The sequence below is a fragment of the Vicia villosa genome, unplaced genomic scaffold (genome assembly GCF_029867415.1).
Source record: "Vicia villosa cultivar HV-30 ecotype Madison, WI unplaced genomic scaffold, Vvil1.0 ctg.000060F_1_1, whole genome shotgun sequence".
In the NCBI taxonomy this organism is placed as follows: domain Eukaryota; kingdom Viridiplantae; phylum Streptophyta; class Magnoliopsida; order Fabales; family Fabaceae; genus Vicia; species Vicia villosa.
This window is the reverse complement of record NW_026704990.1, coordinates 1223736-1367181: the sequence shown is the minus strand read 5'-3', so window position 1 is coordinate 1367181 and position 143446 is coordinate 1223736. Positions and strand designations below refer to the sequence as shown.

General features: G+C 34.5%; 13 protein-coding genes across 14 annotated transcripts; 10 read left to right on the top strand and 3 right to left on the bottom strand.

Moving 5' to 3' along the window:
* The first annotated feature begins 5387 nt into the window (after positions 1-5387).
* Positions 5388-10439, top strand: LOC131623364 (linoleate 9S-lipoxygenase-like). Its single transcript, XM_058894378.1, has 9 exons — positions 5388-5683; positions 7201-7487; positions 7599-7839; positions 7960-8280; positions 8388-8473; positions 8582-8689; positions 8794-9098; positions 9185-9448; positions 9534-10439. The coding sequence occupies exons 1-9, from the start codon at positions 5446-5448 to the stop codon at positions 10288-10290; spliced, it is 2607 nt and encodes an 868-aa protein (XP_058750361.1). The 5' UTR covers positions 5388-5445; the 3' UTR covers positions 10291-10439.
* Positions 10440-13290: 2851 nt separating this feature from the next.
* On the top strand, positions 13291-16740 carry LOC131623365 (linoleate 9S-lipoxygenase-like). The gene is made up of 8 exons (XM_058894380.1): positions 13291-13569; positions 13685-13971; positions 14081-14321; positions 14413-14637; positions 14743-14828; positions 14975-15387; positions 15473-15736; positions 15831-16740. Exons 1-8 carry the CDS (start codon positions 13362-13364, stop codon positions 16585-16587), a joined length of 2481 nt encoding a protein of 826 aa, XP_058750363.1. The 5' UTR covers positions 13291-13361; the 3' UTR covers positions 16588-16740.
* Positions 16741-20391: 3651 nt separating this feature from the next.
* Positions 20392-24665, top strand: LOC131623363 (linoleate 9S-lipoxygenase-like). Its single transcript, XM_058894377.1, has 9 exons — positions 20392-20681; positions 21399-21688; positions 21777-22017; positions 22113-22433; positions 22536-22621; positions 22736-22843; positions 22946-23250; positions 23341-23604; positions 23710-24665. The coding sequence occupies exons 1-9, from the start codon at positions 20453-20455 to the stop codon at positions 24464-24466; spliced, it is 2601 nt and encodes an 866-aa protein (XP_058750360.1). The 5' UTR covers positions 20392-20452; the 3' UTR covers positions 24467-24665.
* Positions 24666-28479: 3814 nt separating this feature from the next.
* On the top strand, positions 28480-32165 carry LOC131623362 (linoleate 9S-lipoxygenase-like). Its single transcript, XM_058894376.1, has 9 exons — positions 28480-28762; positions 29007-29293; positions 29371-29611; positions 29709-30029; positions 30137-30222; positions 30311-30418; positions 30524-30828; positions 30912-31175; positions 31256-32165. The coding sequence occupies exons 1-9, from the start codon at positions 28531-28533 to the stop codon at positions 32010-32012; spliced, it is 2601 nt and encodes an 866-aa protein (XP_058750359.1). The 5' UTR covers positions 28480-28530; the 3' UTR covers positions 32013-32165.
* Positions 32166-46579: 14414 nt separating this feature from the next.
* LOC131623271 (linoleate 9S-lipoxygenase-like) lies at positions 46580-50429 on the top strand. The gene is made up of 9 exons (XM_058894269.1): positions 46580-46846; positions 47019-47305; positions 47413-47653; positions 47747-48067; positions 48280-48365; positions 48499-48606; positions 48703-49007; positions 49096-49359; positions 49457-50429. The coding sequence occupies exons 1-9, from the start codon at positions 46609-46611 to the stop codon at positions 50211-50213; spliced, it is 2607 nt and encodes an 868-aa protein (XP_058750252.1). The 5' UTR covers positions 46580-46608; the 3' UTR covers positions 50214-50429.
* A 2086-nt stretch (positions 50430-52515) lies between these two features.
* LOC131623270 (linoleate 9S-lipoxygenase-like) lies at positions 52516-55929 on the top strand. Its single transcript, XM_058894268.1, has 9 exons — positions 52516-52787; positions 52867-53153; positions 53230-53470; positions 53554-53874; positions 53979-54064; positions 54187-54294; positions 54395-54699; positions 54792-55055; positions 55163-55929. Exons 1-9 carry the CDS (start codon positions 52550-52552, stop codon positions 55917-55919), a joined length of 2607 nt encoding a protein of 868 aa, XP_058750251.1. The 5' UTR covers positions 52516-52549; the 3' UTR covers positions 55920-55929.
* A 16662-nt stretch (positions 55930-72591) lies between these two features.
* Positions 72592-76166, top strand: LOC131623268 (seed linoleate 9S-lipoxygenase-3-like). The gene is made up of 9 exons (XM_058894267.1): positions 72592-72842; positions 72928-73214; positions 73310-73550; positions 73643-73963; positions 74063-74259; positions 74332-74636; positions 74715-74978; positions 75062-75453; positions 75536-76166. Exons 1-9 carry the CDS (start codon positions 72641-72643, stop codon positions 75898-75900), a joined length of 2574 nt encoding a protein of 857 aa, XP_058750250.1. The 5' UTR covers positions 72592-72640; the 3' UTR covers positions 75901-76166.
* A 547-nt stretch (positions 76167-76713) lies between these two features.
* On the top strand, positions 76714-82846 carry LOC131623267 (TMV resistance protein N-like). Its single transcript, XM_058894266.1, has 7 exons — positions 76714-77297; positions 77607-78651; positions 78738-79043; positions 79123-80608; positions 80746-80963; positions 81074-81160; positions 81557-82846. The coding sequence occupies exons 1-7, from the start codon at positions 76795-76797 to the stop codon at positions 82571-82573; spliced, it is 4662 nt and encodes a 1553-aa protein (XP_058750249.1). The 5' UTR covers positions 76714-76794; the 3' UTR covers positions 82574-82846.
* An 11051-nt stretch (positions 82847-93897) lies between these two features.
* On the top strand, positions 93898-96868 carry LOC131623361 (telomere repeat-binding factor 4-like). The gene is made up of 6 exons (XM_058894375.1): positions 93898-94218; positions 94332-94516; positions 94919-95003; positions 95302-95388; positions 96268-96535; positions 96663-96868. Exons 1-6 carry the CDS (start codon positions 94069-94071, stop codon positions 96692-96694), a joined length of 807 nt encoding a protein of 268 aa, XP_058750358.1. The 5' UTR covers positions 93898-94068; the 3' UTR covers positions 96695-96868.
* A 937-nt stretch (positions 96869-97805) lies between these two features.
* LOC131623360 (TMV resistance protein N-like) lies at positions 97806-103830 on the bottom strand. Its single transcript, XM_058894374.1, has 6 exons — positions 103238-103830; positions 101974-103018; positions 101578-101883; positions 100013-101498; positions 99183-99406; positions 97806-99072 (listed from the first exon to the last, which is right to left on the bottom strand). The coding sequence occupies exons 1-6, from the start codon at positions 103738-103740 to the stop codon at positions 98107-98109; spliced, it is 4530 nt and encodes a 1509-aa protein (XP_058750357.1). The 5' UTR covers positions 103741-103830; the 3' UTR covers positions 97806-98106.
* Positions 103831-105743: 1913 nt separating this feature from the next.
* LOC131623359 (eukaryotic initiation factor 4A-8) lies at positions 105744-108533 on the top strand. The gene is made up of 5 exons (XM_058894373.1): positions 105744-105895; positions 106539-106608; positions 106714-106820; positions 107148-107578; positions 107701-108533. Exons 2-5 carry the CDS (start codon positions 106541-106543, stop codon positions 108334-108336), a joined length of 1242 nt encoding a protein of 413 aa, XP_058750356.1. The 5' UTR covers positions 105744-105895; positions 106539-106540; the 3' UTR covers positions 108337-108533.
* A 7701-nt stretch (positions 108534-116234) lies between these two features.
* On the bottom strand, positions 116235-121780 carry LOC131623358 (casein kinase 1-like protein 2). The gene is made up of 15 exons (XM_058894372.1): positions 121625-121780; positions 121335-121513; positions 121204-121244; positions 120972-121041; positions 120714-120862; positions 120529-120624; positions 120361-120428; positions 119470-119531; positions 119316-119379; positions 119148-119232; positions 118924-119050; positions 118709-118791; positions 118546-118609; positions 118169-118311; positions 116235-116866 (listed from the first exon to the last, which is right to left on the bottom strand). The coding sequence occupies exons 2-15, from the start codon at positions 121408-121410 to the stop codon at positions 116567-116569; spliced, it is 1428 nt and encodes a 475-aa protein (XP_058750355.1). The 5' UTR covers positions 121411-121513; positions 121625-121780; the 3' UTR covers positions 116235-116566.
* A 6820-nt stretch (positions 121781-128600) lies between these two features.
* Positions 128601-134974, bottom strand: LOC131623357 (probable phospholipid-transporting ATPase 4). Of its 2 annotated transcripts, none has more exons than XM_058894369.1 (11): positions 134699-134974; positions 132243-134192; positions 132006-132116; positions 131448-131724; positions 131273-131361; positions 131057-131141; positions 130753-130983; positions 130332-130457; positions 129938-130036; positions 129578-129769; positions 128601-129490 (listed from the first exon to the last, which is right to left on the bottom strand). In XM_058894369.1, exons 2-11 carry the CDS (start codon positions 134057-134059, stop codon positions 128822-128824), a joined length of 3696 nt encoding a protein of 1231 aa, XP_058750352.1. In that variant the 5' UTR covers positions 134060-134192; positions 134699-134974; the 3' UTR covers positions 128601-128821. The 2 variants fall into 2 exon arrangements, with proteins under 2 accessions (XP_058750352.1, XP_058750353.1); XM_058894370.1 differs by having other exon boundaries at positions 130753-130962; positions 134699-134973.
* Between the last annotated feature and the right edge of the window lie 8472 nt (positions 134975-143446).

The window sequence follows — 143446 nt, the reverse complement described above, 5'->3', positions numbered from 1 at the left end:
GATGAAAAGTAATTATTTAAGAGAACAGTTTTCTTTCTTTCTGGTTGTGTTAGAAGATTGTAAGATATAGTTTTGGTGTGAGACTTGTACACAAATTTCTAACAAAGTGGATAAAGAAATAGGGAGACTGGACTAGCTTTCGGTTGGTGAAGGTGAACATGGATAATTTGCTTGTGTTATTTACTTTACACACATTTAATTTCCAGCACTTTTACTTTAACATTCATAAACTGGTTAAGTATTCTTAACATGGCTTTCGAAAAATTTAACATGTTAGCATTTAGGCGAGAAAAATTCAGCATGCCTAATTCACTCCATAGGTTGTATCTAAAACTTACAATTGGTATCATAGCAAGGTTGGGTAAATTGCTCCTAGATCCATAAAACATGGATTCCACTAAATCATTCTTATGAGAAGGCATTAGTAAAAATAGACCACCTTTCTTTACCGGTAAATGTTACGATTTTTGGAAAATAAGAATGCAAATGTTCCTTGAATCTCATGGTATTGATGTATGGAATGTCATTGAAGAAGGACCATTCATACCTACTCATAGTGTTGAAGGTGTATAACAAACCAAACCTAAAGAAGCATGAAGTGAATATGATAAAAAATTATATATGATGAAAATGCCAAAAACATTCTAGCATCAGTCTTAGAAATGGATGATTTCTTTAAAGTTTTAAATTTCAAAACATGTAAAGAAATATGGGATACATTAAAAACAACACATGAGGTTATGAAAGAAATAATAAGATCTAGATTGAATAACATCTCTCAAAAATATAAAATATTTAGAATGCAATCAAGAGAAAAGATTCTAGATATGCAAAAAGATTCACCCATTTGACAAACCATCTACAATTATTGAAAAAACATTTACAAATAGTGAATTAAACTTAAAAGTTCTAAGATCCTTAACAAGAGCATGACAAGGTGATGACAAATTCAGAAAAAAGTCTATTAAAAATGACATCGACAATACTTTTCGGAAAGTTACAAGAACGTGAGTTAGAACTTGGTCGATTGGAACAACATGAAAAATAAAAAAAGAGACATAAAGGTATCTCCTTGAAAGCCGATTCAAATATGAATCAACAAGAAGATAGTTATGAAGGAAATGATGACATAACTCTTCTAGTAAATAAATTTGGTTTATTTGGCAAATTCTTAAAGCAATACAAGCCAATAAGATTTAGTCAAGGGAAGAGATTTGTAAGGAATAAGGAAACACAACTTTAAATGAAAAAATCAGTTGCTTTAAATATGGAAAATAAGGGCACATCAAGGGAGAGTGTCCATCTTTCTAAAAGAATAACAAATTTAAAGGAAAGAAGGGTACAAGACCAAAGAAAGGTTATGCTAAAGCATTAACATCTACTAACTACATAAATAACGAGTATTTTTTTTTGCACCAGGTTATAAACATTATTGAGTATATCGTTAGCCCCTTGCATACCTAGATTGACCTGCAACTGTTGGAGGCTTTAAAGCATCTCTTGTTCGGGAATTATTGGTTGTGAAGGCAGCTACATCGAAGTTTGGCCTTGTAATGGATTCATAAAAGAATCGTAAATTGGGAAGATTTAGAGTGTGCCTTGGCCGATTGTCAAAGGGACTGAATCTTGCAGTGGAAGAGCAAGAAGAGAATTCACTAAGACAGGATTGTCTTCGACCATAGAAGGAAGCTGAGCCTCCCTCGCAAGATCAGGAACATTGACTATGGAAGAGATCACATTGGCGACAGTGCATTTTATGGACGATCGAGTAGTTCTCGATGTTGTCAGTATTTATAGAGTTTGATTGGTGATTTGTGTAACACCCCAAATTCTACCCGAAAATATCATGCAAGAAATAAGAGTATTTTAAAAACTATCAACAAGCATTTGGGATATCGCATTTACTTCATATAAACAACTCATAAACAGATACATAGCACTTTAATCTCAAAGAAGCACAAAACAACTTATAACAACTCTTAGACAAACCAACTTCATTTTAATATGCAGCGGAATCATAACATTCGGCTTTATAAACAAATCATCTTATTTAATCGGAAACAACTTCAAACATCATAGTACTTCTCATTATCCAATTTGGAACTCAACAACTAAAACATGAACAACATAGAAACAACAATATAGACAATCCCCTGAGTGCTACGTATCAGAGCTACACACCAATCGGACACGATGAAGCTACAAACTTCCATAGCTATACTTGAGTACCTGCCCATTTCCCATGGTAGGGGAAACATCAGCAGAAGGGGTGAGATATCAAACATTATAAAGGAAAGTATGATAATACATATAGCAAAGGTAAAATCATACACAATTCACCACTTCTCAATATAAGCAATTTGCATCACAACAATAATGTTAACTATCAACTATAACAATGTATTCAAGTTTACAAGTATGTCATTCAAGCACATAATAACATACACTTCATAATCACAATGTAAATTAATACAACTATCAGCAATGGCAAAACATGGTTCATATATTCCACATATATACATATATCATTAATACATATATATATATATATATATATATATATATATATATATATATATATATATTCACATTCTCATCATATATGTTTCATTTACATATATCACATCTACACGCATCAATAGTTCATATCAAATGAATTCAACTTCGCAAACTATGCATTCACACATCATAGCATTCACTTCATAAACACAATGATTCAAAATGCGACTCAATATGCGACTCAACTATGCATATGCATGTGGTACCAATCGGAGCTTCAACCCCCGTCACCAATTGCCCAATTCAGAGGCACAAGGCATAAGCCTTCGTCACTAGTTTGCCAATCCAGGCCGTCACAGAGTATGCATATGAAATGTGACTCGACAAACAAGACAACCCAACATACTCATCACAATCACATATTGTCACGAGGCATAAGCCTATATCACAATCAATTACCATTTATACGAGGTAATTCACGTCACCATAATATTTTATCTTCACTTAGTCACAAAATCATCCTCACAAATATATACAACATCACGTATTCACAAAACCGTCACAAATATACAATTCGCATATCATCAAGATCATTACAATTATCATCATGTTTCGGCACATCGACACAATTACTCAATTTCACATATTAACACAGTCATCGCAATTATCATCATAATCCACTAAACTAACGAAAATTAGCTAGGATTCATACCATAAGGTTAATCACATAACAGTGCACAATAATAATCATATTGGCAATCACAACATTATTCGCAACAAAGGCATCCAAACCGAAATCACAATTTTTGGTCAATTCTCAAAATAATCTCAATATGCCAATATATCAAGTAAATCAAATCGACTTTCAATCATCAACTAAATCAATTAGAAATAATGTTAATTACCAAAACAACATCATTGGCATAACAATATATTATGCTCAACTTGAATATTCAACCAAAACACAATTACGGTCAATTTCTCAAAATACTGTAATTTACCGATAAACCGAATAATTGGTCCAAGTCCAAGTATATTCCAATCACATAGACTTATTGGAATTAATTCAACTAATAATTTAATTATCCAATTAATAATCAAACTATATTAATTTCAATTCAACTATTATATTTCTATTCCATTATTTTCCAATTCTACAACAAAACCCATTATTTCACTATCAATGGTTTACCCACAACAAACACAACAATCTAATACACATAGATTATCAATTGCACACAACTTATCACATTTATATCATCACATTCCAACAAATCATCAAATATCCAAAATTGCAACATAGAAGAAGATGGATATCAAAGTATAGAATCAAACTCACCATAACATATTATCATACAACCCTTTAGAATGAAAGAACCCCACCCTTACCTTGGTAAATATGAACTCTTTCACCATAGCTCTAAGCTTTTCTCCAAAAGAAATCCTTTCTAACATCATTTGGAGACACACCTAAAAACCAGCTCGGGAATCAGCTTATCTGACGAATTTAAAACCCTCAAAATCAAAATCGCTCCGGTCAGAACTTACCTCCATGGGTCAGGAACGTTGTGTCCAAGTACCGCAACGATCCAACGGTTGGATTGAGAGATACGTCTGTTTTTCTAAGGTGACTCTTTGCTGAAACGTAGCTGCGAAAATGGGGTTTCTTCTAGCTTTTCTCTTCCACCATTGTTTTCTTCCCTCTTGCCTCTTTTCTCTTCTTCCTATCTTTTCCCCCAAATGAAAATAGTAACCTCTAAAACCCTAACCTTCTCTTACTATCTCACTTAAGTCAATTGGGCTTAACCCACCAATTCATCCATTATGTTTCTATCACTTAGGCCCATTTAGTTATATCTCTCTAATAACTCAATTAAGTCAAACAACACAAACACTCACATAATTAAATACTTAAATAATTATTATATCACATAATAACTAAATAAATAAGTAATTATTAAAAACACCAAATAATATAGTTACTAATATAATTAATAAAAATATTAATAAAAATTGGGATGTTACAATTTGAGCGGGAGAATAAGGGATTGGAGCTAGCCGAGTTATAGTGAAGATAAAGTGTTTCTCATGAACTTTTGCGAGAATCGGGTGTCGATTGCCACAGACACCGCCATCGTTCCATTTAAGAACGATAAATAATTGATAATGGAGTGAAATAGAACTCAGATGTGGTGGAGCAAACTTTCGGTACGACGGAGCGAAGTGGATCTGCAAGATTATCACTCTAACATCCAAGTCAGTGAATGAATGAAGACTAATGTAAGTGTGAGGGTGAGTGAAATACATTAGTCTCAGCGCATGAAGAGTTTTATATATAAAGAGGTCGATTAGAACCTCTCCCGCTTGATCCGAAATTTCGTGCAAATCATCGTCTAATTAGATCGACGGTCGGTTAGAGATCAAAATTGTTTGCTTCAAGCTTGATTGAGGTCACGTCTATATCTTTGCACATTTTATGTAAATTATTCCTCTTGGTAGAGAACAACAATTGAATTATTAAATTAAGAGTTCAAAAAATATTTAGACAAATCTTAAATCAAGACAAATATTTAAATTTGATGACATATATATTAATTTTTAATTAATTAAATATTATATATTGAGATACTAGTATAAGTATGGTTTAGAATATGTGTTGTTGGGACTTTAAACTTATATAATAATACTTAAAACAGAGACATCCCCAATCAAAAGAATGATACAACTAAGATATATTATTATTTTATTTCCCACGAGACATAGATATAGTCTAGAGAGTATTTCACACGTGTTGCAAATGAGTGGCTCAAAAGAAAGATCATAACAAACCTTCATTATCCAAACACATCTTCCAACTCTATAAATAGTGAACACTTCCTTAGTAAAAACCCATCAACATTTCTCTCATTCACCAAACTAAACTCATTTGTTTAAGAACTAGCAAAGATGTTTTCAGGTGTAACAGGTATCATCAACAGAGGCCAAAAGCTGAAGGGAACAGTGATTTTGATGCAAAAGAATGTGCTAGATATTAATGCTCTCACTGCAATTAAGAGTCCTACTGGTATAGTGAGTGGTGCATTTGGTGCCATTGGTGGTGCCATTGGGACTGTTGTTGATACTGCTACTTCATTTGTTGGACGTTCTGTGGCTCTTAAGTTGATTAGTGCCACAAGTGCTGATGGTAACATAATAACTTCTTTCTCAATATAATGTTAAATAATCATCTTTATGATAAATCTATAATAATGCCATTAAGCTAAAATTTATTATTTGATGCTCATACACAGCATATTTTAATTTAACTAGAATCTTAATGGAAGCTTCTAAAAAATTGAACTTAAAAAACTATCTAAATAGTTACATAAAATAAGATATACTTCTCATCTCATAATAGATTATGTTATATTTGCCTAAATAATTCATTCTAATTGACATTTTTTTTTACTTTTCATGTATTATTAATATTTTTTTTTTACAATTTTATCATTTATCAACTGTTTTTTTAAATCACTCTCAAATGATTATATTTCTTATAATAGTGGTAAACACTGTAATATTTACCTAGAATAATTTGATAAAATCAGTATTTCATTTATGATGTTTATTTATTTGTAAAGTTGACAAATATTATTATATATAATGTGGGACGGAAGAAGTAATTTATATTTGATTAATTATGTAAGAAAAAAATATTTAAAATAAAATATGTTTTATTTATTTACACATTATATATGTTTTTGATCTTTATAAAATCATGATCTTTTAAATTTAATATATAACATGTATAATTTTTTTAAATCGGTTTTAGTATTTATCTTTTAATATAGACTGATTTTGCCTTTTAGGCCTTGCCAAGAAGTGAAACCACTCAGATATTTGTAAAAGTGATAATTATTTTCACTCAAATATTCATAAAAGATAAGAATTTAATAAAGACAAACTTATTGAGACAATTAAATAGAAATTAAAAATGTATTCTATTTTGTATATTTTAAAAAGAAATTATTTTATATTAGTTTCTATTTTTAGAAATGAATTACAATGTTGTCAAGTTGTGTGATAATAGGGTTGAGATCTCTTTCAGTCCCTACTTGTAGGTGATTTTGACTTATACTCATAAAGGAATTCATTTCTCACTTCCAAATTTATGAGCTCTAACAGAGTCACCCACCAGCAACTATGTTCTAAGATTAGCCTTAGTTTCTTATTTTCATATATAGAAATAAATTATTTATCTAAGTTTTTTGGTAAAATTTTTTTCGATTTTTATCATTAAAATTTTTTAAAATAACCACTTTGATATAAAAAATTTAATTTTAATAATCAATTAACCATTTTTACTAAAACAATCCGGATTATTTGAGTAGAAAAACATTGCTATAAAAAAATAAAATAGATTTTCAATAGCTAGAACAAAGTTAACCATTATGAATTGATTTGGTAGTTAAGATCTGAGATTTAGAAGTGTGTTATTCTTTAGATCTTATGTTCAAATTATGTTTTGAGTCGATTTATACATAAATTTTACTCGGACTTTAGTTAGACCTCTGCTAGTGAACGATAATGAGTTTACCCTCCGAATTAATTGGTTATTTTACTTAATACCGAGTTTTAAGAAAACAAATAGATATTACAAAGTTGTTAACTAGAGAATCATAATTTCTGAAACTGAAAATCTACTTTCTGAAATTTGTGTAGGAAGTGGAAAAGGAAAAGTTGGAAAGCAAACATTTTTGGAGGGTCTTCTTACCTCAATACTAACATTGGGAGCAGGGCAATCTGCCTATACTATTCATTTTGAATGGAACAGTGATATGGGAATTCCAGGAGCATTTTATATTGAGAATTTCATGCAACATGAATTCTTCCTTGTGAGTTTGACCCTTGAAGATGTTCCCAACCATGGAAGCATCCACTTTGTTTGCAACTCATGGATTTACAATGATAAGAAATATAAAAGTGACCGCATCTTTTTCGCTAACAAGGTAAGAAACATATTCAGATTCTTTTGAATCGTTAAATATTAATTTTATTTATCGTTGATATAATTATTTCTCAAAACATGACACCATCAAATCGAATAAATATAAATGTAGACGTATCTTCCAAATGAAACACCGGCTCCATTAGTCTACTATAGACAAGAAGAACTGAAGACTTTAAGAGGAGATGGAACTGGAGAGCGCAAGGAATGGGATAGGATCTATGATTATGATGTCTACAATGATTTGGGCGAGCCTGACAAAAACGCTAAATTGGCTCGTCCAGTTCTCGGGGGATCCAGCACCTTGCCTTACCCTCGTAGAGGCAGAACAGGCAGAAAACCAGCTAAGAAAGGTTAAACCTTATGTTCTATCTAAGCACTTAAGTCTTTTGTTGTTCCAAATAGTTTCTAAATATGATTTTAGAGATGGTGCTAGTTTTGCCAACACATCTTTTGCTATGATATGTGTACAGATCCTAAAAGTGAGAGTCGGAGCGACTTTGTTTACCTTCCAAGAGATGAATCATTTGGTCACTTGAAGTCGTCAGACTTTCTTGCTTACATACTCAAATCAGCATCTCAAAATCTCATACCTCAATTAAGATCTGTGGTTACATTACAACTCAAGCAACCCGAGTTTAACACCTTTGAAGATGTGCGCTCACTTTATGAAGGTGGAATTAAGGTACCTACCAATTTTCTTAGCGACATAAGCCCAATACCATTGTTCAAGGAAATTTTTCGATCTGATGGTGCAGCGGCCCTTAAGTTTTCAAAACCTAAAGTGGTTCAAGGTATACATTAGTCACACATTCCTTGTCTTGTCATTATATATACAAACACGAACACGATAATAGAAACTAGAAAGTCACTGATCTTTCAAAAAATTTAATTTGAGCAGTTGATCATTCTGCATGGATGACTGATGCGGAATTTGCAAGGGAGATGATTGCCGGTGTCAATCCACACATCATCAAAAAACTTGCGGTAAACTTGATAGTTTAACATTGTTTATGCTACATCAAAAGACTATTTTGTCTGTTTTTTATGCTACATTGTAATCGCTAAGCTTGTTGCTCGATATGTTTAATGCAGGAGTTCCCAGCAAAGAGCAAGCTAGATAGACAACTATATGGTGATAATACCAGCACTGTAACCAAAGGACATTTGGAGCCAAACATGGGTGGGGTCACTCTAGAAGAGGTAATAACACAATTTAACATTACTATGAAGAATTGATGCTATTACTTTTTTCTAGAGAATTGATTCGAATGATCAATGTGACTTAATTATATTATGTTGAATAGGCTATCCGAAACAATAGGCTGTACATCCTTGATCACCATGACACGGTATATCCATATTTGAGGAAAATAAACGCAACCGACACAAAGGCCTATGCTACTAGGACCTTCCTTTTCTTGCAAAACGATGGAACTTTAAAGCCACTGGCTATTGAGCTAAGTAAGCCGCGTCCTCAAGATGATAGTTATGGCCCTCTTAGTGAAGTTTACTTGCCTGCAAGTGAAGGTGTTGAAGGTTCTATTTGGCTACTTGCAAAAGCTTATGTAGTTGTAAATGACTCTTGCTATCATCAACTTGTTAGCCATTGGTATGAAATTCCCTAATGAGATTTATACATTCAAATATAGTTTATCTACCCTGTAAGTTATTTATTGATATCTACAAGTATGACAGGTTGAATACTCACGCTGTTGTTGAGCCGTTCATCATAGCAACAAACAGACACCTTAGTGCGGTTCACCCTATTCACAAACTTTTGCTTCCGCACTACCGTGACACAATGAACATAAATTCACTTGCGAGAAATGTTCTGGTCAATGCTGAGGGTATTATAGAATCAACATTCTTGTGGGGAGGATATTCTTTGGAATTGTCTGCTGTTGTATATAGGGATTGGGTTTTCACTGAACAAGGACTACCTAATGACCTACTCAAGAGGTAATGTTACAAAACATTAGATCCTAGATATTTCATCAGCTAAATAGATATTGATCTAAAAAAGTATATTTCTTATGTTATGCAGAGGAGTGGCTGTTGAGGACCCTGCTTCACCACACGGCATCCGCCTTTTGATAGAGGACTATCCTTATGCTTCTGACGGACTAGAGATATGGGCTGCTATCAAGTCGTGGGTTGAAGAATATGTGAGTTTCTACTACAAATCAGATGCTGCTATTGCACAAGATGCCGAACTCCAAGCATTCTGGAAAGAACTTGTAGAGGTCGGTCACGGTGACTTGAAGAATGCTACGTGGTGGTTCAAAATGCAAACTCGTAAGGAGCTGATTGAAGCATGCACCATCCTCATATGGATAGCTTCAGCACTTCACGCAGCTGTTAATTTTGGACAGTATCCTTATGGAGGATACATCCTTAACCGACCAACTAAGAGCAGGAGATTCATGCCTGAGAAAGGTTCCCCTGAGTACGAAGAGCTTGCTAAGGACTACCAGAAAGGGTACTTACGGACAATCACACCGAAGAACGATACCCTTACAGACCTAACCATCATAGAGGTACTATCAAGGCATGCTTCTGATGAACAATACCTCGGACAGAGAATCGAAGGTGACCTCTGGACTTCTGATTCTGCGCCAGTAGAGGCCTTCAAGAAGTTTGGAAAGAAGTTGGCTGAAATCGAGGAAAAGCTCGTTCAAAGGAACAATGACGAGTCATTGAGAAACCGATATGGACCAGTGAAGATGCCATACACACTGCTTTATCCTTCTAGTGAAGAAGGATTGACTTTCAGAGGCATTCCCAACAGTGTCTCGATCTAAAAACTATATGGTTGTTGTATTATTACTATGAATAATCGGTGAGAAGGAACCCTATTCCCTCATCCCTATGTATGGTTATGTTATTATGCATGTTTGTTTGATTGTTGTGATTGTATTTCATCAATAAAAATTATTATTATGTGTGTAAACTTTATATTTTCAGAAAATGAATCATAAACATTGAGGCTTGAACAAAGCTAGCAATACAAATATGAAATATTGCATCACAAGAAATTGATAAAACCTGAAAATTTGAGATTTTGGCGCAAAATCTTTGAAAACGAATGTTCCGATTTACAGTTGCTGGCTGCATTTATCTTCATTCGAATTTAACTCTCCGAATACCAAATCTATACCCTAACCTTATTTCTACTATTTGATCTGCCATGGGAAGTTCTAACCGATTTTTCGGTTGAGTTTTCTGATTACAGCAAAGAAGCTTGTGAAATGGAATTAGGAGTTACTCTATCACTATTTACAAAATTATATTATATATTTTAAAAAATTATAATGTAATTAATGTGAATATTTTATATGTAATTTGTTAAGAGTCCCACATCGGACAATATATGGCCTAAACATGTCCTTATAAGTGGGGGCAATCCTCACCCTACAAGCCGGTTTTGTAGGGTTGAGTTAGGCCCAACCACATTTCTTAACATGGTATCAAGAGCCTCGTTTAAGATCCGGTGGGCCACCTTCTATGGTTTCCGCTATCGGGCCACCCACCGTTCATTTCCACGCTCCAGTTGTCTAGTCCTGGGCGTGAGGGGGTGTGTTAAGAGTCCCACATCGGACAATATATGGCCTAAACATGTCCTTATAAGTGGGGGCAATCCTCACCCTACAAGCCGGTTTTGTAGGGTTGAGTTAGGCCCAACCACATTTCTTAACATAATTATTACTAAATTAGTCTTTGTTTATTTTTTTTATACAGAAAAAATTCCTCTTTGTTTATAATTTTTTTAAATAAATTAATAATAATATACTAATATAACATATGGTTAAAAAAATAATAAACATCTGAGTTTTGCATAGGTCCTAGGTTCAAATGATGAAATGATATCTCTAATTAAGTTTAGAGAAATCTCTTACTATCTCATTCAAATATTCTTGGATAAATTCTACTTAAACTTAATACATATACTTTTACATTAAGTGAGCTTATATAGTCTACATTAATTGAATAAATCCTGGACATTTATTTTTTCTTCCTTTAAAATATTAATGCACTTAGAGATAGGAGTGACAAAATGAATTTCACTCTGTAGACATGTTTGTTTTGTCTGTATTTTTTCACAAAACAGATTAAAATTTTAGGTGTGCATTCTCTAATACGCATGTCCCTCATTATTTCATTTTTTACGAGATTTTACGGAAGAGAACATTAATAAGAATTTTTGCAATTTTTAGTCTTTAAAGGCATAAGACTTGCATGCTCCACTATGTCCCGTCCTTATTTTTTTTTGGGATGAACTAAGATTTAGGACTACATCTTTAACTTTAACTATGCTTGTCTCGTTTTTTTTGGTAAAATTTTATAAAACAAAAATAAACAGAATGGACATGTTCATTTGTCACCCTACTTAATGACATAGTAGAACTTCACAACACGTTATTAATGGAATTTTTCGTAATATTTTTCATTGATAATCTGACTGCTATGTATATTAATTTATTGAAATGGGCTTGAAAAGTTGGGAATTAAAATATAAGACTCCACATTATTCTCTCTTTAATCATTTAAGTTTAATTGCAATTTTGGTATATTTATTATCTATTTTTATCCACAATTTTAAAATCTGAAATTTTAGCTCTTTTATTTTGATTTTTTTGAGAATTTTAGTCCCTCTGCAAATCTGAATGTAATTTTTAATGACATAAAGCTTATATTGATGACATGTTCAACATAAATCTTAAATAAAAATATTTTTTTTAACAGTTCATTGCTGAATTGGCGCTAACACGTCATCAATATGAGTGTCATGTCATTAAAATTTTCCTTCGGATTTGCAGGGGGATTAAACTCCTCAAACAATTGAATAAATGGACTAAAACTCGAGATTTTAAAGTGGAGGGATCTAAAAAATGGATAATAGGAAGACCAAAATTGCAATTAAACAAACATCATACCATTTAACTCAAGAGATCTTAGAGTCTCCCTTAACACAACCTAAAAGAAACCTTCTTTAAATTTGAACTATTTTCCTCCAAATTGTTACAAACATTTTTTTAAATAAGACTTATATTGATTCACTACTTATTGATCAAAGGGAGTGTTATAAATAAGGATTATAAATTTTTATTAAGATATAACTTCTATATTAATTCTCTACTTATTACACATGTCTCATAAATAAGACTATATTAAGAAATAACACAATACACTCTATTGATTAATATTATTTTGTTTATGTTTATAACATTATAGTTGCTTAGAATCGATAGTATTACAACTACGATTGTGCTTTAAAGCATTATTATAACACTATTGCAGGCAAAAGAAAACGTTATCAAGTTCTTTTCTAATATATAGTGCTTTGAGACAAAGAAAAATCGAATATACTTAAATGATATCAAGTTTGGAGAACCATAATTTTGACCGTTCCCCTTCAAACTCCGTCCGTGAAGTAATAAAATGACATAAAAATTTCATTTCAATTACAGAATCTTTTAGCTTTTGTATAGCACAAACTAAACTCCAAAAGTAGTAATATTGAACGTGCTTCAATCGAAATAATGCATGTAGTTAATTAGTGTGAAAACGTTATTAACAATAGGGCAAACAGAATAACACCAAAATTGTCACATATAACAATCAAAATAATCTTGAAAATATTATCATGTTATATTTTTGGATCATATATGTATTATTATTTAATACACCACGAGATAATCACCCAAAATATGAAATATTTGTTAATTATTTAATCAAATTTTTTTTTTATCTTGTGATCCCAAATTACTATAAATAGTAAGTACCCTCCATGGTAACAAGACACAAACTTTTCTTTCATTTGCTAAATATAGTATAAACACATTTGTTTGAGAAGCAAAGTTAACCAGTTAAGATGACTACATTACTTAAAGGAATTGTGGTGTTGGTGCAAAAGAATTCGTTTCACTTTAACCCTCACGCAGCAGCTCAAAGCTTTGGCGGTTTCATAGAAACTGTTATCGATGGTCCAGATGACATCGATGACTCTGTACTTGATACCGCCGAATCTTTCTTAGGACTGTCCGTGGCTCTCAGATTGATCAGTGCTACGAGGGCTGATGGTATTAACTTTCTTATTTCACTATATAACACTAATGAACAATTTTAATATTTTTTTTTATATATAAAACTTTATGTAATGGTGACTAGTTAATTTAAGTTTTGACATTTTGATAGGAAATGGGCAGGGAATAGTTGGAAAGCAAACATTTTTGGAAGGTGTTCTCACTTCCATACCAACGTTGGAAGACAAACAATCTGCTTATAGTATTCATTTTGAATGGGACCATAACATGGGAGTTCCAGGAGCTTTTTATATAGAGAATTTTAAGCAAGATGAATTCTTCCTTGTGAGTTTGACACTTGAAGATGTTCCAAAACATGGAACCTTAAACTTTGTTTGCAACTCATGGATTTACAGTGTCGCAAAGTATGAAACTAACAGAATATTCTTTACCAACAAGGTAAGATATAAACTCGTCTCTCAAATTATTGTAGCATTAGTATGTAGCTTTTTAATTTATTAATCATGTTTTCCAAATATTTGACATATAACTGGTTAAAATCATATAGACATACCTTCCAAATGAAATACCCTATCCGTTAGTGTATTATGTACATGAAGAATTGAAAGCTTTAAGAGGATATGGAACTGGAGAGCGCAAGGTATGGGAAAGAATATATGATTATGATGTCTACAATGATTTGGGTGAGCCGGACAAAGGTGCTTCCTGGGCTCGTCCAATTCTTGGGGGACCAGGATCCTTGCCTTACCCTCGAAGGGGAAGAACGGGAAGGAAAGCAACCGAAACAGGTTAGGCTCCAAATATTTATTCTACTTATGATACTAAAGATTTTAGTATTGTTGCTAAAGATCATACTTTTGTTATTATATATATGAGCAGATCCAAAGAGTGAGAGTCGAACTGACTATTTCTACATACCTAGAGATGAATTACTTGGCCACGTGGAATCTTCAGACTTTCTTGTTGACATATTCAAATTAGTCTCTCGAAATACCATACCTGAGATAAGATCTTTGGATCTACCTGAGTTTAACACCTTTGAAGACGTGCTCTCTCTTTTCTATGGTGAATCGAGTAAATTTTCGGTGCCAAAAGTGATTCAAGGTATATTAGTCACAAATTCATAGTCCTAGCAATATATTTTATTATATACAGAATCATATAAACAAAACTCATGAACTTTTTTTGTTAACTTCTTACTATATGCAGTGGATCATTCTGCATGGATGACTGATGAGGAATTTGCAAGAGAGATGATTGCTGGCGTAAATCCAATGGTCATCAGAAAAATTTCGGTAATAACTCGTAAAAGTTAAATATTTTAAATCAAGTACAAAAGAAATAAAAAAAAAAAAAGATCGACTACCATGTTCACTTTCATGCTATATTTATAATTGGTAATTAACCTTGTTGCTTAATGCTTACTGTATATTTAATGTAGGAGTTTCCACCAGAGAGCAAGGTAGATAGGCAACTCTTTGGTGATAATACCACCACAATAACCAAGGAACACTTGGAGCCAAACATGGATGGGGTCAATGTGGAACAAGCTATACAAAACAATAGATTGTATATACTTGATCATTACGATTCAATATTTCCATTTTTGAGGAAAATAAATGAAACTGGGGCCAAGGCATATGCTTCCAGGACCATTCTTTTTTTGCAAGATGATGGAACTTTGAAGCCATTGGCCATTGAACTAAGTCTTCCACATCCTAAAGGCGATATTTTTGGTTCTGTTAGTAATGTTTACTTGCCCGCAACTGAAGGTGTTGAAGCTTCAATTTGGCTCCTTGCCAAAGCTTACGTTGTTGTAAATGACGCGTGTTATCACCAACTTATCAGCCATTGGTATGAATTTCAGTAATCATTTTTATACAATCAAGTACTATAGTTGATCTATCTATGAGTAATTTCTTATCTACATGTGTTACAGGTTGAACACTCATGCTGTTGTTGAGCCATTCATCATAGCAACTAACAGACATCTTAGTGTGGTTCATCCTATTCAAAAACTATTACTTCCACACTACCGTAACACGATGAACATAAATGCCAGTGCACGAGATACTTTGATCAGTGCAGGGGGCATTATAGAGTCAACATACTTGTTGGGAAGGTATACTATGGAAATGTCTGCTGTTGTCTACAAAGATTGGGTTTTCACTGAAGCAGGACTACCTAGTGATCTAATCAAAAGGTAATTAAACTTACAAAATATTACAACCTGGTTTAGCCTATTTTCAAAAACAAAGTGATCTAAAAAAAATCTATCTTCCTTGCTTGTCATTCAGAGGAGTAGCTGTTGAGGATCCGTATTCTCCACACGGTCTTCGCCTTTTGATAAAGGACTACCCTTATGCTTCTGATGGACTAGAGATATGGGGTGCTATTAAGTCATGGGTTGAAGAATATGTGAATTTTTACTACAAGTCAGATGAAACTGTTGTACATGATTCCCAACTCCATGCATTTTGGAAAGAACTTGTAGAAGTGGGTCATGGTGACTTGAAGCATGCAACATGGTGGTTTAAAATGCACACGCGTGCAGAATTGATTGAAGCTTGTACCATCCTCATATGGATTGCTTCATCACTTCATGCATCGGTTAACTTTGGACAATATCCTTACGGAGGATACATCGTTAACCGACCAACTAAAAGCCGAAGATTCATGCCTGAGGAAGGATCTCCTGAATATGATGAACTTGCTAAGGACTACGAGAAGGCGTATTTGAGTACAATCACACCACAGGCTGAAACCATTTGGAACATGACCGTTATTGAGGTATTGTCAACGCATGTTACTGATGAGCAATACCTCGGACAGAGAATCGAAGGTGATCTTTGGACTTCTGATTCACAGCCAATAGAGGCCTACAAGAGGTTTGGAACAAAGTTGGCTGAAATTGAGAAAAAACTCATTGAAAAGAACAATGACGAGTCATTAAGAAACCGATATGGGCCGGTGAAGATGCCATACACTATACTTTATCCTACTAGTGAACCAGGATTGACCTTTAGAGGCATTCCTAACAGTGTCTCCATCTAAAAAGTGTCATGGTTGTTGTATAGTTGCTATGAATAATCGGTGTGAAGGAATTCAATTTCCTCACCCCCTATGTATGATCATGTTTTTATGCATGTTTGTTTGATTTCTCTAATGTCTTTCATCAATAAAAGCTACTATGTTTGTACCTTGTTATGTGATGGACTTTCTATATCAAGTGCAAACTTTATAATTTGTCAAAATAAATTATGAACATTGAGGCTTATACAAAGCTTCAAATATGAAATATGGCATCACTTGCATCACCGACTGTGTTATTAATATATATACTACATTTTAAGAATCATACATCAACCAATAAGACAAAAAAATTATTGGATATTTAAGATGAAAGTGCTATAAAGAATTTTTTATGAAGACATGCAGAAGAAAAAACCTGAGAAGTTGAGATGGGACGATCTGGATACCAATGTTCAGGTTTGAAGTTGCAACATTCATCTCTTATATCATGTGTCAACCATAATTTATCTATTCCATCTTCAATTCCTTGCAATTTAACTCTCCAAGCCCCAAATCCAAACCCTAACCTAATTTCCCCCAATTTTACTATGTGCACTTTTAATATGTCAAATCCAATTTGTATAAGACTCATACAAATACCATATTTATTAAATGGAGACAGATAGCGAAAAACTAGTATCCGTACCTATTATTATCCCTACTCTCAATTTATTTGGTCAATAAAACTTTTTTTGTTACTAACAAAATGAGTGGCATTTAATATGGGAAATAGTTTTTGTATAAGAATTTACATCAAGGACGGTCCGATTCTATCCATGTGCAAGAAAGTGCTACGGCATAGGGCTGAGATTTCAAATTTTTAAAAGGTTTAATTTTTTCATAAATAATAATCAAAATAAATAAAATATTATAATAAAAATTCAATAAATCAAAAAAATGATATAATGAAAACTCAATACATACAAAATTGAGATAGTCAAAACTCAAAATAATTATAATTAAATATATTATTGATTAATACATAAATATAATTTTTATGTATTTTTTAATTATTATAATTCTATTTATATTTTAAATTTGATCACATTTTTAAAATTAAAACGGAACCTCTGTATTGATTGGACCGGCCGTGAATTACATATTACCTATATACCAAGATGAAAATTACATTATTACCATATAAGATTCTTTTTACATTTTTTTTTGTATAAAGGAGGGCCTAAGTCCAAGAAAAAGAAAAACTACACCAACACAGATCTAGAGAACCAGTTACCCCTTTGATCTTTATTCCTCAAGCCAATAAGGAGCCTCAATAAAGACTTTATAATCACACCCCAACACTTTACCATTAGCAGCCAATTGATGAGCACAACCATTCACTTCCCGAAAGACATGAGAGATCTCCACCTTCTCCATCTTCTCCATCTCCATATGAATACGACGCACTAGGCTACAACGAATCCGCTTATCTATAGAGTTACACAAATCAGCAGCTTTCTTTGAGATTCTTTTTACATTGTTAAAGTGTCTCGAGACAATAATGATAACCACATAGTCTTTGTTCAACTTGCTATTTATTTTTAGTTCCAATATTTATATTGTAAATACTATTAAATGAAAAAAACGTGTGCCATCTAAATATGATTATAGGAATAATAAACAGTCACCAATCTTATCCTTATCGTAACTTCAATGCATACTGATACAGGTAAGAACCTAACAAATAGAGGTGAAAATAAGTTAAATTTTGTCGAACTAAATTTTATAATATCAACAATAAAAATAACTAAGCGCTAAATATGAGATCTGGTATATGATAAATTATTATTAGATTTAAACCTAAAGTTGTTGAACGGTTGGTATATCCTATCACTATTCTATTGTTAGTATATTTAGGATTTGTTTACATAATTGACTTATTTAAATCTATTTATTGATATAAATTGTATAGTGTTGTTTGGAAGATTTATTAAAATAGTTTTCTTTTTTAAAAAATAATAAATTATTTATTATAAAAAGTTCTCCAAAATAATTTAATTTTTTTATAGTATATATAAAAGTAATTTTAATCTATTTTATTTTTATTAAAAAACAATTTATATAAGTTTATAAGTTTATTTATAAATTTTTTTTTGTTATAAGTTGTAAATAAGTTGTTTATTCAAGTAAATTTTTTGAATTATATTAAAAGTATTTAAATTCTTTGGAGAATGGTGAATCATCATAATTAAGAAGTGACGTTTTAGAATGCGTGGATCGACGATGATACATAAAAGACTATATCTGAAGTGGAGAAAGATTTTTCAACCACCTTCTTGGATGCTACTGCTCATGCTCGATTGGTTTATGGTAGAGATCTTTATTGAGGTCAAAACAAGTTTTTTTCACAAAAACGTGGGAATCAAAAGTCGATACCCGCATACGACGTCACTGTTTTGTTCTAGAACAAAAAATAGAGTGAGATGCAGAAGCTGCTGCGAAGTAGAGCTTTCGATGCGCGGAGCAAGGACTTTTCTGTTCTGGAACCAATAATAGAGTGAGATGGAGAAGCTATGATGGAGTGCTATTAAATGAATGAAAAAAAGTGTTATTTTTTATTTTTTCAGTTAATTATTTTAGTGTGTTCTTTCTTTTTGTAACTCAAAAATTTGGTTCGTTTTTCAACAATGATTTAACTCATTTTTCAATGACGACTTTTAGTCTATAATATCAATTTTGCTTACAAAATTTATATTTTTAGTGTTGTTTGTTTTTCTTCGTTGTTCAAGTTTTTGTCTCGTCATTTGTAATTTTTTATTTTTGATATAAAAAACAACACATATATTTAAAAAAAATCAAAATGTACTATTAGTTTTAAAATTTTGAGATGATTGACATAGTTTTTTTTTTTTGTTTAGGGTTTTTGTCAGCGTCATTTGTAATTTTTTTTAATATAAAAACACATGTTTATTTAGAAATATTAAAAAATACTATTTGTTTTAAATTTTTATGATGATTAACATAGTTTAATAAACTTAAATTATTAACAAAATATATAATTGAAATCAAATATAAATATAGTATAATAGTAGTAGTGATAAAAATATTGTTCAAGTAAATCAATAGTTTTTTTAATAATATATAATTTGATTATTTTTTTAAATATTAATATTTTCAATTTAAAAATAATTACTCAGATCTAAACTTGGCCTGGATTAGAGTTTAGGTCATTTGTGATTTGAGGTAATTTCTCAATTAATCTTTTAAAATTATGAATGATTTATTAAAAGAGAAAATGGGTGATACACTGATCGTGTAAAAAAGTTTTACACTGTCAACCAATCACGACCATGAATCAGGATAAATCAAATTGTAATTTTTAAAAAGTTTATATGACATAGCAAAATGATTTGTTTCTATTGAATGATAGTGTAAAAATTTTTTTTACAGTGCACCATTTTTAACCTCTTATTAAAATGATGACATTTTGGATAATATATTTTATGTCAAAATAAACTTTTAAAAAATATTTCGTCAATATATTTTTACATATTTAACACATATTGACAACCTTGTGTCATTTTGAACGTTCCGATCTCTATTATTAATACAATAAATACAGGGGACCATAAGCCAACGCTACACATATAACAACCAAATTAAATAACATAATCATGCAATGGATATATCATTATTTTATTTGCCACGAGATAATCATCCCAAAATTAAAAAATACACATAATATGTGACTCAACGTGTATTTTCACATGTTACTAATCATGGAAACAAAAAATATTATTTTTCTTCACATCCCAACCACTATAAATAGTAAGCACTCCCATAGTTACAAGACACACAAGCTTTTCTTTGATTTGTCAAAGATAGAGTAAGCACAAAATTAATCAAAATGGCTTCGTTTTTGTTTGGTAAGGGTTCAAAACTGAAGGGAACTGTGATTTTGATGCAAAAGAATGTGTTGGACATTAATGAGCTCACTGCAGCTCAAAGCCCTAGTGGTATTATCGGTGGTGCTCTCGGTACTATCGGTAGTATCACAGGCTCTATAATTGATACTGCCACCTCTTTCTTGGGTCGTTCGGTCGCTCTGAGGTTGATCAGTGGTACCAGTGCCGATGGTAATACCTTCTTTCACTTAATATGTTGTGTTACTTAACATGAAAGAGTACTTGTGTTTTTTTTTAATTTTTAAATTTAATATTTTTTATTATTATGAGAAGACAAGTGTACTCATTTGATTGGTCAAAATGATGAAATGTTTATGATATTTGGTGTAACAAATGGTTTGGACTTTCTGTTTGCTGTCTATCTATAAATGGATCTACTTAGACGGAGGGATGCATATTCTCACCTCAACATTTTTATATATAACATCTACTACTATTATAAGTTTAAAAAAATGTTATTACCTTTCAATAACATTTTTTAATATAACATATCAACATCTTGATATCTTCAATAACATCTATTAAAATAACATCAACATCTATTAAAATAACAATGATATCTTCAATAACATCTATTAAAATAACATGATATCTTTATAGTTTTAAATTATTTTTATCAAATAATTAAACAAGTATCTTTATTTCTCATTAAAGTACTATAGAAAATTTATTTATATCAACACAATTGTAGATAAATGTTATTTATATTTATGGTTCTTTTGATTGTCTTTAAGAGCTTAAATTAGTATATGTCTATATTGGATCCTTCAGTCCATTAAGATTGACCTTACTTTTCTCTTCTATGTTTATCATTGAAATAACTATAACATGTTACTATTTGAGTATCATAATTAGTGAAACTAAAATTCAATTCTGACATTTTTATAGCAAGTGGAAAGGGAAAAGTGTCAAAAGAGGCATACTTGGAAGGTCTTCTTACCTCCATACCAACCTTGGGAGACAAGCAATCTGCTTTCAGCATTCATTTTGAATGGGACAGTAACATGGGAATTCCAGGAGCTTTTTACATTGATAATTTCATGCAAGGTGGTGAATTCTTCCTTGTGAGTTTGACACTTGATGATGTTCCAAATGTTGGAAGCATCAAATTTGTTTGTAACTCATGGGTTTACAATTCTAAAAAGTACAAAACCGACCGCATTTTCTTCGCCAACAAGGTATTGAATAAGACATAATTTTTTTCTTTGATGTAGTTTTTAAAAATAAAATTAAGCTCACAACTCTTAATCTCCGGAATTTATGTAGACGTATCTTCCAAGTGATACTCCGGCTCCATTAGTGTACTATAGACAAGAAGAACTGAAGACTTTAAGAGGAGATGGAACTGGAGAGCGTAAAGAATGGGATAGAATATATGATTACGATGTTTACAATGATTTGGGAGCTCCTGACCAAAAAGCTACCTTGGCTCGTCCGGTTCTCGGGGGATCAAGCACTTTGCCTTATCCTCGAAGGGGAAGAACCGGCCGAAAGAAAACTATAAAAGGTTAAACCCAAGCACTCGCGTATTTTTTCTTTGAATTCTTTTGTAGTATTATATTGTTGCTAAACTATATTTTGTTGTTATATATATGTGAATAGATCCCAAGAGTGAGAGTCGAAGTGACAGTGTGTATCTTCCAAGAGATGAATCATTTGGTCATGTGAAATCTTCGGACTTTCTTATTTACATACTCAAATCAGCATCTCAAAATATCGTACCTCAGTTGAGATCTGTAGTTACATTACAACTCAATAACCCGGAGTTTAACACCTTTCAAGATGTGCGCTCGCTTTATGATGGTGGAATTAAGCTTCCTACTGATATACTAAGCAAGATTAGTCCAATACCATTGTTCAAGGAACTCTTCCGATCTGATGGCGAATCAGCCCTTAAATTTCCACCACCAAAAGTGATTCAAGGTATGTATTAGTCACAATTCTCTATCATAGATAACAATATATATAGTTATATTCTAATTCAAAGAAATATGATGAATCTTTTGAATTTTTTAATATGATTAGTGGATCATTCTGCATGGATGACTGATGAGGAATTTGCAAGAGAGATGATTGCCGGAGTGAATCCTCACATCATCAAAAAAGTTCAGGTAAACTTAGTGCTTAATATCTGTTAATAAATTTCTGGTAATCAAAGACTAATATGTATAATTTTCATGCAATGTTTATAACTTTTTATCAACATCATTGCTTGGTTAATGTAGAGTTTTCCAATAAAGAGCAACTTAGACAGCCAACTCTATGGTGATAACACCAGCATAATAACTGCAGAACACTTGGAGCCCAACTTGGGTGGAGTCAGTGTCGGAGAGGTAACTAATGACACAATTCTACATTATTTGAAAGATTGGTTCTATAATTTTTATTGAAAAATTAAAATCAACAACATTGCTAAATTTTATCTTGTGGAACAGGCTTACCAAACGAACAGATTGTTCGTACTGGATCACCATGATCCATTATTCCCATATTTGAGGAAAATAAATGCAACTGAGACGAAGGCATATGCTACAAGAACTGTCCTTTTCTTGCAAGATAATGGAACTTTGAAGCCATTGGCCATTGAGTTGAGTACACCACATCCGGACGGTGATAGTTTTGGTCCTGTTAGTAAGGTTTACTTGCCTGCAGGTGAAGGTGTAGAAGCTTCAATTTGGCTCCTTGCAAAGGCTTTCGTTGTTGTAAATGACTCATGCTATCACCAACTTGTTAGCCACTGGTATGAGCTTCATTAATGATTTTTATACAATCAAACATAACGTATCTATGTATGAGCAATTGCATGAACATCTATCTACATGTGTGACAGGTTGAACACCCATGCTGTTGTTGAGCCATTCATCATAGCAACAAACAGACATCTCAGTGTGGTTCACCCTATTTATAAGCTCTTACTTCCACATTACCGTGACACAATGAACATCAATGCACTTGCTAGAAATGTCTTGGTGAATGCTGAGGGTATTATAGAGTCAACATTCTTGTGGGGAAATTATGCTATGGAAATGTCTGCTGTTGTTTACAAGGATTGGGTTTTCACTGACCAAGGACTACCTAATGATCTCATCAAAAGGTAACCTTACTGAATATTCTATCTTAGGTCTATCTGTTTGTTAATAAGATCTTAGAAATATATATTTTTTGTATACTAATGTTAACTTTCTTGCATGTTATTTAGAGGAGTGGCTGTTGAGGATCCATCTGCTCCATACGGTCTTCGCCTTCTCATAGAGGACTACCCTTATGCTTCTGATGGATTAGAGATATGGGCTGCCATTAAGGCATGGGTTGAAGAATATGTGAATTTCTACTACAAATCAGATGGAGCTATTGCACAAGATGCCGAACTCCAAGCATTCTGGAAAGAACTTGTAGAAGTGGGTCATGGTGACTTGAAGAATGCTACTTGGTGGTTTAAGATGCAAACTCGTAAGGAGTTGATTGAAGCATGCACCATCCTCATATGGATCGCTTCAGCACTTCATGCAGCTGTTAATTTTGGACAATATCCATATGGAGGATACATCCTTAACCGACCAACTAAGAGCAGGAGATTCATGCCTGAGAAGGGAACCTCTGAGTATGACGATCTTGCTAAGAACTACGAGAAGGCGTATTTGAGGACAATCACACCAAAGAATGACACTCTTACTGACTTGACCATTATAGAGGTCTTGTCAAGGCATGCTTCGGATGAGCAATACCTCGGAGAGAGAAGTGAAGGCGATGATTGGACTTCTGATACACAACCAAAAGAGGCTTTCAAGAGGTTTGGAAAGAAGTTGGCTGAAATTGAACAAAAACTCACTCAAAGGAACAATGATGAGACACTAAGAAACAGGTATGGGCCAGTGAAGATGCCATATACTCTTCTTTATCCTTCTAGTGAGGAAGGATTGACTTGCAGAGGCATTCCCAACAGTATCTCCATCTAAAAAGGGTCATGGATATTATGTTGCTGCTTTGAATAAGAGATGAGAAGGAGTTCAGTTTTCTCAATCTAGTCATGTTATTATGTATGTTTGTTTCACTGTTTTAATATTTTATTTACATCAAATAAGAACTACTATGTCTGTTCTGTAACTTCTGTTGCACTTGTATGATATCAAATGCACTTTTAATGATTTTATGTCATGAATCTTGCACTATATATAATATATCTACTATCTATTATCTATATAACAACAAAGTATATAAAGTTGTAGAAGAAGTGAAGAAATAGAGTTAAATGTGGACTTTCTCACTGTTTTAGAAGAAGTGAAGAAATAGAGTTGTAGAGAAAAAAGAAGCAAGACGCGATACTTATGTTTTTACACGGTAAAGAGTAAGCCGTTACGCGTTAGTCCCTATTTTTAAGGACATACTCAAATATTTTTAAGTGTATAAATATTTAAATTTATACATATTAACTTTTAGATATTAATATTAGAGATTAAGTTAATATTAAGAGGTTAAGTGTAAAACGGAGTCCTCGGTGGAATAGAGTTGTTCGGTGAGCGGTGCAATAATGATTAGTTACAGTGAATTTGAGCTGAGGGAATTGACCTGTAAGATTAACACTCCAACGACCAAGTCAGAGAGAGAATGCAAAGTGAAGTGAGAGTGAGAGTAAATTAAATACCTGAGAATGACACACCTTTCTCTTTATATATTGTGGGCGATTAAAAAAACCTGTAAGGGATACGATGCACTATGCGGACAGTCTTCTAATTGACACACGTGCCTAATTTGTATCAATAATGATTTTCCTTTTGTCCTAGGTCCCTCAAGTGTCTTTGGCGAATTTTCGAGAGAATGTGGACCATTAGTGATGCATTTCTCGCTTCACAATATAGGATATTGTTTGGCTTTCCATAATGGGCATACTTATAAGAACTTTCTAGCATGCCACTTTCCTCTTTTTGTCATCTGTGGGTTTTAGTAGATTCTTCTTCTTCTTCTTCTCCCTTGCTTGTGGATTTCCTCTTCACTGTCAAACTTCTTACACAGGTCTTCGTTTCAAGTCTATTTGCATGATTCCCTCAGCAGATGCATTTCCACCTTCGTTTCTTTTTTAAGGAAATATTTGAGTTTCTTATTTCCCTCTTCGTTGTTTCCCTTCTCTAGGGTTTCATACATTCTTGCTTAGTCCTCAATTAATTTCATTAATCTGGGCGTATTTTGACAGGAAGTGGTGGATTCAAGTTTGAACTCGTTTTAAGTTACTTTTTTAATCTTGCCCTTCCTTCTAATGGAGTTCATCACTATGGTGGTAGCACCAACCATGAGAAATAAGGCAATGAGAGATATTTCAGCAGATTTGGTAGACCAAGAGATGTTGGATACTACATCTGTCTTCGCTCGTAGGGACGGTACGAATCGTGTTTTTAGTGAAGTTAGGTCCTCATTAGATTGAGGGGGTGCTCCCTCCGGGTGAGGATAAGAGGATATGCAATAAATATGACAAATGTGTCATTCCTATTCACGAGTGCCTATTCTATTTAATCGAATTTGTCTTCCATTCAACGACTTTGAAGTTGGCGTCTTGAACCACTTGATAATGGATCCTTCTCAATTACACCTGATGAGCTGACATATGTTAAGGTCTTCCATAATCGATATGAGTACAAGAAAAGTATGCTGACCTTGGGGCTCTTCTTCTACCTCTTCAAGGCCCAACACAGATCGAATCATCATGAGCATGGCCAAGGCTTAATTTCTTTAAGAGAGTTAGGAATAGTGCATATGATACTTGAGCCATTTTTCAATTTGAGTTGTCAAATGGTTGATGTTGTGAGCCTGATAAGATGATGAAGAGGAGGATCCTTGAATAAGGGTCAGTAATGCTTAATGCTGGTTAGGTGTGAATGCCAAATTGCCTTGAACTTGCTCATTATCTCTATTAAAATCACTTTGAGATGCATCTGTTTTGTCAAGAATAACTGCATAATGATTAATTATGCCATCTTGCTTCCAACGGAGTGGATAACTATGCTTTTTGAAGAAAGAATCAATTGTGTGGTTGGTCATGTCGCAATGAATGCATATTCTGGAACCTTGACCTCTTCCTCCAAATGATCTGCCACCTCAAATGCCTCTTCCACGAGAATTGCCACTAGGTTTGGATGCATTATTCTGAGGTTGGTTGAGATTAGGAAAGGCTAATACCTTTGATTAATCAAGAGGTAAAATAGCTTATCTTTCTTGTTGAACAAGAAGAGAGTAAACTCGACAGATGGTTGGAAGGGGTTCCATCAACATGATTTGAGATCTCACAGCTGAATATTAATCATTCAAACTTTTAAGGAATCTGATAACTTGATCACCATCTTTGTAAGCACGAATCTTGATAACAGCTTGGCAAGTAATGTCACATGAACATTCAGGAATTGGACAAAAGTTGTCCTATTCTTGCCACAATTTCTTAAGTTTGGACTAGTAAGAAGATATAGATGAATCACCTTGTTTCAGGTGGCATATTTCTTCTTAAAGATCTGAAGTTTTGAATATATCACCTTGATAAAAATGATCTCTCTATTTATTCCAAATTTCAGCTGCAATATCCATCCATAACACACATTGAGCTATATCTGATTCAGCAGAATTGTGAATCCATGACATAATCATGGTGCTGCACTGATCCCAAGCAACAAAGTTGTGATCTTCATCCAGTGGTCGAGGCAAACTGCCATTGATGAAGTGACACTTATTCCTAAATCTTAGAGCCATTGTCATGAATCTTGACCTAGAATGATAATTTTTGGTCGAAAGCAAAGGAGAAACAAGAACCAATGCTGAATTTTCCTTGGGGTGCATGAAATAAGGATTGAGAGTATCAGTTTGATAACCTTTGTTATTAGCATTTGATGGAGGTCTGCCATTGATGCTGCTTGCGCAGCTTGCAACAGACATGGTTAATAGGAAAAAATCTGAAGAGAATCGATAGAGAGAAGAATGGAAAAACGAGATGAAAAACAAGGATGATGAGATGAGTTAATTGAGTGCAGCGGTTGAAGCTTGATCACATGTTAATGATACCATGTTAAGAATCAAGATGAGCATATGGAAATGCAAAAAAAAAAAAAACTGAATGTAAAAGAAAAAAAATGTTGTAGAGTTCTATTACTCATCATGATCTTTGTATACAAGAGAAGTAGCTTACTTATATAACAAGCTATGTCTAACTAACTTGAACATTCATCTAACTACTTGATAAATAACTAACTAGAAGTTAGTTATAATTCAGCTAATTTATCTTATGAACTAGTTAGTTTACATCAATCTCTTCATTATCATTAATAGTAATCCTTAGAAGATCGGTCATCCTTTACCTTTATGCCCAGCGACTAAGCGAACATAATTATAATCATAATCACTGAATATTAGATAGATTAAAGTATATTCAATATATTTACCATATCAATTTTATTAATAAAATTTTACAAGAACTAAAAAAAACGATGGAGATCAAAAACAAATCAGAGTACATTTGCATGAACTGAAAACAAAACCAAAAAAACAATATATTTATAAGATGAAATGTATATTCAACCCGCATTTTATATTTTTAGTTCATCTATAGAGTTATAAGGATAAACAAATTAGTACTAAAATTTCACCAATAAAAGATTGGAGATTCTCATTTAAGGTAAGAATAAGTAACTTTTGTAATGCTTACAAGTAAGAATCTAATTATCTAATTAAAACAAGAATCTAATTATCTAATATAAACAAGTAAGAATCTAATTAGCTTCTCATTAGATCGTCTCATTTCACCAATAAAACATTGGAAGTTGGAAGGTCTCATTTCACAAATAGTAACTTGCAATGCATACAAGCAAGAATCTATCTTTCACATGTTATGGATATCTTTCACATGTTATTAATTATCAAATAAAAAAATATCACTTTTCTTCATACCCCAACCACTATAAATAGCAAGCACCCCCCACGGTTACAAGACACACAAGCTTTTCTTTGATAGTGTAACACAATTGTTTGAGAAACATCATTATTAATCATGTTTCCTTCATTATTGTTCGGTAGAGGCCAAAAACTGAAGGGGACTGTGGTGTTGATGCAAAAGAATGTTTTGGACATCAATGCCCTCACTGCAGCTCAAAGCCCCACCGGTATCATCGGTGGTGCCCTTGGCGCTATTGGTAGTATCACCGGCTCTATACTTGATACTGCCACCTCTTTCTTGGGACGTTCAGTCGCTCTCAAGTTGATCAGTCGTACCAGTGCCGATGGTAAAAACTTATTTTCTTCACTATATACAACATACTCTATTAGTCTTATTTAATAAAAAAACTATACAAATTAATTATTTTTTTAACATAAATTTTATTAATTATTTGTTCAACTGAATTAACTACATTTTATATAATATAGCATGTGTCATAGAGTGTAAAAAAAAGAGATGCATGTGAGACATTTTCCATTTAAGAATCATTAGTAGTGAAACTAAAAATTAAATTTTTGACATTTTTCTAGCAAGTGGAAAAGGAAGAGTGTCAAACCCGGCATTCTTGGAAGGTCTTGTTACCTCCATACCAACACTGGGAGACAAACAATGTGCATTCAGTATTTACTTTGATTGGGACAGTAACTTGGGAATTCCAGGAGCTTTTTACATTGATAATTTCATGCAAGGTGAATTCTTCCTTGTGAGTTTGACACTTGAAGATGTTCCAAATCATGGAACCATCAACTTTGTTTGCAACTCATGGATTTACAATTATAGAAAGTATAGAACTGGACGCATCTTCTTTGCCAACAAGGTAAGGATAAATTTTTTATATCTTATATAGCTTGTTAAATTTCTGACTCGCAACCTTAATCTCGTAAATTTGCATAGACATATCTTCCAAGTGAAACTCCGGCTCCATTAGTGTACTACAGACAAGAAGAGTTAAAGACTTTAAGAGGATTTGGAACTGGAGAACGTAAAGAATGGGAAAGAATATATGATTATGATGTCTACAATGACTTGGGAGCTCCTGACAAAAAAGCTACCTTGGCTCGTCCAGTTCTTGGAGGATCAAATGCCTTGCCTTACCCTCGAAGAGGAAGAACCGGCCGAAAACCAACTAGGAAAGGTTAACCTCCAAAGACTAGTAACTTTTCTTTCAATTCTTTTGCAGAAATATTTTGATTTTTTTGCGAAAACATACTTTGGGTTATATATGTGAACAGATCCTAAGAGTGAGAGTCGAAGTGACATTGTTTATCTTCCAAGAGATGAATCATTTGGTCATGTGAAGTCGTCAGACTTTCTTGTTTACATACTCAAATCAGCATCTCAAAATATCATACCTCAATTGAAATCTGTAGTTACATTACAACTCAATAACCCTGAGTTTAACACGTTTGAAGACGTGCGCTCGCTTTATGATGGTGGAATTAAGCTTCCTACTGAGATACTAAGCCAGATTAGTCCAATACCATTGTTCAAGGAACTCTTCCGATCTGACGGTGAATCTGCACTTAAATTTCCACCACCAAAAGTGGTTCAAGGCAAGTATTATTCATAATTTCCGATCATAGATAGCAATATATTTAATTATATGCTAAATTATATAAATACATATGATGTATCTGTTAAATGTTTTTATCATGAGAAGTGGATCATTCTGCATGGATGACTGATGAGGAATTCGCAAGGGAGATGATTGCTGGTGTCAATCCACACATCATCAAAAAACTTCAGGTAAATTTAATCAGAGACAAATATGTCTAAATTTCATGTCATGTTTATAATGGTTAACTAACCTCATTACTTGGTTCATTTGATGTAGAATTTTCCACCAAAGAGCAGTTTAGATAGCCAACTCTATGGTGATAACACCAGTACAATAACCAAAGAACACTTGGAGCCAAACATGGGCGGAGTCACCGTAGAAGGGGTAATTGGTGACACAATTCAATATTCATTGAAAAAAATAAGTTCTATTATTTTTATTTAATAATTAAAAATCAACAACACTGGAAAATTGTATCTTGTGGAACAGGCTATCCAAACCAACAGATTGTACATACTTGATCACCATGATCCATTATTTCCATATTTGAGAAAAATAAATGCAACTGATACAAAGGCATATGCTACAAGGACCATCCTTTTCTTGCAAGATGATGGAACTTTGAAGCCATTGGCCATTGAACTGAGTACTCCACATCCCGACGGTGATAGTTTTGGTCCTGTTAGTAAAATTTACCTGCCTGCAAGTGAAGGTGTTGAAGCTTCAGTTTGGCTCCTGGCCAAGGCTTTTGTTATCGTAAATGACTCGTGTTATCACCAACTTGTTAGCCATTGGTATGAATTTCGGTTATAATATTTATAAAATCAAATATAATTTATCTATCTATAACATATTTATGAATACATGTTTGTTACAGGTTGAACACTCATGCTGTTGTTGAGCCATTCATCATAGCAACAAATAGGCATCTTAGTGTGGTTCACCCTATTCATAAACTTTTACTTCCACATTACCGTGACACAATGAACATCAATGCACTTGCTAGAAATGTGTTGGTGAATGCTGAGGGTATTATAGAATCAACATTCTTGTGGGGAAATTATGCTATGGAAATGTCTGCTGTTGTTTACAAGGATTGGGTTTTCACTGACCAAGGACTACCTAATGATCTAATCAAAAGGTAACCTCACCAAACATTATATCTCATTTTTTAGAAATATTGTTTGCGTGTTAATGTTATCTTTCTTGTATGTTATCTAGAGGAGTGGCTGTTGAGGATCCATCTGCTCCATACGGTCTTCGCCTTCTAATAGAGGACTACCCTTATGCTTCTGATGGACTAGAGATTTGGGCTGCTATTGAGACATGGGTTGAGGAATATGTGAATTTCTACTACAAATCAGATGGAGCTATTGCACAAGATTCTGAACTCCAAGCATTTTGGAAAGAAGTTGTAGAGGTGGGTCATGGCGACTTGAAGAATGCTACATGGTGGTTTAAGATGCAAACTCGTAAGGAGTTGATCGAAGCATGCACTATCCTCATATGGATAGCTTCAGCACTTCATGCCGCTGTAAATTTTGGACAGTATCCGTATGGAGGATACATCCTTAACCGGCCAACTAAGAGCAGGAGATTCATGCCTGAGAAAGGAACCCCTGAGTATGATGAGCTTTCTAAGAACTACGAGAAGGCGTATTTGAGGACAATCACACCAAAGAAGGATACTCTTACTGACCTGACCATTATAGAGATCCTGTCAAGGCATGCTTCTGATGAGCAATACCTTGGAGAGAGAATTGAAGGTGATGTTTGGACTTGTGATTCACAACCAAAAGAGGCTTTCAAGAGGTTTGGAAAGAAGTTGGCTGAGATTGAGCAAAAACTCACTCAAAGGAACAAAGATGAAAAGCTAAGGAATAGGTATGGGCCTGTGGAGATGCCTTACACTTTGCTTTATCCTTCTAGTGCGGAAGGATTGACTTGCCGAGGAATCCCCAATAGTATCTCTATCTAAAGAGATTGATATGGTTTGTTGTGTTTCTGCTTTGAATAACAGATGAGAAGGAATTCAGTTCCCTCAATCTAGTAATGTTATTGTGTGTGTTTGTTTGATTGTTTTAATGTTTTACTTTACATCAATAAGAACCATTGTGTCTGTTGTACCTTATACCATTCTAAGACATGTAAATATGTAATATTATATGCACATGAACCTTGTTGTATATTAATACTACTCATATTTCACCTTAAAATATAATACTAGTATATTATTGAGTTTAAGTTGTGTTTTGGTAAAACAAGTTAAAATTGTACATGAAGGGTTTTCATCAAATGCTTTTTCTTATCAAACATCAACCATGCATTGATTCTGTAAATGTACGAACAATACAAGCAACAAAATAAGTAACTTGCTCAGCAAGTTACCCTTTTATAGGAGTTAGTTGGGGTTTGTAAGAGAGTTAATTATTTCAGTTAGTGAAGTTATGCTACTTAGCTAGCTAACTAACTCTTTCTTTCTCAGCTTGTTTAGCCATCGTTTCCAGCTAATGAGAATTCTAGTTTTTCACTCATTCATTGCTTTCTCTTAGTTTGTTCATGAAGAAGAGAAAATATGTTATGGTATCATAGAGCATGGTTTTGTCCAGCTCTTCTTTGTGTTCTTGCAATGGCGAGAAATAGCGAAAACAAGAATACTAACAACATCGGCGGAAATTTATATTCAAATCCAGATATTGCATTGGATGCATATTATATTCTTCCATCAGAGAATCCTAAAACGGTGTGTGTTACGTCTCGATTGGAAGGAGACAACAATTACCATGGATGGGAGAAGCAAATGCAGCATGTTCATGCCACCAAGAACAAGTTTTAATTTTTTAATGGTTCGATTTCTATTTCGAATGAAGATGATCTCAATTTTTTTTAGCATGGGAGAGATGCAAAAGTCTTGTTCACTCATAATTGATCAATTCAATGAAGCCTCAAGTAGCAGAAAATGTGGTGTACATTGAAAATGACAATATTGTTGAAAATGTTCAAGAAAGAAAATAAAATTATTCAATTTTTTATGGGATTGAATGAGCAGTATCAAAGTGTTTAATCTCAAATTCTATAGATGGAACCTCTTCTAACCATTAATAAGGTACTCTCCATGTTTTTTCAAGAAGAAAACGGTACATAATTATGGTGTGAATGCTCAGTTAGATGTGAAGAATAAAAAAACTAATGCATTGGATAATGTTGTTGAGAGTAATCATGGATTTGGTAGAGGTATAGGAGATAGTGGTTATCAGAGGTTTCATCGTGCCACCCCCAAAATTATATTCGACACCCTTCATTTTCCTTAATTCCTAAGATACTCCTTCTTAAAAAAAATGATTTCCGAACTAAATTTAGATCAAAATTTCTGGTATCTAATGAATTTTTGCTAGTTCATTTAAAATTTTTGGTATGTTACAAAATTTTATGGAAATTTCAAAATTTACCAGTCTGTACTGGAAATTTGGTTGATAACTGAAATTTCCGGTAGTGTATTTTGTCAAATTTTTTTTACGCTCCGGATTTTGTCGACAATTTTGTAGGGCTGTGATTTCACTGACAATTTTGTGTGGTTTAGAATGAATCCAAGATTCTATAAGTAGGAGCATATGTTATAGAGAAAGATATCTAAAAAAATGTCTCTTTCTCAGTTTCTTATTAAGGCAGAAGTGTATTTCAAGGAAAACAACCCTCCTGTTGATTTCAAGCTTCCGGATGGCGCCTCATCTCTTGCCAGCTTGTCAGATAAGTTGAATGAATTGTTGCGGGATACCGAAAACAGAAGGGTGAGAAATATCGAGTTTCGTGAAGATTTAGTTGATAGTAATGGAAGGGAAAAATACAACCTGATTGAGTAGAAGACTGATGAAGATGTGACGGCCATGTGAAAATTATTTCGTCGTAGGATAACTAGGGGTGATCGAGTTGGATGCGCATATTTCAAGATCTTTCGAGTAGATAATCAAGATACTAAACGTCCAGAATCATCTGGTAGTACCTAGGTTTTCATGTTTAGTTATTTTTAATTTATGTTTGTTGTACTGTTTTATGTTATGTTCATCTTCGAATCAAAACATGTAATCGTCAAAATATTATGCAATAAAAATAATAGTCATAAGTATTCTGATCTACAAAATATACAAAAATATCAAAAATCTAAATAGGCCCCTCGGGCAAGCTGAGCTAATCCTTTGAAAACCTCACCATCCGAATTTACCAAATCCATGAAGTTATCCACAATAATGACGATCATCTAGAGTCGCTCCTAATCATCTGAGCCTGGTGGAGGTGGTGGTGGAGGCACGTCGCTAGTCGGTACCTCATGATCAGAAACCCTAGCAACAAAAGGCCCCACAACATCTGAAGACCCTGCAGCAGGTGGTATAAGGGGAGGATGTGATACAGTGAGATACCACTCCAGATAACCATCCTCACATTGCGAGGGTGCTGAACTGGAACTGCCATATATCTAATCTCACCGGCAGAGCTGATGATGTGGCTCCGAAACCATCTATCAATGCCCCATTCTGGAGGCTCCAGAACTGATCTAGGGATGCCTTGGACATAGCCATAATGTCGGAGAAACCTCTCAGGCAAGTGACTAACCACCGAGGTCTCCCACCTCATATGCCTTGAATATAATGCAGCGTCATCGAATAGACGATGGGCTCGGTGAGTTGTGTATGATGTATAGATGACTTCATCTACTGTCAGATCATCCAACCTCCTCTTATACTTTGCAATCCCGTCGAAAAATCTCCTGCATGGCCTTCAATCTCCTCACCTGTGGATCGTCTAATGCGACACGTTCCACTCTCCTATCATAGATGCTGGGAAAATGCTCGTACATACAGCACTGGAGAAATAAAAACTAATTAATGTCACAAACATTAATAAAATAAAAACGGATAAAAATGTTTGTATACTTGGAATAAACTCTGATAACCAACAAGTTGCCTAGTCTCAGGCATAGTGGCAACTCCAAGTGCCGTATAGAACATGGTCAAGGCGACTACTCCCCAAGCCCAATATGGAGTCTCTAGGCTACTGAACAACTATAAGTATCAGACATTAATGTAAACACCTGACTTATCCGCAAAGATAGTACATGTCATCAGATGCAGCATGTACGCCCTAGCGGAAACCTCATACCTCTTTGCCTCCACAAGCTCCTGGTACCTGTCCCATAGCCAAGACATCTGAAAGTGAAGTCCCCTGTTAGCATCAAACTCTACTAGCACGACATGCTCGGGGACCTATAGATCCTCTACAACCTGGAGTAACGTTGTTGTATGGTTAATGAAATATCCTATAAAAAATCTACGGCCAGGGGAGATGAAATAACGAGGAGACATCATCCAAAGTGATAGTCATCTCCCCAAATGAAAGATGAAATGAATATGTCTCTGAGTGCCACCGTTCAACAAAAGCAGACAAAAGGGAGGCGTCGAGCATGATCAATGAGCAATCAACGAACTCCGGAAGAATGAAATCAGAAACAATGTGCCTGACCTGCGCAGGCATCAGGCACATAGGCAAGTACTTCAACTTCGACCTGTGGGATGCAACCTTCAGCGGCAGACGCTCTTGTAGAAAACAAAGTTAAAAAATTATCAGTAAAAATTTCAACACATGAGTGAACCATAATAACTATTTTGCAAATAAAAAATTATAACATACATACCTCTCATTGCCATACTCTCTATACAACATGGGAAGCATACCTTGTGAGCACAGATCGGTCACTAAGCCCTCATGAGAAGGCTCCATCTGTGTGAACACATGCCTCCATAGAAGCACGAGTCGTGGCCTCTCTATTTGTAAGAGTAGTATCCTCATTGGCAACAGCAACCTGCTCAGCCACAACATGTACCACCTCAGCAAGAATAGAAACCTGCTCAGCCGCAACAGGTACCTCTTCCACATCAATAGGAACCTGCTCACCCGCAACATGTACCACTTCCATATCAACATGAACTTACTCAACCTCAATAGGTACTTCTTCAGCAGCAATAGGAACTTGTACCGTCTTCACAGCAATATGAATCGACTCACCCTCCATAGGAGGAGGCTCCTCCGCAACAGTAGAAACTCTAGCACCTCGGCGTTGGGAGCGTGGATCTGCCCCTGCACCTGCTCAACCATTCGTTTCCGATGAGAACTAGTCGGAACATGTCGTCCAGTCCGTAGCTGAGAAGCCTCTGCCTCAGCAGCTCTAGCGACATCTCCCGCTTTATCACTGGTCCTGTCGGCAATGGTGTTGTCCTTTTCTCTGGTCCTCATTGAAAAAATATTTTAAAAAAATTAGAAAAAACCAAAAATATAGTAAGGAAGAAATTACTAAAAAAATTTAAAATTTCTAAAAATTTTCAAAAATGTTTTAACTACCGGAAATTTCAGAATTTCCTTAAAATTCTTTAGAAAATTTTGAAATTTCTTATATTTCACTATTTTTTTCCAAAGAATTTCCAGTATAAAGGTGAAATTTCTGATATCCTGTTTACTATTTTCAAAAAAATTTCCCATAAGCAGTGACAAATATAAGAGAGTAAGAGGTTGAGAGCAATGTTTTAAAAATCGGACCGAACTAGCCGGTTCAACCGGTGGACCGTGAACCGGAGATGAATCTAGTTTGATCAACCTTTAAAAACTGTTAGTGGGTCAAAACCGAAGTAAAACCGAGAAAATCGGATTGAACCATCCAAAACCATTTGAACCATAGAACCATAGTCGATTTTGTAAAACCGTCTCGTTCAAAAAAATACATCAAATTATCATTTTTTATTTTTTAAAAAGGTTTAATAATACGTTGGTGTACAATTCGGTGGTGTAAGTTTAATGAGATAATACGTTGGTCATTACTCAAATTACACCAACGTATTATTATCTCATTAAATTATCTTATTTAAATGAACAGGTAATAGTCAAATTTGATTTCTATCAAATGAAAGATTTACAACTAAACTCTACTTATGACCAAATTTTATATTACCAAAATATCATTATGAAAATGGTAGAGTTATTAAAAAGTTAAAATGATACTAACCATTACTCCTCATTTTCTTAATATATTATTAGAAATTGAATTTACTATCTATTTACATGGGTTGTCATTGATACGAATCTTATTTTAAAATGTGAGCATTAATTGGTATATCAAAACCTTACATGTATTTCTCCCTTATCCGTCACCTTGTACTCCACAAGCCATTTTTTATGATCCAATATTCACCCACCACCTACGAACCAATCAATTAAATGAGCAAGAGCCATCAAATCTAAATATTACTAGCACAATGATAATACAAAAAATGCAAATGCTAACCTATGTAAGTTATTAGAGTATGTAAGATAAAGAAGATTATATTTAAAATATGCATTTAATTTTTTGTTAAGTTAAAAATTGCTTTTTTTTAAAAAAAAAGCATAACTTTTATATAATTATTATTTAACATGTGTCATCCCGCCTTAAGACACAAGTTAACAGATTATATAAGTATATTCTTTTTCGGTTATGTTAAACTACCGTTAATATTTATGGAGGAACATCAAATGCAAAGACTCGAGTTTAAATTATTACATTTTTTATTTTTAAAGGTAAAATTCTAACAATTAGACTATTAAAAAATAATTCTTTTCATTTATGTTTGGAGAAACAAAATCACACATACACGCAAAAGAAAATTCCTTTTCGTATATGTTTGGACAAACACAGATGGTCACTTTTACGAAAGAGGACCAAAGTTCTGAGCAATCAATACTTTTTTGTATCCACATATTTAACATATTTGTAATGGTGGTGTTAAGCCTAGATCTACTTTTTTTTTCCTATTACAGAGAAGTTGTACTTTTTATCTATACTAGCAGGTAGGGATGGCAAACGGGCATGCCCGTCTCGTTAAGGTCCGCCTTGCAAAAGTCCATAAAAAAAAGGAAAGGGGCGAGATGGACATTGTTAAGGGTGTGAGTCTAAAACATTGATCCGTCCCGCAAAAAAGTAAGGACTGAGCGAGCTAAGTCCTCCGGCACTACACCTTTTAAACCTAAAAATGAAAAAAATTATGTTAATTTGGTTGGGGGGAGTTTATAGTAGGGAGCATTGATACAAAGTTGAGGAACAAACACCTTTGTAGGAGACACACCACTTGTTCACCTAAAACCTTAAGGTGAAAGGAATGTTTAGGGTTTAGGGTACCAATTTGTTGTGAATTCAATGCCAATAACGAAGTATAAAACAAGGAAATAATAAAGAACAAGGAAAAAGAAGAACACAAGAATTGGTTATAACTGTTATTCTTTCACTTTCTCTTAGAAAACAAGATTACAAGTTTACAAGAATAACAAATAACCTCTCTCACCCTAAATTAGGATTTACAGTGTGCAATGATGAGAGACTAGTATGCTATTTATAATAAAACCTAACATACTAACTAATGGACTTTTTCCACAAGGCCCATTACACAAGCTAACTTAATAAACAAGCTAACTTAACAAATTAGGGTTTAAAACAAATTTTCGTGCCCGCAAAAGCCCGCATAAAAAACGGGGTGTGGCGGGGTAGTCACATTAAAGGATGAGAGTCTAAAACCTTGGTCTGCCCTGCACTAAAGTGCGGGTAAAACAGACATGCCCAATAGACCGAACTCGTTTTGCCACCCCTAGTAGAAGGTAATCAGGTCACTTTAAAATAATAATATTATAATTTTTCTTCTTCTTTCTAATCAAATCCAATAACAAACTCAAATTCAACAATATCATCTTCATTTGTATTTGAAATCTAGATCTATCATCCTTCATCTTCAATTTCTTCACTTTCTTCATCATCTTCAATTTCTTCACTTTCTTCTTCATCTACAAAACATAAGCTAAAGTAGAAGAACAATATCAACAAATTCAAAAACACCAAATCATCATCATTTTCGTCATCCCCCGAGATCAAATTCTTTCTTCAAAAAAACTTATTTTCTTTTGAGAAAGATTCAAATCTGAATTGTTATTTAATGTTTATACATGAGTTTTTAGATATGTTTTTTTTTTTTTAAAATATGATTTATACTAAGATTTATAAATATCAAATAACAATTTTAGATTTGAGATGAACATGCAAGTACTGAATTTAATGACTGTAACACAAAAAAGTAAGATTAGGCAACACTTGAGATTATTCTCGTTTATTTTTTCATATTTGTTGGAACTGTTGTTTTACACTCTCTTTGGACCTGTTTTTTTTTATTCGGTCGATAAGTTTTGAGGTTTTTTGTTGTTATTTACTTTTTTTGTGGTGACTCTAGATTTTGGAATTTTGTGGTGGCTCTGTAACCTTTTTCAGATTTTGTGATGGATTTGTAATTCTTATTTGCGATAGCTCAATTCTTTTTGGCATAATAGAAACTTTTCTTCTTGGAATTTTGTGATGACTCTGTATTTTTTTTCCAGATTTGTTGATGTAATAGTTTGTTTTGAGAATTAGGGATTTTTTTCCAGATTTGAAACACACCAATTTTTTTCCAGATTTAGAGAATTACATTGAAATATGAGTTTTTTAAATATGATTTAGTGATTCCAATAATATATGAGTTTGAAATCTAGATTTAGTAATTTCTTTATATATATATATATATATATATATATATATATATATATATATATATATTAGTTTCATTAAAATACAATTTTTCATTATTTTACATTATTTTTATTTAAATCAACGAACGCAATTATTTTAAAAAATTCTAAAATTTCATCATCATCCTTGTGAATATTGTTGAAGAGCAAATGTTGGAATTTGGTACATATATGTATGATGTAATATACTCCTAATGGAATCACATTTATTTGTTTCTGATATAAATTAACAAAGGTTATATTAAAAAAATATTTATTGTTGGAGCGGTAAAGTGGCAAGCAACAAAAGTTTTGGAAGTATTTATCTGGGTATTTATCAAGTCTACAGAGATTAGTGATATCGAACTACCGTTCAACAACTTCCAAAGTTATGAGTTTGAATTTGAATGGTTAAAGTAAAAGCAAAAAAAGTAAATATCAACATAAAAAGAATTCATTCTTTAGAGAGAAAAGACTTATCAAGCATGCATATAATCTACTTATCACAAACTTAAACTTATCGACCAGTTACACTCAACCTACAATACTCATCAGTATCATCCAGTATCGCTCACACCCTAAGTCATCTCGACGAAGATCTCTCAGCCACCTTAACAACATATCAGACATCCATATCAACCGTATCGATGATCTCTCAACCGACACAACCAATACGGAAGCATTAAGCTTCGACACCCATAAAGATTGTTAGCTCTAAATCTATCTCTATAATCCAGAAACTAACAGATAATCATCCTAGATAAGGATTCGAGCAGTATATGCTTCTAACAACCCAAACCCCGAGCACAGAGCAAAAATCTAAGACAACCACCAATAAAGATTTGTAAAGCAGATTTTATATAATGCCATGAGCGACAAATATACACGAGTTCAAAGTAAATACATATACAAAACCCAACAAAAGAGAAATACATAGAGAGAAAAGAGATAAATCAAACTTCTCCCGGTTTGTCAGCGCCGCTTGAAGAGAAATCCACCTCGAATTCACAAGATGCAAGACCCTAAGGTTGTTATATAAGTTAATCTAACTAAATAACGAGGTTAATGAAGTTAGGAGAACAAAAACCCTCTCCCAAAACAATAACCCTAACAAATGAAATGAAATAGAAATATATACAAAATTTTATCCCGACGCGTTCGCCTGGCGAGCCAATTGCTCCACCCGGCGAACGACTTTATTTTGGCCACACAGCATGCGCCACGTCAATAAGTGGGCAAAAATATCTTCTTTCGCCCGAAGACTCCTTATTCTCTCGCCTGGAGGCACAGAGGTGGGCCAAGGCAGAAGCAAAACCAATTATTTTCCACGCTCGCCCGGTGAAGGAAAGCTTCACCCGATGACTCACACTTGAAGCAGCAGGCTTACCCGACGAACCACACCAGTTTGCAACTTCTTATTTCTTCAATTGCTTCTCCTTTATTGATCCAAAATTGCATCCTTGAAGCTTTATTACTCATTTCTCCAAACATGCTCAAATACCTACAAAATGAATGGAAAACTATTAGCCGATACATAAATGAATCAAAAACTCGATTAAACACAATGTATACATATTTATGTAATATACACTAAAACGCGTCTAATTTGAGGAAAAGGAGAAGATAATTGTCGCAAAACTATACACTGAATTAACTAAAATTTGGCACTTATCGTTTATTAGGTATAAAGACAAGAGATTATGTAAAGAACACAAATCTTTAACCAATACTATTTTCCACTCTTGCAATCCATCACAGAGATTTTTTTCATACTCCTTTAAGTTTCACTTTTTTCAATGCTAATATTTTCTTTATTAAAATTTGTAATTCACAACGTAGCATCTAAGATATATAGTGTGGCATATTGTCTAGTCCAAATAATTAAACTTATTTAGACTCACTAAAATCCTTTATTGTCTAGTCCAAATGATTAAACTTATTTAGATTCTTAGTAACAACATTTTTACCCTCTATTTTATCTATGAAACCCTGATTTTCATTAATAGAAACAACAATATAACTTGTAATAATAGTTTTAGTGGGATTACCTTGAACAATCTAATGGGGGCTTTTGATCGGAGAAAAAGAAATATAATTTTGTCTGCAATTGATGGAGAATCACGAGTCATTTCAAATTCCTTATGAGCTTTACCATCTCTAAGGGGTTCAAAGATCTTACTATTTAGGTTGAATATATATATATATATATATATATATATATATATATATATATATATATATATATATATATATATATATATATATATATTTGATCAATAGTATTATTCAAAGACTTTTGTTTGAACTCTATGGGCTTGGACAGAGAAGAAACACCTCTAGACTTACCATCACCATCTCCTCTAGCTAGCGTAATATCATTCATTCGAACACTATGCACATTTGTAACAACTTTAGCAATTGAATACTTAGTCTTCATGACCAGTCGTATTTTCTTTAAACATCACTCCTTTGTTTATCTTCTTAGGTTTTGTTTACTGTGAAAATTGGTAAACAAGCGCTAGTCTTCAAAAAACAAGAATCTTTGGTTACTCACGGGATCGACTAGATTGATCGTAGGACATGTGCTTTATATTTCAAACCATGTTCTTGATAATGAGAAACACTTCAACTACGCTCATGTCCTCATTGAAATGTTTGTTTTGATCTACGTAATTCTTTAAAGTAATGCTGAAACTTGTAAAGAAAGTAAAGTAAAGGCAATTGGAAGTAAATTGCAAGAATGTAAGACTCCTATATATAATAATTCAAAATAACTGTTTTCAACGGCCTTTTGATCAGAGCATGCCACGTTTTGCTCGGTATGCCTTTATTCGTCAAACCAACCGTTAAACTTTGAAAATATTTCTAAGTCCATGTCCAACACTTTCCCTTATCAAAAGCGACTTCGACAGGCTTTTAGCAAATATGCTATTTTTTCGAGAACTCATAATATATTTAAAAGATATTTCATTTCCTTCATTAGTAACATGGTGTCAGAAACTCCAACTAACAGGTTTATCATTAAAATCCATCTCAAAAGTGAGTAGTTAGACAAACAATTTATCAACTTTCATTGTGGCAACATCTTGCTCTTCCTAAATGGGAGTAACCTTCACATTAAACCTCTTCGGTAGAGACCTTATAATGTGTCTCACAAACTTCTCTTTTGACATCTTGTCATTGAGATAAAAAAGTTATTGGCAATGTCGCGAAGACGAGCATTGAACTCAACAATAGTTTCCTTGTCAATCATCTTCAAGTTTTAAAATTTGGCATTTAGGAGTTGATGCTTGGACATCCAAACTTTGGAAGTTTCCTCATTAGCTTCTTCAAGATTTTTATTTAGAATTAATGAAGGTGTTAATGATCTTGTAAATATTCTTGTCAACTTCATTTTAAATAGAATTATGAGAACGAGAATGTTAAAAAGAAATTTCATCTTTAATAGGGTCTGAATCCTTTTCAGGTTTCATGGATTCAGAACCATCATTGACTTTGATCGTAAGAGGCGTCCACAGATTTCTAGGTCTTAATGTCCTTGGAATTGAGAAATTGAAGTGTGAATATTTGCGGACACCAAAACTAGATTTTAAAAACTAGCGAATGAATCCAACTGCACACACAATAACATATTCATCCACCAACAATTTATTCCGAATAAATGACAACAAGAAGCAATGGCTATAATAAAACTTGAAACATCGAAAGAAGACTGATTGTATAGTCAAATATCATTTGAGAAAAACAATTTGACACAAAATTATATCAAATTCATCCCGAAACCAATTTTGGAGCTGCATGTGGGATGAAAGCAATCACATCAAGACGTGATTTAGAAATAAAACCTAGAAGAAGAACTGGAAATGAACCACACCAAAAGAGAGAACAACCAGATTTATGGCTAACTAACCCCTAACAAGTTAAGAGGCAAACCAACAAAAATCACCAGGGATGATGAAGGCCATTGACAAAAAATTGGGTGCGCAACAACCCCATCGAGGTGCGCGGTGGTTCAAAGAGTCTCATTGGAAACCGCTACGGAAAAATCTTGTCGCACCAATAATAACATAATCTATATCTTAGAGGGAATTTTGAATATTTGATAAGGGATGAGTGTCATTGAGGCTAGAGAAAGGGTAAAGCTAAAAGGAAGTTAGAGAGAATAATAGTCTCTTATTAAAATTTGTAGGAGGTATTTTCTTCGAGGACCTTGAATGGTTGTTTAAGACATCATGGTTCTGGAGACTCTTTCTTTGGGGATCTTCAATGGAGGGTGACTTCCTTACCCATTATATTTTTGGGATTGGGTTTGTACTCGATAATAGACATTGCCTCACAGGCTTTTGTGACTTTTAGGGTCCAATCTTGGCTATTACAGTATTATATATTGAGAGATAGTGGGGTATATGGTATGAACTATGATTTTGATAGAGATTTGGATGGTCTTAGTGTTGCGATTCCAGCTTTTGACCTTAGCAGTTTTTCTAGCAAGCACATTGTCCCTCCTAAAGAACGACATGTTTTGGCGAGTGTCCTTTTTAGTAAAAGTGCTCGTGAAATGGATGTAAAGTCTTACAAGACCAGAAAACACAAAGAAGCTTTTGGTTGTTTACAAGCCACAATACTCAAAACTTTCTCCTTGATATTCCTATTGATGGGCTATGTCAATATATGTCATCGGTGGAGTACCGCACTATCATGAGATATTGCCTTATAGTTCCCTTATTTCCTATTGATAACATTTGTCATGTTTGTTGCAACGCGTATTTGGATACATTTGCGAAACACACGATTCATCGTAGGGAGCTTCCAGGTTTCAAATACCAGCATGACTTTGTTAGAGATGTTATCTGTGAAGAAAGAGGCGCTTGTGAATTTCTTGACCGGTACATATGAGGAGAGATCAACACTTAGGGCAATAAATGTTCTAGTGCATGGATGTGTATGAGGAAAATATGCATGTGTGGTCTTGACAAGCGTTTCTCCACTAGTGGGATTGAAGACTAGAAGTTTTACAGTGAGACAGTCATCCTTCAAAAGTGCTTCAAGTAAAGTGGTCAAACATGAAAAGTGTGTTCCGGTAATCAACATGTCTTCATACCATTTGTCTTGATACCATTGATTTTTTAACACTAGAAGTAGTGAATTTTTTACCCTAAACCCTAAACCCTAAACCCTAAAAAAAATAGCGGTACAATTTATTGTCTGTTTGCCTTTTATTTTTGTATAAACTTTATTATATACTTAAATATAATATAAGTAGACCGTTCAATATGATAATTCTATTTTTTTAATATTTAAATAAGAACCTAATGCTTTGATTGGGATTGATGGTGTCACTACATCAACATTTTAATTAAATGTATTAATAATTTATTTTAATAACTTGAAAAAATACCACATCACTTTTGAGTTAAGTATTATGTCTGTTTTCATCATTTTTAAAAATGAATAGATTAAAATTGTGAAATTAAAAATTTAAGCATTAAAATTTAAAAATTGATAAAAGTAGAGATTAAAATTTCATTTAAGTTTTTTTTAGTTGTTGCAAATTGAAGGCACATGTCAATGTCACTTGTGAAGGTATTTTTTTATTTAGTTTCCAAATGTCATGGATAAAGATAATTTTGTTATATTCATTATAATCTGATTCCCAATTCCCAGTAGTTGCTGTCGTTGAAGAAATTAAAGATTATTCACATATTTTATTTTTGTAACGAATAGGAAAAACAAAGAGTCATGTTTTTTTTTTTTTAAATAAGCAATGGTATTAAAAGAGCAAAAGGGATGCTCTACCCAATACAAAACAGAAAATTATTTCTCCACACAAAGAAGAGGAGAAGTATTCCAAGAATAGAAATTACAACAAGCCGCTATTTTAAAGTAAGATCTAATCCAACACCAAGACAAAGCGACAATATTCGAATAGACTTCGGTGAAACTAAAGTTGTCTTCCTTGAAGATTATGGCGTTACGTCTCAACCATATACACCAAATTGAAGCCAACCAGATTACCGCCATCACAGATCTCTTAGCCAAACAATTCACCTTATTCAAAATAAAAGGAAAACCTTCTAAATCCTTCAACGACAACTCCGGCCCGTAATAACCTTAGCCAAACAATTCATGTTAGTATCTTTAAATTTTAAAGGCTTATAACAAATCCTTTTACATTCACATAAAAAGCCATTCATACTAATATATTACTGAAACAAAATTATGTTCAAACACAAACAAAACTTAATTACAATTTTTTTCCATTCAAAAAACTACATTTTTTAAAATATTTTTTAAATAGATATTAAGTTAACTATCATTGATTTCCGTAAATATTATAGTTTTTTCAAAATATCATGTCAAATAAAAAATATATTTCTTAAATAAAAAATCATACAAAAAAACATATATAAAAAATGTTATCTAATCGTTCGAGTCCAATTTCAAAAATACAACAGTTAAATCTTCTAAAAAAAACTTTGATAACTTTGATGTTCATCTAAATTTTCTTTTAACTCAAAAAATTAGTATATAAAAGTAATATCTAATTTACAGATAATATCTGATTTATAAACAAAAAAATAAAAAATAGTTTAAATTGTGTCCTTAAACAAAACAAAAAAAGACTACTTCATAAAGAATATTTTTGTTAGTTTACTAAGAATGCAATTTAAAATACCTCAACTGATCCATTTCTCATTACATCAAAGCTGGCACATAGAATTATGCAAAGCATACATTATATTTCTGTTGACTTAGGGCATAAATTATCATATATTTTATATACCACGAAAACTGCAAGCTTAATCCTAATAATATTTATATGATGTTAGTAATTAATAATTAATAATTTCAAACAAAAAAACTTTTTTGGATCAGAATATTTGCCCTATAAATAATGACAAGGTTGAAGCTTGCAAACCACAAACTCTTCTTTCAAAAAAATTCAGAAATAATTGTAAGCAGCAAAGATGTATGCAGGAGTGAAAAGTTGGATCAAGAGAGACCAGAAGGTGAAGGGAACAGTTCTGTTGATGCAAAAGAATGTTTTGGACATTAATGATCTTACTTCAGCTACAAGCACCAGTGGTTTAATCAAAGGTGGACTCAAAGTTGCTGGTGGCATTACAAACTCTTTAATAGACACTTATACTTCAGGTTGGGGCCGTTCCGTCGCTTTCAGATTGATCAGTGCTACCGCTACAGATGGTAATAACATCTTCACTTTTCTTACTATTTACACTAGCGTCCAGACAGGCACTCACGTGTCTGTCTCTCTGCTCTTTTTAATCCGCACAGACGTGTAATATAATAAGATATACCTATTGTTTTTGTATTTGTTGTTACATTATAATGATTTGTTAAGACAAAAAATTTGTAGGAAGTGGAAAAGGGAAAGTGGGGAAGGAAACATTTCTAGAAGGTCTTGTTACTTCCATACCAATATTGGGAGCTGGACAGTCTGCATTTGATATTCATTTTGAATGGGATAGTGAGATGGGGATTCCGGGAGCAGTTTATGTTGAGAGCAATATGCAAGGAGAATTCTTTCTTGTAAGTTTGACACTTGAAGATATTCCCAATCATGGAACTATCAACTTTGTTTGCAACTCATGGATTTATAACCATTCAAAGTATAAAACCGAACGCATTTTCTTCGCAAACAAGGTAACAAAAAAAAAATCATGTTTATATTATTTGTCTGCTATTTCTATATAATCTTGATTATATTAGTGATTATAAAATCTGACAACTTCGAATGAATAAATATATAGACATATCTTCCAAGTGAAACACCGGCTCCATTGGTGTACTATAGACAAGAAGAATTAAAGACTTTAAGAGGAGATGGAACAGGAGAGCGCGTAGAATATGAAAGGATCTATGATTATGATGTATACAATGATTTGGGTAATCCTGACAAGAAAGCTAGCTTAGCTCGTCCGGTTATTGGAGGATCTAGCAACATGCCTTACCCTAGAAGGGGGAGAACTGGTAGAAAACCATCTAAGAAAGGTAATAAACTTTTTGTGCTATCATAACAAATAAATGAATGACATGGTACTAAAATATGTTTATGATTCTAAAGTATTTTTTATATGTGATTAGATCCGAAAAGTGAGAGACGGAGCGACTTTTTTTACATTCCAAGAGATGAATCATTTGGTCATTTGAAGTCTTCAGACTTTCTTGTTTACATACTCAAGTCAGCATCTCAAAATTTCGTTCCTCAACTGAGATCTATAGTTACGTTACAACTCAATAATCCTGAGTTTAATACCTTTGATGAAATTCGTTCATTACATGAGGGTGGATTTAAATTACCTACTGGTATACTTAGCAAACTTAGCCCTATACCGTTTTTCAAAGAAATCTTTCGAACTGATGGTGAATCGGCCCTTAAGTTTCCACCACCTAAAGTGATTCAAGGTATATATCTAGTAGCAATACACTTTTATCCGAACAATATATTTTCATATTATATATTCTCTCTGGTCATTTTTATAAGAAACAATTCATTTTTTAAATTCATCGATCTGATAATGAATATAACACATGAATTGTTTGTTGTAAAAAGGACGGGAGAGAATAGTACGAAAGAAATCTTACTAATTTTTGCAAAACACTCTTATTTTGAGCAGTGAATCAGTCTGCATGGATGACCGATGAAGAATTTGCAAGGGAGATGATCGCTGGTGTGAATCCACACATCATCAAAAGGCTTCAAGTAAACTTAATAGTTTAACAGCTTCTATGAAAACACAGAATCTAAACTATGAATATGAATATTTTGTCCTTTTTTATTTCATGCTATATTTTCATCAGTTAAACCTGATTTTTGCTTGCAAAATTTAATATAGGAGTTTCCACCAAAAAGCAAGCTAGATAGCCAACTCTATGGTGATAATACCAGCACTATAACCAAAGAACACTTGGAAACAAACATGGGAGGAGTCACTGTAGAACAAGTAACGACATGATTTCACATATTATTACTATGAAATATGAACAAATAATTTTGTTAAGAGTGGTTAATTTTTATTCAAATAATATTTGTTGAACAGGCTATCCAAAACAACAAACTTTACATACTTGATCACCACGACCCAATATATCGATTTTTAAGGAAAATAAACGAAACTGATACAAAGACATATGCTACTAGAACCATTGTTTTCTTACAAAATGATGGAACTTTGAAGCCATTGGCCATTGAGCTAAGTAAGCCACATCCTCAAGCTGATAGTTTTGGTCCTGTTAGTAAAGTTTACTTGCCTGCAAAAGAAGGTGTTGAAGCTTCAATTTGGTTCCTCGCCAAGGCTTTCGTTGTTGTAAACGACGCCACATATCATCAACTTTGTAGCCATTGGTATTAATTTCATTAATCATGTTTATGAAATCACATATATTTTATCTATCTATATGATTAATTTTATGAATATCTACATGTTTGACAGGTTGAACACTCACGCTGTTGTTGAGCCATTCATCATAGCGACAAATAGGCATCTTAGTGTGGTTCACCCAATTCATAAACTTTTACTTCCACATTACCGTGACACAATGAACATCAATGCACTTGCTAGAAATGTGTTGGTCAATGCTGAGGGTATTATAGAATCAACATTCTTGGGTGGTGCATATTCTGTGGAAATGTCTTCTTTTGTATACAAAGATTGGGTTTTCAATGAGCAAGGATTGCCTCATGATCTACTCAAAAGGTAACCCTACAAAAATATATATCAAACATTTGCAGTTAAGGCCCCCCATTAATTGTATTTTTATATTATTGATCATGATATATTTCTTGTTATATAGGGGAGTGGCTGTTGAGGATCCAACTTCTCCGCACGGTCTTCGTCTTCTGATAGAGGACTACCCTTATGCTTCTGATGGACTAGAGATATGGGCTGCTATTAAGTCATGGGTTGAAGAATATGTTAACTTCTACTACAAGTCAGATGCTGCTGTTGCGCAAGATTATGAACTCCAAGCCTTTTGGAGAGAAGTTGTAGAAGTAGGTCATGGTGATTTGAAGGATGCTACATGGTGGTTCAAGATGCAAACTCGTAATGAGTTGATTGAAGCATGCACCATCCTCATATGGATTGCTTCAGCACTTCATGCAGCTGTTAATTTTGGACAATATCCATATGGAGGATACATTCTTAATCGACCAACTAAAAGCCGGAGATTAATGCCTGAAAAAGGGTCTGCGGAATATGATGAGCTTTCTAAGAACTTTCAGAAGGCGTATTTGAAAACAATCACGCCAAAAAAAGATGCTCTTACTGACCTAACAATCTTAGAGGTCTTATCAAGGCATGCTTCGGATGAGCAGTATCTTGGACAGAGAAATGAAGGTGAGCTTTGGACTTCTGATTCACTACCATTAGAGGCATTCAAGAGGTTTGGAAGGAAGTTGGCTGAAATTGAACAAAAGCTTGTTGAAAGGAACAACGATGAGTCGTTAAGGAATCGATATGGGCCTGTGAAGATGCCATATACTTTGCTTTATCCTTCTAGTGAGGAAGGATTGACTTGCAGAGGCATTCCCAATAGTATCTCCATCTAAAGAGATTGATATGATTTGGTGTGTTGTTGTTCTGAATAAAATATGAGGAGTAATCAAACTCCTCGTTAAGGTGATCATGTTGTTTTTTATTTATCTGTCTGTTTGCTGTTGTGTTTTATTTTAATTTATTATGATTGTATGTATTATCCATGTGACATGGTTGAAGTATTAGTAGTTGTTTGTTGTTAACCATATGGACCATAAAAACTAATTTTGTTTATTATTTTATAATTAAAAAAAAACTAATTTTAAATCATAATTGTTTGATCTTCATCGGACGGCCAGAGAGACGCTTGATCTTCATCCAGGCAACGTCACAATGCTTTATTAGATGAAACATAACTTATAATCTTACCGACTAAGGAACAATAAATAAGGTCCTGCAACCATTAAAAAAACTCTCAATCGGTTTAAATGCCAAGGCGGTTAAATATGATTCAAACAGTCATAATCAACCATAAGTTGATGCGGTTTAAACGCCATAATTTTACCGCCACAATTCAAGAAATTTATTGTAGTAAAAGAAATACATTTTTGCTTATAATAGAATATAGAGAGTATTTTATGTAACTAAATATATATTATTGAGTTTTTTTTTCTTACTGATTAAGTTTAGTGTACTTGTTTTAATTATTTTCTTTATACTTAGCCACCTCCTAAATAATGTTAACTTCTTCTGTGCTGCTAAATCATGCACTCCACTTCCATCAAAAGTCATGCATCCAAGATGTGGAACTTGATGTCAAGCTTTCAAACATTCTGCATAGAGCCAAGCTATGTCCCTCTCAATACAAGCATGCATTCAATGCATCAAAGACTTGACAATTGCTTGTTGCAATTTGTTTTTGGTTGGAAACAATATCCAAACAATATAGGCCCTACAAAAGTAAGATTTTTTATAATATTTTTAAATTAATTAAACATGAGGTTCTATCTAATCTTTTAAAAATGTTTAAAGGTTGACTCTTACTTTTCAAAAAGAAATTATAAAATATTTAAAAATGTAATGCTATATTTATTTTGTGGCTATGTTATAGTATATTTTGGTTTAGTGTCTTAACTAGGTGTGTAACTGTTATGGGTTAGTTGATTGCATCTTATCTATAGGACTGTAAATGCTATTGATGGATAGCTGACATGGAAGAGGAGAATTGGTTGGCAAGGTAAAAAGTAGTTGAGTGAAAATTTATATATATATTTTTTTTTTTGAACAAAAAAAATTTATATTGTGATGTGAATAATGGCATATACAGTTAAAAAGCATGTATTATTATGAGTGAATATATATTAAGAGAATGAAAAGAGAGGGAGCTCATCATAAATTTAGTATTTCACGATGCAACAACTATAATACACATCGCAGCAACCACAATCGCAACTGCTACCGCGGCTGCAACTACAATTTAAAACCATGATAGTAATATTGCATGCTGCATTAATTTATAATTAAGACCATAGTTCATACTCAACAAATTAATAGTAATAAGTCATACTTATTGTGAACGCAACCACAATGACTACAATCGCATCGCAGCAGCTACAACTGCATCAGCGACCGCAATTTAAAACAATTAGCGCGATATTGCATGCTGCAATAATTTACAAGACCATAATTCATACTTTTTTAACAAATTAATAGAAATAAGTCAAATAATTAAACTTAACTAATAAGCAACTCAATAACTACAACGCTGCAAAGTCTTGAAGGAATCACAGGTCAATGCTTGAGGGTGATCTAAGGACTCCCATTCACACTTTAGCTGGTGGAAGATCTCATGATGATCTGCAAATGTATTTTAATACAAGTACTGTAGTGGTGGATATACACACTTAATAGTATAGCTTTTACAAAGTTACTGGTAGTAGCATTCAGTGTAAAATAATTATTGCATTAACCAATCATATCCTAAGTTTTAAACCATACAAAAAGACTTCTATATTTAGGTCTTCCCAAACTTTATTGAATTTAACCTACCATGCAATAATAGTAATAAATATTATCCACTTTTATTTATGGGAAAACTTCCTCCCAAGTACAAACATTTCATAAGACAGTAACAACACTTACACACATGAGTTTTGAGAAATATGAGAGAGAAGATTGTACTATTTTAACGCGTTCAAAGCGTGTTCCAAAGAAATATTTACGTGATATTATCATAATTTATAGGAATCTTAGCATCAAGTGGACATGCATTTAAATTGTAGTTTTCAGTAACTGTTCAAGACTTGCTATATAAGAAGTCACAATGTGAAGAAAAAAAATAGAATAGCTTTTCTTTCAGTTGCCAGAAGAGCAGAAAGTGGTTGACAAGATTGTTGGAGAAGCTGCAAACATGTTTTCAATAGCGAGTGGTAGATTTAAGAGAAGCCAAAAGGTGAAGGGGACAGTTGTGTTGATGCACAAGAATGTTTTGGACATAAACGCACTCACTTCACTTCAAAGTGTCACTAGTTTAATCAAAAGTGGTTTCAAAGCTGCTAATGGTATTGCTGGCTCAATATTGGATACTTACACTTCAACCTTAGGCTGCTCAGTGGCTCTCAGGTTGATTAGTGCAACTAGTGCTGATGGTATGTATAGCTAATTACTTCTTAACCTCTTTTCATAGATTTCTCAACATTTTTGGACTAATTTGTGACATATTTGTAGAAAGTGGAAAAGGGAAAGTGGGAAAGAGAACGTTTCTTGAAGGTATTGTTACTTCACTACCAATTTTAGGAGCTGGACAATGTGCATTTAATGTTCATTTCAAATGGGATAGTGAGATGGGAATTCCAGGAGCATTTTATATTGAGAATTTCATGCTAGGAGAATTTTTTCTTGTGAGTTTGACACTTGAAGATATTCCTAACCATGGAACCATCCACTTTGTTTGCAACTCATGGATTTACAATACTACGAAATATAAAACCGAACGCATCTTCTTCGCTAACAAGGTAAAAAAAGTATCATATTTATCTAAGTGTAAATTACATTTCCAAGAATCTGACACAGTTAAATATACAAATATAGACGTATCTTCCAAGTGAAACACCGTCTCCGCTATTGTACTATAGACAAGAAGAACTGAGGACTTTAAGAGGAGATGGAATGGGAGAGCGTAAAGAATGGGATAGAATATATGATTATGATGTCTATAACGATTTGGGAGCTCCTGACAAAAAAGCTAGTTTGGCTCGTCCTGTTATTGGAGGATCGAGCACTTTGCCTTATCCTCGAAGGGGGAGAACCGGAAGAAAACCAGCTAAGAAAGGTTATAAACTTTGTATTCTATCTTTCCTTAATTTTTAAGTCATTCTTGCTGCTAATGCTTATTTTTCTGTTGTGTATGAACAGATGCGAAAAGTGAGAGTCGGAGCGACTTTGTTTACCTTCCAAGAGATGAATCATTTGGTCACTTGAAGTCTTCGGACTTTCTTGTTTACGTACTCAAGTCGGTGTCTCAAAATGTCATACCTCAGTTACAATCTGCACTATCATTACAGTTCAATCGGCCAGAGTTTAATACATTCGATGAAGTTCGTACTTTCTATGAGGGTGGAATTAAATTGCCTACTAATGCTCTTAGTAAACTTAGCCCTATACCATTATTCAAGGAACTTCTCAGAACAGATGGTGAAGCACCTCTTAAGTTTCCACCACCTAAAGTGATTCAAGGTATCATTAGAAAAACACTTTTAGCCCTAGTAATGTAGTTTAATTTCCTACAAAATATGAAAAGATTCTTAGAGAATTTTTTGTACTGATCTTATTTTGAGCAGTGAATCAGTCTGGATGGATGACAGATGAAGAATTTACGAGGGAGATGATAGCCGGTGTGAATCCACATATCATCAAAAGACTTCAAGTAAGCTTAATAGTTTAGCAATTGTTATTCTCACACAAGTATTTAATTAAGAAATTTCTGTCCATTTTTCATATCATATTTTCAGTTGTTAAACTCAGTATTGTTTGCTATATTCCATGTAGGAGTTTCCACCTAAGAGCAAGCTAGATAGACAACTCTTTGGTGATAATACCAGCAAAGTAACCAAAGAACATTTACAACCAAACATGTCCGGTGTCACAGTTGAACAAGTAATGAAACAAATTTAACATCAATACTGTTTTGCCAAACTAGTTCATTTTTATTCAAACAATTACAATTACTGAATTATATTATTTTAATTTTAAATAGGCTATCCAAACCAACAGATTGTATATACTTGATCACCATGATCCATTATTTCCATATTTGAGGAAAATAAATGCAACTGACACAAAAGCATATGCTACTAGAACAATCCTTTTCTTGCAAAATGATGGAACTTTGAAGCCACTGGCCATTGAGCTAAGTAGCCCACATCCACAGGCTGATAGTTTTGGTCCAATCAGTAAAGTTTACTTACCTGCAACTGAAGGTGTTGAAGCTTCAATTTGGCTCCTCGCTAAAGCTTATGTTGTTGTAAATGACTCATGTTATCACCAACTTGTCAGCCATTGGTATGAATTTCGTTAACGCTGTTTATACAATCAACCATGATTTATCTGTATATGAGTAATGATTCATGAATATCTATCTACATGTGTGACAGGTTGAACACTCATGCTGTTGTTGAGCCATTCATCATAGCAACTAACAGACATCTTAGTGTGGTTCATCCTATTCATAAACTGTTACTTCCACACTATCGCGACACAATGAACATAAATTCACTTGCAAGGAGTATCTTGGTAAATGCAGAAGGTATTATTGAATCGACATTCTTGTTGGGAAGTTATTCTATAGAATTTTCTTCTGTAGTATACAAAGATTGGGTTTTCACAGAACAAGGACTGCCTCATGATCTACTCAAAAGGTAACCCTACAAAACATTACATCTTCATCTTGGTTAAAAATATATTGGTTTCAATCTCAATTGTTTTTATTTTGATGTTAATGATATCTTCCTTACTTGTAATCTAGAGGAATGGCGGTTGAGGATGCAACTTCTCCGCACGGTCTTCGCCTTCTGATAGAGGACTACCCTTATGCTGCTGATGGACTAGAAATATGGGCTGCTATTAAGTCATGGGTTGAAGAATATGTGAATTTCTACTACAAGTCCGATGCAACTATTGTTCAAGATTCTGAACTCCAAGCATTCTGGAAAGAACTTGTAGAAGTGGGTCATGGTGATTTGAAGAATGCAACATGGTGGTTTAAGATGCAAACTCGTAAGGAGTTGATTGAAGCTTGTGCCATCCTCATATGGATAGCTTCAGCACTTCATGCAGCTGTTAATTTTGGACAATATCCGTATGGAGGATACATCCTTAACCGGCCAACGAAGACTAGAAGGTTAATGCCTGAGAAAGGAACCCCTGAGTATGACGAGCTTTGTAAAAACTACCAAAAGTCATTTCTGAGGACAATCACACCAAAGAATGATACTCTTACTGATTTAACCATTATAGAGATTTTGTCAAGACATGCTTCCGATGAACAATACCTTGGAGAGAGAATTGAAGGCGATCTTTGGACTTCTGATTCACAACCATTAGAGGCTTTCAAGAGATTTGGAAGGAAGTTGGCTGAAATAGAGCAAAAACTCACTCAAAGGAACAATGATGAGTCATTGAGAAACAGGTATGGGCCTGTGAAGATGCCTTATACTTTGCTTTATCCTTCTAGTGAAGAAGGATTGACTTGTAGAGGCATTCCCAATAGTATCTCCATCTAAAAAAATCATGTATGGTCATGTTGTTATGTATGTATGCTTGTTTGATGGTTATTATGTTTTTATTTACATCAATATAAAACTATTGCATCAGTTGCATTCCTTGTGTTGGGAAAAATAAAAAAAGAGAAGAGAAAGATTATTGGAAATGAGAGAAGGATTAGATTGCATTATACTTGATGATTGTTTATATACACAACATGTGTTACTTGTAAAGCAAGTAACAACTCATAACAAACTAAAAACAACCTAAACTTATGAAGCCCGGACTCGGACACAGACACGGACATGTACACGAGGACACCTCTAATATAAAAAATATAGGACACGGACACGGCTATATAAATTTTATATATTAATAAAATAATGTAATTTATGAACACAATTTATAGAGTCTAAAATGAAAACTAAAATTTATGTATATTTAAACTTAGTACTCTCAATCAACCAAAAAAATTACTTAAATTGAGTACTTACTTTTAATTAAGAAAGAAAAAGAATCCGTATAGGAAGAGAAAGAGTGAAATACAAGCGGTGGCGATGATGGAATACTGGAGTGAGGCTAAGCAACATGTGACAAAGATGAAAACAAACAAAGAAGATGAAAACAAATAGAGAAGATGAACAAACAAGAAATACAAGTGGTTTTTATAGTGAGGAAATGGAATATTAAAGGTAAAAATACGTTTTTAGAATTTGAGAAGTTAATGTGTCCATTATTTGAAATAGTGTGTCGTATCCATGTCCGTTGTATCTTTTTTTTTCTTGTTGGACACTTCAAAAAAATGTCTGATACGTATCGTACGTGTGTCGGCGTCTGATACGTGTTCGGTGCGGAGACTCGTCTTCTGATTGGCGTGTCGAAGCTTCATAGACCTAAACTAACCAACATTAGCTAACTTTCTTTAGTAACAACCTAGCATTTTGATTGTTTAAATTACACTCAACATCCTTTCTTAACTCAAGCTATCAAATGCTATGACTCCAAGTTCCCTTCTCAACTTTAAGAATTGGAATCTTTTGATGACCTTAGTAAGAACATCAACCACTTGTTCTGTTGTTGGACAATACAAAACTACAAGCTTCCCTTTAGTGATTTGATCTCTAAGAAAGTGGAATTTGGTTTCTATGTGCTTGCTCTTGCCATGTGAAATTGAATTTTTGGCTAGATTGATTGTTGACTTGTTATTTATTTGCAGTTTTGATTGGCTCTTCTATCTTGATCATCAAGACATTCTACAATGATTGGAGCCAATTTACTTGACAAGCTGCAGCAGCACCTGTAACGTATTCGGCTTCACAATTGGATAAAGCTGACACTTGTTGCTTCTTCGAGCATCATGACACAAGTGCTCCTAATAATTTGAAGATGTATCTAGTTGTGCTTCTCCGATCAACCGTGTCTCCACACCAATAGGCATTAAAAAATCCAGTCAGCTCGAGTTTGTTGTCGCCTTTGTCTTGTAGGAATAATAGGCCATAATGAAGTGTTTCATTGATATACCTCATTATTCTTTTTGCAGTGTTATTGTGTTGTTTGAGAGGGTTTCTCATGAACCTTCTCACTAAACCAACTGCCTAGCAAATGTCTAGCCTGCTTTGATACAAGTACCTCAAAGAACCTACCAACTGCATGAATGTGGTAGCATCTATTATGTTTTCTTTGTCTTCATCTGAATTCACTAATTTCATATTTGTTTCAGCTGGTGTGACTACAGTGTCGCATTTAAACATGTTGACTCTTGTTAGGATCTCTTTTGTATATTTAGCTTGGTGAAAAATCATTTCACTTGAGGTAGGTAGGAATTCCATGCCATGAAAATAAGTTAAGTTCTCCAGATTAGTCATTTCAAATACTTGTTCATCTTTTCCTTGAATTGTTCTGGTTTAGTATCACAACTCTCAATTACAAGAAGATCATCCATATAAAGGCAAATGATCAAGAGATTTTTCCCTTCTTTGTCTTTAATGTATACACCATATTGAGAATCGCATTCTCGGAATCCTTCCTCAATGAAGAATTTATCAATCCTCCTATTTCAAGCTCTTGGGCCTATTTTAGGTCATACAAGGCTTTATGTAACTTGAAAACTAGGTTTTCCTTTCGTATGATGACAAAATCAGAAGCTAGGCCTATGAACACTTCTTCTTCTAAAGGGTGACTAAGAAAAGATGACTTCACATCAAGGTGAAAAAGAGACCAAGATCTGAAGTAGGTCAAAGCAATCACCAATCTGATGGTCTCATGTCTTGCAACTAGTGAGAAGGCTTCATCATAATCAATTCCTTGTCTCTGAAGGAATCTCTTTACCAAAATATGACATTGTTCTTGACAACCTTTACTTCATTCTACGAGACTATCACATCTTTGTTGATGGCTATTTGTTTTGTATAGGGATCAAATATCCTATAGGCTCATGTGTTATGATAGCCCACAAGGGCTATTGGCTTGATCTTGTCTTCGATATTTATTTTCTTGGTATCAGGAACATACTTGTAGCACAAGAAACCAAAGATCTCCAAGTGATCGACACTAGATCTTGATCAGTTTGCCACTTTGTTTTTCCACCATTGCCTTGAAATCTTTGAAGATTTGCATGGCTTCACTTTTGGCCTTGATTAGGGATAGCCACAACATCCTTGAGAAATCATCCAAAAAGGCGATGAAGTACTTTTCCCACCATATCTAGGTACTTCTAGTGGTCCATAGGTATATGAGTGAACAACACCAAGCACTATTACGGAAAACACATTTCACTACGGTTGGTAAATTGATACCATCATGGTTGACCAACCGTTGTGAGGTTGGGTGTGATTGGAAGTGTGTAGTTTGCGAGAAGTGATTATACAATGATTAAACGTGTGAATACTAAACTTAACATGTTTCTCAGATTTTAATCACCACGAAATTTCGATTAGGTGTCAAGCCCAACAAAACATAATCTTAATCAATAATCTCTACCAATTGAATAAACGACAAAATACTTTAAGAATTGAAAACCTAGGCATGCAATCTACTATGACATTTAAATGCAAAAGTAAAAGAGGGAGAGAGAGAGAGAGAGAGAGAGAGAGAGAGAGAGAGGGGCTAGTGTTGAAACACTTCTTAGTTTTGAGGACAACATGTAATTATTCTAATTCCTCTAACAAGTGCACTTACAGGTCCTCTTATTGTTTAGATATCATATATTTTGTTTTAGCTTTAACATGATCTTATCAAAACATTGGCAAAAGCATTTGGTTCAAATGACAGCATATTCTATCCAATCAAAATAAGCCAACGTGCATTTATTCAAAAGAAAATGATCATCTACTCAAAGGACTATCTTCTGTATCCTCAAAGTACACATCCAGCTAAGGCAAATTGCTCATCTACTCAAAGGACTATCTTCTGATATCCTCAAAGTACACATCCACCTAAGAAAGATATTTCTATGCCTTGCAAGTACAAACAGAACTCAAACGGATATTTTCCTACAAGCTTCTATATAACTAGCACCTCTTGCAAAGAAGAAAAACAACTTTGACATTCAAGCTTAATATCATTTTGAATCAAAGTCAAAAAGCTTATCTTATTCATAAGAAAAGGAAGAAATCTTATCACTGCCAAATAGTGAATCATCTTCATATCATCCACTACATATTTTGTATATCCTCAAGAGATATAAAATCTTGGTTGTAACAAAGAAAAAGAAGAATCTAAAGTGAAACTTTAGTGATTGTAAAAGCCTTTTGAGGTTGTGTAAAGCATAACATTTTTATCCCCCTTTAAAGGATAAAAGTGTGAGATATAAGAAAATCTCACTGTGTGTGAGGACTGGACTAACCCTTTTGGTGAACCAGTATAAACCTTTGTGTGTTCTTTATTACCAGTCTTATATTTCATTATATCTTACTCACACACATAAACTAAATTTTTAAGAGGTCACTATTCAATCCCCCCTTTCTAGTGACATTTATTTCCAACTGCTAGAATTTATAGTGCTTCGACTATGTCGTCCTCGCGTGAGTCTACGAGCACTCTTCAATGGTTTCCCATTAGAACCTGCATATTTCCTTTTATTTTAACAAATATTCCAAGAGTTAATATTATCACTAATCCACAATAATGGTGAAGAAAATAAATCTTCTATCTGGATCTTGACTTGTATACAACTTCACGCCAAACTCTTTTACGCAATCTTTACTCGATTAACACTTAAAGAATCTTCCAATATCACCAACATGCTTCAAGCCTTCATATGTAGCAATCAACCATTTGATTCTATATATTCCTTGGGCGATGGATTGTCTGAACATCTAAGAAGAACTCTGCCTTATCTGATGTCTTCCAAACAATCACTACTAAGGCAATCTAGAGAGAAGAACATCCTTCTTTTCACACTGAAATTCGTTAGCACCAATGACAACTCCTCAATCTTGAAAGGACCTGAAAATCTTTACCCAATCTTTAATAACGATTAGTTTCAAGACAACGTCTCCCCTAATCAATCACATATATCTCATTATCAAGATCTGAAAACAAGATTAAGGTTAAAGATGAAATAAATTTGAATACAATGGTTTTGAACTTTTTCAAAATGAGAGAGATTTGATTCACAGAAAATCACAAAATGATTATGAAATACATTACATGAAAAATGTTGGCAAAAGGTTTTATATATGCTTGAGACTAAGCACAAAAATGAGTGGTAAAAGTTGGTTACATTCAAATCAAGAATAATACATGGTTTTAGTCAAATGAGAAAGTGAGTGGAATAAAAGGAAATCATATTTTTTACCCATTTCAGGCTTGACTCGAATCAAGAACAAAGTGTGATTCGAATCAAAGACCCCTTTGATTTGAATTATGTACGAATTTGTATTCGAGTCAACTACAACAAGATCTTAAGAAAAATGTTGAAAATGCTCTAATTCGAAATCTTGCTCAATAGGACCTTAAGAAAAATGTTGAAAAATGCTCTAATTCGAAATCATGTGGAAAATTTGATTTGAAAAAAATTGAGCAGAGGTGACCAGAAATTGATTTATTCAAATCATGCATCAAAACTTGATTCGAATCAAATTGTTTAAAAATCTTTAGTTCACCCCTATTGAATTTGATTTGAATCAGAATGTGTGTTTAATTTGATTTATTTGAATCAAACACAATAAATCTCAATTTTTCATGGTTTTAAAAGTAATTTGAGCTTTTTCTTTGCACCTAACTTGAGTAAAAAACAAATATAGTTTTTATTGCACCGACTCATGCAATTGACTAAGAGCATCTTGATCCAGTTCAAATATAATCATTGATTTATGCATGCTAAAATGAATAATGTATCAATTTCAACCTTGATTCAAAAAGTGCAATCATGAGAGAGGCTCATTAAACGATAATAAACGAAAGCGATAAAAAAAATTAAGAAAAAATTGTATTAGTGGTGTTCCCTCTGCATGTGTTAAGGGCATGCAACAATCTTCCCCTAGGGATATGTAGCTTCAATTCTATCATGAAAATTGACGCTCCTGGATGACCACCTAGTCCATATAATCAAGAGGTACTTGAGGCTCGGGGCGACCACACCCATGACGTACGCAGCATATGTCGGCGTATTGTGGATATTGTGAGATCGAGCATAGAGGTAGGACTTTTTGAGGAATGCATTCCCCAGTTGGCTCTCATAGAAGGCATTATTGCCGAGGCGTGGAATGCCTTGCAGTACATACAGAGAAGTTAAGGGTTAGACACACAATAGTTTATGTTTGGTTGTATTATTTTTTGTATTTTCGTAACAATTTATGTATGGTCGGTATATTTTGAACTTACCTTATTTAATGTCTTACTTTTTTAATGTATGTGTAGTATGTTTGAATCAATCAATGTATGTGTTTTCTAATTTATGGACTAAAATGACCTAAATATAAGTTGGCCTCAAAATGACAAAGTTAGGTCAATCTTGTTGCCTAGACAACATTCAGAGGATTTTCGGAGATGCATCTCCAAAATATCCACTATTATGTGCAATAAACACGCTTCCAATAACTTAAAATGAATTCATGGGGTTTTATGGAGATGCGTCTCCACAAACACCTCAAAAAGTTTAAGGAGATGCATCTTCGTACCACATTTTAAAAAAATGGGATGTGTGACTAAATTATGAGAGTTTGTGTAATTTTAGGTTCGTGTGAATATGCATATTCGGACACTAATCAGAATACTTTTAGGTTTTAAGAGATTTGAGGCACACCCATAAGATGGAAAGAGCATTTTTTTAGTTAAGGTTATTTTTTTAAAGAATTGTTACTCCATACCTCTAATATTTTATTTTCATTTATACTAAATCTAAAAAAAAGATTATACTTTTTCAAATTTAGAGTTTTTTCAATCCTGCAAAAGCTTTTCAAATTATTATAAAAAAGGTTATTTTGAAAATCTATCCGCAATTTATTTTTGAATAAATCTATTTTTTTTTTTTTGTGTGAAATTGTTTGTCGGATAAATGAGTTTTCTGAATTGATTACCAGATTATTTGTAAAAGAAATATTCTGAAAGTTTATTTGCGACTTGTTTGTGGATAAACTTGTTTAATGTATTCTTGAAATTTTCGAATATATACTCACAGTTTATTCGTGAATAAATTTATATTTTCGCGGATAAAATTATACACAAATTTTTGATAAATATTATTTACAGTTTAACCTTTGATTTAAATTGAATTTTCTAAATATTACTCACAGATTAACCACTGATATGGATTAGTTGACCGTGTATTTAAAAATTTACGGGTGCTTTTGATTTATTAAAAAAAAATTAGGAATAGGATAATTTTTTTTATCATGTTTGATGACAAAATATATGGCAAGGAAGACAAAAATATGAATTTTTGTCTCTCACTAAACAATGGAACAACATTTTATCTCCATAATAAATTATCAAAAAAATATAAAAATACTATTTTTAATTTGTCTCTCTCATATTATTTAATATTTTAATTCACAAATATAATATTAATATTTTATATTAAATAAAAATTATATTATTTTTATCCAATGTATAGATATACCAAATAAAGTAGAGTAAACAATTTTCTCTCTTAATCTTTTCTCTTCTCCTTCTCATTATTTTATATCATAAATATCAATATTTTATATATTAATAAAAATATTAAAATAAAAAGTTATATTATTTTATCTGATACACAACATATCAAACACAATAAAATAAAACAAATATTTATTTCCTCTTTTTCACTATTTAATATTTTAATTTATAAATATTAATATTTTATATATTAATAAAGAATATTAAATCAAAAGTTGTATTATTCTGATGATGTATAGATATATCAAATAAATAGAGAAAAAGTTATTCAATATATTGAACCATTGTCAAACACAATTGTTCTGTACTGTCTAGCAGTGGCGGAGCCAGGAATTTTATATAGCCTGGGCAAAAACTTTACACCATTGATTATTCATCTGTTTTAATTTTCACACCCTATTTTTACTAATTTTGTCCCCTGATTTTGTCTAAAAATCAACTATTAAATTGGGAGCAGTACAAAGAAAATAAGGGTTGAACCCGGGCGCCTGTCCGAACTAGCTGGGCCTTGGCTCCTCCCCTGCTGTCTAGTACCGTTGTATTCAGTACTTTTAATTTTTATTTTTCTATAATTATTTAAATTTAAACCCACAAATAAATTGAAAATATGTTTCCAAAAAAAATAGATTTACTCATGAATAATCTAGAAAACTTGTATAGGACAAAAATTCTATAAATTTGAAACAAAAAGGTTAATGTTTTTTAGATTTTGTATGATGAAGGTAGGAGGGAAACTGTAAAATATTGTTTCTTAGTTTTGAGAAAAAAACAAAAAGGCATGCGCAACTTTATTATGAATATAGATATTGACTTATCTATGGATCTATTTTGCAATAAACTTTTAAATAACTTGTAAGGCTTTTTAAAAATATTTCATTATTAAGTAATGAAATCTTGTTAGTTTGACTTTGGGTGGTCGAAAGATCTACAAGATCTAATGATTGATTATTTAAAGAAACAGATTGAAAAGCAATCACATGAAGTGTAAAAGGATGTTATACCATCACCTAAGAAATTTAGCGATGGTGAATACGGTGTAAAAATATTTATATTAATAGTAAATAATAATTAATTGTTTATTTAAATTCAATTGTGTTATATTTAAGTTTAATTGTTATGCATTGTAAAAAAAAATTATACCATCAAATTATTATAATTATTCAATTTTATTATTTTAAAAAATATTCAAATAAAATTAAATATTTTAAATTAAATAATATTTATGATTAATTGACAGTATATCTGTCAGTATATTTCAATTTTCAAGTAACTTCTTTGAATTTTAAGAATTTCACTTTTAAAACACAACTCTTAACAAATAATTGATGAAGAAGATAAATGAGGGTGTTTTTTTAAAAGCGCTATAAATATTTTATTGGTAAAATTTTCTAAAAAATTAATAAAAAAAATTATATTAAAAATTCTTTTTGTAAAAAAATTATATATTTTTAAATGCATGAAAAAAAAGTGTTTTTTTAAGAAAAAAATCTCTTATTTTTTCATTAAAAAGATAGTGCTTTTGACCAATAAAAATTGATCTCCTTTTTTGTTCTAAATATTTTTCTTAGACTACTTGTATTCATACATTTAGAAAGTCAACATCACATATAAAGACACGGAGATGCGAAAAAACAGACAAATGGTTCTCAACTATCATCAAAGTCGTCTTCTATCGCATAAAAATCAAATACGATTAAACAGTAGTTAAATAGGACCTCATAAAATATTTATCAATATTAAACCTTAGAAAAACATGGCCTTATTATGTTTCCCAATTTAAACAGTGGATAATATACACATGACCTCTGAAAGCTTAAGATGGCCCTGGTTGTCAGAATCTTCTTTTCGTTCTTTCATTTTTGTGAATAGGTGTCTATTCACTTGTCAATCTTTGTCTTCACATGATTTAATTGTTTATGTTATCGTTAATCTTCATCTTTCATAGATAACTTTGCTTACCTCAAGCATCTTTTCATACTAGATGTACTTTTTTTGCTCGAGCAAACTCTTGAAGTTTTTGGCCTCATTAATATTTACACCCTCTACAAACTTTGATCCTTTATAAATTCCCAAATTGAGTAAATACTTTTTCATTTTTTTTCATTTGTGTTTTTTACTAGGGAAATTTCCTTGTCAAACTTGTCAATGTGGGATCTTAGTTATTTGTCCATCTTCTTCTTGATCCCCCCAGGCTCTCTATTAATTTTGGTTGCCTCTAAGATTCAGTTAAGTGGGTCATGAAGCATTTCTACAAGTCGCCCTTAGAGTTGATATAATCAATTTTAAGACCTTTAAACCACATTATTCATCCCTCCTTCAACGTAAGGACGAGAAACTTGCATTTCTATAGCCAATTGGCACCCTGGAGAGTGAGGAGGGTGTCCACGATTTAAATGTGGTTATCAGGGTTCGTTGTCCCATCGCATGATCTTGTTCCTATACGTTTTTGCATACTCATACGGATGGATTTGTCGTTGATCCGAGGAGTGAAAGCAATATTCCTTGTGGTACCCTCTTTTCCCCCAAGATATTTCTAAAGATGATGATGGTGTTGAAATATATGTCGTTTGTCATGGTGTCAATGGTGCCTGCTGAACTTTGAAGGTGGTTGTCTTCGTGATGATGGGGACCTGGGTTTTCCTAGAACATGCTTATTACTCATGGCTCTTGAGGGAGTGGAAACCATTGGAGGGGGTGGTCGTTGACTTTATCATTGAATAAAGTATTTTCCATGTCTAGTTGGCTTAAGCTCATATTTATGTGTCTCATGGACATTACATAGGGAGATTTTTCGAACTTCCGACTTGTATCAATCTCTCGTTATATTGATCGATGACATATAATTGCCTCTGGATTGAGAGGAAGAAGCCTCTTAAAAATTGTTTGTTTTGTGGTTTGTCATTTGAACTCTAGAAACCTTTTTGCCTTGGGAAGACCCATAGTTTGTTGTAGTAATGGTGGAACTCCATGGGGTTACGACGAAGCACTTAGCCCATATTAAGGTTCTTTGTTAACCCACACAACCTCGTTAGCAATATGTAGGGCGAGGTTGGATGTTTTTTTCTAGTTATAGATCATTTGCTTTTGGGATTCACCATCAGATCATGGTTAGATGGAGTCGTGGAAATGTCAGAAGACGATTTCAGCATATGACACCAAATGATCTAATAAGGACCTTCTTCTTCAAGTGTTGTAGATGACAAAGGATATGATGACGGATTATGGAACGACCTTCTAGCTTTGTTCGGGGTTGGGGTGTACTTAGAAACTCTTTGTGATCGAGTCAATCTTGGTCATAAGTGTGAGATTTTAGGTTATAGAATAATTTGTACATGAGACTAATTGCAATCCATTTTTAGAGTGGATTTTTAGGGTTTTAAGGTTATATACCTTTTGAATAGTCACAATTATCTTAGAGAATAGATGTAAGAAGATCCCTTAGAGTGCAATCTAATGTTCATCATGATTTTGCCAACTATGATAAAATATATTACTAGGGCAGGTCCATCTCAAGATTCTGAATTACAAGAACCTCCTTAGACACTTTGTCATTTGTTATGATATTAGAGTGTGACTACTTTGTAGATCTAAAATTCTAATAGATAAGTTGTTGTCATTGTCTAATGTTACCAGAAATGGACGTATTGGGTCTTGACCTATACCAAAACAAATACGAGTGCAATTTTTCTATATTTTTCATGTAAATATAAAAAAAAATCTATAAAAAACATAAAGATTTTTTAATTCTTTTTATTTAAATTTAAAATTTAAATGAATATAATTTTTTTATACGAATAAAAGATGATAAAATATCTAGACTCAAAAGAAAATGATGATAAGAAATCTTTTCAAGCTTAATCAAAATTTTTTGCGTTCGAACTCAACCTTGAATGTGCACTAATTTATATTATCTTAAAGAACAATTTTGTCATTCATTGTGTTTTTTTCGACTCAAAAAATTAATCTTTATAGTTGTACACATAAAATACTTTATAAAATAATTGATAAATGGAATACGCCACTGATAAAATATTCCTCTGAATTTAGTGTCACAAGTAATTGTAGCTATCGTTTAAAAATGTATAGCTCACTAGAGACAAATACCCACGTTTATTAAATGTTACTTCCCAAAGTTATATAAGTTTCAAGTCAACTATTAACTTTTCCTCTATATGATATAAAATCAACTATCAACATAGTATCCGTCACACACAAAAAAAAAAAAAAAACTATTATCCTGTTTTTCCTACAAAAACAAAACTATCAACCAAGTCACCATGCAATTAATTAATGTTATTGTTAATATGATTTTCTTGATAAAAAAAATCAACCACGTGAACCACGATTCTCGCAAACATGCATTTTTCTAGTGTGCCTTGTCGTCATTCAAAAAACTAAAATATACTAACAACACTCAACAATTATTGACATTAATTATAGTAAAAATAATAATGGACTGAACTGGACGTTAGAATAATAATAATAATAATAATAATAATAATAATAATAATAATAATAATAATAATAATAATAATAATAATAATAATAATAATAACAAGGGTCTTGCTAACTAGTGCTCTCAGGACAATGGTTAAACATTCCAAAAAAAAAATATTTTATAAAAAGTTTAATATTTCAATTTACTATTTTGGAATACTTGACCATTGTCCGATTAGTATTTCCCTAATGATAATATAGTTCTTCTAATTTGTGTAGAGTTGCGTTTAGTATTAGCTTTTCATCTTTTTATATAAATAAATTAGCATTCATAATTAAAAAAAATTGATTTAAAATAATAAACATATATAGTAACTTTTAAATTAGCATTCATAATTAGCATTCATAAGTACTTATACTTGTACAAATTTTATTTATAAATTAAATTTACAACTAAGGAGTGTGTAGTACATACACACTGACTTTTTTAAATTACAGGGTTATAATATTATTTTTCAATCTAGTATTGCATGATTATTAAAGCATATTAACAAAATATATATATATATATATATATATATATATATATATATATATATATATATATATATATATATATATATATATATATATATATTGTGTGATATTTATTAAATGAACGATAAATATTTGTTTAAGGTTAATAAATATTCAATAAATACACTTTAATATTTTGTCGATTATGACAAAAAATAAAATAAAATTATTTCTTTTCACATATTCTTCGGTTTCAGCTTAAAACCGAACTGAATAAATTTTTTAATTAAAAAAATTACATTGTTTACATATAATATTAAAATATAGGGTTAAATATGTTTGGGGTCCCTATAAATATGGCAAACTTCAATTTTAGTCTCTACAAAAAATTTCTTCAAACAATGGTCCTCATAATATTTTCCGTCCTTATTTTTGGTCCCTCCCGTTAAATTCTACTAACGGAGGCTTACGTGGCACGCCATGTGTCACGCCACGTCAATTAAAGTTAATATTAAAGTAAAAGAGACAGATTGTGGGGGTTTTAAACCTCCTTTAAATAACTTAAAAAACAATAATTTTTCATAATTAAGGAGCTTTATTTGTTTTAGCCATCCTTTAGCCTTATGAGCTGCAGTAATGTTATGATTTGAATATCAAGGGCTCATTAGTATTGTTGTAGGCCAGGAAGATAAATTTAGAAAACAAAAATATACAACCTAATTCAAACACAAAGTGGTCCAATCTAGTCGTATGAACAAAATAATAATGGAAAGTATATGCACAACATGTTCCAAGTTTCCAACACAGAGACAGAAGACTTCAAGTATTAAAAGTAAAGAGTATATAAAAAATTCATCAAAAGAGCTTCAAAGAAAAATAATTCAGTATATTCAAACATATATTACTAGGCATCATTGTTCCGCTTTCAATTGAATATACTGAACACAAATTAATCATTTGAATCATCATATAATAAGTCATATGGATATTCTTAATTACATGTATTTAATTGAAGAAAAGGAATATTAACTACATCCAGTTATTTAATAAGCTTATTCTTTCGGATTCTAAATATAGTTATAGAAAAATGAAAAAGTTGGATTAACAAAAATTGATGTGGCAATTTTATTTATCCAATTATTTTGCAAATAAAAACATAAACCTCCACGTTACTCCACCGGAGAAACCCTTGCCGTCACCGAGAAAAAGAAACAACACAATAACCTTCAACTGAAAAAATGGAGGACAACACTGAAATGAAGAAGGAAGATCAATGAAGGGGAATTAAAAAACATAACCAAGTTTATCATATAAATAATAAGGAACTGTGAAAGGGAAGATATAGTTGACAAGGGCTTTGGTTAATTAGAATTGTAAAATTCTATTTTCTTTAATTTATTTATTTGATATAATTTATAAAATGAAATTGTAGGAAAACCTTCCTTACCTCAACTCAGTGACTTGGACCATGGAGAACCGTGAAAGGATAATTTTATTGGAGCTGCAGTGGTAATGTTTGGAGCTGCAGTGGTAATGTTTTTTTAGTATGAAAGGATATCCTTATAATATATGTAATGTTGTTATAGTATGAAAATATATCCTTGTAATATCTATTTTCTTTTATTGCTGCAGGATTATAGCAAGTCTCCATTATGCGAAACATAGCTCAAGTTTCAGCTCACAAAGGATACACTTGAGGTGATGGTGAGATCCATGACATGCACCAAAAAGTTTGTCCGAGTGAAAATTTAATAACTACTGAAAAAAATTATGTTTACTTCACATACCATAAGCTTGAGGGTTGTTAATAAAATCCATGCCCATTTGATGTGCATTAGCAGCAATGAAAGCATCAAAACCAATCTCTCTATTGAGTCCTTTAATCATTTCAACAAGCTGTGGATTATATAAAGCCGCGGCTCGCTCGAGCTCCACGTCACAGTCGCCATTTTTGCTTCTCAAGGCTAACTTAGCAGGCACACAACCTATTCGTCCCGTACCCGTTACGAGAACCTTACGAGCTCCCAAATCATAAAGTTTCTGTACATACATGGTTATTTTTTTTAGATATATGCTATTTTTTCAGTTATTTAAAAGGGGTTTGAAACCCCTGCAATCAGCCTCTTTTTCTTTAATTCTGCTTTGCCTGACGTGGCGAGACATGTGGCATGCCACATAAGCTTCCGTTAGAGCAATTTAACGGGAGGGACCAAAATTCGTGACGGAAAATTTTGTGAGGACCAAAATTCGACGAAATTTTTTGTAAGGACTAAAAGTGAAAAGTGCAATATTTATAGGGACTAAAAACTTATTTAACCCTAAAATATATTGTTACAATAAATTCAAGTTTTGACAAATATTTGCTCTTATTACTAGAGAACAACAAATCTTTGTTGTTATCCAGATTAGTTTTACACCCTTTGTTCTCCACATACACTCAATAACTTATCCAACTTTTGATTAGTTATCTGTTCTAAATATGAGAATTTTTCCCGCACTTGCATTCCATCACAGAGATATGATGTTCACGAGTGTTTTCTAGAGCAAATATTTTCATGAGAAATGCTTTCACAAGAAAGAGAACAAGATATACCTTCTGATTAGCAATATCTTGAGCTGATTTTATTGTATACTACTCCGGCCTGATTTATAAGCAAAAGTGCTCTTTTTAGGTTCATTGAATAATGAATGTATCTAGTCTACATAACAGACAAGATACATTTATTATTCAATGAATCTTAAAAGAGAATCTTTGCTTATAAATAAGGCCAGAGGGAGTACCTTTTGATTAACAACATAGGAAAGTTAACTGAAAACAACAACAACATCAACATCATTATGTGGAATATATTGCAAGGGTAGGAAAAATGTTTTCTTCAAGATAGAAAGAAGAATATTGAAGATTTTTTCTATCTTACAATCCATCCAAAAGAGTGATGCGTATGATTTTGGAGTGGCTACATATAAGTTAGATTTACGTAAAAAAATTATTAACGAGTACTTTTATAATAAAATTTGATTATATATTCCCTCGATTATTAGAGAAACCGAGGGAAAAGATTTGTAAAATAAAGGCGTCTTTTTGGTTCTAAATAAAACTTAAAATTGCAGGAGTTAGGAATTGAAGTTCAAACCCTTAGCAGCCTTATATGACAGTTTTGTTTAAAACCAAGGTATAAGGTTTCTTCTTTTCTAAAAAATGAAAGCGTTATAGGTCATTTGACCTCGAATTTTCAATAGCCGAGGTGAATGATTTGTCATGAAATGTATTATTTGAAGTGGTGGTGGCACCTCCTAGAGGAAATCCTTGCCACCCTTAGGGCAATACGAATAAATTATCTAAAATCCCAAGAGAAACTATGAGTTTCACCAAGAGGTACCAAACATAAAAATATCACCATGAGGTCCAACGCCTCGCTTGAGGGACTTGCAGTCTCATCATTCAGGCCCTATATAACTTTTCCTGAGGGACTAAGACTCCTAGGATATCTAAGATCCTAGCTTAAGAAACATAGAGCTTTACCGGACAGGACTATGCATCAAAAAATCGCCCGAGAGACGCGACTAAAGTTAAGCCTAAGAGACTTAATTCTAAGTCTTGTTTGAGAGCTTGATAGAATTCCAGCCCGAGAGGTCCAACGTCTCGCCTGAGGGACTTGCAGTCTCATTGGTCAGACCCCATATAACTTTGCATGAAGGACTAAAATTCCCATACTATCTAAGATCTCAGCCTGAGAAACTTAGAGTTTCACTAGGCGGGATCAAACATAACAACTAGTTGACTACCTTACCCTAATACACTTAACAGCTAGGCGATATCTCAATTCTAAATTAGTACTCCCTCAGTTTTTATTATAAATCTCTTTAGAAAAAAAGTTGTATCAAATTATAAGCCACTTTATATTACCAATGAATCATTAATGTTATTTTTTCTATCATATCTTTATTTATTTATTATTCACTGTTCTTTCAATTCCTTAATTGTATCTTTCTTATTTAATTAAAGAAGGACAAACCAATCATTAGTTGTTCCAGTGGTGATTGGCGCTGGACTTGGTAGGGAGAACTACGGTTCGATCCCCTGCAACTGCGATCGGAAGGGTGATAGAACCACTTGATGCCAGAACTCGCCCCCGAACCGGACTAAACCGGTGGTATAAAGCCAAAAAAAAAGGACAATTTTTATTTTAAAAAAAATCATAATTTCTTTTTTCATACAATAATGATCACATTTTTTTTAATATATATGAAAATGTCAAAATAATTTATAATAAAAAAAAAGATGAATTGTTTTTTTAATAAAAACAACACTAATTACCACTCACCTTTACAACCTCCTTCCTCCAATTAAGATTATAAGGTCATCGCTAAAATAAGTTGGTTCAGTTGGTAAGAAGTTGACTCACACAAGCAGAGATCGTGGATAAGCCCTCTCTAAATCCCTGCTCCGATTCGGACGAGTCCAAAGAGATTTCTCACCACTTCCAATCCAAGAAATGGGTGAGTTGACAACCTAGCACACTTAGCAACTAGGGAATATATCAATTCTAAACTAGTGTTTTTTTTTTTAATAAAAAAACACACACACTAATTGTTCTTCTATAAATACCCACCAAGGTTACTTGACTTTCTCACAACCCTCCTATCCATCTTTAGCAATTGTGTTTTGCTTGACTAAAAACCAAAAATGTCCTTCATATTTGGAGGTGATAAGATCAAAGGCACATTAGTGCTTATGCAAAAGAATGTGTTGGACATAAACAGTTTAACAGATCCTGCAAAGATTCTAGATGGAGCCTTGGATGGTTTTGGATCCATACTTGATACTCTTACTTCCTTCTTAGGTTCATCCGTTTGTCTTCAGTTAATTAGCTCTACTAAACCTCTATGTAAGTTTTCTTTCGAATACAGCGCAGTTTGTTACCCGTTTATCTTTTATTTCTGTATAAACTTTTAAGCTTAAATATTTTGTAGTAAGTGGAGAAGGAAAAGTGGGAAAAGAAGCTTATTTAAAACAAGCAATTACCAATTTACCAACCTTGGGAGACAAGCAAACTGCATTCAGCATTGAATTTGAATACGATAGCAGCTTCGGAATTCCTGGAGCATTCAAAATCAAAAACTACATGTCAACTGAATTCTATCTTGTCAGCTTAACTCTCGACGATATTCCTAATCTTGGAACCATTCACTTTGTTTGCAACTCGTGGATTTACAACGCCAAGAAATACCAAACCGATCGCATTTTCTTCGCCAACAACGTAAGAGTGGTCTACATATCTACCAAATAGTATTGGAATTTGATTTTTCTTTTATATATATTTTAAAAAACTTAATTCAAAAACATATGTTGCAGGTTTTTCTACCAAGTGATACACCGGCTCCGTTGGTCTACTATAGACAATTAGAGTTGAAGACTTTACGAGGAAATGGAACGGGAGAGCGTCAAGAATGGGATAGAATTTATGATTACGATGTTTACAATGATTTGGGCGAGCCTGATAAGGGTCAAAGCTACGCTCGTCCAATTCTAGGACGATCTAGCGACTATCCTTATCCTCGTAGGGGAAGAACGGGGAGAAAACCTACCGCAACAGGTTATATACTTAACAGATCCTAATCTTCATGTCTTATCTCATTCTTGATGATATTTTTACTAATAGTTTTGTATATTCAATTATGTTAACAGATCCTAACAGTGAAAGTAGGGGGAATAGTGTGTATATTCCAAGAGATGAAGCTTTCGGTCACTTGAAATCCTCGGATTTTCTTGTTTATGGACTTAAGTCTGTTTCTCAAGATGTAATTCCATTGCTACAATCTGTGTTCGACATAAATTTCACACCAACCGAATTTGATAGCTTTGATGATGTGTTTGATCTATATGAAGGAGGAATTAAGCTACCGACCGATATAATTAGCAAAATTAGTCCTTTACCAGTGTTATCAGAAATCTTTCGAACCGATGGTGAAGAAGTCCTCAAGTTTCCACCACCTAAAGTAATTCAAGGTATATCCTACTCACCTTTTGCAAACTTGCGAGTAAAAATTAAAAATTTTACTTTGTTTAACGAAAAAATTATTGACTATTCGATATTATTTTGAGTAGTGAGTAAGTCTGCGTGGATGATTGATGAAGAATTTGGAAGAGAGATTGTTGCTGGTGTAAATCCGGGCCTAATTCGCGCCCTCCAGGAGTTTCCTCCAAAAAGTAAGCTAGATAGTGCAATCTATGGTGATCATACTAGCACAATAACCAAAGAGCAGATAGAGCTTAACTTGGAGGGTTTCAGTACTCTTGATGAGGTAATGATAAACTATTATATGATCCATTGTTTTTGTTTCTTTATAGCCAAAATTGACCAATTTTTTTATCAGGCTATACAAAACAAGAAACTGTTCTTGCTAGAACACCATGACGCAATAATTCCATATCTGAGGCTAATAAACTTAACTTCAACAAAAGCTTATGCTTCAAGAACCATTCTTTTCTTGAAAAGTGATGGAACTTTAAAGCCTTTAGCCATTGAGTTAAGCCTTCCACATCCTCAAGGAGATCAATTCGGTGTTGTTAGTAATGTTTACTTGCCTGCAATTGAAGGTGTTGAAGCTACAATTTGGCTACTTGCCAAAGCTTATGTTATAGTAAATGACTCATGCTTTCACCAACTTGTCAGCCACTGGTATATATACAATTCGTCGATGAAATGTATTTTCGCGTATATGAATTGGCTATGAATAACTTTTCATGGATTATGCAGGTTGAATACTCATGCAGTTGTTGAACCATTTGTGATAGCGACGAATAGGCAACTTAGTGTGCTCCATCCTATTTATAAGCTATTACATCCACATTATCGTGATACGATGAATATAAATGCACTTGCTAGACAATCCTTAGTCAATGCAGATGGTATTATTGAAAAGACATTCTTGTGGGGAGGGTATGCTATGGAGATATCATCAAAAGTCTATAAGGATTGGGTTTTTACAGACCAAGCCCTACCCGCCGATCTTATCAAAAGGTAATTAAACTTAAGTGATCGTGATTTTCTCAGAACTAAAAATATATTTAACCGTTACAACTATTGTACTCTTGTATATTTAGAGGAATAGCGGTTGAGGATTCTACTTCGCCTCACGGTCTTCGTTTACTGATAGAGGATTACCCGTATGCTGTTGATGGGCTCGATATTTGGGATGCTATTAAGACGTGGGTGAAAGACTATGTTTCGATATACTACATAACGGATGACAAAATTCAGCAAGACTCGGAACTCCAAGCTTGGTGGAAAGAAGTTGTAGAAGAAGGTCATGGTGACAAGAAAGGCGAGCCGTGGTGGCCTAAATTGCAAACTCGCGAAGATTTGATTCTTGTTTCTAGTATTATCATTTGGACCGCTTCAGCTCTTCACGCAGCTGTTAATTTTGGACAATATCCGTATGGAGGGTTCATATTAAATCGTCCAACTCTCAGTAGGCGATTAATGCCTGAGAAAGGTAGCGAGTGTTTTGTTTTAGTCTCTTTAAAATTTGTTCGTATTGAAATTAGTCTCTATAATATATATTTTGCATATTACAGGTACTTCTGAGTATGATGAGCTAGCGACTAACCCTCAAAAGGCGTACTTGAAAACAATTACACCAAAGTTTCAAACTCTTATCGATCTATCGGTCATAGAAATCTTGTCAAGGCATGCTTCTGATGAGTACTACCTTGGACAAAGAGACAGTGCTGAGTATTGGACTTCTGATACAAATGCCATAGCAGCTTTCAAGAAGTTTGGAAAAACATTAGCTGAAATTGAGGGACAACTCATTCTGAGGAACAACGATGAATCATTGAGAAACCGAGTTGGGCCGGTTAGCATGCCTTATACTCTTCTTTATCCTTCAAGTGAGGAAGGACTTACATTTAGAGGAATTCCCAACAGTATCTCAATCTAAGAGAGTGTTGCTACATATTGTGAATGATTGTGTTGTGGTTTGGAATAAATTGTGTGAGAGAGGGAATTTCAATTCCTTATCACACCACTTGTGTAAAATTGTGTGTTTGATTATTGCTTGCTTGTTCATATGACAATAATGTAAACAATGATGTTTTTATGTAAAATGTTGTATTTGCAGTTTGTAAGGTGGAGTTCTCAAACTTCTATCTTGTAAAATATTTTGCTTCATGTCATATTATTTGTTTATAAAGTACAGATTTTGGATTTAAGTTGGTATCATGTCATAGTATTTTTTATGGATGATTTTGTTTAATATTTCATCCTAAACACACTATATCCCTAGGAGAAGTTGGTTGCATGTCTCTAACACACTCAGGGGCACCCCAACACAATTATTTGGGTCCTCGACTCCATTTCACATCCTATTTGCTCACATTGGAGGGAATTCATTTGCACAAACTTTCCGTGGTGATGTCTTTCCAGCCTCATCGACGCCAAAAATTAGGAGCGGTGTTGCACCAGAGACCCTCGTGGTATTTCGTAAGAATTACTAGTCGATTCTCACAAACGGCGTCATTATTTCAGATCAAAATCAAATTTATATAATATGAATTATGATGATGGACTCCTATAGCAGTGATGTGATCCTCTGACGCACAGTGGTGACCCACAAGATTAACGCTCCAACGTAATTAATAAATGAGTCAAAAAATAACTAGAGTGAAATATAAAAAATGTATATATACTTTAGGTCTTACAAGTGTAAAAGCATTTATACCCTGAGTAGTTGTTGCTTATTCCTAGAGTGACAGATGAGCTTCCCTCCTTCCCTTAAAGTCCGCCAACAACAACACTTGAAAAACAAAAACAAACAGCATACTCCAAACTTACAATGCCTAACAGAGCATTATTATCAACCTCTTACTCTAACAAAAAACACGACGTATTTCTCAGTTTCAGAGGCGAGGACACTCGAATCGGTTTCACCAGCCATCTCTACGATGCATTGAATCACAAATCAATCAAAACATACATAGATTACCTCCTAAACAGAGGAGAAGACGTTTGGCCAACACTTTCTGAAGCCATTGAGGATTCACATGTTTCCATCGTTGTTTTTTCAGAGAACTACGCTTCTTCGAAATGGTGTTTGGAAGAGCTTGTTAAAATACTTGAATGCAGAAAAGTTCACGGTCAAGTTGTTATACCTGTTTTCTATAAAACAGATCCTTCTCATATTAGAAATCAGAGAGGAAATTTTGAGAAAGCATTCGCTAAACATGAGAGAGATCTTGGAACTAATGAAAGTGATGAGTCAAGACGAAAAGTGCTTAATTGGAAAGCTGCTCTTACTGAAGCTGCTAATATTTCTGGATGGGACTCCAAAACTCACAAGTAAGATTATTTTATCAATTTATAATATATAAATTCTAAACTTTAATTTCTAAAGCTGAATACTTCATGAATTTTGATTAATTTATTTTAGTTTTTGACAATTATGTGTTTATTAATATTAATTATATTGTATCTGCGTCACTTAAATATCGGTTATGAAAAATATTAGCATTATTTTCTCAAATGTGTATTTCAAACACGTCTAAATTGGTATTCAAATATCTCTCTATCGGTATTTACGTTGGAACAACCTTATTACGCGTCATATAGTGATAAATTTAATATTTCCTTATGTTTGATTTGTGATAGGGATGACTCTAACCTCATAGAGAATGTTGTGAATGATGTATTGCAAAAGCTACAACTGAGGTACCCTAATGAACTAGAAGGTATTGTTGGGATTGAAAAATTTTGTGGAGGGGTAGAAACATTAATGACTAGAATTCAGATACTTGGAATTTGGGGTATGGGTGGAATGGGGAAGACAACCATTGCTAAAGTGTTGTTTGCCAAATTCTTTGCCCAATATGACCATGTATGCTTTGCGAACGCAAAAGAATATTCACTCAGCAAGCTTCTATCTGAGCTACTAAAGGAAGAAATTTCACCATCTAATGTTGTAGGAACTACATTCCATATGAGGAGGCTGAGAAGTAAAAAGGTTTTCATTATACTTGATAATGTGGACAGTTTAGATCAGTTTGAATATTTATGCAGGAATTTCGGCGACCAAAGTAAGGATAGTAGACTCCTTATAACGACGAGAGACAGACAATTGCTCAGTGAAAGAGTTCAATTAATATATGAGGTCAAGCAATGGGAAGATAAAGAATCTCTAGAGCTTTTTAGCTTAGAAGCCTTCAAACAAAGCCATCCCCGAAAGGGTTACGAGGATCTTTCGCAAAGGGCAGTTGCTTATGCAGGAGGCGTTCCACTTGCTTTGAAAGTTTTGGGTTCAAATCTGCGATCCAAAGGTACTGATTTTTGGGAAAGTACTTTCAGAAAACTCGACAAGTTTCCAAAGGAAGAAATTCAAAAAGTATTAAAAGTGAGCTATGATGGATTGGATCCACTAGAGAAGAAGATATTTCTAGACATTGCATTTTTTTTCAAAGGAGAAAAGAAAGATCATGTCATAAGTATACTAAATGCTTGTGGCTTGGAAGCAAGTAGTGGAATAGAAGTCCTAGAAGACAAGGCTTTGATAACTATTTCAAATGGAAATAGAATACAAATGCACGACTTGCTAAAGAAAATGGGTTCAGACATAATACGTAAAGACTGTGGCATAAACCCTGCAACTCATACACGATTGAGCGGGAGCGAAGCGCTTGAAGTAATTAAAGAAAACAAGGTAAGAGAGCAAGAAACAAACTCATTTTTCACAATATTTTTTCAAATAGAGACTGTAACTAATGCGGTTTACTTTTGTCTTGTCAGGGGACTAGTTCAATTGAAGACATAACACTGGATTTGTCTCAAAATAATGAGTTGCCTTTATGTTCCGACACATTCACCAAGATGAAAGCCTTAAGAATTCTTAAATTCTATATCCCATTGGGTCAGAGTTGTAGTAATGCATACCTCAACCTTCCCATGGTACTTGAGCCATTTTCTAGTGAATTGAGGTACTTTGAGTGGATTGGATACCCTTTCGAGACACTTCCACAACCTTTTTGTGCCAAGTTGCTTGTTGAGATTCATATGCCGCACAGTAATGTTAAACAACTTTGGCAGGGGATGCAGGTGAAAATATATTCGTAATAAGTAATTTTTTGTTGTTTAGAATTTTGCATTTTGATGTGTTGTTTTTAATTGTTAACAGGACCTTGATAAACTAGAGGTGATTGACCTAGGTGAATGCAGACATTTTGTTCAGCTTCCGAATTTGTCTAAGGCATCAAAACTTAAATGGGTTAATCTCTCCGGTTGTGTGAGTCTGGTGGATCTTCATCCATCTGTTCTTTTGGCTGAAACACTTACTACTTTGATACTCGACGGGTGTACAAAGCTTAGGAGTGTTAAAGGCCAGAAACATTTAAAATTTCTGGAAAAGATCAGTATCATTGGCTGCACAAGTCTTGAGGAATTTGCTGTCTCCTCGGATATAATTGAAAACTTGGATTTAAGCAGTACAGGGATTCAAACACTTGACCTATCAATTGGGCTTCCTCGCAATCTTAAGCGGCTTAATCTTGAGGGTTCAAGACTTGAGTATCTTCCAGATGAGTTACCTAGCCTAACATCTATTAAGGAGCTTAGGATTTCTGGCAGTGGACTAAAAGTTAAGAAACAGCAGCTTCATGTCTTGTTTGATGGCCTACGATCTCTACAAATACTACATTTGAAGGATTGTAATAACTTGTTTGAACTCCCTGACAACATCAGTGTCCTATCAAAATTACAGGAACTAATTCTAGATAGAAGCAACGTGAAAAGGTTGCCGGGAAGCATCAGGAATCTTCAAGAGCTAGAAATTCTGTCATTGGAGGATTGCAAGGAGATTCAGTATCTTCCAGAGCTTCCCCCTCTTATCAAATTGTTAAATGCCATTAACTGCGCGTCCCTGGTTTCCGTTTCAAATTTAAAAACTATTGCAACAAAGATGATGGGAAATGCCAAAAACATTTCATTCAGGAACAGCCTGAATTTGGATGGGCGTTCACTCAAACATATAATGGAAAGTCTCAATTTAACAATGATGAGCGCTGCATTTCAAAATGTGTCTGTTAGAAGACTTCGCGTGGATGTTCACAGCTACAACTATACCAGTGTTGATGCTTGTCTACCAGGAACAAGGGTTCCAAGGCAGTTCAAATATCAAACTACTACCGAATCCTCCATTACCATTAAACTTCCTAACCATTGGAACTCACTGGGATTTCTTTACTCAGTGGTTCTTTCTCCCACAGGTGGAACGAAGAAGGGTGGAACTATGATAAAATGTCGATGCGACTTGGGAGAAGAAGGTATAAAGGATACAATGTTTAATACTTATGTCACAGAACTGAAGTCGGATCATGTTTTTGCATGGTACGATCCATTCCATTGTGACAGCATTCTCAAATATTATGAACCAAAGCTTCGGTTTGAGTTTTATGTTACTAATAATATGGACAAAGTTGATGGTTCAATCTGTATTAAAGAGTGTGGGGTACGACCTGTATGTGCTGATGAACTGCTGAGTGTTTTACATCAATTGGATTTGGATTCGGAAAAGAGAAAAGAGTTGAAGAAGGCTGTGATATTAGAATCAGGAGGTAGGATAACCTTGAAGGCAATTGAAAATCGTTTCAAGAGCATTATACAAGGTCTGCAACTTCTTTATTAAATCAAATCCTTTTTCATCTCATTTTCATAAAACTAACTTAAAACAGTTTAATATTCATTAGAAACTATTATTTTTGCCATGTTTTTTCAATTTCATTGTCTTTAATCACATAATTAGATTCAGAGACGGTTGAACCAGAGACAAATTCTGATTTGGAAGAGAGCAGTGTTGGAAAAGACCGACATCATAATACCTCAAAACTTTCAAAAGGTTGGAGTCGCTTCTATTCTATTGGAAAACTTCGGGTTTCATCTTTTCTAAAAAATTCAAAAATACAAACCAAGTTCAGTGCTGCAAGTGGTAGCAAGAAGAATGCCAAAAACACTACAGAAATCGTGAGCACTTATTTTTTCTTGACAAAATTCCCTTCCATCTTAATTGACAAAACCAATATTTTGATTTTCAAAAATATCATTTTTGTTACTATAGTGATTTGTCTGTGCAGGTCAATAGCGAAGGAAATAAAGGAACGCTAATTGAACCTGATGATGGAACCAGTCGTGAGGAGAATATTACCAACTCTGCAGAAGTTGTAAGTCACTACTTTTATTTTGACAAACTTTGTCATTTTATAGATAGAGAAAGGGTATTTTTATACGCTGTTGTTTTTTTAAAATGTATAAATAATGTATCTTTATACAGTGTTGGTATATAGTGTCAATATTTGGGTGTTCAAATAACACCACTCTTATAGAAAAGTGTCAAAAATGCAAAAATATAGCATTGCATTTTGTAATTATTTCAAATTTTAGCTCTGTAATTTTGTCAATATGATTATTAGACTGTGAGTCAAAAGCAAAGAATTTAGTCTCTTATCTCGTGAACATTAAGCAAAACTTGAATACAAATGCATAATATTGATATGGTTCTTGAATTTCTAGAAGCCACTAGCTCATCTTGCCTTGACCAATACTTTTTCATAGCGCAGTTCAAAAGCAAAGAAAATGAAGGAAAACCATCTGAATCTGAAGCTGAATTTCATGTACCGGTAATGTCATCTGTTGAAGACAATGCTTCTGATAACAAACCAGGTGAAAACAACAATCATTGGCAAGCTAATTTTGATGAGACTACGAATTCAGAAGAAAAATCAAATATAGCAGGAGGACAGATTACTGTTCCTGACAACAAGGATCCGATAAGTGAACCAGAACAAAGAAAAGAAAATGCACCAATAATGAATCTTAGCGAACCTGAAGGTGATCAAGAAGATGGATCAGATGAGGATCCTTTTTCTGAACTTGAGAGCATCCTGTTGGGAAGTCCAGAGTCCTCACCAAAAGCAACCTGTTCCACAAATGATGATGCTGTAAGAGAAGCTTTGCATAACCTTGAAAGCCTATTGGAAAATTCACTTGAGTCCGTTGCCAGTGATGTTGAGATACAACGGCAATTACTAATGTCTTTGGAATACATAAAACAAGCATCTCATGAAAATGTTTCTCCTAATGTTGTGAAGCTTGTCCAGAGAATGACATCCTCTATTGAGAACCTCTTCAAAGACTTTGTCGGGACTAAAAAAGTGGTTGAGGATCACATTAATGCTTTGAAAGAAAAAGAAAAGCTCAAGCAGCGAGTGAGAGATGCTAAGAAACAAAAGGAATCAAAACAGAAAGAAAAGAGTCGGTTGGAAAATGAAGTCAAGCGTCTTAAGGAAGAGGGTGAAAAGGTGGATGAAAAAATTAGAATTCTTGTTGAGCAAAAGAAAAGTATTGAGTTGGAAATAACCAAGTTGAAGGAGAGCATGGAAAGATGTGAAGGTGAAAAGAAGAAAGTGAAAAATGAGGCTAAGAATATGATAACTGAAAGCAAAGAGCTTATGTTGAATATTAAAAACTCTAAATCTGCATATGCTGCTGCCTTGTCAAAGCAAAAAAAGTTGAGAGACCAATGGGAAGGTTTTAGAATAGATTTTGCAGACAACTTTGGAAGTAGCACTACTTGAGAAATATTGATATGTTGGGTTCAAGGGTGTGGTGAGTCTCACATTAGCAATGCACGACTTAAATATTAGACATATAAGAAAGTTGACTCATCTATCTAAAGAGAGCTGACTCATCTACCTAATGTCTTAAGGTTTTAGATGGAGATTTAGTATCCCATTTTCATGATTTTCATGATCTTAGAGTATGACCAATTGTTTCGAATAAAAAATTGACTTGAAAAGTATTATGTATTCAATGAATAACGAGGATGCATGGTATGGTATGGTATGCCTTTATATGTGCTAATGATTTACTCCCTCCGTTTTTTATTATAAGTCGTTTTAGACTTTTCACACATATTAAGAAAAATAATAATTGTTGTATGAAAATGAGAAATTATGAAGGTTTTTACAAAATTATCCTTCATTAATGATATTGTGGAAGATAAATTTATATAATTGAAAGGAGAGCAAATAATAAATATTTAAGGATATAATAGGAAAAATAGCATTAATTATTCATTGGAATTGTAAAGCGACTTATATTAAAATACAATTTTTTTTCCAAAACGACTTATAATAAAAAACGGAGGGAGTATCTTTTAGAACATGAAAATAGAAAAATTCCTAGCAAACTTTGATATATAACCTCTAACTAATAACAAACCTTGATCTATATTCTCTAACAACTCTAATGAATTATAACTAATAACTAACTCTCAGACTTACTCCCAATATCTCTAATACTCTCCTTCAAGGTGGAGTTTGGGGATAATGAACACAACTCGAACATAAGATCATGAAAAGCTTTTACATCCAAGGATTTCATAAACAAGTTACCATTTTGTTGTTTGGTTGGCAAGTAAGTCATGTTTATGCACCTTCTCTGATAAAATGACAGTTAACTTCAATGTGCCTTGTCCTTTTAAGAAAAACTGAATTTGCATCTAAATTGAATTTGTTCACAAAGAGTGTGACTACGTCACCTATGCAGACAATAATTGAGGTAAGATTTTAGGTGAAAGTATTATGGAAAACCCATCCACAATCACCATAGATGGTGTTCTTTTAGTTAAAGAGCTTAAACACAACCTCTTAAGCATTAATCAATTATGTGACCATGAGTATTCCATCATTTTTTATACCTTAAGTTGTTTAATTGAACATAAAGCTAATGAGAAAAAAGTGTTTAAGGATTCTATAATTGATAATGTATATATGTTGAACATAGATGATATATCAAATAGTGGTACCAAATGTTACCTAAAGTGAAGACTTTTGGTAATGACATAGACGTCTGGGGCATGTTCATTTATATTTGATTGATAAGATGGCATCTAAGAATTTAATGATTGGTGTATCTAAAATAAAATATTCAAAAAAGAAGATTTTTTTTTGGGTAAAAGTGAGAAAAGGAAAAGTAAAGGAAAAGCATAAAGTTATCTAGAAAATAAAGTCTCACTAGCATATGCTAGTAGGAAAGTGATGATTCCAACATGAGGCTTCGCAAAGGAATAGTATGTCGCATCATTATCATCCCCATATTTTGTTAGATAGTAACCTCAAGCATTCTCCTCTCTAAGAGTATGAAATAGTTGAGCTTGTCATTCCCTAGAGAAAATCTCTTTAATATTGTGAAGAATGTTGGCATAGTGATGTCAAACATTAAGAGACGCTAAAATAAATTTGATAGCTGAGTTGGAGTCAGAATAACACATTAGGTCTTTAATGTCAAGTTCTCAGATCATCCGCAATTTGTGATATAACGTCATCAATTCAGCGTAAAGGATGTTGAAATAACCAATATTACTCGCAAAACCGTTAACCCAAGCACCATTAACATTTTGAAGCAATCCACCAAAACCCAAAACACCGGGATTACTGAGAGTCTGAGACTACTGCCATCAATATTCAAAATCATATTACTACCTCTATGTGCATTTCACGTAATCGTTCTTGTTAGATGAGACAAGTTATACTTGGGAAAATATTTAGCTAACATGTTAGCATAATTCATTATGATGAGTTTCAAAGTATAGGAAGATACCATCGATAGAGCCACCATCGATCTCATGTCTAATCTAAACATATAAACATATAAACATATAACATTGTTTGTTCCTAGCGCGCCATAACCACTAGCAAGTAGGCAAAAGGATGGAGCCACCATCCATCTCATGTCTAATCTAAACATATAAACTATTCTCTTTGAAGAATAAGGGTCCAAGATTTTTAGAAAAGAGTAGTAAATTTACAATCTCTAAATAGTGTAGATTCATCTCAGCGTAGGACAAAGATTTATATTGAACATATCATAATGACACAATATTGATCTCATAGGAACATAGGAAAGATACTTGTGTAAAATTGTTAAGAAAACAAAAATATGTCACACTCACTTCTCAAGTCGTTCAAAAAAAGAAGATATGTGATGTATCACAAATAGGGGTGGAAATAGGCTGGGCCGAGCTAGGCTTTGTCAAGCCTAAGTCTGGTCTGTCAAAAAAACTAAAGCTTAAGTCTAGCATGTGGCCTGTAGTAGGCTTATTTTTTAGGCCTAAGTTTGGCCTTTTCGAAGGCCTGGTTAGCCTATTAGCCTATATAAAAGCCTATTTGTTTTAAGCATATGTATATAAGCAATTAAAATAATGTTTAAATAAATTAAATAACTAAACGACTAAGAGACTAAAAAAATTTTTGTATTGACTTATTTTTACTTATCTCTTAGCATAAGTTCTAGGAGACTATTTGTTTAAGAGAAGTTATGAAAACAATGCTCATCAGATGTTTTTATCTTATTTTCACAAGTTCTTCAAGATAACCAAATTTTATTTATGTATTTTAATTCAAAGTATAAAACATAACATAATGATAATAAAAAAAGTATTCATATTTATTTAAATAGGCCGGTCTGATAGGCTTAAAAAGCTTCTTTTAGAGTCTGAGACCTAGCTTTTTTAACTAAATAAATTTATAAAAATAGCCTAAGTCTTTTCTATTTAAAAATAATATGTGGTCTGACCTGAGCTTATATAGACTACCTTGTAGGCTCTTGTTGACCTATTTCCATCCCTAATCAGAGATGAAAAAGCAAAAAATGAATAATTAATTTCTTGAAAAATATTGAAAATTTCTTTACCCACCTCCCTATGGGGTCACCCCCAGCGAAAACTCCACTTTACCCCTGCTTCGGAAATGCATTTCCGAAGTTTTTTTTTTAAAATTTTCTCAGACTTTGGAAGTTGATAAGTGCCAAAATGTACTTATTTTGTGTATGTAAATAGTGGCACTTATCGATACTTTTGTTAATACCGTTTGAATAATTCCCCGTTTTGTGTATAAATACGTATACTTTGTGAATAGTTGTATTTTCATATACTTTTATACCATTTGATAGTTTTTCCTTTGTTTTTATAGGTATTCATGCTTATTGGAGCCTTGAGGAATAAAGTGTCAAAGACACGGCTTCGATTTCGCAATTTTGGTGAAAGCCCGCTTAGCCACCGTCAAGCGGACTTCCAAAGACTCAAAATAAGGATGACCAAAATCATCATTTTGGGTTCCATTCATTCATTATTGGATAGAGCATTGAATAAGCTTTCCAACGCTTCGAACCGGGCGCAATTCGGAGTTACGGTTCTCGAGTTATGGCGAAAACAAAATCTGATTTTTAGCAGACTCCGCTAAGCGGAGGGGGTCCGCTGAGCGGAGCTCCGGCGGAGCAAATCAGAGTCTGGATGCAATTTTGAGTCCGCTGAGCGGAGGGGGTCCGCTAAGCGGACCTGCTAAGACAGCAGCTCGTTAAAAGGGGCCAAAATCACATTTTTAGGTCATGGGTTGGGTATTTTTGAGTCCCAACACCATCAACTTCATTCTTAGGGTAGATTAGCTTAGAAAACAACTTCGGGGGTTGCATACGGATGATTGGGGGTGGATTGAGCGTCGAACGGAGCTGACAAACCGGGAGATTTTCGGTTCATTTCTCTTCTTCTCTGTGTAATTCTCTTTGGTTGGGTTTTGTTTGTATATTTACTTGAATCTTATGTATATTTACCGATTATAATGTTATATTTAACTTGCTTTACGAATCTGTGTTGATGTTATCCTGGATTTTTGCTCTATGCTGGGGATTTGGGGTGCTTTAGAGATAAACTTCTTGAATCCTTATCTAGGATGATTATCTGTTGGTTCTGAACTCTAGAGATAGATTTAGAGCTAGCATTCACTGTTTGTATCTGCTCTTAATGCTTTTGTGTTTGAGCGGCGCGCGAGAGATCGCCGACGCGAGAATACGGATGTTCTCGCGACTTCGCGTTAGAGATAACCTTAGTTGTGAGATGATCTCGTTTGTGCTCCAGAGATGGACGCTTATGTGAGAGATACGTGATGACATAGATGGGTATCGTAGGTTGAGTATAACAGATTGGTAAGTGTATGTTTGTGAAGAGTGAATATATTTACATTCCTGATAAGTTATTTCTCTTCTAAGAATGTGTTTATTCTTTTCTTGTCTATATCTTTGTTTACTTTTTGCTCATTCAATCCCGAGCTCGAAACCGTAGAAACTGTTGAATGGCATCTCTCCATCTCTGAGGACGATAATTCCCGGATCAATATTTCCAAATCCTTTTTGTTGCTTGCCCTATACTGCATTCAACAAAATGGCACCGTTGCCGGGGATGGTTGTGATTGCATCGCAATAGTTTTCGTGGTTTTGAGCTTTGTATATATCGTATATATTGTATAGTTTCACTTGTATATATTTACTTGTTTATGTTCACCATATAGTTACTTGTATATGTTTGCATACAAGTATACTTTGTTGGTGAATGTTGGTGAAACACGTTGAGATCGGAACAGTTCATTATTCAAAATCTTCACTTTTCAACTTGTGAATCCAACATTCACCTATTTTCTCTTTTTGTATGATAATAATTGTATTTGTTCCAAACTTGTACATATGTGTTTGTTTGTGTATATAGTTGTATACTTTCGTTTTTATGTTCGTTGAATTGTTGTATATATTTGTACCCATATGTTGAGTGGTTGGTTAGGACACTTTCTTAGGCTTGTGCGGTGAGACGTCACATGGCATGATTGGAGGAAGCTACTTTCCAAACACCGAAACAATAAAGGCGTCGAGCTAATGACGTAAAACAAGCGCTTGTTGGGAGCCACCCCAACGGATGTAAATGTTGTTTATATTTCTGTTTATGAGGTATTTAGGTTAAGTGGCGAGTGATTGAAACAGTTGGTGATTTTCTGATTTTTCTGAGTTCTGATGTGCCTGCTAAGCGAGCTCAGCTCCGCTAAGCGAGCATAGCAGAATTTTGTTTTTCTGCTCTATACCAGTGGGGTTCCTATTCCACTTGGTTCACTCCTTTTTCCCACTTTCACCAAGGCTAATTATTAATATATATATATATATATATTGGTTTTGTTTTTCTAATTCTTTTGTTGGTTGTTTGTACTCATATTTTGTTCGGTGATTCGAAGATTTTTGAGGTGATTTTCCAAAGCTTGAGTGTTTCAACTTGCGGATGTATGGTAGAATATTGTTTTTGAAGTTGTATCATTCAAGGTACTCATTTATCGCTTTCTATAGCATAACATGTTTAGGAAACTTTTCATTTGTACAATTACCATACGATTCATTCTTTTGCCTTACTTGCTTGTTGATTGAATCACTTTAGTTCCCAAACCATAAATGTGAGGAAGCTTTCCATTGTTTACATATGCTGGAGGCCACAATCTTTGTTTTAACTGGATTTTATTATGCTTAATCTTTTGTTTATGTTGATTTTATGAAAGCATGAAAAGGATCAAGGCATTTTGATTCATTTTGAGCACAACCACCATAACCAAATAGTCAATTCACCTTGTGAGTGTGTGATCATTTGTTAACCCTTTTGAGCCTTTTTGTCAATGTCCATGTTGTATTTGCTAAATGCTTATCTTTGAGTGTTTAGTTCTCATTTTTGCATGGATGATTGATTCTTTGTTTTCTTGAACCCTCAACCATGATTTTTGGTATGAATTTTTACCTTGCCTTAGAAAGTATGGAGTATTCATATGATTGTGTGGTTGAATTCAAGTTGGGGAGAGAAATGGTTGCTACTTATTTGGTTGTTGCTATGAGGTTGAAAAGAAAGAAAAAAGAAAAAAAATGTGAAAAAGAAAGAAAAGAAAAAGAAAGAAAAAATGTGAAAAAGTTTTGAAAAACAAAAAGAAAAAAGAAGCGAATAATTATAAGTATGGTGTCTTGGTTGTGACAACTTGGAATAAGGAAGAAGTTTAATCGAGATTTTGTTGTTTGAATCTTTGGTGGATTGATCACTCCCTTAGGTTTAGGCAAGTTTTTGTTTCGATTAGCCTTAGGATATATCCCATGTTTGTTAACCAAGCCACATTACAACCTTGAAAAGTCCTTGTGATTCTTGCTTTTGTATCTTCAATGTGATTTTTAGATGAGTGCATAATTTAATCTTTTGTTTACAAGATTGTTGGATGAGTGTTAAAAGTCCTTTACCTTTGTGTGTTCTTCATCCATTGATGAATTTTTACTAGGTGTGATTCATGATGTAAGCATGTATTGTGTTAGAATGTTTTGTATGCTTTTTGTGCTTAGGATTCGTTTCGTTTACATGTTGTCGTTGTAGGATAGTGGTAAGTATTTACTTTGTTTATACGTTTTTCTATTAAGCCATACATTTATTTTTGGTTTTCAAAACTTGTTGAATCACAATTCTTTGGTTTATTACTTTTGATTCTTTGATTTATTTGACATTGTTTGAGGACAAACAAAGTTTCAAGTTGGGGAGAGTTTGATAAGTGCCAAAATGTACTTATTTTGTGTATGTAAATAGTGGCACTTATCGATACTTTTGTTAATACCGTTTGAATAATTCCCCGTTTTGTGTATAAATACGTATACTTTGTGAATAGTTGTATTTTCATATACTTTTATACCATTTGATAGTTTTTCCTTTGTTTTTATAGGTATTCATGCTTATTGGAGCCTTGAGGAATAAAGTGTCAAAGACACGGCTTCGATTTCGCAATTTTGGTGAAAGCCCGCTTAGCCACCGTCAAGCGGACTTCCAAAGACTCAAAATAAGGATGACCAAAATCATCATTTTGGGTTCCATTCATTCATTATTGGATAGAGCATTGAATAAGCTTTCCAACGCTTCGAACCGGGCGCAATTCGGAGTTACGGTTCTCGAGTTATGGCGAAAACAAAATCTGATTTTTAGCAGACTCCGCTAAGCGGAGGGGGTCCGCTGAGCGGAGCTCCGGCGGAGCAAATCAGAGTCTGGATGCAATTTTGAGTCCGCTGAGCGGAGGGGGTCCGCTAAGCGGACCTGCTAAGACAGCAGCTCGTTAAAAGGGGCCAAAATCACATTTTTAGGTCATGGGTTGGGTATTTTTGAGTCCCAACACCATCAACTTCATTCTTAGGGTAGATTAGCTTAGAAAACAACTTCGGGGGTTGCATACGGATGATTGGGGGTGGATTGAGCGTCGAACGGAGCTGACAAACCGGGAGATTTTCGGTTCATTTCTCTTCTTCTCTGTGTATTTCTCTTTGGTTGGGTTTTGTTTGTATATTTACTTGAATCTTATGTATATTTACCGATTATAATGTTATATTTAACTTGCTTTACGAATCTGTGTTGATGTTATCCTGGATTTTTGCTCTATGCTGGGGATTTGGGGTGCTTTAGAGATAAACTTCTTGAATCCTTATCTAGGATGATTATCTGTTGGTTCTGAACTCTAGAGATAGATTTAGAGCTAGCATTCACTGTTTGTATCTGCTCTTAATGCTTTTGTGTTTGAGCGGCGCGCGAGAGATCGCCGACGCGAGAATACGGATGTTCTCGCGACTTCGCGTTAGAGATAACCTTAGTTGTGAGATGATCTCGTTTGTGCTCCAGAGATGGACGCTTATGTGAGAGATACGTGATGACATAGATGGGTATCGTAGGTTGAGTATAACAGATTGGTAAGTGTATGTTTGTGAAGAGTGAATATATTTACATTCCTGATAAGTTATTTCTCTTCTAAGAATGTGTTTATTCTTTTCTTGTCTATATCTTTGTTTACTTTTTGCTCATTCAATCCCGAGCTCGAAACCGTGGAAACTGTTGAATGGCATCTCTCCATCTCTGAGGACGATAATTCCCGGATCAATATTTCCAAATCCTTTTTGTTGCTTGCCCTATACTGCATTCAACAGAAGTGCATCTCCGAAAACACCAAATGGGGGGTGTTTTCGGAGATGCACGTCCGAAAACACCAAATGGGGGGTGTTTTCGGAGATGCACGTCCGAAAACACCTTTTTTTCAGATTTTGGGGAGTTTCGAAAATGCACTTCCGAATTATGCAGAAATTGATTTTTTTTTTTTATGTTTTTCGAAACAGTCTCGTATTTTTAATTAAAGAAAAATGCCAAATAAAATAAGCGACATATAAACAGAAAATACTAATATGATAAATCAAATCCAAATAATATATATAAGCCGATCCAAATAGTAGTAGTGTGCGAGAGATACAATCCGAAAACAAAAAAAAAATAAACCAGGACCCCTACTGGGTATGCCTAACCCTCTCTCCCTGGGACCTCCTCTGCCGCCTGTATGCCGCCGCACGGCCCGCATCAGTGACGATCCCCTCCATAACGGCGACTGCCTCTGGACCGCCCTGATCAACGATACCTCGATCCAATGTGTCCCGCCCAAGCATCTCTATCCGGTGGCAGATCGGCAGGAGATCAATGGCGTGGTCATCCTCGGCCTGCTGGTTCTCCAGGATCTCCTCGTGTGCTGGCCTAAGAGCGCCGGGAGCGTCGGGTGTCATCAGAGGATGTGACACCCGATAGAACCATGTGACATAGCCCTCCACATTGTGTCAGTCCTGGGTGACCCGAATGCGACGATACTCCTCCGGGGCCACATGAAGCTCCCAATCCTCAAATATGCTAATGAGCTGCACTCGGGTCACTGTGTCGGGAGCAGCCTCAAAAGGTGACCTGGGTATCATCTGCACATATCCAAACTGTCGCATGCACCGCTCAGGGAGATACCGCACCATGGTGCTGGTCCCGCATGCCAACTAGCCAGAATATAACGATATGCCGTCAAAGGGGACAACATCAGTGTAGTCGCTGAATGGCCTCCAACAGACGTCATCGTGCATCGTGCGGTCGAGGTACCCACGGTATGATCCCACTGCATTGTTCCCCCTCTTGAGAACGTATCAGGCGGTCCTGGGCATGGCGTCCTCGTACGCGGAATCAAGGCCGAAGTCGTGGATGCGGGGGAAGTAGGAGATGATCCAGCTCTTAAACACAAACACGAAAATCAGATAAAACTAAATACGAACCATAAATAAATGTGAAACAATTAAAATGAAACGTACCGTGAGTAGTGTGCAGGATCCGGTCAACTGTCTGGTCCTCCAGTTGGAGGCCTTACTCAGCTTCTGGTATAGGTAAGCCAGAACAGCTGACCCCCAGTTCCACTGGTGAACGGTAGTCAAGTCCATGAAATAGCGGAGGTAGGTCACGTCGACGTACCTTACACTCTTTTCCACAAAGAGTGCAGCGCCTACCACAAACATGAACCAGCATCGGAGAGCGCAGACACGATGATACTCCACAAATAGACCGTTATCCGCCTCCTCGGATTCGGACGCCGCCACCAGGTGGTGCTCAAAATAAGTGCTCAGTGTGGTGAACCGGATATGAGGCCCAGATGTCGTGATGCACTCATAGTCAGCAACCTCGGGATCCATACCCAAAAAGAGCGCCATCCACTGACTGGCTTCGATCCTCTGGATCCGGGAGTGGTCCCCAACCGGTAAGTGGAAAGAAGACGTCTCCCTGTGCCACCGCTCCACAAAGGCCCCCTGCATGCCGTGGCTGATGGTGGTATACCCCATCATGCAGAGCCCACTAAGCCCTGAAGCTCTCACCGCGTCGTTAAACCACTCAGCAGTTGGTTTAAACAGACTGAAAACCTTCCGGGAGTGGTTCACCATTTTCAAAGGCTCTCTCTCATGTTACAAAAAAACAAATAAAAAAGTATGTTAAATAGACCGTTAAGAAAATATTGAATAAACGGCTAAATTATAAACAGTTAAATAATATAGTCGGGCAAGTTATAAAATATACCTCTTCCTCCCAGATACGCCGAGCGACGTGCTCGTGGTAGGTAATCAACACGGAAGTGTCACTGGGCCCTCCCGGGTAGCCATCCTCCGGCTCCTCCTCCTCCCCGTGTGGAGGGTCAACATCCGGTACCTCCTCCGCCTCGTGGTACCTCACTGCCTCATCCTCCTCCTCCGCCGCCTCCTCCTCCTCCGCCTCCTCTTCCTCTCGTTGGCGGGAAGAAGATACCCGGGCCAGACGAATCCTCGATCCAGATGTAGAGGTACCCTCGTCCATCTCCAGAGGAACTCGCACACGTCGTCCCCGGCCCTGCGTCGACGCCAGCTGCGCCGCCGCCCGCTCGCGTCTAGACGATGCAGTCTGGGTCTCTCAACCCTGTCTGATGCGTGCTTGGTTGTCTGACATGTTCCTGAAAACAATTGAAATCGATTAATATGCGAGACAACATAAAAAACTAAAAAAAAATTGCATTTCTGATAGACTTCGGAAGTTCATTTCCGAAACTGGGAATGGAGGTGTTTTCGGAAATGAACTTCCGAAACACCCCTGCGAAGAAGTTTTCTGCAAATTCCATGGCAGACCCCAAAAACAAACTTCAAATCTATGTTTAGTCATTCTAAACAACCTAAATAGCAGTACCAAACTAACATAATACAATTTTTGCTATTTCTAAACACCCTAATAGAAATTTTAATCAAAGATCTAAAACTCGAAAAGCTTACTGATTGAAGAGATTGGAGGGCTTTTGAATGTAGTATAGCAAGGTTATTGGAGCCTTTGATGTAGCCTTGGAAGTGGTTTGCACAAAATTTCTCTGGGGTTGTGTTTGAAGTTGAATTAGGGTAAATGAATTAGGGGAGGGGGGCTGTTTTGCTAAATCTGCAAAACGCGCAGTATTTCGGAAATGAACTAGCGAAATGCTGTTTTCGGAAATGCATTTTCAAAATAAGACAAATTTTGAAGAAAAAAAAAGGCGCTTTCGGAGATGCATCTCCGAAAACACCTTTTTCTTCCATTTCGAAAATGCATTTCCGAAGTCAGGGGTAAATGTGGTTTTTCACCAGAGGTGACCTAGAAGGTTGGGAGGTGGGCAAAGAATTTTCCAAAATATTTCATTTAATGAATTTTCTCTATTATTTTTTGATTTAATTATAAAGAAACATGATATTTTCTGCAAAACAACAAGTAAAAACGAATGTGTCTGTCTGTCTGAGACAGAGATGAAAATCAAATTTATGTTCTATGAAGCTTATTCATAGCGAATAACTCCTTTTTAGCTGAAACTGAAACAGAAAGAGAAACAAAAAGAAGAACCCGAAGTGTTGTTGAATTTGAATTTGAATGGGGAATCAAAAGCTGAAATGGACGCAGGAAGAAGAAGACGCACTCATTGCCGGAATTGACAAACACGGCACCGGAAAATGGAAAACCATTCTCGTTGATCCTCAGTTCGCTCATTTACTCACTTCACGTTCCAACATCGACCTCAAGGTCCTCTTTTTCTTCTTCTTCTTCTTCCATTGCTATCTACTTTTTTAGGGTTCTTAGTTTTTTTTGTTTTTTCTCCAAATTTTTTTGTTAAAAATTCATTTTTTTTTATTCAGGATAAATGGCGAAATATGAATGTTTATGTGAATAACGGTTCACAAGGTTCCAGTTCTAGAACTCCGAAGCCTAAAGCTGCTCCTGTTTCTACCAGTGCCGTTCTTCAAATTTGTGCTCCTCCTTCTGATACTGTTGCTGCCTCTGATCCTTCTCCAATTGAACCAGAGGTTAAAAATCCTCCAAGGTATGGTAAAATCCATATATTCTCATTAATAGAAGATTTTTCATGCTAAGTTAACAAAAATTAAAGAAACAATAGCAATGGGGTCGGCTACATAGATCAAATTCTGTCATAATGTTCTATCCAAGACCATAATTATCATAATCTTATGATGATCTGATGGAGAAATATGTTATCCACTCATCTACTCCATTTTGTGATGTAATAAAGCATGATGTTGCCAAACTATTCATTCAGTTATAGTTTACACTGACTGAACAACATTAGCTGACTAGTAGTAGTAGTGACTATCAATCGTTCTTTTGCGGTTGATTTGATGTAGCATTTTAACATGACATGCTATTCGTTGACAGTTAATATATCTATCGTATTATGTGTAGTTATTGCTACTTTTGTTCGTAACAGGTATAATGCCATGGTTTTTGACGCTCTATCTACATTAAAGGATGCTAATGGGTCCGACCTAAATGCCATTGCTAGTTTCATTGAGGTCAGTTGAAGTTATTTATTATTTTTAGTTTTCCATATATTTGACAATATACACACAATATCATTTTAGGAGTTAGTTTGAAATAAAATAACCCTGTTTTTTAGATTATGCAATTAAAATTGAGTATCAACGCCTAAAATGGAAATGCATATAATTTTTCTTGATGTAAGTTGGGAAATTAGTTCATATAGAATGTCTATTGTGCAAGTTGTTCTTTTGTATAGAGTATTCTACATTTTTTTTTCCATTTTCATTTTAGCCTTTTAGAAGTAATCATAACTCACGTATATTGCTGCAGCAAAAGCACCAGCAGGTTCCTCAAAATTTCAGAAGGGCACTGAGTTCAAGGCTGAGGACCCTTGTGAATCAAGGGAAGCTTGAAAAGGTAAATCAATCATCTGAGGCTTATGTGATATTGTATGTCATTGTTATTCATATTTGATATTTCAACTTGTGGAAATTTTACTCAATTTTATTGCTAAAGCATGTTATTTGGTTGTCTTGGCTTTAATTTAATACATTGGTATATCTATTAGGTAGTGGCTGATTGCTGATTCTTTTGCCAAAAAAAAAAAACGAAGCAAAATCTGCCTGTCTTAATGCTCACATTTTTTCTTGTGTTACTTAGCACCTTTGCCATCACTTTATGTTACTCTAAAAGTCACCCTTGTTCAAGCTTACTAGTCTACCATTACTCTCTTAGTCTTAACAATATTTCTGTATTTAAGACTTGGTTAATTGGGAGACTTTTAGGCTATACCGTGTAGGAGGGTTATTTAGATTTTTCGGCAATCTGATGTCATAGAACATTGCTTTGTCAACTGGCCAGGGTGTTTCCCACTAGAAACTTCTCTACAACGTCGCAGGTGACTAGGTCTAAGCATTTGTTTCCACTAGAATACTCGGGCATGGCAACCCAGAGATCTATGCAACTTACTCGAGTCTTTTTGAAATCCGTTGTATTCTTTAGACCTTATTGATTTCTTTGAGAGAGGAGGGTATTGGCTCTGTTATTGTAAGAATCTTGTGTGGGAGATATGTCTGCAAGTAGAGGCTGTCTCCAAGGTTTCTGCAAGCAAGACTGTCATAATTACTATAGCTACCATTTTTAGGACTACAAGTCTATATCCTTCGTAAAATAGATGTTCATGTGCCTCCATTGGGCCGACCTTCTCACGAAGGTTCTGCACTCTTAAACTGGAATATCTTGAAGCTCGTTTTTCTTCTGTGTGATGTGATTTTTTCAACTTACCATCTACTGCAGGTACTAAATTGTTATAAGATAAAAAAAGACGCCCCATTGGTGACAAAAACACCTTCGCCAAAACAAAAGGATGTAAGGCCGCAACAGCAATTATCGGTCTATGATGATATGGTGAAGAAAGCAGCTGATACTGCAGCATACATGGTTGCAGAGGCTGAAAACAGATCTCGTCTGGCAAGTGAGGCAGTCATGGAGACTGAAAGATTCGCACGATTGGCTGAAGAAAATGATGCAGTGTTGTTGCTAGCAGAACAACTTTATGAACAATGTAATGTAGATAAAATACTCACTTCTACTTGTTAGTGAATTTTCAAATAGCATGATTTTCAATATTAACCATTGATCTTGCATCAAAAATTTATTAAACCATTGATCTTGTGGGGCTATTTATGCAGGTTTGCACGGTGAAACTTTCAAGTGGGCTTAAGTTTGTCAATGCAAGGTTGATAAATAGATTCATTTTGAATTTGCTTTTGGTATGTAAAAATTTATTGTCTAGTGAGTTAGTGTTTTAAGTTGCAGGGAAACTCTTGTATGACTAGATGGAATTTGGACACAAAGTGGAAGCAATAGAAAATATAAGATTTAATTGTATTTTCAATGTTGTCGTCATCGGGACAGAGATTGAACCGGTTTAATTAATTCAATCGGTTTAATCAAATTTTAATAAGCTACGTAATAAATATATGTGGAACAAGTTTTCTACAAAAAGAATAACTGTTTGAACAATCAGGGGTTCAACAAGGTCAACAAGTTACGGTTATGAGCGATCAATAAACAACAATTGGTTGAACTATGCAGCAATATAGTTTGTTCTTGGTAGAATTGATATCAAAATCAATTTGTTATTTTCTTCAAAAATAGAAGAAAAAGAGAGAAAAAATGATCTCTCAAAAATTTTGAGTGCCTTTTGATGATTTTTTTTACTATTATTACATATGAGCCCGAGTGTCTCGTTTATCTTAAGTTGAATTGATTAAGTTGCTCTAAAAATGGAATTGATTAAATTGCTTTAAATGTTTTCTTACTTAGTTTCTCCTCTTCAAATCTTAGTCTCATTCTCTCTCTCTTGTTTTACCTTTTATCTTTTCTTCGTTCCCACAAAATCCATAAGTTTCTTCTCCTTCCATGACTTTCCCAGAAATCATCAATGAACATGCAGAACAAAATCCCCAACCATCTTTTTCTCCTCTTGTTTTGCCAAAGTGATATCCATTGTGACAATCAAGCAACTTTTCATTTAGATAGATGCAAACCTAGTTTTTCATAAAAAAAGACCATGCATATTGAAGTTGAGGATCATTTTATTAGAGAACAAATACATCCAGGTGCATAAGCACGACTTACTTGCCAACCAGACAACAAAATTGTAACGTTTTTTTATTCATGTTCGATTTGAGTGTTCATAATCATCAAGCTCCACCTTGATGGGGAGTATTAGAGATATTAGTAGTAAATTTAAAAGTTAGTTATTAGTTATAATTAGTTAGAGTTGTTAGACAATATATATCAAAGTTTGTTATCAGTTAGAGGTTATATATCAAAGTTTGCTAGGATTGATTCTAATTTCAAGTTCTAAAAGATAAATAATTAGCCTATATAAAGGCATATCATGCATCCTCGTTAATCATTGGATACATAATACTTTTCGAGTTAATTTTCGATTCATAACAATTGGTCATACTCTAAGTCTAAGATCACAAAAAATGACACTACATCTCCATCTAAAATTTTAAGACATTAGATATATGAATCAACTCTTTTATATGTCTAATATTTCAGTCGTGCATTGCTAATTTGAGACTCACCACACCCATGAACCCAACATATCAATACTTCTCAAGTACTGCTACTTCCAAAGTTGTCTGCAAAATCTATTCTGAAACCTTCCCATTTCTCTTTCAACTTCTGTTGCTTTGACAAGGCCACAGCATATGAAGATTTAGAATTTTTAATACTCAACATAAGCACTTTGCTTTCAGTTATCATATTCTTAGCCTCATTATTCACTTTCTTCTTTTCACCTTCACATCTTTCCATGCTCTCCTTCAACTTGGTTATCTCCAACTCAATACTTTTCTTTTGCTCAACAAGAATTCTAATTTTTTCATCCACCTTTTCACCCTCTTCCTTGAGACGCTTGGCTTCATTTTCCAACTGACTCTTTTCTATCTGTTTCGATTCCTTTTGTTTCTTAGTATCTCTCACTCGCTGCATGAGCTTTTCTTTTTGTTTCAAAGCATCAATGTGATCCTCAACCACTTTTTTAGTCCTGACAAAGTCTTTGAAAAGGCTCTCAATAGAGGATGTCATTTTCTGGACAAGCTTCACAACATTAGGAGAAACATTTACATGAGATGCTTGTTTTATGTATTCCAAAGACATATGTAGTTGCCATTGTAGCTCAACATCACCGATAATGGACTCAAGTGAATTTTCCAATAGGCATTCAAGGTTATGCAAAGCTTCTCTTACAGCATCATCATTTGTGGAACAGGTTGCTTTTGGTGAGGACTTTGGACTTCCCAACAGGATGCTCTCAAGTTCAGAAAAAGGATCCTTATCTGATCCATCTTCTTGATCAGGTTCACTTATCAGATCATTGGTGTCAGGAACAGTGATTTGTCCTCCTGCTATATTTGATTTTTCTTCTGAATTCTCGGTCTCATCAAAATTATCTTGCCGATCATAGTTGTTTTCAACTGGTATGTTATCAGAAGCATTGTATTCAACAGATGACGTTACCGGTAGATGAAAATTAGCTTCAGATTCATATGGTCTTCCTTCATTTCCTTTGCTTTTGACCTGCACAGACAAATCACTATAGTAACAAAAATGATATTTTTGAAAATCAAAACATTGGTTTTGTCAATTAAGATGGAAGACAATTTTGTCAAGAAAAAATAAGTGCTCACGACTTCTGTAGAGTTTTTGGCATTCTCCTTGCTACCACTTGCAGCACTGGACTTGGTTTGTATTTTTGAAACTTTCAGACAAGATGAAACCCGAAGTTTGTCAATAGAAAAGAAGTGACTGCAACCTTTTGAAGGCTTTGAGGTATCACGATGTCGACCTTTTCCAGCACTGCTCTCTTCCAAATTAGAATTTGTCTCTGGTTCAACCATCTCTGAGTCTAATTCTGTTATTAAAGACAATGAAATTGAAAAACACGGAAAAAATAATAGAGTTCAGACATATTTGAGATTTTGAGCAAAAAAAAAATGGTGGTTTGATTATTTGAAAGAAGGTACGCCAAATGGTTCTTAAAATCAACCTTCTCTCCACTCTCTCTCTATCCAACGCCAAGCTCTAGTCAGAGCATAATTGGATTATCCACGGTAACGCAGTCATGCAGTTATGGATCTGGGTCATGGAATCAAAATTGGACGAATCAAATATTCCGAGTTAATTTTAAAGCCGATTTAGTAAGGATGAAATGAGTTCAAATTTCATCCGACAGAATAAATTGCTTGACTGCGTAAGCCTGTTTCCAATCTAAACCACAGGGATACTCTTCTAGGGACCATTTTGTGTCTGACTCTACTTAACTCACATCCACTTCAACTCGAGGGGGACTATTATATGTGTATGTTATGTTTAACTAACAGCAAGCTCATGAGAACTTACTGTAGGCTTAATACATTGTAATACAGCTCTGTAACTGTCTAACACAGTTAGAAACAGTTACAACAACCCTAACAAACTGTATAATGAGACTAGGGAAAGGGAGTAAGAAGTTGCAAACCTTGTATAATGATTGTGGAACGCTTTTCAATTGGCTTCAAGGTTATCCTACGTCCTGACTCTAATTCCAATGCCTTCTTCAACTCACTTTTCTTTTCCGAATCCAAATCTAATTGCTGTAAAACACTCTGCAGTTCATCAACACATACGGGTCGTACACCACACTCTTTGATACAGATTGAACCATCAACTTCCTCCATATCATTAGTAACACAAAACTCAAAACAAAGCTTTGGTTCATAAAATTTGAGAATGCTGTCACAATGGAATGGATCGTACCATACATAAACATGATCTGAGTTCAGGTCTGTGACATTAGTATTAAACCTTGTAACCTTTATACCTTCTTCTCCCAAGTTGCATTGACATTTTATTATAGCTCCACCCTTCTTCATTCCATCTACCGGAGAAAGAACTACTAAGTAAAGAAATCCCAGTAAGTTTGAATGGCTAGGAAGTTCAATGGTAATGGAGGACTCGGTAGTAGTTTGATATTTGAACTGCCTTGGGACCCTTGTTCCTGGTAGACAAGCATCAACACTGGTATAGTTGTAGCTGTGAACAGCCACGCGAAGTCTTCTAACAGACACATTTTGAAATGCAGCACTCATCATTGTTAAATTGAGACTTTCCATTATATGTTTGAGTGAATGTTCATCCAAATTCAAGTTGTTCCTGAATGAAATGTATTTGGCATTTCCCATCATCTTTGACGCAATAGCTTTTAAATCTGAAACCGAAACCAGGGACGTGCAGTTACTGGCATTTAACAATTTGATGAGAGAGGGAAGCTCTGGAAGGTACTGAATCTCCCTGCAACCCTCCAATGACAGAATTTCTAGCTCTTGAAGATTCCTGATGCTTTCAGGCAACCTTTTCACGTTGCTTCCATCTAGATTTAATTCCTGTAATTGTGACAGGACACTGATGTTGTCAGGGAGTTCAAACAAGTTATTACAATCCTTCAAATGTAGTATTTGTAGGGATCGTAAGCCATCAAACAAAACATTTAGCTGCTGTTTCTTCACTTTTAGTCCACTGCCAGAAATCCTAAGCTCCTTAATAGATGTCAGGCTAGGTAACTCCTTTGGAAGATGCTCAAGTCTTGAACCCTCGAGATTAAGCCGCTTAAGATTGTGAGGTAGCCCAATTGATAGGTCAAGTGTTTGAATCCCTGTACTACTTAAATCCAAGGTATCAATTAAATCCGAGGATACGGCAAATTCCTCAAGACTTGTGCAGCCATTGATACTGATCTTTTCCAAAAATTTTAAATGTTTCTGGCCTTTAACACTCCTAAGCTTTGTACACCCGTCAAGTATCAGAGTCGTAAGTGTTTCAGCCAAAAAAACAGATGGGTGAAGATCCACCAGACTCACACAACCGGAGAGATTAACCCATTTAAGTTTTGATGCCTTAGACAAATCCGGAAGCTGAACAAAATGTCTGCAATCACCAAGGTCAATCACCTCTAGTTTATCAAGGTCCTGTTAACAATTCAAAACAAAACATCAAAAATCAAAATTCTCAACAACAAAATATTACTCATTACGTATATATTTTCACCTGCATCCCCTGCCATAGTCGTTTAACATTACTGTGCGGCATACGAATCTCAACAAGCAACTTGGCGCAAAAAGGTTGTGGAAGTGTCTCAAAAGGGTATCCAATCCACTCGAAGTACCTCAGTTCACTAGAAAATGGCTCAAGTACTGTGGGAAGGTTGAGGTATGCATTACTACAACTCTGACCCAATGGGATATAGAATTTAAGAATTCTTAAGGCTTTCATCTTGGTGAACGTGTCAGAACGCAAAGGCAATTCATTATTTTGTGACAAATCCAGTGTTATGCCTTCAATTGAACTAGTCCCCTGACAAGACAAAAGTAAACCGCATCCTATTAGTTACAGTCTCTATTTGAAAAATATTTTGAAAAATGAGTTTTTTTCTTGCTCTCTTACCTTGTTTTCTTTAATTACTTCAAGCGCTTCACTCCCGCTCAATCGTGTATGAGTTGCAGGGTTTATACCACATCCTTTACGCATTATGTCTGAACCCATTTTTTTTAGCAAGTCATGCATTTGTATTCTATTTCCATTTGAAATAGTTATCAAAGCCTTGTCTTCTAGGACTTCTATTCCACTACTTGCCTCCAACCCACAAGCATTTAGTATCCTTATGACATGATCTTTCTTTTCTCCTTTGAAAAAAAATGCAATGTCTAGAAATATCTTCTTCTCTAGTGGATCCAATCCATCATAGCTCACTTTTAAAACTTTTTGAATTTCTTCCTTTGGAAACTTATCGAGTTTTCTGAAAGTACTTTCCCAAAAATCAGTACCTTTGGATCGGAGATTTGAACCCAAAACTTTTAGTGCAAGTGGAATGCCTCCTGCATAAGCAACTGCCCTTTGCGAAAGATCCTCGTAACCCTTTCGGGGATGGCTTTGTTTGAAGGCTTCTAAGCTAAAAAGCTCTAGAGATTCTTTATCTTCCCATTGCTTGACCTCATATATCGATTGAACTCTTTCACTGAGCAATTGTCTGTCTCTCGTCGTTATAAGGAGTCTACTATCCTTACTTTGGTCGCCGAAATTCCTGCATAAATAATCAAACTGATCTAAACTGTCGACATTATCAAGTATAATGAAAACCTTTTTACTTCTCAGCCTCCTCATATGGAATGTAGTTCCTACAACATTAGATGGTGAAATTTCTTCCTTGAGTAGCTCAGAGAGAAGCTTGCTGAGTGAATATTCTTTTGCGTTCGCAAAGCATACATGGTCATATTGGGCAAAGAATTTGGCAAACAACACTTTAGCAATGGTTGTCTTCCCCATTCCACCCATACCCCAAATTCCAAGTATCTGAATACTTGTCATTAATGTTTCTACCACTCCACAAAAATTATCAGTCCCAACAATGCCTTCTAGTTCATTAGGGTACCTCAGTTGTAGCTTTTGCAACACATCATTCACAACATTCTCAATGAGGTTAGATTCATCCCTATCACAAATAAATGAACAAATCAAACATAATGAAATATTTGTGTTAAATCCTAATCAAATTCAAATAAATCTAAATTTTTCTGTTAAATCCTAATTAATAGTAAATACCCGGAAAGTTGATAAGATGACCTAAAGTTTAGACTTTATATATTTTCATAAAAAAGAGCTTAGACTTTATTACAAGTTGATAAAAAAATTGATAGAGAAATAATCTTACTTGTGATTATTGAAGTCCCATCCAGAAATATTAGCAGCTTCAGTAAGAGCAGCTTTCCAATTAAGCACTTTTTGTTTAGAATCATCACTTTCACTATTTCCAAGATCTCTCTCATGTTTAGCAAACGCTTTCTCAAAACTTCCACTCTGTTTTCTAATATGAGAAGGATCTGTTTTATAGAAAACAGGTATAACAACTTGACCAGGAACTTTCCTTCTGCATTCAAGTATTTTAACAAGCTCTTCCAAACACCATTTAGAAGAAGCGTAGTTTTCTGAGAAAACAACGATGGAAACATGTGAATCTTCAATGGCTTCAGAAAGTGTTGGCCAAACATCTTCTCCTCTGTTTAAGAGGTAATCTATGTATGTTTTGATTGATTTGTGATTCAATGCATCGTAGAGATGGCTGGTGAAACCGATTCGAGTGTCCTCGCCTCTGAAACTGAGGAATACGTCGTGTTTTTTGTTAGAGTAAGAGGTTGATAGTGCTGTGTTGGCCATTGCATGTTTTACAGCAAAGCGAAGAAGGAGTGTGCTCTTTCTCTTTCAAGTCTTTGACTAAAATTTCACCTACCTTTTTTTTTTTAATTTCTATTTTTGATGACATCATGGTAATTTGTTAAGAGCAATTTGAATTTTTGTATTCCAAAATTATTCTCATGATAACATGAATGTTATCCGGTAAATTGAAGTATTCAACAATATCATTATAAATTTATAACCAATGATTATAATAGGGTGTTTTGGATTGACCATCGTAGAGAAAGATTTTTCTGGATTAATTCGATCCGGCCATATTTTTTCTCATGAGCCTGTTACCACCAGACGTAACATCATAGATCTAGCTCAAGTACATAAAGCATATGAAACCTTCTCTTAAGAACTGAACCTCTATTAATTTGGAAGCAAGAGATTCATCTCTCTGACGCATCCAACAGTCATCCGCATCCTATGCTGGTTAATTAGCGAATTAATTATTCAACTCTTGTATATATGAAAATGGCGCCATTTCAGGTAACAAGTTTCGAACACAATTTTAATACTCTCTCATCATTCACATACTGACTTGAGCATTGGAGTGGTAATCTTAAAAACAACGCTCTTCAGCAACCAGGCATGATTTTCCCTCTACCACGTGTGGGAACAATCCAAATACTGTTGTATTGTATTCCATCTCCAAATCCTATGGAGCAATATGAGATTTCGCGAGGTTTCAGAATTCTTGAGGCAAACCTCATATCTTAAGGTGCAAACGAATTGATTAATAGCATTTACAACATCGTTCAACAACAAAACTCTAAGGCGATAAAAGACATGTTCCTTCGTTTGGAGGAAAGCCTCCAACACGTTCAACCTCGGGAACATATAGTGCAAGAAGCTGATTAAAGAAAAAATTAAACCAAACGACTGAATCCGTCTGCAGCATAGGAAGAAAGGAAAGTCCAAAAGTTGAAAGAAAGCTTCAAAGGTGGTAAGCATAATTCTCCTCCTAGGCGCCCAGGAAGAGACCGAGGAAGTTACGATCCCTCCTCGGACTGTGACGAGCGTCAACCAAACTGAGCACAACCTAAACATCTTCTATGTCGGCCATAATGTCTGCATCATATTACAATAATACCGAGTTAGATACAATTTAGTTATAAAAAGAAGAAAAATAATTGGGATTGTTCCATAGGTGCATCTGCGGAAAAACCTAATGTTTCATTTGTTCCGTAGATGCACCTACGGAAGGTTCTGAAACTTCAAGAACGCAACAATCGCGTCCGTAACTGTTCCAGCCACTGTAAAATCCTATTTTGGTAGCTTGATCGTCCGTTTTACACATATAAAAATACCTACATTGTCTCTAAACTATGTTTCTAAAACTAACTAATAATTTCTACACCTAAAAGTGTATTCAAACTCTATTACGGAAAATACTCTAAAATAACTCGAAATCTCAAAAACTTACCGATTAAATTGAGTCTTGTTGTTGAAATGTGTTGATCGTTGATGCACACGTTTAAGTCGAACTCGAGAGAAAAAAAACAACTTTGGTGGATTTTGATTTTTGAGGTTGAGAGAGTTTGAGAGTATGAAGAAGAAGAAAAGTAAATAATGAGGGAGGAGTAGATGCATCGTTGAATGTCTTTCGTAGATGCACTTACGGAACAAATAAACTTTGAAATAAAAAAAAGTTACTTTGAGAGATACATCTACAGAAGCGAGAGACATTTTTGACAACACGCATGGTACATAAGAAACCTAACGGATTGAATTAACTTTTTGAAAAACAAAAACAAAAGAATTTAAAAATAAATATAAATCTAAAATAAAATCTAATATCGTGAACGAGATAAAATATAATATTAAATCACATTTAAAAAGAAATAAATATTATTATATTTAAAAAAATTGTATAAATATTTGATTATTCAATGAAATAAAAAATAAAATAAAATAAAATATATGATGATAGTATAAAGATATGAGAAAGGGTAAACGTGTAAAAGCGTAAAGTTTGTTTTATTTTACCCGAGTATATTAACACTCTCTCTTCCATTCTCATTCCTCTCTCTCTAACTCCACGGTGTAGATCCGAGGAGTTTTCCCTTTCGCTATCTCTTCATTCCTCCGCTTTCTCTTTCTCTCCAAACACTCTTCAACGCTCTAACAGGTTTCGCTTTTTTTCTATACTTTCATCAATGTATTATCGTTAATGTATTATGATGAATCTGTCGCTGATCTAATTGTTTCTCGTTCAAATTTTTCATCTTTTAACGAAACCCACCATTGTTATATGTCTTTTCATGCCGTTTATTCAGTGTTCAGGAAAAAAAATCATGTTTTTAGATTTGTTGGGTTATGGGGTGGTGAATAATGACTAATGTATTGATTTTCAATTTAGATTCTTAGCGTGATTTAATGTAGTGTACTCAATTTCAGCCTACCAATTAGGATTTGAATTGTTTTGGACTGCGTTAAGTAGGTTCTAGATGTGCGAGAGTCGGAGCTGTGTAGGTTAGTCGCGGTTTAACCATGGCAAAATAAATAGAGATAGAGACCCTATTAAACTCTGATTTAACTGTGATGATATTTGTTGAGACTCTATTTAACCTTAAAAAATTGTGGGCCCGCCCGCCTTGCACGGCCTGAAAGACGATTCTGGTGAGAGTAAAAAAGGACAAAACTTATGTGCACTAGTGTTGGTCTTGAACAGATTTTGGGGCTTTTGTTTATTATATGTTTTAGTTTTGCTGGAATATCTGAATATATGGTTTTTTTGTTTTTTTTTAACAATTTTTTTTGGTTTTTTGTAGTGATGGCAGGTTTGGCTCCAGAAGGATCGCAATTTGATGGTCAACAATATGACTCTAAGATGAATGAACTGTGTGTTCCTGTGCTTCATGCTCTTTGCTATTTGAAATTATTGAATTCATTAGCCATGTACTTTTATTCTCTCTGTAGTTTGACGTCTGTAAATTAACTTCACAGGCTTGCTAGTGACGGGCAAGAATTCTTCACCTCGTATGATGAAGTCTATGATAGCTTTGATGCTATGGGGCTGCAAGAAAATCTTCTCCGAGGCATATATGCTTACGGTATGTACTGGCAAATTGATCCCCTTATGTTAAGTGTTTTTTCTCTTAAGTTGCAGTGTCGGTTTCTCAGTAAGCACTAGTCAAGGTTAACATTTTTGAGTATGCTATGGATTAGATCTAATATGTTTGGACTTTTGATATATTCGATGTACTTGCCTTGTCTAAATTATAAAGTTCCTAAGTCCAATACTTTGTGCAGTGAAGCTAACTGAATTTATAAGTTTTGTTTACAAATCCGTAAGATCTATTGTTTAGTAATTATATTTGCAATGGTAATGATGAACAACAATGTTTTTGATTTCATATATGATACATTTTTGTTTACAGGTTTTGAGAGGCCTTCTGCAATCCAGCAAAGGGGAATTGTTCCTTTCTGCAAAGGTCTTGATGTGATTCAACAGGCTCAGTCGGGAACTGGAAAGACAGCAACATTCTGTTCTGGAATTTTACAGCAACTTGATTATGGATTGGTTCAGTGCCAAGCTTTGGTTTTGGCTCCAACAAGGGAGCTTGCTCAACAGATTGAGAAGGTTATGCGAGCTCTTGGTGATTTCCTTGGTGTTAAGGTTCATGCTTGTGTTGGTGGGACAAGTGTTCGGGAGGATCAGCGCATTCTCCAAGCTGGCGTTCACACTGTCGTCGGTACTCCAGGGCGTGTGTTCGACATGTTGCGAAGGCAGTCTCTTCGCTCTGATTGCATCAAGATGTTTGTTCTGGATGAAGCTGATGAAATGCTTTCACGTGGTTTCAAGGATCAGGTTCGTCATTATGCTTGTTTTCCACTTTTAACTTCACTTATTCCATTGTTTGTAAACACTCGTGTTGCCGTAACAGTTTGATGACGCATGGATTCCATATTTTTATTTGGTTGGTGTTGCAGATCTATGATATCTTCCAGCTGCTCCCTGGCAAAATTCAAGTCGGAGTATTCTCTGCAACAATGCCACCTGAAGCTCTTGAGATTACTAGGAAGTTCATGAACAAGCCAGTGAGAATTCTGGTGAAACGTGACGAGCTGACCCTCGAGGGTATCAAGCAGTTTTACGTCAATGTCGACAAGGAAGAGTGGAAGCTAGAGACACTATGCGACCTCTACGAGACACTGGCTATCACTCAGAGTGTCATTTTCGTGAACACAAGGCGCAAAGTGGACTGGCTCACCGACAAGATGCGAAGCAGAGACCATACCGTCTCGGCCACTCACGGTGACATGGACCAGAACACTAGGGATATCATCATGCGTGAGTTTCGGTCTGGCTCTTCTCGTGTTCTCATTACCACCGACCTCCTGGCCCGTGGTATCGATGTGCAGCAAGTGTCTTTGGTGATCAACTATGATCTCCCAACTCAGCCTGAAAACTATCTCCACCGTATCGGTCGTAGTGGACGATTTGGAAGAAAAGGAGTTTCCATAAACTTTGTGACATTGGATGATGCTAGAATGCTGGCTGATATTCAGAAATTCTACAATGTGACTATAGAGGAGCTCCCATCCAATGTTGCTGATTTGCTCTGATGAGTTAAGTTTTGTTCTCTGTTAAGTCATCTGGGATTTTTCTTTTGGACAAGTTCTATCTTGTTAACTTTTGATTATTTTTTTCTTTAATTTAAAATTTTAGAGATCAAACATGTGATCTGATACTATTTGTATTGGGATTTTTATCAAATTTGTTTGATTAATTAAATTAGTTAAGAGAAGTTTGCATGTATTTATTCTTATCTCCTCTAAATTTCTTTTGTACAGTATCATATCAACTTTGATTTCTAACTATATGATTATTAGGATCATACTCCAACCACCATTATGAATCTGGATTTTAACATGTAATTAGGTAATATATGAATTAATGATGTTTTTTTAACCTAATGTATAATTTTGGTGCATTTACCCTAGGTTGGTCCTGTAAACTACTATTTTTAAGGAACTTTCGGTTGATACAATAATTTCATTTTATGGTATGTTATATGTAAACTATTTTCTTTGTTTAATAAAAAGGCACGCACTTCATTTGTACACGAGTATTTATTTTATAGAGAATCAAAGAGGGGAAAAAGAAGTCAAAATCTCCGCCTTCTAGATTTAATTCCAAACACAAAAACATGTGGCCAACCATTGAGATACTATTCAATAATAAGTGGACTTTAATACTTATATATCAGTGTTTTTTTTAATTTCATTTTTCTTTAATATCTTAATTTAAATGAAGCACTCACGCTGGAGTGGTAGTGTTTCATTCTCTGGAACCAGAGTACCAAAGAAAAAAAAATCTTAATTTATTGAGTTAAGGCGGTTGATAGACAAATTTTTAAGATTTGAATTTTGTTACGGTCAAATTTTGAGGATTTGGTTACTGGTCAAATGTTTAATGATGGTCGTTAATATTGTGTATCTATAAACACTTTGATAATTAAATTAATAGAAGTTATAACTATTGTGTGGGTGGACATGCAAGTTAACACTCCTACGCCCAAGTCAGTTATAGAGTTCAAGATGGGTGAAGTGAGAAAGTGAAGATCAGAAAAGTGTATCTTGAATCTCTCGTGTCCTGATTATATACATTGAATAATTTTGATTGGGCTTTGAATGGTTGGGCTGAATACTTGGATCTCGTTTGCATTGGACCTTTGACCGACCCATAACAGTTGTCCCAAAGGCTTGTCGGGTATTTTACCAGTGGGGAAGTCTTTCACCTGACCCTTTGGTGAGAATCGGCGTAACCATTAAACTTTGTTGTCTCTCATCTTGATTGATGAGAGTCAGAGTAACTACCAAGTTTCGTCATTATCCGTCCCATTCGAAGGGAACTAATGTAACTATTGTGCTTGTCATCACTCGTCCTAGTCGAGGGGAGTTGGTACAAGTCTTTAGCGTCACTAGGAACCATCCTCGACCAAAGGTGAGGTTTATATTCCTTCCACTAGTTTTTATCCTAGTTTGCGGTGGACATCTCTTGAGCTCCAACATTTACGCTCTTAGAATGGCTAGTTCCTAAATGGGGGCACGTCAGTTGCGCTTTAAGCACTTTTCGCCCAGTAGGATCTTATTTTACAAATTAAATTTATACCATATTGTCGAGGGTTATATTATTATTTGTGAGTACAACATTTCTTTAGGCAAAATCTTTATTTATTTAAATTTCTAGGAACCTTGAGAAATACTTATCTTGCGGAGAGGATTGACATGCATCCCTTGGACAATCGACAGTTGGAGGTCCGCGCATGATTGTCTAGCGATCGCTTTTACCTTTGATGGGATATGAGTCTGCGAAATTTATTTCCTAGCCTGCTTCTTCTCTTTACAATGATTCGTGGGGCTCGAGTCCTACAGGTTTTCGTATAAGGCATTTCGTACGGAGTCAGCGGAAAATTTTGTCGCATTACCACCTCTCTTGGTGTTGAAATAGGATGCTTGAAATTTTGACAACATGTTTCATACTTGTTGGCCTAAAGTATGCGCTACTGTGACTACGAGGTATTGTCTAATTTGGGGTGTTAGAATTCTTACAACTTTGTTCTTTAGAAAAGGCACCTCGTTGGATTGAATTGTTGTGTGTGTCAGTTCATTCGACCGAATGATAAGAGTAGGTTTGCCCAATATGTCTCTCTCCGTAGGCGGATAACAAATTTGTTGGATCCATGGGATTTTCTTTCTCCTTCCATTTCGGATTGTGTGTATGAGATCTGCTTATTTGTTCATCTCAAACTATATTTGGATTGATCAAACTTTCACTACAGATTGAGTCTCCTAACGTGGTATGACCTATTGCTAGGACAGAGAAGGAATTTGAATTCGTGGTGGAGGTTCGTTTATTCAATCGCGATAGCGCATGATTCTCGTTTTCTTTTTCCGATAGGGTGAGATTTGGCAATAATGAGGGAATTGCCTCCATCATAAGGTTTTCTCCTGAATCCTTCTAATGACATTAATCAAAATATATAGTTGGAACAAAAAGATTTGGAAGACGAGCTCCTTGGCACGAGGTATGGAAAATTTCTTCTTTCAGTTAAGACTCAGTTGCAATATGGCTTTTGATCTATCATAATTTAATTTTCGAATCTCGTGGGAATTTGAAGTCGATTCCCACAGACGGCGTCACTATTCTGCGCGGGAACTAGAATTGATTTTGATTGACGATATTGAACTCTTGAAGGCCAATGTTGATCTCCAATACTATAGCACGGGGATGTTCCTACAAGGTTATCACTCCAACGTCCAAGTTAGTTATACAGTCCAAGATGAGTGAAGTGAGAAAGTAGAGATAAAAAATGTGTATCTTGAATCCTATGTGTCTTGATTATATAGGTTGGATAATTTCGATTGAGTTTTTAATAGTTTAACTGAATACTTGAATTTTGTCTACATTAGACCTTTGGCCGAGTCATTCAACATAATATGAATTTAAGGATTACAGATCCTAAAAACTTCTAATTCAACCAAATAGGCAAACATCATATTTGGCCCACGAGCCAACCATCTAGAGCATAACAAAATGACGTCTAGCTGGCACGTCTGGTGGTGACCTCCGCATGGGCAAAAGTTAATGTCATCTACTTCAAGACGGTCAAGATACACCTGAAAGGGCTCGATCGCCTGATTCTCTCTGTACGGGGCAAAGGCAACAACATGTGGCCAATCCACACTGTTTTTAGGCACAAGTTTCCACCCAAAAATGCAAGGAAAGTGAGAGATGATTCATCTCTGAAAATGGTTCCGATAAAATATTAATAACAAGTGTAACAAAAGAGTTATTAAAATATTAGTAACATTATATTAGCGTAAGCATCGTGCAACTTCCTGTCAATTGCTTTGTCTTCCAAAGACAATATCCGCCCAACTTTGAGTACAGGTAAACCAAACAGTAGGCCCCCCAATTGTACTCGTGAATCATCGTTAAGTCGATGAAGTATTTAAGATAGATCACATCTACGTAGGTTACACTTTTGTCCATAAACATGGACGTGAAAACCAGGAACAAGAGGTAACACCTCAATACACACTATCGGTGCTACTCAGCCTGCATATCATCACCTTCGTCAGGCACAACCATCTACAAGTGTTCTTTAGAAAGTTCTTCAACGAATTTAAATCTAGCACGAACACCTATAGTGTCAGCTACCTCATTTGCAACATCACTTGGGTCAGCTTCCAAATAGGTAATCATCATCTCACTGGCTTCCTCTTGATTAAGCCTTCTGTGGTCTAGCAATTTTCCTCTAATAGAAATTTGTAGGAGGCATGAGACATCATCCAGGGTGATGGACATCTCGCCAATAGGAATATAGAAAAATGACATCTCTGAACACCATCTCTCTATAAATGTTGTCTGTATGCCATGGTTTATGGTGTTGTACATAACAATACATAAATCGACAATCCTAGTGTGGCAGATAACATTCTTGAACACGTCATCTTCGGGTTGTTTTAAATCCAAAATATTCCTTTTGTGGCTTACAAATTTTAAACATGAACGCTCCTGTAAAAAAAAATATCACAATTAGATGTGGTTAAATTAGTTGCAACAAATGTAATGCGAAAGTAAATAAATATACCTCTCCTTCACAGGCATGTCTAGAAGCATGGTCTCCATAAATATAAAGTAAGGAGGTGTCAAATGGACATCATGGATAACTATCTACAGAGGCATCCACATTAGCAGCGGGTTCTTCCTGATTGGCCTCACAGGCTTCAAGAGATGCAGGGGTTTCATTAGCAGGGGACATGTGGCCCCGTGAAGTAGATGTCTAAGACAAGTGACTTCTAGAAGTAGAAGCAGATGGTTGTGAACCTCGACCTTGTTAACCATCAAACGAGGTAGCATCGACTTGTGGCCTCGTAGCTCTGTCCCTGGCCTTCTCACGTCGTACATATCCGTATTAAGATACACAATTGAGCCTAATTCTGTCCCAGTTATTTTTAGCCATTGTACATGTGATAAAACCAAAAAATCACATCAAAATGCAGTCAGGCCAAATCCGGAGATACATTTTCAAAAACTAGTTTAGAGAAAATTCGGAGATGCATCTTTGGATGAACTTGCGAGTTGTAGAAATGACAAAAATTCCATTGATGTCCTAAAATCTAACCAAACAGGAATGTATGTCTGTACCAGCTATCTATTTCGAATGTACTCCTATCTAATCATCTTAAACGACTTATGTTACATAAAACATCATCCTAATCTAAAAAAAAAATGAAATGAGAAATTTACCAAATTAGAGATGTGGATGAAAAACTTGAATGAAGTGAGTGACTTTGCAACAAATATATTAAAATGGATGAGTTAACTTAAAAAATGTCCTTGAATAAACTTGCTCAAATGAGATTTGAAAATGACTAATAGCAAAAGACCTCAAATGAGATTTTAGTAACTTTGTATGAAATGAAGAAGGAAGAGGGAAGGGTCTGAAGCAGTAGGTTATGAATAAAATGCGTATGAAGATACATTTTTGTAATACCTTTGAATTTTGAATTAAAGATACGAAAATGCATTTTCAGACTCACCTTAATATTGATACAGAGATGCATTTCTAGACTAAATGTGGCAACAACAAAAAATGTAACTCACTAATTTGTGTTGAAGAGTGTATAAAAAAAAAAATATGTGCGAAGATACATCTTCGAATTATGCGAATAATTGTGACTTTTTATCAGGGTAGAGAAGAGCATAAGATCTAAAAGTTTTATATTTTGAAAGAATAGGTGTCCGGATACCTCGTAAGATGTCTTAGAACCTTTGCCACTAGTATTTTTGTAAGTTTACCTAAGATGGTGATGCATTAATTTCTATTTAGTAAAAGACAACATTTACTCTATTATAGCCAGCTATATCCCTCAAAATTGAATAGCCACTTTTGACACTTCCACATGTGAAAGCCACAGTCAAACCCCAACACCTCATGCAACTCATCTCACTTAACCAAAATTCAAACTTCTCTCTCTCCATACTTACTCCATTAAACAAAAAACAACAAAACTAAATCGCCACTTTTCAACTGCCTCCTATTCAACCAAATTTATTATTTATAAATTATAATATAAAGTTAGTAAACATATTCAAAAACCATTAACCACCAACCATATATTCTTCTCTTATTACACAACTTCTCACCTTAGAAGTTTCAACACATCCTTAATTCAAGAACTCTCATCATGGAATTCAGATCCAAATCATGCAAGGATCAAAATTTTCAGATTGAAAGCTACAATGGAGGAAGAGTAGCTCCAACTAGCATGCAAGATCTAAGAAGTTACAGTACAAACTATGCTGGTTTTGATCAAAACAAGCAGATAGAAAAAGGGAAAACAACAAAAAGTTGGAGTTTTAGTGATCCGGAATTGCAGAGAAAGAAAAGAGTAGCTGGTTATAAAATATATTCTGTTGAAGAGAAAATGAAAGGGTCTTTGAAAAAGAGTTTTAGGTGGATCAAGAACACATGCAGTAAATTATGGTGATGAATGATTCATTGGTAATATATAATTGTGTTTTCTATACTTTATTTATATTGTATAATAACAAAGTTTGTTTATGTTTTTTTTTTCTTGTTGTGATTTACTTATTTTAATTTGGATTATAAATCTAATTAAGTTTTCTATACTAAGAAAATGTTCAATTCCATGCCCAAATTAACCTCTTGTTAAGCTAGCATGTAGTTAATAGTGTAATTATTAACTTAACTAGTACTCCATCCGTTCCTTTTTAAGTGTCGTTTTAGCAAAAAACTCTTCCACCAAGATAGTGGATTATTAGAGTTACTTTTTCTATTATACCCTTATTTATTTTTCTCTTTCCAAATAAATTCAATCATACACTCTCTTTTTCCAATAACTAATTGAAAATTTTGAGGTGGAGTTATTGAAAAAATAAGGGTATAAATAACAAATTATAACATTAAATTATAAAACGACACTTAAATAGGAACAAAAAAATTCTTCTAAAACGACACTTAAAAAGTAACGGAGGGAGTATTAATTTAGCCTAACTAAAGTTATTTAATATAGTTTGGACAATCAATATATTTTCATATTAGTTATATTTGATATTTTTGGTTTTCTTACGTGAGATGATTTATCTTTTATTAAGGCTAATGTATATTTAGATTATAGTATTATATATATGATTTGTAACAGTGAAATCTTAATTCATTCAAATAATATGGAGATACATTTGCTCTCTAGTCCCATTCTTAAATAAATATTGTGTTTATTGTTTGCTTTGGATTTATTCTTTTGTTATAAGGTGATGTTCCAAAGAGTGTATTCCATCAACTGTATAAATTTCTATTGTTTGCACTGAATTCACTTTTCTCCGCTTCAAGCAACCAAAACTATCACATTTCGGTAAAATCCCAGTCAGATGCAAATGGGTATACACGAAAATTATCATGTAATAGAGAGATTCAATGCTCGTTGATCCAATCAAATAGAGAGGGTGGAATAATTTGATATTTTTAAGGTATATTTCAGTTAGAAACTGATTCAAATTAAACTGATCCATAATAAAAGTTCATCTGAACCAAATCAAATCAAATTAAGTTAAACTGAATCATAATAAAAGTTCAACAAAATCTAACTAAATTATTTTGGTATATTAGTTATGAATCCCAAACCACTGAATCAAATCTAACTAAATTATATCAGTACACCGGTTCTCAATCCCAAACCATATCCAAATGTTATTAAATAGTTTTTTTTTCAAATCAAACTGAGTTTATTACAGTGAATTGAACAGTTACATTTTTTAATAAAAAATTATTTTAATTTTTTTTCAATTTATTATTTTGTTTTTTCAGTTAATAAAAGTTCAGTATTGGAGAGGCTGTTAAGTAATTTCGAAACCAAAGTTCAATAACCTTTAAGTTAATGAGATATTTATAGAAATTTTTTCTTGGAACTTGTGCATTCAATGTATCGAAATTTTTAAATATAATTTTATTACATTTAATTATATTTAATTTTTTCTAATTATAGTAACTTTAACATGTGCCCTAAGAGCACATGTTAACATGACCCATAAATAAATGCTTTTATAAACCTTTTGCGCAATCATAAACACATTAGATAGTCAATTTCCAACAAAATAAAATAAATATAACAATTTAAGAGGAACACCTACTAATCATATGATAAAATATAAACAAAAAAGTACAATAGAAAAACAGAGTTGACCAAGCTTATAGAATTAGAATTTTAATAATTTTGAGAAGAGATCAAGCTCTCGAATTCTTGAAGCTGCAAGAAACCAAAACCAAGCCTCTCAAATTTCTTAAATAGGAATTGTCTTTTATTAGTGTACTATCTAATTCTTTAGTTTATATGTGAATTATGTATATGTTGTAATTATGTGTATGTTGGAAGCTCATTTTGTCGTAAATAAAAGTCGATCATTTCTAATATTTCGTACTTCGGTATCGGTATTCATCAGAACAATCCCCCTATTTGTATTTCATAATGATATGCTTTATATTTATACCCCGAAGGCTAAAAATATCAAAGAAAACAAATGATAGTAAAGGTTGCCAAAAATATTAGTCTGTGTAACACACTGTATGAACAGAAGCCTAGTACGAGGCTAGTTTTGTTGTGAAACCACCAAAACATATCTTTATTGTTAGGAAGACTCTCCCAATTTGTTGGCAGTTTTTTCTCAGCAAAATGCACTGACAACACTCCACTCCCCAGTTTGTGAAAATGAGTATAAACCTTTCCGAATTTACAAGGAAGAAAGGTGATCTGAGAGTAGCAGCTGCTAATACTGTGCCCTCTCGTCGTTTAGATGCAGACTCTCGATGCCTCTAAGAGTTGAATCCAAATTCTTTATGTTTGATGATGTGTTTCTTCCAGATGATACTCGGTTGTGCTCAGATGACATGATATGTGAACTTCTCTGAGCACCAGAGCTTTTCCGGATAGCTCCTTGACTTGGGTCCTGCGTGGGAGGTCGGGAGGAGGGCTCAGTCTCACTGTCAACAACTGCATCACGGCTGCTGTTTAAGATGGCACTTTGCCTTGCAGATCCACTTGGCCGAAAGAAATTCGAACTTGGCAACTGCATAAACCATGCAGAAACATAAACATTAATGAGTAATGTAAAATCAAATTGCCATATAAACAGATAACCTTGTATAAACTTACCGGCGGGATATATCATACATGAAAAACTATACTACACATGGATTTATAATATTTTCTTTGCTGATAATAATATGCATTGTACGACAATATTCACACCATTAAACTCGTAGTATGAGTCCAAAAAAGTTTTGAGAAATATTTACAAGCTGCTTATCTTAGGCCTCAGCTGTATATATAAACGCAATTGATACAGCCAATATTTTGAAATCCAGTAATGACCAAAAGAAACAAGATGCAACAACACAAATGCTTCATTCCAAAAGCAACAAGATGCAACAACACAAATGCTTCATTCCAAAAGCAACAAGATGCAACAAAACAAAACTACAATCTTTACTTGATTAAAGGGTAAACCAAGATAGTCAAGATGAGTGTCAAATCGTAGATATGTACGATCAACAACCATGGAATCATGCTGTGATTCAAGCAAGACCGCTGGCCCCTGTTTCATGGTCAAGATTGTGAGTTTGATGCAGGATCATCAATGATTCCATGTTGGACCACCCGTTTAACATCAGGCCTTGCTGAACTGGACTGGTTTTTATGCGGAAAAACCATATATTTAAAACCAAAAAATCCCGTATTTGTTTGAATTTCCTCTGCGAACAGAAAAACTAATCCAAGTCATTCTCACCCCTGCTTGCAATGCCGGTTTCTCCTCCCCCGTCCGACGTTCTACCTTCCTCCCTGAGATAGCTTCCCCTGCAACTCTGTTTCACGGGCACAGACTAGTTTCTATGGATCATGTATCGAGTTATTTATTATGAATTCAGTCTTTTGAGTTACTTTTATGAACTTATTACTTGGTTGTTATGAACATATAATGATAGTTATGAATTTTTAATTAACTTAGTCGTGATTGATTTATACGTTATTTTGTTCATGTATTATTATATGTATTATAATCTTTTTGCTTGTCTTGTGTGTATAATTACAATTTCGCTATTTGGTAGAATCTTACTAGTTAGGTTACAGTCCTCGTCTTACAATCTTTCACCGGCCTTCCGATCCTACTTATGACTACATTGGGGTAAACAGTATTCATATACTTTCTTTTTATATAACAATCCAATATTCATTTCATTAATCGGAAATGGTTTGACAGGAATAATAATGCTAATTTAAGAATTCTAGAAATTACGCATAAAGCAACCATCATCTTTGACTTCTGCAATTAACATAATGCAAAAACTAGCCCAGATATAAAAATACGCACCATAGCATCTTTAGATCCAGTTAATTCATTTGTAACCGGGGCTTTTTCTCTAGATAAGATTCCATCAATGGCAATAGGTCCAGAGTTTCTCCTACGGGTAGGATCAGTTGAAGACCACCCAAGATGCCTACCATCTTTTCCGCCTACACAGAAGGCATCACATTAAAAAAATTAAAAAATGGACTGGTAAGTGGTAACAAATCAAAAAGCATTGTAGGATGAGTCGAATGGCAATATATATATATATGGAGGGTATCACAGAATAACTAACAAGTTACTGAATGATATGAAACTACAGTCTAACAATCAGTCTGTAACCATCTCAATCAAAGCACAAATCATTGATCAGGGATGTGAAGCTAAATGAACAAGGATACCTGACTGTCCATCAGCATTTGCAGAAGTTAGTGGCAGACCAGAACTTGGGCCGGCAGCAAGACCCTGCAAATGTCACATTGTCACTTCCACTGAAAATTAAATAACCTAATCCTAACAAACAAACAGCTATCTATCGCAATTAGATAGCACACCATCACTTACAATACCACGGGAAGGAGGAGTGGAAATTTGAGATTGCTGATATTTCAAAATGGTCCAATCAAAGACATAATCAAACTGGAATCCTGGAGCAACAAGACGAGAAAAACAGTCAAAAACTGACATTAAAGCATATCCCATCTAGACCCTAAACCAATGTTTTCATATGACTATAGTGCATTTCAAAAATAAAATATAAATACGAAAAACAAGGCAACCTTCACGGATGAATAGATCACGCAAAAGTCTCTTCAGATAAGCATAATCTGGTTTATCATCAAACCTCAGTGACCGACAATAATGGAAGTATGATGCAAATTCTGAGGGATAGCCGCGGCAGAGAGACTAGCAAAGAAGCAGTCCACAATCAACTATGAGTTTAAATACATATGACATACATACATTCTATAAAATAAATTACTGTTTTATTACTCAATCATACCTCAATAGAAGTAGAAACTTTCTTCTCACTGATTCTCTCATACTTCTGCTTCTTAGTACCAGCTTTCAATCCCTGCCAAGGCAGACTGCAGAAACACCAAGTAAGAAATACTAGGCAATTAAAAGATATACACGAAGGGCCAAATAATAAAGGTGGGAGAATAAATACCTTCCTCTTAAGAAATACATAAGAACATATCCAAGTGACTCTAAATCATCTCTACGGCTTTGTTCTATTAAAGCACAAAATTGAAGTTTTCAGGTCAAAATCAATGTCAATAAGAAATGGTATTGATTAATCAAGTGAGATTATGAGAGCATACCAATTCCAAGATGAGTATTCATACTGGCATACCTAGCAGTTCCTGTCAAATTCTTATTCTCTCTGCAAGGATTACAAGAAAGTCAAATTCACAGAAAACACAAGTATATTTCCTTGAACTCTAGGAGCAACATAAGTTAAGTGCTAACTTGATCTTTAAATAATCGTAATTGTTGGCATACATTCAGCAGAACAGAAAAACACAACTATATTTCATGAGTTTTATTGATCTAATCACTGAGTTAAAAGCTCTCATAAAGTAATTGAAATCTACAAAATTTCACCGAAAACAAAAACTAATTGTTATTTAATTGGACTGCTTGATTTTAACATTTAAAATGTGAGTAAACATCAATTATTATTAGATTGCATACCTATGATATGGATGTCCAAATTATATATAAAAAAGTATACATGACTACACAATAATATTATTATAGGATTCAAAGATTGAATTGGTTAGTTTCACACATTAGAAAAAGTTATTATGTGTGTATGTATGGCAGTGGCAGCAATGGATCTTGGTTCAAACAAAGGCTAACAAAACAATCATCAAGAACAGATTACTTAAAGAACTGGTGTAACTAGTCATGCAATGATTATAGAAAATTACAAATATAAACAAGTCAATGTGCAGAAAGTAGAATCGATGTTGGGAATGCAAAACCATGAAAATTTCCAGCGCAAAGCTAAATTAGGATCGCATCTTTCAACGAAGTTAATTTTGAAGCTCCTATTTCTATTACAAGAAAACTCTCCCCTCCTACCAAATAGTAGTACGCCGTTATTCACATAAATAATCAAGAGTAGCATAACATCCAGTTATACATTTTATGGTTTGAAGTTGAACAATGCAAACGTGCTGAATATAATCAGAAAACTAAATATGCACCTGTAGGGAATGTGCTGATTATTACTGTCTCTGAATTTCTTAGCAAGACCAAAGTCAATGACGTACACCTACAAAAGAGACAAATATGAAACGAATACATAATAAGCATTGGAGATGATCATAAACTTTGAGAAAATAGATGGAAAAAAACAAGAATTAAACAAGTACTTGATTTGCACGCCTCCCTAAACCCATGAGGAAATTGTCTGGCTTGATGTCCCGGTGTAAAAATGACTTCGTATGAACAAACTCAACTCGATTTATCTAGAAAAAGATCCAGATGGAGACATTATAAGAAAACAGGTAAATTTCAATTACAAGCTTATACAATACAGGAAAAGTGGAAAACCTACCATTTGATCAGCAAGCATGAGAACAGTTTTGAGGGACAATTTCCTATTACAAAAATTGAACAAATCCTCAAGACTAGGACCAAGTAAATCCATCACAAGGACATTATACTCTCCTTCAACACCAGACCATTTCGCATTCGGTATCCCAGCTTGCAAATTAAAAATAACCAACCAAAAACATTTAACCCAAGTCAGTAATACGAACCAAATGATAAACAAAGTTCCAAAACACACAAATTCATCAAGATGAGAGCTTACTTCCTCCTTGCAATAATTTATACAGCTTCGATTCATACAACAATTGAGGATGCTTGGTTTTGGCATTTTCCTGAATCAAACAACTCAAAAATAAATTTGTAATCAATTGCTTCAATTCAACATCACTAATTTAATCAAAATTGTTACGAATTTCGCAATCACGAAAAATCAAAACAAAGTTAACATTTTTTTCTTCATTTTATCATCCAAATTAGGGTTTGTAAGTACTCACAAGCTTAACCGCAACCTCTTCATTCGTCTGAATATTGGTTCCTGCATCAAAACAACCAATTGAAAAACGTAAAATTCACAAATTCGTACACAAAATTCAAAAATCAACAAACGATTGTAACCAAAACGCACCTAGATAGATCTCACCAAAAGATCCACTCCCAATTTTCCGACCAAGACGGAACTTATTCCCAATTCGAGGTTCCATTAAACCCTAAAAGGTTTGGGAAATCGAAAATCGAAATTGAAAAGAAAAAAAAAAAGCTACAGCTTCAACTTCAAGTGCTCCATCGTAGAATCTGAGGGCATAACTGAGAAATGAAGAAAAAGCAAAGGACAAAATTGGAATAAAAAAAGAGAAACAAAACGAGAACGATGAAGATGAGAGAGAAATGAATCAATGATCGTTGTCACGCGCTTACCTTCCGAATCTCGTTTCACGCTTTCTTCGTCAACCTTACCTACCGGTTTTTTTGTGGTTTTTTTTTCAGACGGAAACTTTTTGTTTGAAAGATGAAATGAAACATTGTTTTTTTTTCTTTTAATTGTTTTGATATTGGGAATTTTTTTTCTATGCTTTCTCATTATTACAAATCAAAACTCTGTCAAAAAAGTTGCTGTGTAATAATTAAAAAGCTAATTAACCAATTTTGTCAACAAAAAAAAAAAAAAACTGTTACTGGTATTCAAAAAATATTATTAAATAGACAAAACTAAATTATTGTTAACAAATGAAATCTTTAATTAATTAATAAAAGTATTATAAAGTTTAATGAGTAGATGAGACTAGATTTTAGAAGATTAGATTTTGACTCACAATAAATTTTTGAAATTTGATTATGATTTATTATTATTTGTTTGATCTATCTTTTTCAAAGTCTGTGGTATAGTTCATTTATTTATTTTATTATTTAGTTAATTTTTTTAATAAATATGCATAAATATAGGTGGGTCTATCAAATTTCATAATACTAATTTAAATATAATATATTTATTCAAATAAACTTTTTAAAAATATTGAGTCTAAAATTTTTGTTGATCAAACCATCTCAAAATTGATCATACATGATATGTCATCTATAAAAATATTCTCTTAACAATTTGTCACTTATTCTAATTATATATATATATATATATATATATATATATATATATAATCTTATCGGGATCAGACGATCGTCGTGAACTGCGAACTGGATTGTGGTTGGTTCCAAAAAGATGAGAGAGGGAGTACCTGCAAGACACTCAGAAGTCAAAGTAATGTTAAAAGTTGAAAACAAATATGAAAGAGTAAAAATAAGCATCTGACCCTCTTATGAAAAAAAGGTATTTATAGTGCCCCCAACACTAGGCTAAGGTCTGTTATTTTGGGTTAGATTGCGCAGGCCCTAAACAAGAGACTGCTAGATTCCTACGTGGGTAGGGCAAAGTCATCACGTAACCTTCATCCTAGGTTAACTGCCCGTAGATCTCGGAGGAGGAGAACCGATTCTTTCGGTGGGCAGTTGACCACGTGCTCTTAGAAGGGCATGTGGTTGTAATGTTCCCCAACGACTATAATTAGTTTAATCTCTTATTGGGCCTTCATTGTGGTAGGCGGGACTGGGTCCTGCCCGACGGTGAGCGACCCACAAGCCCAGTCCAGAATAGGAGCCCCCAAGTCGTTGCTCCTAGTCGAAGAGTTATAACTTAGAGTCGGCTTGCGAGTCAAGGAGTTTCGAAGAATTCTGAGCCTGTTTCGTGGACTTCCTCGACAGTTCGGCGGAGAGAAAAGTTCTAAGTGCCACAAGGGTTAGGCGTACGCGCGCTCGTTGAAGGATGTATCACGAACCACGTCGAGGAGATGAGTTTGAGTGCGCACAAGCTCATAGTTTGAGACGTTGTAAGCCACGTTGAGGAGAAGAGCTCGAGTACGCAGAAGATCATTGTTGGAGGCGTTGTAAACCACGTCAAGGAAATGGGTCTCTCGACGAATTTGGCCTCTAAGAAGGTGCTCGCGGGGAGACTTACGTTTGGACGTGATCGACCATCATCTGGGCGTGTAGTCGTGTTCTCAAAAAATGTGCCCGTCATAGGTGTGACTTGACTCCCATCTGGTCGACCATGTCAAGTCGAGGCGATGGCGTGTTGCGAGCTCGACTTTGGTACGTGAAACGTTTTGATTTATCTTGAGCCCTATCTAGGAATACAGAGCCTTGCCTTAGAAAGGTGAAAAGTCAGAACTTTAATGCGCCGCGCGCGGCGGCTATTAAATATGTCATAATGGCCTAGGGTAGCCTAGGGGTCTGGGAAAAAATGACGTATTTTACACTTCCTCGCGTGGGGGGATTGGTTATAAAAGGAAATGGGGAGGGTCATTTAGAATATTTCATAAGTTTTTTGCTTCCCTGCTCTGTTCTCATCCTGATCACAACCTTCTCGAAGTTCTCCCGTCTACCACTATTTTTACCGCCGTCAAGGTTCTCTGTTCTTCACCTTCCAAGTAAGTAATCTCACCTTTTCACCGTGTGTTATTTTAGGAATTTACTTAGGATTTCTGGGTAGATATAGGATTTCGATGATGTTCTTGGTGAGTCCATGGAATTTCTAATGAGTTGGATGAATTTTCCGACAAGATCCACGAGTTTCTCGGCGAGTTTCATCAATACCCCAAAGAGACTCATGCATTCCCCGAGGATGCTCATGAGTTTCTCGACCAGATTTGTGGGTTTGACGACGAGGCTTATGGACTTCTCAGTGAGACTCATGAATCCCCCGATGAGGGTCGTGAGTTCCCCGAGGATGCTTATGAATCCCCCGAGGAAGGTCATGAATGCCCCGAGGATGCTCCTGAGCCCTTACCCCGTCGTGGAGGTTATTTTTCCTAGTTAATGGCTTTGACTATGTTGATGAAGTTTTTGCGCTTGTATTATACGTCGGGGATGGAGCCTTGGCCGAGGGCGCGTCCTCTGGCCTCTTCTCGCCCTTTCACTGGATCTGTGATGGAAGGGTGAATTTGATTTCAATCAAGTTCACTATTTTCCTTTGATTTTTCAGGTAGAATGGCTGAAGACCGAAAAGAAATCGATATTACCGAGGAATAAGCCCAACCAGAAGTCGACATTCTCGAGGAGGGCGCGACGCCCGTCGTGGATATGGGTTACAATTTAGATTGGGTAGCACTGGAGCCCCTGGATATTGCCTCGCAGTTCATCCATCATTCTAAGGATGCCTACAATATGGTCAAAGACATGGACGGGAAGATCGAGAGCGAGAGGTCGTGGAAAGCCGTGCTCCCGAAGGCTTACCAGAGAATTTGTTCGTCGTATCTAGGAAGTCGTTTTTCGATGTACGAGTTCACATTCCGGGAGGCGGGAATTCGACTGTCGTTTACCGATATGCATGCTAATGGGGTCTTTAAATGGTTGCAGTTAGCACCCCTCTCAACTCCACCCCAACGCGTTTGCCTTTCTTCGGGCCTTCGAGCTTGTTTGCAAGCACCTCGAGACCAGTGCTACCTTGCACTTGTTTTTATGGTTTTTTCATCTTCAACGGCAGTGCTTACGAGAAACATTGTTGGGTGTCCTTTAAACAGTCGTGGTGATACAATGAAACTTTCATGGATTCGAACCTCAGCGCTCTTAAATGGTTTCTTGCAACCGTTGTGAAATACTTTTCACCTAATAAGAACATAATAAACAATTTGTTTCATTCATAACACACAAGGGTGCCCTAGCAAACGAGAGAACGACGATAGAAAAATCTTTATCCTTTTCGAATTATGGTACATTATTATTATGTGTTTGTTGTTTATTTCTTATTCTCTCTCGTTGTGGTAATTGTACTGCTTTATGAAAGTTCTTTGCCAGGGTTTCTTTTTTAACATAATAACATAATGACATTATGATGTGTATTGGGTTGTTCTTCGCTAAGTTCATTTCTTATTCAAATTTTGTGACAATAACTTTGTGTAGTTACAAACTCATTATTGGATTGTTTTAGGTTTTGGTGTTTTTAAAGGAAGTAAATGGCAACAGACACCAAGAGATAAGACATGTCAATAGAATAAGGTATTGAGAATGCTTATGTTCTTTATGAATTTATATTGTTTGTGTTTTAGATTTTGTGTATGAAGCATTTCCTTTATTTTCATTTTGTTGCAATTGTGTTTTGATTTATTCAAATTTAATAGCATATGATGAAAGCTGGTAGATTAGTGTGTATGAGAAAGGAGTTCTTGAGTTCCATGAAATCATAGATTAATCATATAAGAAAACTTAATCATATAAGAAATCCCTAGGTTAGATGTAACCTTAAGCTTACAAATAAGAAACTATAGAATAAAACCTTCATTAAATAAACTTACAAAAATGTCATTTTTTTATTAATCATATCTAAATCCTTTGGCTGAGAGAAAGCTTGACCAAATATAATCTGCTTCATCATCATCATCATAATCGATGGTGACTGCCTTTTCATTCTTCTTCCTAAGAGCTCTCACGGGTCTCAAAAGTTCGGTAGCATGACCTTTTTCAACGACTTGGGCCTCTACAGCCACATCAGCCACATCAACTTTTCTTTAGATGAAGTTCTTTTTGTGTTTTGGTTCAAAGAGGTTTTTCGCTTAGTTCTTCTAATTCTTCCTCTTCTATGATCTTTGAAAGTCTAAAAACCAAAAGATTTCACACATGTCAAGTTTCTAAGGGTGAAAATAGGTTAGGATTTAGAAGGCTTGAGTCTAGCCTACATAAACTTACAAGGCTTGAGCCTTGCTTGTGGCCTACTATATGCTCTTTTTTTCAACCTGGCCTGATCTTTTTAAAAGTGTGGTATGGCCTGAAAGCTTATTTAAAAGCCTTTTCTCATTAAGATTTTCAATTAACTCATATTACTTAAGAAGTCTTATAGGTCGGCCTATATATGAATATTTAGGCCGACCTATTTAGCATTTTTCTAATATATATGCATATATAGACCAATCTTTTTGGCCTTTTTTTTAATATATATGTATATATATATATATATATATATATATATATATATATATATATATATATATATATGTGTATATATATATATATATATATATATATATATATATATATATATATATATATATATATATATATATATATATATATATATATATCAACCTATTTAGACTATTTTTAATATATTATGAAAATATAGGTCGATCTATAAGGCTTCATAGGTTTTTTTAATAGCCTAAGTGTGACCTATTTAATTAATAGGCTTTTAAAAAAGCCTAAGCCTGACCTTTTTTATCAAGTAGGTTTGGTCTGGCCTTAGATAGGTAGGTTATAGGCCTCTATGGACCGGTCTGACCTATTCTCATCCCTTGCTTTTTTAATTCTTAATGTTTTCTTCTTTTGAAAGTTGGAATGATCTTCTCGATGACTAGCTATCTCGAGCTGTTGAATAATTACATCTCTTTGTCTTTTCAAATTTCTTTTTTCCTTCTTTGATATTCCTTCCAGTCCTTCTTATGCATACTTTGATGTAATGATGTGTGCATTGAAGATTATTTGGTTCCTAATGGAATTGTGTCATTGATGTAATACAATTTTTTATATTCTATTCACAAATGGGTGTAATACAAGTTGCTTTTAATTCTCTGATATGGTCAAAACATATACAAGTTAAAATATGGGAAAACATTTAAAAGAAGAGAATTCCTTTTTTTAAAACAACAGATATTTTGACAACAGTTATAAAAACTAACTGTGGTTATATATTGAATGATGACCAGAATAATATAAATTCGAAAATGTCGCTGCTGAGAATGGAAACTGGGACCTTTAGGTCTACACAACTGTTGAGTTAACTAATTGTTGTGATATCGCTCACGCTCTCTAGTATACTACAACAGTCACAGGATCGTGATTGTATGTAACACATTTACAACAACACTTTACATCACAACGCCATGATCTGCGTGATTATATATATTTTTCAACCATTGTTAAATGTCTTTTTCGTAGTAGTGAGTCATACCATGAAGTTATGAGACAAAGTGATTGAACGAAGATTAAGAAAAGAGACTCTAGTCACTAATAATCAATTTAGTTTTATGTCTGGTAAGTCAATCATGGAATCGATCTTTCTACTACAACGAATGATGAAGTCGTATCATAAAGATAAATAAGAACCAAACTTGATTTTTATTGACTTGGAGAAGACATATAATAGAGTGCCTAGAGAGATTGTGTGAAAAACCCTAGAGAGAAAAAAGATTAGGATTTCATATATTCAAGTTATCCAAGATATGTATCAAGGGGTATTGAATAGTGTGTAGATACAAGGTGGAGAGACAGACGATTTCCCCATTGCAATAGGTATGCATCAAGGTTCAAACTTAATCCTTACCTTTTTACCTTAACATTGGATATACTCACGGAGCCCGTCCAAGAGTTAGCACTAAGATGCATGTTTTTTTTGTAGATGATATAGTCCTACTTGAAGATTCGAAGGAGGATTTAAATGAGAGGTTGGAGATTTGGAGACGAGCTTTCGAAACACATTATTTCCGCCTAAGAAAACGTAAGACAAAGTATATGGAATGTAAGTTCAACAAAAGAAAAAGCGTTTTTAACCTATAAGTGAAAGTTGGAGACCATATCATCCTTCAAATCACACAATTTAAATATCTTAGGTCTGTAAAACAAAATGACGGAGAAATAGAAGGGGGAGTAAACCATCGAATTCAAGTGGGGTGGTTGAAATGGAAAAGAGCTTCAGGTGTTATATGTGACGTAAAAGTACCACTCAAACTAAAGGAAAATTTTACCAAATTACGGTGAGACCAAAGATGTTTTACGAAACATAATGTTAGGGAGTTAAGAATAAACACGCGATTAAAGTAAGTGTGGCAGAGATGAGGATGTTACGTTGGATGCATGATAAGACTAGACACAATATGATTATAAATGAAAATATTAGAGTGTGTTGTATAACGCTTATAGTAGAGAAGATGTTGGAAAATAGACTTAGATGGTTTGTCCATGTAGCGAAAAGATCTGTAAACTCGGTGGTAAGGAGACTAGATCAGATGAAAAGAAGTCAAACAACTAAAGATCTAGAAAGACTATAAAAGAGGTTACGGAGAAAAATATCGAGATTAACGATTTAAATAAAACACTACGTCAAAAATGGAGTCATGTAACCGACCATACTCTTAGTGGGATAAAACTTAAAGTGTATTATAGATTTTTTTTCACCTACTACTACCAAATATTTCGTCTCTCAATATAGTAGTCTCTTAGTGGGATAAAATTTACTGCTTATTATAGATTTTTTCACCTACTGCTACCAAATATTTCGTCTCTCAATACAGTCTCTGAACTCCCTAATAACAAGCCACATATATTATTTTTTCAATGTCATTTTAAGCATACATAATTTTGGCATGAGAAACATTGACACTCTTCTCAGTAAATATGATACATACAACAGCTTACATGCTTTTCTGTAGTGAATGAGACTTTAATTCACCACTTTAATTTACCCCGTTTTTAATATAACATTATAAGCCGACAAAGAATTTGAAAAGGGGCAAAATTGTAAACAAAAAAATAACCCTTCAAAGCTTTAAAAAAAAAAACTCAAAACTGTGTTAATTGTTATGTACGTAATGGGGACATAGCAGTCAAGAAAGATTGTTTTTTCTGCAACTTTCCCTTCAATTGCCTGATCTTTGCTTCCACTCTTGCTGTGAACCCAATCTTGGTTTCTTGTCTGGCTTTGGAACTCTCCCTCGTCCACATGTGTTGATCCTCAATGTCTTTCTTGTAGTGTTTGATTTCTTGGATAATGTGGTGATCCATGGGGTTAAAACATCTTTGGTAAGATATGTGTACAAGATAAGGAAGAATACATGTAACTGTAACTAAAAGTGTTGTTGACCAATAAATTGGCGCAGGTCCAAGAGCTTCAGCCAGTAACTGGTGAGCACTCTTAGAATAGTCAGGAGAAAGTGTGCCGTATATCGCAAGGAAAATGTACCAAGTGGTTATGCTACCCCATACAAACAGATGTTGAATCCATGTAAAATGACTCATTGTGAGAGCAATTTGGCAGTTGACGGCCCAGACGATGCCAGTGAACATTGTGGTTCCAACAGCACCCATGTCGGCAGTCTGGCCATCAATACGGAATGCGCGATCGTAGAATATGCTGACAGTGAGGAAGAAGATGATGAGGGAGGAATATACACCATTGGCCATCCATCCCAATATTCTATACCAATCAAAGAACAAATTTTTTGGTCCTTGTTGGTACAATGCTGGAAACTGCAAAGCACAACAGCTTAGTAAGTTAGTAGGTTGAAATTTTTTATACGGGATGAAATATGTTGAAGACATTGCAAGAGATCAAACCTGTAAACAAACTTCTGATGAAACATCTTGTTCAAAAACACCAAGTGAAATGACGGGTAATGATGTCAGAACAACATTGAACAATATCATGTACCAGTCCTCATAAACTGATTGGCCAGAGAAGCCAGTAAATGCCTCAAAAAAGAATATGGTGAGGCCAAATGCTATATTCTTGTAGAAGAAATAACATATCTGCAAGGCATAACATATTGATTCAGAAGAGAAACCAAGGAATCGATTCATAATAACATGCTAATAAAATTAAGTGCTTCTCTATCAGTGCAAAGGATACACAGCACACAAGGCATTGAAGGCAAGACATCCAACTTTTGAGAATGATAATCAAGATTAATTAATTACCATCTGTGCAATTCTCTTGTAACACCAGTGTCCATGGACAACTATAAGCCGCTCCAAAAATCGAAATTGTGCAATCGAGAAGTCACTAGCCATCACTGCCTGAAAGGAAATTGCATGCTTGAGACCCCAACTTAAAAAGACAATTGAGGAGTGTCACAATGATTGAACATCAAAAAATTCACAAATCATTTTCCACATTTCAATAAAATTTAGCAATTCAATCTAATCAGAATTCAGATACAACTATATAATATTCGGACTATAATGACAAAAAGAATTCAGTTACATGTACGCATTTCCAACTTGCAAAATTAAAGACTAGAATCTACAGGTCATATGCAGTGATAGTTGTGAGACGGTAATTCTTAAAGAGACAGTCATGTATGCCACTGACCTGCATACCTTCAACCCCACTGATTCCAACACCAATATCTGCTTCTTGTATCATGCCAACATCATTGGCACCATCTCCGATTGCGAGTGTGGTCTTCCCAGTTCCTTCTTTTACCAACCTTGTGACCTGGCATCAGAAGATTAAGAAATCAGGACATTCTATAATGCACATAACTTTATATCTCAGAGTTGACATAGTGACCGTTAGATAAAATGCAATCAACATAAGTGTGACAATGACTTCACACAGCTGAACTAACAGATCCATCGGAATTTAAACAGACCTAAATTTTCCTATATAACATGGATCCATGTGAGCAATCATGCATACATATAACTCCAATAATCAACTAGTCATATGCAGTATCAAACACTAGAAGTTAGTCCGAGAATCACAACAGAAAACAGAAAAAAGATCCTACCATTGCCTTTTGCTTGGGAGACACCCGACAACAGATAACAGATGCACAATCAACTGCCAGTCCCAAAAACTGGTGCTTCACGTCATCTTCTAAAGCATATGTCAGTGTTTTTCCATCAATAATTAAAGCAAATGCTGCATGAGGATCCTTCTCCAGCTTTATCATTTGTGTAGCATTGGTGATTTGATTCAATATGTTGTCCTTGATGGCCTGCGGTGTTAAGCAAAAGAACTAGGCCCAACATCAGATAAAACACGAGCCCGTAAAGAAAACTCTGCTATGCTTTCTCAGTGAAAAAGGGTACCTGTTTGACATCATTGGGTGCTGAGTCTGGATTTGTAGTTATACAGATCTGCTTCATGCCCTGTCGAAGCAAACTGCAGGAAAATCTGTACCACAGAACAAACAACTTCATCATACTTTGTTATGGGAGGCACATTTCTGTAAATTAATTCAACCGTAGCTTCTTCAAATATAGATGAAATAGTGTACGAGGTTAGATAATTTGTGGTTGACAGACCCAATGTTAATTGCAGTTTCCATCTTATCTCCCGTCAATACCCAAAGCTTGAGACCAGCTTGAGCAAGTTTATCAATGCACTCAGGAACCTAAGGAGAATAAAAAGTTGAATTTGGTTGAAGATTTGAAGTAGGGAAAACAATATTTAATATATATGAAGAATGGCAAATCCTACCCCTTTCTGCAATTTGTCTTCTATGGCAGTAGCCCCAACAAGAATCAAGTCTTTTTCCATAACCTCTGATACCTGCTCAAGCATTGCCTCTCTATCAGCCCCAACAGCTGATTTAGCTTTCTGAAACTCATTGTTCCAATCCGAGTACTCTTTCTCTTCAAGCCTTCTATAGGCCAGAGCCAGTGTTCGCAAACCTGCTTCTCCATAATCATTTAAATGTTTGGTAGTAGCCTCCAAATACATTTTTCCATTCTTGGACAAACGATCAAATATGATACTGCATAACCAAGCAAGAAAGGAACGGAAGCCAAGGTTAAAGAGAGATGTTGAAGGGCTCTTTATGAGAGTAACACATGTATTTTCTGCAAGATTCTTCTATGGAAGCAGAAGGTTGTTGTTATTAAATTTTCTATTTGCTTTAGGTTGAGAAACATGAACGAAATTTCAATTTCAATTACTCTAATGTATTATGAGAAGATCCTATTGATAATCGACACTATACATTCAGCTACCAGAAGTGAATAATACAGGCAAGAATAATAGAATTTGTAAGCTAACCTGTCAGCCCCCTTGCATAGAAGAAAAAGTTGGCCCTCCTCATCACGGACAATCACTGACATACGCTTTCTTTTACTTGTGAAATCTAGTAGATTCAAGAGTTTGTACTCCCTGAAATGAAATTACATATGAATAGGCATGAATAAAGACAAAAACATTTTTTTTGGAATCCTGGGGGTGGGAGTGCAAACAAAGCAGAAGAAATAGATAAACATAAGAGTTTTCATGAATTCTTACCTTTCAATCACTTCTCCTGAAGTAGATATTCTTTCATGTGTGAAAATACTTGACTGAGTCCTCCTAAAAAACTCAAAGCCAAATTCTCTTGCTGCTACGAGAAAAGCCCCTTCATCTGGAGACTCGGCTTCATATGTAAAACCACCTGTCTCCTCATTCAGCTCAGGAATGGCAGTATGGCAAACAGCAAGTATTCGGAAAAATAATAAAATGTCATCGGGATTGGGCTCTTGCAACCAATTACCATTCATGAGACGATCGTCTTCAAAACCAAATCCCTTTATGGTTTGCCTTTCATCCTCGTCACCTTTGGAAGTAACAACAGTCTCTAGTTCAATTTCGTCGGCTTTTCCAAGATTCTCCCATGAGACATGCCGTTTCTTATTAGGCATCGGGAAATTGGAGAGATCTGAATCCTCCTCAAGATCAGAAGCTATCTGCTTTGCTGCAGCAAGCTCAACTTCACTAGAACATGCACCATATGGAGCACCAGCAATAGAGCATTTCAAAAAGTCCATCTGATTGCACGTCAACGTTCCAGTTTTATCGGAGAGAATTGTATCCACCTGACCCAACTCTTCATTCAAATTTGAAGTCCGTGCGTCAGCTGGAGTTCCGGTTTCTTCATCATACATTTGAATGTCCTGGTTAATGAAGGTTGCCTGTAAAACCTTCACAACCTCAATTGAAACATAAAGTGAGATGGGTATCAAATATCCATAGAGAATCAGAGCAGTAATCAAATGACTCAACCCAGCCACTCCAACTTGCCGGGGATCATACTGAGATTCAATATTGTCAGGGCGTAAGTACCACCACTTTGTGATTTGGAATTCAGTCTTGACAATAAATCCTATGGTACTAATGACAGATATAAAGATAAGGACAGTGAAGAGAGTGTATATGATATAATCCATCTTCTTTTCTACTGTGCTCCTTTTTGAAGGGGATCTTGTGGAATTCTGCATGACTTTACTGTCATGACCAGTGAAAATGACCACTCCATAGATGTATTCTGTGTTCCTGAGCTTAGAATCTCGGAGGAGAATTTGACTAGGATCGAGAGGATAAACCTGGCGTTCATACTCTAAGTTTCCAACAAAAGTGTAAAGGTTGGGGTTTGGGTCTTCACATCTTATTGTTCCAGAGAAATCCTTAAAAGTCGCATCAGTATCCAGGGCCAAGGTAGACTCCAAAGATCTTTTTACCTTCAAGTTGGTCTCACCATCTAAATTCATTGTCTCCACATAGCATATCCCATCCTCATAACTTGATGACAAGAGAAGCATATCAGCTGGAAAAAACTTATCCTTTTCTACTTTTACTACATCCCCAACCATAATGTTCTGCCATGACCTGTGTCCAAAAACACCATCGCCTTTATGGTGATTAACTTTTCGGCGGTTAACTTTAACATCCTGAACGAACCTCCGCGAATCTTCCAATGCTTCCTTTGCCATACTAAGCCCAACAACAAATGCCAAAGGGGCAATCATACTGAGTGCACTAAAAGGTGAAATAGAAGAGGTTGAGAGGCATGCAGCCAAAAGAAAGTAAATATTAGCAACTCTACGAAACTGTTCAAAAAGTGCCTTAGGAAAAAATGTAAGCACATTATATTTGGTCGTGGAAATATCATTCTTGCAGTAATAAAAAGGTCTCTTCTCATGGAGGTGAGACTGGTTGCAGTGCACCGTTCGCGAGAACCCAGGACCTTGAAGTGGATGAGGACCCTCTTCAGTGGTAGGAGGCCGAAGACAACCAAATGTGTAAAAATGGCTCCGTCGAAGCCTCGCCCTTATCCTCCCTTTTGCCATTTAGCCGCAATTCAGCTCAAAGTATAATTCTATTCAACACATAACCACCAAGAACAAAACCCAAAAATAACCTAGCTAACAACTAGAGGGAACCATCAAACTGCCCCTCGTCCCCGATTTGTTCTTCTAAAACCTAACAACATATACAAATTAAGAAAATCATTAGCTTCATCACATAACCACCACCATGATAATTTGATTCATACTACTAAATCAGCAAATAACTTAAACTCAAGAAATTCAATTCATCCATGAATGCTGAACAAAATCAAACTGTAATAAATAAAAAGAAGGAACCTCTCTATTCAAACTTACATTCAAATTTCAAATTCCTAAAACACCCTAACATCATAAAATTTCAAAAATAACCAGAAACATAAAATCAGAATCAAAATCATAATCATAATTAGAATTGTAATCATATTCGAATCGAGAAGCTATAACAGCTCGTGCAAATGCACAATGCCTTTTAATTCTATTTTTGTTCATTCAAAATCCCTAAAAAAAAACAGATTAACAATGATCCGTCTAAATGCGTACAAATTAACAATGCAAAGGAAAATTCATCGTAACCAAATCCACCAAATTGAAAGCATTAAAGATGAAAAAAAAACAGAGGGAGAAGAAAGAAAAACGCACCAAACGGGAGGGACACCGTTGAGGTTGAGGAATGAACGTAACAATGCAGAACAAAAACAGGAAGAAGAAGAAGATGAAGATGAAGAATTGAAGATGAAGAAGAGAAAGAACAGTGTAACGTTACGCGTGTTTGAGAGGTTGTAGATCAAAGAAAGAGACAAAATGCAAACACAGAAAGAGAAAGAGAGAGAAATAAAATTAGTTAATTAATTAATTAGATAACGAAATGAATAAAGAAATTAAAAAAAAAAAAATGTTAGTGTTAGCTTTGTGTTGTGAGCAAAATCGGAGTTATTTTCGCTTCTGTTTAATGTTAGCTTTTTTTGGTTTAAGTTTGTAGTAATTTATAATTTGTGGTAATGACCTGGAAAAGGAAGAGTATGGAGCCCACGTTGTCCTACGTGGCGGTTTGGGAAGTGAGAGACAGGTAGGATGGGATAGTGTTGTTGGGGGAGGATTCAAATTGACAGGTAATTTTGTTTTATTTGGTTTGTTTCTTCATTCATGGCGGGACCTATGATTGCACTTAAGGTCAAAACTAAGAATGAATTATCTTAATTAAAATTCTATCTTTTAAAATTTTAATATTATCTTAACCATCAAATAAATAAGAGAGAGTAAGTAGAATATTAAGTTCAATAAATTAAAATACTATAATAATTAAGAAAAATAAAAAATTTTAATGGATAAAATATATTCCTGTAAAAAATTATTTTGAAATCCTTATAGAAATTTTGGTGTAACTTCACGTGATTAAAATGTTTAAAGTATTCATTGCTTATAAGATCCAAGATGAAAGGTTAAGTAGCAAAACAAAGGTAGCAGGCGTGAAAAATATGTAGTCCTGTATTCTTCTTGAAGTAGGTAATTTCACCTTCAAAAACATTATCAATTGCTCAAATTAATTAGCCAATTTAAGTTTAAATCGTTCTCATTATATACAAGGAAAACACGTCATTTTCATGTATTCAAATACATTCTAACTCTCACATCACTTCTCATTCTCTCATTAACTTAAACATTGAAGTGCTAACCTTGCATATCAGACCTATGTGAAGTCTTCAATTCTAGAAAGCGACAACTCACGACAATGGTCATACTCAGTGGGATCACTCAGAGAAAAACGTAACATTGTAGGAGTATATTGACCCCTACACTAAAGTGGTTGTAGATGTGGGTGGCACAACTGATGGGTTGAAATGAGGGATATTTGAAAGGGGGTTAAGACCGAACTACATATTCCGGGAGAAGCCTATAGCTTAAAATATTTATTGAGTTGGGCACAACCTTACATCAACTATGAAGAAAAACTCTTGGCCGAGTGAAAAGGCCGAGGAATGGGGAATTCCAAGCCTAATCGAACACCAGAAAGAGACAATGGTTGTCATAGAGAATAAAGAGAATACAAACCTCAATCTAAATTCAACGCTTACTCTCCATTAAATACGTTGATGGATAAAATTTTGAACGAGTGTTCAAATATTGAGTTCAAGGAAACCGAGATCAGGAATCTCTACCTAGTCAAGGAATCGTCCTGAGCAAACAAATATAAGCACCACCATTTCCATAAGAGTCACGACCATAATATGAATTAGTGTGTCCATCTGAAAGATGCAATCGAAATAGTGATCAAGAAGGAGTGGTTGATTGAATACACCTCAAATAATAAGAGAGTCAGGGAAGCTTGGAATATTGGCCAAAGAAGAACCTACTAGGATTGATCAAAACTATTTCCACATTCCAATCACGTATTTTTATATTGATCACCAATAGGTCATGTTCATGAGGAATCAAGCTTTCTACGTCTCTGTAAGAAAAGCTGATATTTGGTTATATGTTCGCCCCTTCCAAGGTTGGAGTGTTTGCAATGTGCATTATCTGTTAGACATATTTTTTTCTGAGATAAACTGAATTTCCTGACTCATGCGAATTCGTCAACAACTGTGTCAAAGGTATGGTGTGTTTTGTCGGGCTCGTGACCATATTTCATGCTTCGACCTTTTCTAGGTTGAGGAGTTATTCCTCTAGCCTCTTTTTGCGTTGAAGACCTCTTGTCCGTGCTCTATGTTCCTTCTTGCACATACTTTTATATACGAACTCTTTGGATCATTCTTTCTATCTCCTATTTCAAATGATGGCAATCGTCAATATGGTGGCCCCTTGTTATGTGGTATTTAAATCATGTGTCGAAGTTGTTTCCCATAATGTCTTATTTCAGCAAATATGGCTTCAGTATGGCCTTCGTATGGTAGACATCTTGAAGAATTTGCTCTCTCCTAGTGTTTAAAATAGTGAAGCATTTCAAGGGCTTATGAGCTGCCTTAAAGGCCGCTTTATCACGAAGCAATATCACATTCTGGTTCCTTCTTTGCCCGTTAGCCTCTGATTTTCCAACTCCTTGTTCTTTTGCATCAATTGTTATGCTCTCGACGTTGTTTCTCTTCCCATTTTAAATGGCATTCTACATTAGCCATGATCTTATCAATCGAGGATGTTGTCTTCTGCGCCAAAGAGTCATTAAAGTGTCATACTTTAAGGCCATTCTAGAAAGCTCCTACAAACATCTCCTGGTTGGAATGCATGACCATGATGGTTTCATCGTGAAGCAAGCCAAGTATTTCCCTAACGACTTAAAGTATCCTTGGTGAATATGAAAGAGGCTAGTGGTGGATACCTTTCTATGCTTGCTGGATGAAAATATGGTGTATCATTTTCCTTGTCAAGTTTTAGTAGTTGGCGATGTAGAGCCTAAAGAGGCTCATGTACCAACATAGGTTTGTCTCTTCAACATGCATTCTATCCATTTGCATTTAAGGGATTTAGTATCTCTAATGATGACCATCTGCGTATTAATAAAAATAATGCATTCTTAAGGATAACTCTTGTTGTCAAACATCACCAGGGAGGGCGACTTGAAGTTATCTAGGAATTGCGCGTCATAGATCTCTAGTGACAAGGGTTAGGGACTTATTAGATCCTCCTGATCGTTGACTGTAGGCTACATCTGTTGCTACTGTAGGTCCTGCATGTTACCCTGCAACGTCTCATTCGGATGACATAATCCATCCATAGTAGTCAACATTTTTGCTACGACGACTTGATCATTGTTATGATGATGATTGTTGCTATTTGCGACAATCCTTATCATCATGAGACAAAGTTGACCTGTTGTTGGAATGGAAGTGTGTGGCCAGAGTTAGTTTTATCGGACCCTAAAGTGAGCGCCTAATGTACACGTTGGGTACACTAATTGAGAACCCTATTGATGCTAAGTTAGTAAGAGTCGTACACAAACTTATTAATGAACATTATGGATGATATCTCTTATTGCGTTCTTATCCTTTTATAGCGATCTTGACCCCTCTTTTTGGAAGGCCCAATTAATACCATTTAATGTGATTGACAAGGTCTTTAATGTTGATTAAGAACCAGCTTTTATGGAAGGGATCCTTGTATACGATACCAATTATTAGTCATAATTATGTATCTCAGTTACTTCGGAGAAATATTGGCCCATATAAGAACCAAGTTGGTACCTCTTATCCGACCCATTAATATGCCAATACCATTTTGTGCAACCCGACGAGCTTGTGCCTCGTACTTGTCTCCTCACATTTGGGAGGGCTTGTGTTACATCCACAACTACATAGTTTGGCCCTATAATAAAAGGGTCGGATCTAACTCATAGTAAATGTTTAGGATATAGGAAACTCGAAATGTACATAATCCTCCAAGCATGAGTCTTTTGGGGGTGAGATGTTTTAGGCAAAGGTCATGGTCTTATCTCTGTAAGACTCGAGATGTACACAGTCTTTTGAGATACACGTGTGAGTTGTAAGTCTCGTATTACTTAGAAAAGTGAAGGTTGGACACTTTATAAGTGAAATGACCCATATATCCAATGACTTAAGGTTTTGGGTGAATATGTGTTGCCTCTCTCCCTTGTTTGGGTGGTTCTTTGACCCAATGTGAATGTTTTCCCTCACGGTGACCCATCAGTGATATCGAAGTTGATGGTTCTAGTAAGAGACCAACTCATTGTATCAAAAGTCTTCATGATATTGTGGTGGTCAAACGACATGTCTCGTTGAAGTGCCTCTGATATGGTAATGGTGTCAACTATAATACAAATTTCTATAGGTGAAATAAATTATGCTTGAAGAGGAGTACAATGGATGAACTCACACTTGATGGGAAGATTGTTGAGATACAAATGTGAGTTGTAAGTCCCACATTACTTGAATAATTGAAGGTTGAACAATTTTTAAGTGAGAGCACCCATATACTCAATACCTTAAGGTTTGGGGTGAATATATGACGTCTCTCTTACTTGTTTAGGTGATTCATTAACCCAATATAAATGCTTTCACTCATGATGACCCATCATAATCCGTGAAGCATGAGGTTCGTAGGGGTGAGATACTTTATGCAAAGGTCTATGACACGTCTCTAGAAAACCCATCATGCACACCTTATTTGTAATATATTAAGAAAACTTTTTGGTTTTTTTAAGATAAAAATTTGTGGTGGATGAAGTGTTTAAGTTAGGATGAGAGGTTGATGGGGCAAGTTGAACATGCTATTCATTTAGGAGGAGGAACATGTGTTGGAGTGCTATTCTCTTTTAGCTAATATTTTTTGGGAAATGCTAACAAGTGTCTTTGGTCTTTGGGGTACTTTTTAAGTGATTAAAGTAGTAAGTTTTTTTAAAATGCGTACATTTAATGCTTTAAAAATACATTAAAAATTAAAATCATGATTTTTATAAAAAATATTTTCTTTATTTAGTATGTTTAAAGAGTACCCTGAGAGCATTCGTTAGCAAGACCCTATATTTTATTTTTTTTATAAGTTGATATTGCTAATGCGCGAGTATAGATTTAAAGGGACCTTCACATTCTAACTATAGTGAATCATATAACTTTTTAAGGAATTAATTAATTAACTAAATTCACTCATCGTTTATTCTTTCACTCCAGAGCAGCACTTCAGTTCAGTGTTCAACAACAGTGCATCATTTCTATTTCTCAAATCGCCACTCCAATGGCGAAGTTCGCAAATTGCTCAAAGCATCCATTTCAGTTAGCAGCAATGCTTTCTCCAAATGGAACCATAAATCTCCCGCCACCATCGCCTTGTTCTTCCTTTCTTCCCTTTAAATTCGATCTCCGTTATAGTTTCTTGATAAGTTCCTAGTTCATGTTCTATCAAAAGGTTGGTAATATATTACAACAAAACCCACTTTAGCCAACGACGGTAAACGTGGCCAAAAACAACAGAGCCGTAGCCTGACACCTCATGTTCTATAGAAATAGATATAGGTGCTCTAGAACCGGAGAGTTTCTCGGGTGTACGTGGATAAATTGAGACCACCAAAACTAGTTCGACCTATTGAGTCGAAAAGAGGTGATTTGGATTGCATGACAATCACCATAGTCCATAATGAATCAGAGACGCAGGCTATAGAGATCTGCTCTGATACAAAGTTGAAAGAAACGATAGAATAATAATAGTTCTCAATTGTATATCTTTGTGCAAGAATTTCTCTTAAATAGAGATAGAGATAGAATCATAACTTAATTATTGAGATCCTACATTGATTATATGATTCAAGTTGAAAAGAGGTTATAAAAGCTTATTTATAGTATGTACCTGAAACAAGTATTGTATTGGAAAAATCAGTTACAAGGAGCTACACCAAAGATGTTAAGTGGCCTCGGAGTCAAACTCCAAGCTATTATGGTCTCTTTTTCCTGTCAGTTAGAGGGTTAAGACAAAAAAAATCGACAAAAATATTTTTTCATAGTAATAAAAGAAAAAACAGATATAACCTTTTAGCCTTGTTTATTTATTTTCCTTTTCTTTCAACAGAGAGACAAATCTTCCACTGATGATGAATCTCACCCTTCTATATCTCCAACACGATTAAATTTAAGGAACAAGTTGAAGACAGATGAGGTTTTTTCAATTATTTTTTATTATTTCCTTAATGATATGAAACAACCTTCATTCTTATTGTTCATTCTTATTGCAAACAACTTTGTTCTTATACTTGTCTATTGTTTTTATCAGGAAAATAAGAATCTGCAACAATCGCCACCTTCATTAGTGAAGAATCTATATATTTCAACTGATTCGTTTACTAATTTGTTACAACTACAAGAGGCTCCCAACAAATTAAATCCAAACTCCTCAATGGCTGCTGAGAGTTCTTCAAGTAAGCCTTCTTCTTCAAAGGGTCCAGTAAGAAGAATTGAAGAGGACTCTTCAAAATTAAAGAAATGCAGTACTTTGAAATGTTCTCCTGTTGATTATTCTGAATATAAGAGAGTCCTTGAAGAAGACCCTCGGGCAATCTTGGAGAAACTCTTATCGGATGAACTTGATCGTTCTTCACAGGCTTCTCACTCTACAACACAAGCAGAAGCTACTGAAACTAGGAAAGAGTCAATTGAGACGCTGCTCGATGAATTAAGGCAATTGGCTTTTTCGAGGAACTTGTTGAAAAATTTGTCCAATGATGTGACCCTTGAAGAAGAGGTGAAAGCTTTATTAGTTAAACTCAATTTTAGAGCTAATGAGCTTTCTGAGAAACAAAGTTCTGGTATTACTGATTTCACCACAATCTTTAATGAGGCCAAAGTCAATATTGATGAAGGAAAACGGAGCAATGTTACTCTTCAACAACTTAATGCGGACCATAAAGATTCAATATCAAAGCTTCAAGCATCTAAAATCAAGATAAGGAAGTTCGAAGAGACCATCATTGCTGGTGAGGATAAGATTAAGGCCTTGGATGTTGAAATTGAAGATATTAGAGCACAGATTGTTTTGCTGGAGGAAAAAGCACTTAAGGTTCAACAAGAGAAGTTGCAGTTAGAGAATGCCTGGCTGAAATGTAAAGAGAAGAGAAGTGAAATTTTTGATGAAGCTAAAAATGTGGCCTCTAAAACCATACAAACTCGGGAGAAGATTGATAATGTCAAAAAGGAGAAGATGAAGTTGGATTCAAATTATGAGAAGCTTCAAGAACATTATGCCATAATGAGACTATCACCTCCTTTTTAGAATTCACATTATTATGCTTCTTATTTCCTATCTCTTTGAATAATTTATAAAGAATAAACTGCAAGAACAATTTCAAAAATATATTTTTGGTAAGGATATGTATCAATGATTCTGGAAATGGATAAATGACATGTTATTTCAATTTGCCTAGTGGCTGTGTTGTTTTATACAAACATTCCGATGCGGTTTCTACTCTAGGAATCTTAGATATTTTGTCCAAACTATTTCTTTTACTCTAGTGCATGCATGAAATTGAATAAGTTTTATTTTGTTAAACATTATTATACATTTAGTATCCTGCACTCTAAACCGCTCCACCACTTTTTTAAAGTATTCTCCCGTCTCATAAAAAGTATGGCAGTTGTACTTTTTATGTGTCTCAAAATAATTGTCTTTTTATAATACCATACCCTTATTTATTAACTTTTACTTTATTTAACTATTCTATTAACTATAATTAATAAGGATATTTTAGTAAATGATATTAATTTTTATAATTAAAATCAACACATTTAATTATTTTCTTAAGAACTAGGCATCTTATGATATTCATACAATACAAACGATTCTTTTAACTTCACATAGATCTTTCATCTCAAATTCGCCAGTCAAGATCTATTTGAGCTTACCGATTTCTATCTTGCTAGAACTTGCTATAAAAATATTATCAACATACATAAGAGGGGTAGAGAATGACTTTCTCATTCCTCTTCAATATGTATACAGAACTATCATAATTACTTGTTACGAAATCATGTTTAAGAAAAAATTCATCAAACCGACAAAGTTGCTTTGAAATTTATTTCAATCCATACAAAAATTTCTTCAACAAAACTTTCAAGCTGTTCGATGTAGATTGTCTCTTCAAAGTCTCCATGTAAGAAAGTTGTTTTGATATCCATCTATTAAAATTCAAGATTATATTGATTTACAATTTTGTCATAAATATTCTTAGAGAAAAATGGTTTGTATATCTATGTGCTTAACAAGAATAATAAATTTTGATGATGACAAAGGAAATACAGAAAAATGATCATAAGCATCAAGTAAAGAAAAGGATTGAAATGAATCAAAAGTGAAAAGATTCTAATGTTTGGCACAAAAGAATCAAATGTTAAAACCAACATCAAATAAATTGAATAGCATGCCAACTCACATGTAATCACGTGCTTTAGTTACTTTTATTTGTTTTGGATCATTAATTTGTAATATTAAGTGTGAGTAACACTCAAAGTATTAAGGTAATGCAAACACATCGATACATTTTTCTAAGTTTCATTTATTTTCAAAATATTCTTAAAAAAGATTTTAGGCAAAGAGTATTCGATTATGAAGCTTAAATAATTAGTTAGTTAGCGGAAATTCGCTCTCTAATCGATTAAGACATTTGTCTAGTCGATGATGGAGTGAACTCACCAAATAATGGATTAAGATGTTTTCTAATCGATTAAGTCCCATATCTGGAAAATTCTTTTCTAATTTGGTAGCTCATAGTCGATTAGAGTCGCAGTCTAATCAATTCCTCCGCCGCCTTCCGACCCACGAGAGTATACAATGACAACTTCAGGACACTCTTGCGCTTTTTGATAGTTATTAAAACTTTTCAAAAAAAATTTGGAATTTTTTTACTTTTGTTCCTTAAGTAGATTATCGCGAGCCATGCATACTTTTTCGTAGGCT

Bases quoted from the DNA above. Each gene is read 5' to 3' on its own strand.
- LOC131623364 (XM_058894378.1), top strand. From the start codon at position 5,446: ATGTTTTCAGGTGTAACAGGTATCATCAACAGAGGCCAAAAGCTGAAG. The intron at 5,684-7,200 runs GTAACATAATAA...AAATTTGTGTAG, and splicing joins TAGTGCCACAAGTGCTGATG to GAAGTGGAAAAGGAAAAGTT. The intron at 8,474-8,581 runs GTAAACTTGATA...TGTTTAATGCAG, and splicing joins ACATCATCAAAAAACTTGCG to GAGTTCCCAGCAAAGAGCAA.
- LOC131623365 (XM_058894380.1), top strand. From the start codon at position 13,362: ATGACTACATTACTTAAAGGAATTGTGGTGTTGGTGCAAAAGAATTCG. The intron at 13,570-13,684 runs GTATTAACTTTC...ACATTTTGATAG, and splicing joins CAGTGCTACGAGGGCTGATG to GAAATGGGCAGGGAATAGTT. The intron at 14,638-14,742 runs GTATATTAGTCA...TACTATATGCAG, and splicing joins GGTGCCAAAAGTGATTCAAG to TGGATCATTCTGCATGGATG.
- LOC131623363 (XM_058894377.1), top strand. From the start codon at position 20,453: ATGGCTTCGTTTTTGTTTGGTAAGGGTTCAAAACTGAAGGGAACTGTG. The intron at 22,434-22,535 runs GTATGTATTAGT...TAATATGATTAG, and splicing joins ACCACCAAAAGTGATTCAAG to TGGATCATTCTGCATGGATG. The intron at 22,622-22,735 runs GTAAACTTAGTG...TGGTTAATGTAG, and splicing joins ACATCATCAAAAAAGTTCAG to AGTTTTCCAATAAAGAGCAA.
- LOC131623362 (XM_058894376.1), top strand. From the start codon at position 28,531: ATGTTTCCTTCATTATTGTTCGGTAGAGGCCAAAAACTGAAGGGGACT. The intron at 29,294-29,370 runs GTAAGGATAAAT...AAATTTGCATAG, and splicing joins GCATCTTCTTTGCCAACAAG to ACATATCTTCCAAGTGAAAC. The intron at 30,419-30,523 runs GTAATTGGTGAC...CTTGTGGAACAG, and splicing joins GCGGAGTCACCGTAGAAGGG to GCTATCCAAACCAACAGATT.
- LOC131623271 (XM_058894269.1), top strand. From the start codon at position 46,609: ATGTATGCAGGAGTGAAAAGTTGGATCAAGAGAGACCAGAAGGTGAAG. The intron at 47,306-47,412 runs GTAACAAAAAAA...ATAAATATATAG, and splicing joins GCATTTTCTTCGCAAACAAG to ACATATCTTCCAAGTGAAAC. The intron at 48,607-48,702 runs GTAACGACATGA...TTTGTTGAACAG, and splicing joins GAGGAGTCACTGTAGAACAA to GCTATCCAAAACAACAAACT.
- LOC131623270 (XM_058894268.1), top strand. From the start codon at position 52,550: ATGTTTTCAATAGCGAGTGGTAGATTTAAGAGAAGCCAAAAGGTGAAG. The intron at 53,875-53,978 runs GTATCATTAGAA...TATTTTGAGCAG, and splicing joins ACCACCTAAAGTGATTCAAG to TGAATCAGTCTGGATGGATG. The intron at 54,295-54,394 runs GTAATGAAACAA...AATTTTAAATAG, and splicing joins CCGGTGTCACAGTTGAACAA to GCTATCCAAACCAACAGATT.
- LOC131623268 (XM_058894267.1), top strand. From the start codon at position 72,641: ATGTCCTTCATATTTGGAGGTGATAAGATCAAAGGCACATTAGTGCTT. The intron at 72,843-72,927 runs GTAAGTTTTCTT...AATATTTTGTAG, and splicing joins TAGCTCTACTAAACCTCTAT to TAAGTGGAGAAGGAAAAGTG. The intron at 75,454-75,535 runs GTAGCGAGTGTT...TGCATATTACAG, and splicing joins GCGATTAATGCCTGAGAAAG to GTACTTCTGAGTATGATGAG.
- LOC131623267 (XM_058894266.1), top strand. From the start codon at position 76,795: ATGCCTAACAGAGCATTATTATCAACCTCTTACTCTAACAAAAAACAC. The intron at 79,044-79,122 runs GTGAAAATATAT...AATTGTTAACAG, and splicing joins AACTTTGGCAGGGGATGCAG to GACCTTGATAAACTAGAGGT. The intron at 80,609-80,745 runs GTCTGCAACTTC...TCACATAATTAG, and splicing joins TTTCAAGAGCATTATACAAG to ATTCAGAGACGGTTGAACCA.
- LOC131623361 (XM_058894375.1), top strand. From the start codon at position 94,069: ATGGGGAATCAAAAGCTGAAATGGACGCAGGAAGAAGAAGACGCACTC. The intron at 95,004-95,301 runs GTCAGTTGAAGT...ATATTGCTGCAG, and splicing joins CCATTGCTAGTTTCATTGAG to CAAAAGCACCAGCAGGTTCC. The intron at 96,536-96,662 runs GTAATGTAGATA...CTATTTATGCAG, and splicing joins AGAACAACTTTATGAACAAT to GTTTGCACGGTGAAACTTTC.
- LOC131623360 (XM_058894374.1), bottom strand. From the start codon at position 103,740: ATGGCCAACACAGCACTATCAACCTCTTACTCTAACAAAAAACACGAC. The intron at 101,884-101,973 runs GTAAGAGAGCAA...TTGTCTTGTCAG, and splicing joins AAGTAATTAAAGAAAACAAG to GGGACTAGTTCAATTGAAGG. The intron at 99,073-99,182 runs GTGAGCACTTAT...TTGTCTGTGCAG, and splicing joins CCAAAAACTCTACAGAAGTC to GTCAAAAGCAAAGGAAATGA.
- LOC131623359 (XM_058894373.1), top strand. From the start codon at position 106,541: ATGGCAGGTTTGGCTCCAGAAGGATCGCAATTTGATGGTCAACAATAT. The intron at 106,609-106,713 runs GTGTGTTCCTGT...TTAACTTCACAG, and splicing joins GACTCTAAGATGAATGAACT to GCTTGCTAGTGACGGGCAAG. The intron at 107,579-107,700 runs GTTCGTCATTAT...TTGGTGTTGCAG, and splicing joins CACGTGGTTTCAAGGATCAG to ATCTATGATATCTTCCAGCT.
- LOC131623358 (XM_058894372.1), bottom strand. From the start codon at position 121,410: ATGGAACCTCGAATTGGGAATAAGTTCCGTCTTGGTCGGAAAATTGGG. The intron at 121,042-121,203 runs GTGAGTACTTAC...TGTTTGATTCAG, and splicing joins AAGAGGTTGCGGTTAAGCTT to GAAAATGCCAAAACCAAGCA. The intron at 119,051-119,147 runs GTATGATTGAGT...CTTCTTTGCTAG, and splicing joins AAGTTTCTACTTCTATTGAG to TCTCTCTGCCGCGGCTATCC.
- LOC131623357 (XM_058894369.1), bottom strand. From the start codon at position 134,059: ATGGCAAAAGGGAGGATAAGGGCGAGGCTTCGACGGAGCCATTTTTAC. The intron at 131,725-132,005 runs GTTAGCTTACAA...TTGGTTATGCAG, and splicing joins CTATGCAAGGGGGCTGACAG to TATCATATTTGATCGTTTGT. The intron at 130,984-131,056 runs GTACCCTTTTTC...TGTTGGGCCTAG, and splicing joins CACCCAATGATGTCAAACAG to TTCTTTTGCTTAACACCGCA.